The 144,179-nt window shown below is 45.5% G+C and overlaps 2 protein-coding genes and 1 pseudogene across 2 annotated transcripts; all 3 read left to right on the top strand.

Moving 5' to 3' along the window:
* Positions 1-12,795: 12,795 nt before the first annotated feature.
* LOC142260753 (uncharacterized) lies at positions 12,796-17,285 on the top strand. The gene is made up of 2 exons (XM_075332076.1): positions 12,796-12,850; positions 15,011-17,285. Exons 1-2 carry the CDS (start codon positions 12,796-12,798, stop codon positions 17,059-17,061), a joined length of 2,106 nt encoding a protein of 701 aa, XP_075188191.1. The 3' UTR covers positions 17,062-17,285.
* A 56,497-nt stretch (positions 17,286-73,782) lies between these two features.
* On the top strand, positions 73,783-136,004 carry LOC142260752 (uncharacterized). The gene is made up of 17 exons (XM_075332075.1): positions 73,783-73,940; positions 74,070-74,249; positions 74,331-74,454; positions 74,538-74,651; positions 83,716-86,244; positions 86,309-86,475; positions 87,323-87,346; positions 92,802-92,984; positions 97,748-98,294; positions 99,667-99,722; positions 99,965-100,099; positions 103,780-103,944; positions 104,400-104,456; positions 126,579-126,681; positions 126,765-126,862; positions 127,060-127,150; positions 134,357-136,004. The coding sequence occupies exons 1-17, from the start codon at positions 73,863-73,865 to the stop codon at positions 135,895-135,897; spliced, it is 6,192 nt and encodes a 2,063-aa protein (XP_075188190.1). The 5' UTR covers positions 73,783-73,862; the 3' UTR covers positions 135,898-136,004.
* LOC142260747 (hydroxyacyl-coenzyme A dehydrogenase, mitochondrial pseudogene) lies at positions 75,485-82,386 on the top strand (annotated as a pseudogene).
* Positions 136,005-144,179: the final 8,175 nt, after the last annotated feature.

The raw sequence follows: 144,179 nt of genomic DNA, 5'->3' as shown, positions 1-144,179 counted from the left end.
GGAGGCAAGCAGCCGGAGTGACCTGGTCCAGGCTACAAGCAAACGGGCCGAAAAAGGGGAGAACAGGCAGAGAGCAACTTCCCTGGATGACCCCATAGGACTTCATGTCTGAGTCACCACAAACAATAGAGGGCTAGGAAGCGAGTCAGTAGCAACCCTCACAAGTAAGCCTGAAGGAGCCTGGTTCCCTACTTTGTGCATCACGGCTACGCCTGGGTTACTCACCCTGCCACCTAACGTGAGTAAAAACCCTGAAAGACATCTCTGGACTGAGACTGAGTTATTCTGCGACCTGTGGTTCTACACACCCACACCGGGCCCTGGGGCCAGCCTCACTCTCGGGAGGCCACTACATCTAACTGCAAGCAACATCAGCCCCAGGCATCCCCTAATCTGCAGTGGCGGTCCCCCTGACCGCAATACCGAGAGTGGCGTCACGAAATCCTAAGGAAGACAACCTACCTGTGACTGCCCCTCCACGTGGAGTCCCTGAAGGTAATGCACACACCTTGGGGTCCCACAGAAGCTCAACTCCCAGACCTACTGCCAGTTTCTGGAAGACAACTTCAAGCAGTGGTACAGGAAGAAGTCGGTATCGTTCAAGAAAAACATGATTTTCATGCAGGACAATGCTCCATCACATGCATCCAACTACTCCACAGCGTGGCTGGCCAGTAGAGGTCTAAAAGATGAAAAAATAATTACATGGCCCCCTTGTTCACCTGATCTGAACCCCATAGAGAACCTGTATTCCCTCATAAAATGTGAGATCTACAGGGAGGGAAAACAGTCCACCTCTCGGAACAGTGTCTGGGAGGCTGTGGTGGCTGCTGCATGCAATGTTGATTGTAAACAGATCAAGCAGCTGACAGAATCTATGGATGGTCGGCTGTTGAGTGTCATCATAAAGAAAGAGGGTTATATTGTTCACTCATTTTTTGGGGTTTTGTTTTTGCATGTCAGAAATGTTTATTTCTAAATTTTGTGCAGTTATATTGGTTTACCTGGTGAAAATAAACAAGTTAGATGGAAATATATTTGGTTTTTATTAAGTTGCCTAATAATTCTGCACAGTAATAGTTACCTGCACAAACAGATATCCTCCTAAGATAGCCAAATCTAAAAACCCCACTCCATCTTCCAAAAATATTAAGCTTTGATATATATGAGTCTTTTGGGTTGATTGAGAACATAGTTGGTAATGAATAATAAAAAAAATCCTCAAAAATACAACTTGCCTAATAATTCTGCACACAGTGTAGAATATTTAAAGGGCAGGTGTCATCCAAAAAAAAAAGAAATTCAATAACAGAAAAAATGTAAAGTATTAATGTTTTTAATGTTTTGTTTAAATATTATTGTTTGGTTTTAATTGAGCAGAATATAAAAAAATGTAAAAAGTTTGATATTTTTCCACTCTTAGGGCTGTTTTACATATCCGACATTTTGCCGCTTTGCCGGATCCGTCACACTCCAGTACAGTGTTAATACTGTACAATGGCATTGCGGCAAGCTCTGGTCACATGACAGCATGTGGCCGGAGGTTGCCGCGATGCCATTGTACTGTATTACACTGTACTGGAGTGTGCCGGATCCGGCAAAGCGGTGAAATGCCGTATGTGTGAAACAGGGCTTAGGGGTACTTTACACGTTGCGACATCGCTAGCAATTGCTAGCGATGTCCAGCGCAATAGCATCCGCCCCTGTCGCACATGCGATATGTGGTGATTGCTGCCGTAGCGAACATTATCGCTGCGGCAGCTTCACACGCACATACCTGCTCGGCGACGTCGCTGTGACTGCCGAACAATCCCTCCTTCAAGGGGAAGGTGCGTTCAGCGTCACAGCGACGTCACTAATCGGCCCGCCAATAGAAGCGGAGGGGCGGAGATGAGCGATATATCGGTAGCGATGTTGCAACGTGTAAAGCATCCCTAAAACACTAGGGGGAGCAACTGCTGAAATCCTACTGTAGAACTACTGCAGTAAAAGTAGGTAGAATCTGCTCTCCTGTGTGTGATGTCACCCCTCCCCCCCAATCTGGGTGTTTCCAAAAAGATAAGGGAAGATGAAGTTTAGGATCACAGTGCAGTGCCATTTTGTTGGTGACCGCAAAGTGATCCTAATGTCTAAAGTGTCACCAAGTAGAGCTGCATACTGCTCCCCACATAGCACTCTGGATGCCCCGCACCAGCAATGCTCTGCCGCACTAATGCCCGCCCGCAATGCTTTGCCGCACGCTCGTACGCCAGCAATGCTCTGTCGCACACACGCAATGCTTTGCCGCCTGCAATGCACTGCCACACGGCCGCCGGCCTCAATGCACTGCCGTACCATGCCCGCCTGCCCGCACTGCTCTGCCACACGCCCACCTGCCCGCACTACTCTGCTGCACGCCCGCCTGCCCGCACTGCTCTGCCGCATGTCTGCCTGCCCGCACTGCTCTGCCGCACGCACACCCGACCGCAATGCTCTGCCGCACGCACGCCCGACCGCTATGCTCTGCCGCACCCACGCCTGACCACAATGCTCTGCCACACGCCCACCCGACCGCAGTGTTCTGCTGCATGCCCGCACTCCGGACCGCAATACTCTGCCGCACGCACACCCGACTGCAGTGCTCTGCTGCATGCCCGCACTCCTGACCGCAATGCTCTGCCGCATGCACACCCGACCGCAATGCTCTGCTGCACGCACGCCCGGCCGCAATGCTCTGCCGCACGCACGCCCGACTGCAATGCTCTGTCGCACGCACACCCGACCGCAGTGCTCTGCTGCATGCCCGCACTCCCGACCGCAATACTCTGCCGCACACAGCGCTCTGCCTCACGCATGCCCACAATGCTCTGCCGCACGCACGCCCGTCCGCGTATACCACGCTCCTCAGTATTCCGCGCTCCTCGATATACCGTGCTCCTCAGTATACTGTGCTCTGCAGAGCTGAGGAGCGGAGGCCCGAGGTGAGCACATGAGAGCTGGGTAGCGGGGAGAGGGGGGCACGGGGAGGGTAGCAGCGGTGGCACGGCACCAGAACTTACGCATCCCGGCGTGTGACGGGGAAAGTTACAACATACGCTGTGAGCTCCACAAAGTTGGCGGTGATCTGGACAGATCAGGGGGCGCGTCAGATCACAGCAGAAGTTTTATCGGTGTCTAGAGAATAGAGTCGCAGCCCAACAACTGACTGTTAAGCCCATGGAACTGCCGTATTTGAGGTGAGTAACTGTTGTTACACACAGCAGATCCAAGATGGCAGCCCCCTGTGTTTCAGTAAATCTAGAATTAAATAAAAACTAAATAAACAGAGAATTTAATTTTGTATCAAAAAAACTTGATTTCATAATCACTATTATTAATACAAGAATAAAAAACGCGACACCCTTCCTTTAATATTTGCGATCTCGGGTATAAAAGCCGGAGACGGTGTAACCTGTGAATTTCCGTAAAATGAAACCTCTCATTTTCTTAGACAGGAGAACATTAGCAGAATTTATAATTATTTCTTATTGTTTATGATTCAGTAAGTTTTTACTTTGTTATTCACTAATTATACATTTTTTTTTACAATTATATATTTCAATAAAAAAGCAGAGGCCGAACGACGTCATTCAGATGGGGTTAGGGGGTAGGAACAGAGCTCTGTGAATTAAACTAATTTCAATAAGGGCATCTTTTGCTGCGTTTTTAGTGCGTTTTTGAGGTCACAAAGATGCACCTAAATGCATTGCATGCATTTTCTTCTCCCAGCAAAGTCTGAGATTTCGATTTTGCTGTCCACGCTGGGCATCTTTTGTTGGCTGCATCTTAGCTGCGTTTTTTAAGATGCAGCGTGTCAATTCTTTTTGTGTGTTTTACCGTGTTTTTCAGCCATCCAGTCAATAGATTTGACTTAAAAAACACATTGGGCAAAGCGCAGTAAAATCGCATTGCGTTTTTGATTAGTTTTTGGTACCTTTTAGATGCACTGACAGAAAAAGATGCTGCATGTGAACATAGCCTAAAGCCCGCTTTACACGCTGCGATATCGTTACCGATATCACTAGTGTTTGTACCCACCACCATGTGCGACACGGGCAAATCGCTGCCCGTGGCGCACAACATCGCTCAGACCCGTCACACTACTTACCTGCCTAGCGACGTCGCTGTGACCGGCAAACCGCCTCCTTTCTAAGAGGGCGGTTCGTTCGGCGTCACAGCTACATCACTAAGCGGGCGCCCAATATGGGCGGAGATGAGCGGCCGTAACATCCCGCCCACCTCCTTCCTTCCGCATTGCCGGTGTCCGCAGGTAAGGTGAGGCTCTTCGTTCCTGCGGTGGCACACATAGCGATGTGGGCTGCCGCAGGAACGACGAACAACATCGTAGACGCAGCAGCAATGATAATTGGGAATAGGGGGGTATGTCACCGATTAGTGATTTTTAATGATTTTTTTTAAACCAAATTTTTATTTCTTTTCTTGTAATGGTAAAAAAGGGTACAGAATGAAGAAAATAAGGGTCAACAAATCAAAATATCAAATAACATTGTCTCTACAATTTATCGATCAAATATTTGTCACGGTCATCAAATTTGCTCCTTCCCCTTCTTCGTCAATGTATATTTCCATTATTCAGTCTCCGCTACCCCCCTTCAGCATTCCTTGATAACTTGTTACAAACATTACTTGTAAACACTATCCCTCCCATTCCACCCCCTCCCCTCTCCATGCGACACAACTCAGAATTTGGCCAACTATACTTTCAGCTCGCACAGGGACCCTGACAGGTCTTCCTTCATGTACCATTCCGTAGACACAAATGTGGACATTATTTGTATTGTTTCTTCTCTAGAACATATACCGCTTATGAACTTTCTCCATTTACTGAAAAATGTTGCTGTCATCCTTTCTTTACACCTCTCCACCATCACCTTCTCCAACATGAGCGTTTTTTTCAATTGATTAACAAGTTCTTCTTTTGTTGGTATTTCCTTCACCAGCCACTTCTGAAGAATAGCCCTTTTACTTATCATTGCTATATCATGGAAAAGATTCGGTAACTTGTCTCCCCCTTTCTCTCCCTCCTCCCGATGCTGATAGTGAAATAACCAGACCATTGGATCTAACTCTACATTTCTATTCCAGATTTTCCTCACTATCCCTTATACTTGTTTCCAAAATCTTTCAATCCTTTCGCACTGCCATATCCCATGATATAGATCTGTTTTTTCCGTACCAGTATTTGGACAACTCATCATCTTATCTGGATGTCTTGCATTCAGTATATTAAATCCATAGATAGCTCTATGTATGATCCTGAATTGGGTTTCTCTTAAGTTCTCATTCACAATCTTCTTCCTCATCACCATCCAACCATTCAAAATCTTCTCCTCCACTTCTTGATCTCCCAACTGCTTTGCCCACCCTTCCAACATTCTTCCTGATATGTTAGGGACTAACACTTCTCTCATATTTCCATAAAGACTTGATATATTTGTGGCATGGATGTCCCTTAATATGATCGCATCCATCTGATTTGCCTCATATTCGTTATTTATGTTGTATAGTTTCTTCATTATCCCTTGTTTCACCTGTTCAAACTGGAGAGTCTGGAATAGGCGCAAGTCATACTTTGCTCTCAACTCCTCACACGTCATCCATCTCCGTTCTGTATCATGCATCAGGTTTTTTAGAGTTCCAATCCCTTTTTCCCTCCATTCTTTAAAGAGATAATTTTCCCTTCCCTGTGGAAAGTCAGGACAAGCCCATATATTAAGGAATTTGGAGATGTTCCAGGCTAACCCGAACTTTTTCCTAACCGCCTTCCAAGTCATCACTGTGTCTCTACAAATCAGTGAGTGTTTAATGTTGGGCGGCAAATTTGGAATGGAGGTATGTAGGATTGAACTCAGGTCCCAAGGTTTACAAAATTCTGCCTCTATATCCCAGTCAGAATACCTACTTGTTCGTCTGATCCAATCGATTACATGTCTTAAGATACAGGCTAAATTGTACCCCCTGATGTTAGGTAGTCTGATCCCTCCATTTTCTGTTGATAACATTAGCTTTTTGGCACTAATCCTCGGCCTATATCCCTTCCGCAAAAAACGTGAGAACGCTTTTGTCAATCTGTTCACATCCGAGTGTTTAAGAAGCAATGGGATTGTCTGCATTGGATAGAGAAGCTTGGAAAAGCTCATCATTTTTATTCGATGATTTCTTCCCAGAAGAGTCAACGGCAAATTTGCCCAACCTTGCAGTTCACGTTCAATTTTCTCGATCAAAGGGGAATAATTTAATGAATATATGGTTTTTGTATCCCTCCCAACCTGTACTCCCAAGTATTTAATTGTATTTCTAGCTATTGGAATGTCACATAATGCACCCCTCTCCCCATCCGCTCTCTTTCCGTCCAAGAAGAGAATTTCACATTTGTTTTTGTTAAGTCTAAACCCTGCTAACCTCCCAAACTCCTCAATTTGTTCTATGACTCTACTCAATTGTGATTTAGGTTTGCTCATGAACAGGATTATATCATCAGCAAATAAGGCTGAGTGCAATGACTTCCTCCCTACCTTGATCCCTTCAAACCACCCCCCTCATTCAAACGTCTAGCCAGTGGTTCAATAGCCAAGTTAAACAATAGTGGTGACATCGGGCATCCTTGCCTGGTTCCCTTCATCAAAGGAAATGTTTTTGACAGAAATCCCGGGGTACTCACTCTTGCCTGAGGATTTGCATAAAGGACCCTCACAAAATTCCTAAAAGCTCCGTGTAAGCCCAGGTGATCTAACACCTGTTCCAGCCATGACCACCTCACATTGTCAAAGGCTTTCTCCGCGTCCAAGGTGATCAAGGCTGGATTCCCCTCCCCCCCTTCTCTCGTCTGCTTTACTACATCAATTGCTAGCATTACTTTCCTAATGTTTGTCACCACTGAACGTCCTTTAACAAAGCCAGCCTGGGGGAGATCTATAATCTCTGGCAATACTGCCGCTAACCTATTTGCCATCAACTTCGCTAAAATTGTTAGGTCTTGATTAATCAGCGAGATGGGCCTATAACTAGATGGGTCTTCTAAATTCTTTCCTCCTTTAGGAATGAGCTTTATATAGGCTGTATTAAGTGTACCCGATATTCTTTCCCCGTCCATTATCTTATTGAATAACTCTGTCAGTATAGGTGAGATTTGATCCTTCATAATTTTGAAAAAACTGCCGCTAAAGCCATCTGGTCCCGGGGCCTTTGTCGTTTTTAACTCTCCTATAACCTTTAGCACCTCCTCCTCCGTCACCTCTTTATTCAGAGCCTGTAAATTTTCCTCCGTGAGCGTAGTCATTTTTGTTCCTTTTAACCACTCATTTCCTTCTCTCCTATCATCTAACCCCTCCTCTTTATATAAACCTGCATAGAAGTCTGCAAGAATGTCGTTTATCTCTTTGGGATCTGTCGTTTTACTCCCCACAGCGTTTCTCAGTGTCATAATATGTGTCATTGATCGTCGTCCCCTTGCCAGATTTGCCAATAACTTCCCTGCCTTGTTCCCGAAACGATTCAACTCTGCCTCTTGTTGTGTCCTGTACATACCTTCTTTCCTTTCTACCCAGTTCTCAAAATTGCCCTTCGCCTCCACCCACTTTGCTTTTGTCACCCTTGATGGTTTTTTTAAGAAGTCAGTATATGCTTCCCTGACTGCCCGGCTAGCCTCCTGAAACTTTACTTGTGCCTGTCGTTTCACCTTTGTCGTATATCCTATCACTTTTCCTCTCAAAACTGCCTTAGCCGTCTCCCAATATAATAGTGTTTCCCCACTGTGCTCCTGATTCGTCAATGTATAATCCACCCACCATTCTATCAGTGTTCTATGGAAGTTCTCGTCCAAAGTCAAGAATGAGGGGAAGCGCCATATATAATCCTGTCCTCTCTGGACTTTGTCAGCTATACTGACTACCACTGGGCTATGATCCGATATTACCATAGTCTCTATAACTATCTCTTCTACCCTCTGCAATAAATTCTCACTTGTCAGCCAAAGGTCAATCCTTGACCAAGAGTCGTGTGGGTGGGAATAGTGTGTAAATGCTCTTTCTTGCGGGTGATATAATCTCCAGCAATCCTGTAGTGTAGTTGTATTTAACAATGCTCTCAGCGACCCCTCCGTGTTCCTCCCCTGACTCCTCCTGTCTTCTTCCTGAGAAACCACTGTATTGAAGTCTCCCCCCACCAATTTACATATATCCCCATCCAGCAAAATCTTACTAGCTATATTTTCAAAAAAGACCCTTTGTTCCGTATTGGGTGCATATATATTATGGATACTAAAAGTGCCTTGAGTACCTGAAATCTTTATATGTATGTATCTTCCTTCTTCATCTGAATCTTGTGTTTCCACCTTGTGTGCAAAGTTTTTATTGATCAAAATAAGAACCCCTGCTTTCCTACCGTTTGAGGCCGACCCATATACCCTTCCCACCCACATCTTATTCATACGGAAGAACTCATCCTTTTGCAAGTGCGTCTCCTGTAATAAAGCAATATCAACCTTAAGCTTCTTGAGATGACGTAGTATCATATTTCGTTTGTGCGGCGATCTGAGTCCCTTAACATTCCACGTAATGAGCTTAACCATAATCCCCAAAATCAACAGTTCCTTTTTCAGGCCGTGTCGCATGGATTCTCCAACTCTCTCTCTCCAACGATCCATGCACTGACAGCTGGTGATTCAGTGCAGCCTTTATATGTTGGTCTAGGGTGCTATTTGTTTCTGTAGGTCGCTGTATATTGCAGGGGCTGTATGGAGCTGCTTCTTCTCCCTCCTCACATCTCAGCGCAGGAACAGGAAGTCCGATTTTTAACGATTTTGCGACGATTCAAAATCGCACATAGGTGTCACACGCAACGAGATCGCTAAAGCGGCCGGATGTGCGTCACCAATTCCGTGACGCCAACAAGATCGCTTGAGCGATGTCGCAGCATGTAAAGCGGCCTTTAGGGTCCTCTTTCCTCCCAAGTAAATCATAGGAAGTATAGTAAATCATAAAGTATTAATGGTTTTCTTCAGCAAATGGGAAGAGATTTCTTCCAACTTGCCACGAATACAGAAATTGTTTGATATGTGACGGTTCTCTGTTATCTATAAATGTTAGAATATCTGAGATCTGAGTGGTGTGTTCAGATATAATGAGATATTGGTCCTGTATTGTTTGATATAAAGAGGCTGTGTCAGACTCTAGGTCATCCACTCTTGCCCACTTGCGTAATGTCTTGTTTAAAAGAATATGGGCCCCGGGTCTGAGTCTCCTCTAGTCTTGTAAACATGGCCTCCAGGTCCTGCTTTGTGGAGATCGAGCACAGATGTTCTCTTCAATCCCACTTGTCTCCTTCAAAGAGGATTGTGATAAATTATAAAGATAACATGACATCTCCGCCATGATAAATCGCTAAGCTGTGCGTGGATGATGGCTCTAAAATACATTCACTCACATCTACAAGATCGTCATGAATGCTATTATGTTTCTGATCCTAAGGAATTCAGATTACTGCACAATCGCTCCTGAAATGGGGAGCACTAATACTTTCTCTACTTTTCTGGCCAAAACTCACAGTAGCACTGATGGTTCACCTTAAATGAGTACAACTCAGGTTTACTGGACTATGTTAAGAAGTTCTCTGTAAATGTCTAATATTTCTTCAAGAAACTCATCTGACGGAAGATATTGGCCCCTACAATAGTTTGGATTGCCGAGAGCCCCCGAGCGACATACTGTAATTACTCCAGATGTGTCCCCTCTAGTTACTAAATCACTGACGGTGAAGGCTGTCGGGGTGGAGGGCGATCATTTTAGTAGATGTGTTATTGTCTATAGTCACAGTTTTCTCTATAGTAGTTAGTACAAAGCCGCTCTTATTTCATGGCTTTCCACTGCAGCCAGTTTTCTGCTCCTATCCAGGCCCCATTTCTCCAATCTAACATCTGTCACGTTACATGATAACACCTTTGTAATGCTGAATCTGATCCCAGTGTTTCTGAGATTTTTTTTTGTGACACATTGTACTTTATCTTAGCTGTAATGTGAGGTTGATTTGTTTCCTGGTCACTAAGAAAAAATCTGAAATTCGCTAAAAATATAAATTAATTAGAAATGATCACACATTGCATTTGGATGTTCTTAAAACAAATAGTGATACCGCAACATACACTGGAGATCAAAATTAGAGAACAATGTATGATCACTTGCTTTTTCAGAAATTATGTAATTTAAATTGATCAACACTTGAAGGTTTTTGCCACTAGAATAGTGTTTTACAAAAGATCCAAAGTTTATCAACCTAAAACCTTGATTTTGCCCAAAACATGATGATCAGAATTAGAGAACTGCAATGACTGTAGCACAGAAAAAGATATAACTAAATTTTGTGACGGTAACAACAGTCATCAATCAGTAGGACGTGTACCGGCCGTCGCTGTGAATGACTTCAGCACATCTGCGGCCACAGGACATCACTAGTCTCTCACACTGCTCTGGTGGGATTTTGGTCCTCTCGTCTTCCAGTCTCTTCCACAGTTCTTTGACTGTTGTGGGTTTCTTGGCCATAACTTTGTCAGCAAGGATTTTCCAGAGGTTTTCCATTAGGTTTAGATCAGGACTCTGGGCAGCCATTTCATTGTTTCAATGTTTTCTGTTTCAATGAACTGCTTTACCCATTTTGTTGTGTGACGGGGGGCATTGTCCTGTATGGAAATTGCTGGCTGATTGAGTTATGAATGCAAGTGAAGAACCACATGTTGTTGAAGAAGGTTCTGATACACACTTGCATTCACTCTGCCATGTAACTGTATGAGAGGTCCAACTCCTGCAGAAAACAATCCCCAAACCATGACACTTCCTCCACCGCCTTTCACTGACTTCTTACTACACTTCGGATTCAGTATTTCCCTAGTTTGTCGACAAATATAATATTTCCCATGAAACCCAAATAAATTAAACTTGCTTTAATCATTTAAACGACCACTTCTCCTCTGTCCACACAACATCCTCCTTTTGATTCTTTCTGCTAATGAGAGGTTTGGTCACTTCAGAGTGGGCTTTCAGTCCAAATGCTCCTAAACATCATGACACTGTATGACAAGATAGATTTTTACCCTGTTCTGTGCTGAACTCTGGCTAGCAATTCCAGCTGAAGTTTTGGAACGATTACCCATGGAGATTTTCCCTATGATCCTGTCCTCTCTTGCATTTGTCTTTTGAGGGATATCAGTCTTCTTGGGGGACTTGAAAGAGTTTGTGATGCTGTAAAGAAGCAATATTTTTGAAATTACAGACTTGGCTTTACCAACTTCTCTTGCTATGGCTGATAGGGGCACCCCTTTGGCCTTAAGCTAGACAACCTGTTGTCGGAGGGTTTCAGTCACTTTGGAACGGCACACCATTTTTGCAAAGTCAGTGCAAACTGGAAACTAAAGCCTGCTTTACACGTTGCAATTTCGCATACGATATCGTATGCGATTTGCAACGCCCCCATCGTATGTGCGGCACGTTCAATTTGTTGAATGTGCCGCACAAACGATTAACCCCTGTCACACGTACTTACTCGTCCATATGACCTCGATGTGGGCGGCGAACGTCCACTTCCTGGAGTGGGAGGGACATTCGGCGTCACATCGACATCACGCGGCAGCCGGCCAATAGAAGCGGAGGGGCGGAGATGAGCGGAACATAAACATCCTGCCCACCTCCTTCCTTCCGCATTGTCGGCTGGGAGCCATGGGATGCAGGTAAGATCTGTTCATCGTTCCCGGGGTGTCACACACTGCGATGTGTGCTACCCCGGGTACGATGAACAACCTAACGTTCAATTCATGAGGAATGAACGACGTGCGTGCGATGAATGTTTTAACGTTCAATCGCACGTACCTGTTACACACTACAATGTACCTTACGATGCCGGATGTGCGTCACTTACGACATGACCCCGTCGACACATCTTAAGATATATTGTAGTGTGTAAAGCGGGCTTAAGGCTGCCAGGTACATAGGATTTAAATAATAAATAAATGGCGTGTACCCTGGATTATGTTTCGGGTTCTAGTGTACGGGTTAGACCCCTTATTTACAATCCATAGAAATACACTGCACACACTTTTGTCTTTGCTTTTGCAAGTGAAAAAAATGTTTTTATTTAGGAGAAATCCTATAATTTAACACTACTAATTCCTACATTTTGGCCCAAGGGGCCTTGTTCCTAGAGTCGCTAGGAAAGGGAAAATATATACAGCGACTAAACACATATACAGATATATACAACAGATATATACATTATTTACAATATGAACTTTAGATAAGGATTTTTTTCAAAAGTGTGAGAATAATCTCCTATCTGGATGTTTCTGGATATTTTTTAAATATTAAAGAAAGCACATGGTAGTAGAAAGTTAGGAGTACCTATATAACAATATAATGCTAGTCTACAGCAAGTGTGTACACATAGTTGTTACAGTATTAGTATATTAGATAGTATATACAAGCAGTGCACATGATAATATCACATTTGATAAGACTGGTAAGGAAGAGGATGAGGGTAGAGGAAAATGTAGTGATGATAATAAGTGTTAGGTAGTTATATACTACCTGTAAATTTGATCTACTGGTAAGTGTGTGTGCTGATGAATCGAGTGACGCGCTGTTAATATAACTGGCCTTTCTATACTGATAGCAAACAGGGCATTACAGATTCATAGCTGTGCTTTTCACACATGCGCTTTGATTCCTAACAGTGCGTCACTAGATTCATCAGCGCGCACGCACAACCATCCCCATGACTACAAAGTTGCCTCAGCAAGCTCCACAACACGCAAGCGCCAGCTACATCAGTGAGTCATTAGATTGATCAGTGCGCATGCGCTGCCATCTCCATAACTACCAGGATGCTACAGCACACTATCACATAGCCGCCCCACAATATACTAAGCGCCCTCAAGTGCGCCAGCCTCTCTCAGTACACCATGACACGTCATTTCCCTGAAGTCTGTGAGATGGCTAGTGTGAAGGCGTTAGCTTTATTTACAGCCCATGCGCTCATATTATGGAAGGGCTACATTCAGGAAATCACAGGCACGTGAATGCTTGCCATTCACAGGTACTACTCATCACTCTTATTCTAAAGGCGGCTTTACATGGTACGACCGATTGTGCAATTTCACAATCGATCGTACCCGCCCCCGTCCTTTTTGCGTCACGGGCAAATCGCTGCCCGTGGCGCACAAAGTCGTTAACCCCCGTCACACATACTTACCTCTCGTGCGACCACGCTGTGGGCGGCGAACGTCCACTTCCTGAAGTGGGAGGGACGTTCGGCGTCACAGCGACGTCACACGGCCGCCGGCCAATAGAAGCGGAGGGGCGGAGATGAGCAGGATGTAAACATCCCGCCCACCTCCTTCCTTCCACATAGAGCCGGCGGCGGCCGCGGGAGGCAGGTGAGCTGCTCATCGTTCCCGTGGTGTCACACGGAGCGGCGTGTGCTACCACGGAAACGATGATCAACTAAATTAAACAATATTATGGAACCTAGCGAGCAGTACACGACTCACGATTTGTGAGCGATACTGCGTTGCTAGGAGGTGTCACACAGGCCGGCATCGCCAGCGATGCCGGATGTGCGTCACAAAAACCATGACCCCGACGATCTATCGCATGATAGATTGTCTGGTGTAAAGCAGCCTTTAGTCTATTTCTTCCCCTCTTTGTACTTTTGTACATTTCTGACATAACCTGCATTTAATATTACAGGAGATCAATTTTACATGTACCTAACACTTATAATCATCAGTACCTTGTCCTCTACCCTCATCTTCCTCCCTTACCTGTCTTATCATGTGTATTATAATTATTCTCACACTTTTGAAAAAATCCTTGTCTAAAGTTCATATTGTAAATAATGTATATATCTGTATAAGTGTTTAGTCACTGTATATATTTTCCTTTTCCTAGCGACCCTGTGAACAAAGCCTCTTAGGCCGAAATGTATAAATTGGTTATCTTAAAATATCTGGTTTCTTGTAAATACATTTTTTTTTTCACTTGCAAAGCAAAGACAAAAGTGTGAGCAGTGTATTTCTATGGACTGCAGTTAATTTGGGTTTGTCAGATAATTAAGGAAATTAGCACCAGGTGCCAGATTAACACCAATCACTTGCAGGTATCTGAACGTGTTCTCTTATTTTGATCAGTGTTCTTTTACATTTATTTCATTTACATTTTTATCATGTGCTTTTGAAAAAATTCAATTTATGAAATAAGCTTAAAATACTGCGAGTTTCTTCATGTTAGGAAATAATCACATAGGACGACACAATGACCGCAACATTTAGGAAATTGTGTGTTGTTCTCTAATATTGCTCTCCAGCGTATAGTTAATAAATAGCATTTACCGTATTCTACTTTAGTCTAAATGACTATTTTGACTCCAGAGGCAGTCTCTGTAAATTGGCATGAAATGGACGTTGGAGTGAGAAAATTACAAATCTGCCAATTTACTGCCCTACACACAGTGCCCAGTTTGGGCTCCAGGAAACACACACCATAAATGTTTATGTGGGTTCTTCTCTGTGCTAATGTGGATACTAACAGTGTTAGGGCCACTGCAACGCTGAGAAGCATCGATGACATTTCGCTTTGGAATTTTTTTGGATTGGATTATGAAGCCATTTCTCTTTTCAAGAGTTTTTCAACTATAACCGGTGTGGAATCCTATTTTCACACTGACAGAGTAGACGCTTTTTGCTATAATTTTAGCCAGAAAACATTATTTAGTGGATTATTATTCAAATATTTGAGATGCAAAATGAACAAAGAGGGTTGAACATCTTATTCCAGTGGTACTTGCTCAGAGGTCTACTGCTAAATTGTGAATGTTTTTGTTTCAAGTAATTATAATTCTAGATTGATATATTACTGCAACTTCTTTAGCTATTTTAGAAATTATATCCTAACATTTTTATGTTATTAAAAATATTTTTTATTCTTGGCAGATGACTGCACCAGGAGATCAGAGGCACAGTTGACATCTTCATTTTTTAAATCAGATGACCTTGATATCACACAAGATATAACTAAAGTGAATGCAACTATTCCAGATATACCATCATTCCTTCACAGCAAAGATCTATTATCTGATTCTTTTGAACAGGTCCAACCTTCTGTTTTATCACAGACTATAAACAAAAATATAAGTCACAAATCAGGCATTCAAAGTAGAAGTGCTCTTACAGTAATAAAGCCATTTTCAACTTTAGAATCTAAAATAATACATAAAAAAATTCACACAGGCGAGAAAAGATTTTCTTCAGAGTCTGTTAGTTACCAGAGAACTCACACAGGGGAGAAGCCATATTCATGTTCACAATGTGGGAAATGTTTTGTACATACATCACTACTTGTTAGGCATCAAAGAATTCACACTGGAGAGAAGCCCTTTTTTTGTTCAGAATGTGGGAAATGTTTTAACCAAAAATCACAACTTATTAGACACCAGAGAACTCACACAGGGGAGAAGCCTTTTTCATGTACAGAATGTGGAAAATGTTTTACACGTAAATCAGATTCTGTTACACATCAAAGAACTCACACAGGGGAGAAGCCATATTCATGTTCAGAATGTGGGAAATGTTTTGTACGTACATCACTACTTATTCAGCATCAAAGAATTCACACTGGAGAGAAGCCCTTTTCTTGTTCAGAATGCGGGAAATGTTTTAACCAAAAAACACATCTTGTTACACATCAGAGAACTCACACAGGGGAGAAGCCATTTTCATGTTCACAATGTGGGAAATGTTTTGTACATACATCACTACTCGTTAGGCATCAAAGAATTCACACTGGAGAGAAGCCCTTTTTTTGTTCAGAATGTGGGAAATGTTTTGGCCAAAAATCACAACTTATTAGACACCAGAGAACTCACACAGGGGAGAAGCCATATTCATGTTCAGAATGTGGGAAATGTTTTGTACGTACATCACTACTTATTCAGCATCAAAGAATTCACACTGGAGAGAAGCCCTTTTCTTGTTCAGAATGCGGGAAATGTTTTAACCAAAAAACACATCTTGTTACACATCAGAGAACTCACACAGGGGAGAAGCCATTTTCATGTTCACAATGTGGGAAATGTTTTGTACATACATCACTACTCGTTAGGCATCAAAGAATTCACACTGGAGAGAAGCCCTTTTTTTGTTCAGAATGTGGGAAATGTTTTGGCCAAAAATCACAACTTATTAGACACCAGAGAACTCACACAGGGGAGAAGCCTTTTTCATGTTCAGAATGTGGAAAATGTTTTACACGTAAATTACATCTTCTTACTCACCAGAAAACTCACACAGGGGAGAAGCCTTTTTCATGTTCAGAATGTGGGAAATGTTTTGCACACAAATCAGATTCTGTTACACATCAAAGAACTCACATAGGGGAGAACCCTTATTTATGTTCAGAATGTGGGAAATGTTTTGTACGTACATCACTACTTATTCAGCATCAAAGAATTCACACTGGAGAGAAGCCCTTTTCTTGTTCAGAATGCGGGAAATGTTTTAACCAAAAACCACATCTTGTTACACATCAGAGAACTCACACAGGGGATAAGCCATTTTCATGTTCACAATGTGGGAAATATTTTACACGTAAATTACATCTTATTACTCACCAGAAAACTCACACAGGGGAGAAGCCTTTTTCATGTTCAGAATGTGGGAAATGTTTTGCACACAAATCAGATTCTGTTACACATCAAAGAACTCACATAGGGGAGAACCCTTATTTATGTTCAGAATGTGGGAAATGTTTTGTACGTACATCACTACTTATCCAGCATCAAAGAATTCACACTGGAGAGAAGCCCTTTTCTTGTTCAGAATGCGGGAAATGTTTTAACCAAAAATCACATCTTGTTACACATCAGAGAACTCACACAGGGGAGAAGCCATTTTCATGTTCAGAATGTGGGAAATGTTTTACATACAAATGCAGTCTTTTTGAACATCACAAAGTTAACACGGGTAGAAGCCATTGTCCTACCTAGAAGTTTTACTTGAAAATTGTAATTTCTTGACCACTAAGAAAGATTCAGAAACCATATACAAGTGCATCTCAATAAATTAAAATATCATCAAAAAGTTAATTTATTTCAGTAATTAAATACAAAAAGGAATGTTTGCTCTCAGTGAGAGAAACAAAATTATAATCTTGTAGTTCTGATACTTTTTAATGGCTAACTAAAATAATATAAATGATGTTACAAAACAATAAAAAGTCCAATCAGGGGGGCGGAGCTAGCCAATGGCACACTGAGATGCTGTAAGAAGGAGCTCCCACACACCAGTGGTGAATTCTCACACTTCAAAGGCACTCACCGGGTCCAGGATCAGTAATGGCACGCAGGAGAGGACGGGCGACGAGTGTACAGACTCCAGAGGGGGAAGGTACAGATATCACCCGCTTTTTCGGGACCTCAGCCTCCCAGCCTGATACCTCTGCTCTCTCCAACATGGCGCTGGCAGACACTGAGGCAGGAGATAACGCTCAGCAAACATGCAGTGGAGCGACCTCACTGTCTCCTCACATAACAGCAGCCAGCTCAGCTATAAACATAGATAAGGCACAGCAGGACACTACAGAAGGGAGTGTTGAAAACCCCCTGTCCCAGCCACAAAAGCGACTGCCAGATGAACTGCAGGCAGAGCAGGGCCCCAGCTCTGTGATACAGCAGACCCCAGCAGCCATGGGAAGCAGATCTGTGACACCCGGAGAGGAGCCTGTAATACCACAACAACAGCACACATCACCTAAAGAACAAAGATCCCCCACCTCCACCCGCAGAAACAAGGGAGATAAGAATAAATCAGACCAGACACAGGAGCAAGAAGAAGATTGGGATTGGAAAGCACATATTAGATCAATTCCAACCAGGCAGGAAATGGACTCTTTGCTGGGGAAATTGAGGGAATCCCATAAGCAAGACATGGCTGCTATACAGTCAGAGATCAAACAAATTGGCCAGCGTGTAGCAGCTACAGAAGAGGTGCAGGAACAGGTATTTTCCCATATAGAATCACATCAACAAGTCCTATCAGAGCACACAGCCCAGATACAGGACATTTTGACCCACTTAGACGATATTGAAAACAGACATCGCCGTAATAACTTAAGGATTAGAGGCCTCACAGAAGCAGTGGCACCACCACAGCTGGATGAATGGGCACAAAAATTCTTTACCCGTCTCCTCCAACGTGACCCAGAACAACGCATAGAACTGGACCGCATCCACAGATCCCTTGGCCCCAAATCTCCTGATCTGGCCAGACCAAGAGATGTGATATGTCGGGTCCACTTCTATAAAGAAAAGGAGGCCATACTACAAAGATGCAGAGAGAAAGGAGCGGGTACATATAAAGGGACACCTCTGATTGTCCTACCAGACCTAGCACGGAGGACACTGCAACTACGCAAGGCCTTAAGACCACTACTCCAATCCCTCAAAGATAAGGATGTTCCATATCGCTGGGGATATCCGTTCCAACTCACAGCAAAGAAAAATGGGAAGTCGGCGGTCTTCCGGTCCTTGGGAGACCTCCCCAACTTCCTAGGGACTTTTGAACTGCCTATGATCAGCCTGCCAGATTGGCCAACCCCGGGAGGCCCTGCACCCTTACCACCAAGAGAGCACTGGCGACAAGTCCAGAAGAGAAGGGGTGGAGGATCCCCCCGTGATATACACCGCTGAATATCGCTGACCATCCAAAGAAAAGGACAAAAACTTCTTGGAAAACCAGGAGGCGAGATATAAATTGATTGTATTGGACTGCTTACCTGTTCATAGAGCGTCATGTATCAGTATCTTCTCTCCTCACGCTTACTTTCCTAGTCCCCCCCTTTTTTTTTTTTTTTTTTTTTTCTTCTCTTTCCTTCTCTCTCTCCCTACTCCCCTCCACTCGCCCCCTCTCCCCTCCCCTTATACCTCTTCCTTCGTATCATTCCCACCTTGCGTCTTCCTCTTCACACACCTTCTATGAGCGCACTACTTCCTACAAACTAACTCTACTCAACCCATCTTCCCTCCCCAGCACACATACTTACAAAGGACACATGCCCTACACTAATTTCTACCCCCTTCCTCTCCTCCCCTCTTAGACATGCTCTCTACATACACCCCTCCATACGCCTCCTACACTCCGTCCTCCCACTTCTCCCCACGTCCTCCCCCCTGGTCCTTTGCCCTACACCACTTCATATTTTTTTTTGTATTGTCTCACTCAATCTGTTGCTCCCCCTTTCATTCTTTACATCTGGATCTGATACTGAGCTCTGGTTTAATGGCATTTTATATTGAGTTGATAGCCTCGTGTTCTCCTGCCGATGTGCGATCCATACCCAAAACACACCAAGTAATTGGGGGTGTGGGGGAGGGGAATGGAAAAGTGATTAATCATTACTAGACTGTATACGTTGATTGTTATTCATATTACTTGTGGGCGTTCGCCGCAGAGGGGAGTTCCTGAAAGACCGTAGGCTTTCCCGCACCTCTATTAGGGACGTGGCAGAGTGCCACATTAGACAATAGTCTACCAGTAGATACCGAAGATCAGTAGGCACCCTAGTCCTACTTAGCTTATCTAATTTTACCTTTCACCACTATCTTATCTCTGCTCTTTCTCTTCTCCCCTTGGTTTTCCCTATACCCTGCCTACCCTTTTCTGTGATGTCGCACCTCACCTTTTGCACTTACAATACTAAATGCTTAAATAAACCCGAAAAGAGAAGTCAGATCCTATATCGCCTGCACAGGAAGGGAGTTAAAATAGCCCTATTTCAAGAGACACACTTCATAGCCTCCAACACTCCCAACTGTAAAACCAAGAATTACCCGACATGGTTCCATGGCCCACACCCCAACAAGAAGGCATGTGGGGTTTCCATTGCTTTTCACAAGACATTCCAGCCAACAGTTCTCGACACGCTCACTAGCCCGGAGGGACGCTGGCTATTTCTTAAAATATCTTTCCTGAATAATACTTATACAATCGCTAACATCTATTTCCCAAATCAGGACCAGGTATCCTTTGGAGTGGAGACTCTGGAGAAGCTGGCAGAGTTTGCGGGTGGCACCTGTTGTATCATCTTGGGAGGAGACTTCAACCTTGTGCTGGATCCACCCATGGATTCGTCCTCTGGTAGGTCTGCAATCCCTTCCTCGGCACTACGCAGATTAAAACGAGAACTAACATCCCTTAAACTAGTCGATCTTTGGAAGGTCTTACATCCCGGAGTCAGAGACTACAGTTTTCATTCCACAGTTCATAATAGCTACACCAGACTAGACCACATTTTCATATCCCACGACCTGCTAGACAAATCCCCGGGTTGTTCAATGGATGTTTTTCTCTGGTCGGACCACGCACCAGTATATGGGGAAATTGGGGTGAGAGATATGGGGGGGGTGGGACACACATGGAGACTGAACGACAACCTGCTCAAGAATGAGCAATGCCTGGAGGATATTCATAAAACCATTGCAAACTTCAAAATAGATCATATGGCAGATCCCACACCTGCCCCGGTCAAATGGGAAGCGTTGAAATGTATGATCAGGGGGGTCTGCATATCCCATGGATCCAGAATTAAAAAAGAAAGTGCAAGGGAACTAAAAGAACTGTTAGCACAACTAGGCCATAAAGAAACGATAAACAAAACCAAATCCAGTGACACCATTAAAACGGAAATTTCTACTATCCGCCACCAAATATTATCTATCCTTGACCGAAAATCACTGTGTATCAGAGATAAATTTCGTAGGAATATCTTTGAGTTTGGAGATAAAAGTGGACGATTGTTAGCCAGGACCCTTCACCCCAGACAGGCACAAACCCCAATATTAGCGTTAAACTCACAGACAGGTACCCAGATACATTCCACCCCTGACATACTAGAAGAATTCAGAAACTACTATACAAAACTTTATAACATCCCATCCCCACATACCCCATCACCTGATGCGAGACATCGCGACATTTGGGAATACTTAAACAAATATGCCCCAGACCCCCTTGAAGATGCGGTAGCTGAAGACATAGACGAGGATTTCTCAGACACAGAGCTAAGCGATGCCATTAAAACCCTTAAAGTGGGTAAAAGCCCTGGTCCTGATGGGTTCACCCCCCGGTTTTACAAAATATGTGGAGGGGCCTGCAGCCCTATAATGCTGAAAGCCTTCAATTCCATAACCAACACATGCCAGTTCCCTAAACAGACACTCCAAGCCCGAATAACTGTAATCCCAAAGCCTGGCAGGGACCCACTGACCTGCTCTAATTACAGACCTATCTCACTAATAAATGTGGATATTAAATTGTACTCTAAAATGATAGCCCTGAGACTAGGCCCCCTCATACCCAAACTAATCCACAAAGACCAGGTGGGATTTGTCCCAGGGAGGGAGGCACGGGACAACACTAGTAGAACCCTGTCCCTAGTGGCCCAGGCACGTCAGCGTCAAATCCCAATGTGCCTCTTGACAGTAGATGCTGAAAAGGCATTTGACAGAGTCCATTGGTTTTTCTTAGAAGCCACGATGCAGGCAATCGGCGTCCGTTCGCGCTTACTACAATGGCTAAAAGCATTATATCACGAACCAACGGCACAAGTGGGCGTGAACGGACGCCTGTCAGCTCCATTTAATATTAGAAACGGTACCAGACAGGGATGCCCCCTATCGCCATACCTATACATCCTGGTAATGGAATCCCTAGCAAATGCACTCAGGGAAAACCCTTCGATAAAAGGGATACAGATAGGACAAACATCTCATAAATTAGCACTATTTGCGGACGATCTCTTGATATATGTGACACAGCCGAAGACTAGTTTGCCCAACATACTGCAGGAGTTTGAGATCTTTGGCAGACTCTCCAATTTTAAAGTAAACCTACAAAAAACAGAGATCTTAAATGTATCGCTACCATCCGTAGAAGAGAATACTCTCAAACCCGCCTTCCCCTTTAAGTGGGCCAGCAATTACATTAAATATCTGGGGATCAGGGTTTCTCCCAACCACCAAGATCTATATAATTACAATTTCCCAGACCTTTTAAAAAATATCCACAAAGACCTCATAGCATGGCATAACCTCCCCATTTCCTGGTTCGGCAGGGTCAATACAATTAAAATGGATGTCCTACCTAAAATACTATACCTGTTTCAAACTATCCCACTGAACCTAGGAGAAAATGTCTTCCTCAAGTTAAAGAAGATGATCAGCAATTTTATATGGCGTGGCACCAAACCCCGACTGAAATACTCAATGCTGATTAAATCTCGCTGGGACGGAGGGGCGGGGCTCCCGGATCTTAAAGCTTATCACGCAGCAGCGGTGGGTGGTTGCATATTGGATCTCCTGCACAGTAAAGACAGAAAATTGTGGGTGGAGATTGAATGTGACCTATGCCCGAATATGGCACACGGAATCTTCTGGTTGTCATCTAGAACTAACCTTGGGACCCTGGGAGTTTCCCCGATCCTCTTGTCCCTGGCTACAGCGTGGAGGACAGCCAATAGACGATATAGATTGACAGGAGAACCGGGTCCTATGACGCCTCTGGTGGGCAACCCCGCGTTTCAATGCTGGTTTCACGAACCTCATCCCAGACTGATTTCAACACCAATGGGAAGGATTCCACGAGTTAAAGACGTAATTACCCAACAGGGATGCAAACCACTGATATCCCTGCTTGGAGACCGGCCACGGGAACCAGGCTACTGGTTCCAATATCTACAACTACATAGTTTCATAGATTCTCTGGCTCCGGGATCTGAGATACATAAGGCTCTGACTCCATTTGAAAAACTATGCTTCCTTAGAGAAACACCCCCTCACATAGTCTCAATAATCTACAACATAGCAGTGCCCGAGGGGGATGGAGGAGACGACTTGCCTGACTACGTTAGACATTGGCAAACAGAATTGTGCCAGACTTTTCCCAAGGCACAATGGTGTAAGTCATTTAACCTAACACATAAATCCACCATTTCTTGTAGAATGCAGGAACTCAATTATAAAATCCTCTCACGGTGGTATAGGACACCCGCGAGACTACATAAAATGTTCCCAGAGGTATCTGACGCCTGTTGGAGGTGCAAGACCTCAGTGGGCACAATGCTACATATCTGGTGGACCTGCCCAGGGATACAGGGTCTTTGGAAAGATGTCTTTGCTCTCTATAACCATTTACATCACACGGAAGTGACACCCTCACCGGAAGTGGCCCTCTTATCAATGTATACAGGGGCAGTCTCCAAGGCGAAGAAAGGCTTGCTCTCGTACTTTATGATTTCAATGAGGCAAATCATACCGAGGCATTGGAGATCCCCCTGTACATTGAGGAGAGCAGACTGGGTAGAGGCTATGGATGGCCTGCGGCGTCTGGAGGAGTTGAGAGCGTTTGACGAGGGGAAAGACTCCTTGTGTTTCTCGGTTTGGTACCCGTGGCTTCAGTATAGAGAAACACAGCAATTTCAAACCTGGTTACTCACAGGCGCTCTATCACAATAAATATTCAAGAAGCCGTGATGGGCTCCCGGACACAGAAGTTGGGCGGCATCACAATACAGACCTTCTCCTCCTCCCCCCCATTTCCTCATGTCTTCCCCTCCTTCCCTTTTTCTCTACCTATCTTTCTCTCCCTCTCTCTATATCTCTTTCTCACCTAATTGATATACATAGGGTCATATTTTTATACCTATTGAACCAGACTATACAGAAGGAAGTTGCCTTTAACACTTTACACGGAATAAATATAAAGATAGAAGATTATTACATGTTAAAATTAAGATGTTCTATAGGATGTTATACAGATTTTACCTTCCACATGATTTGCGATACATTTCATAGTACCATACGTTTTACGAGACTTAAAGACATAGGTTATTTTATAATCTTCATATGCTGTAACATTGGGTAACATGAAAGACCCTTATACATTTCTTATCTTCTGTTATATGAAAACTTTTGAAATAATAAAGAAATATTAAACGAAAAAGTCCAATCAGAAAAAAATCCGGCACCACTCATATGCATGTATTCAGTGATGGAAAGACATCCCCACAGACTCTTCAGGACTACAGGTGCTAAACTCCAGGCAGTAGTAAAGTTCAAATTCCAAAGAGACAAAAAATAGGAGTAGCACTCACTGTTCTTGTGAATAAAACGTTTTTTTCTTTATATATAAATTCATCTTAAAAGCATGAATACAGGGAGTAGCTGGAACATAACGGACTACAGCCGTTTCCTGTGTCTGATCACACTTCAAGGAGGGACCTCTTTGGAATTTGATGTTACAAGGCAAGCTTTCCAGATTTCTCAGTTCCCTTCATCAGGCATGGTATAACAAAATATCTGAAGAAACACAAATATATGCACAAACAAAGCAGAAGCATGGTATAATAAAAGGACATTTACACAAACACTGAGCTTAGAGAGTGAATCCTTAATTATCCTTGATTAGTGGTGTGAAAGTTTTATTGTCCCAATATCCATGTCGGATGAGAGGTCTGGTGCCCTCTCAGTCTCTGGAGCAGAGTCCTCAGATTTTGTAATGAGTCATAAATCCTCCTGACAGATTTAGTCCTGTGTGTACAGAGTCAATTGAAACGCCCATGCCGGGGATTGCAGGGCTCGCATGGTCACCGGGCCAGTGGTGTTCGGGGTCAAGTTGTGAGTGGCCCGACCCAGCTTCCGTGACCCCGGCGGGTTTCATTAAAAGAAGCTTGAAAGTCCAATGTTACCAAGGGAGTAACAGGAAGAGGGTAACGGGGTTCCTGGGAGCACGTCACTGGTTGCAGCGGTGACTGGGGTCTCGGTCTCCTCTGCCATGGACACCCTCTCCCTGCAACCCTTCTCTTCCCCAGGAACGGTATGGGATGGGAACGGGGGTTGCAAGCAGCGCCACCCGTGGTTTGCGACCAGGTGTTTAGCCGCCGCTGCACAGTCTCTCTCCGGGGCAGGTGTTACAGGCAGCTAAGATGGAAGCGCTCCCCACGGGTAGAGTGGGGGAGCTCTGGGAGGTTGGTGAGAACTGAGGGCGGCAGTCCACAGGAGCATCGGGGCACAGGGCGGCGGCATTTACTCACATGAGTCACTGAGTGTGGGTTCCAGTTCCTTTTTTATTCACTGGTCTTTTCCAACATCGCACCTGGGTGCCGGTCCTCGCCGTTGTAGCCTCCGGTCGGTCCCGGGCAGGTCGGAGGCAGGGTCCGGTAAGGTTATCTGAGGGTCCTCCTGTCGTGTGCGTTGGTTGCCGTCCCCGTGGCATGAAGCTTCTTGGGGACTCGCTGTCTCTCTGTCTCTTTCCCCTACCCTAGCAGCGCCCCCTTTCCTTAGGCACCACCAGGTACATTCTCCACGATCCCCAGTACCTGTCTCAGTTCCCTTCCTCAGATGTCACTATCCCTGGTCTGGTTGGTTCCCCTCTACAGTAGTGATGTGTCGTTCTCGAACGAGCCGACACAAAGAGCCGGCTCCCTGCTGTGAACGACAGGAGCCGACTCACCACTTGGAACTGAGCCAATTCTTTTTTTTTTTTTTTCCCGCTGGTTGCTTAATGAGGCATGACTGAGTCTGGGAGGAGTCTCTAGGAGAGCACAAAATGCTCCTGAGGAATGGCACTGACCTGTGAGGCTCCTCCAAATTCAAAACATGCACACATTGTGAATGGCTCCTTAGGGCTCATGACCAGTGATGTCATGCATTACTCTGGCAATGCTTCCCATGCAGGGGCGGACTGGGGTGTCTGGGGCCCACCAGGTGAATTGACTCCAGGGGCCCACCCTACAGATAAATATAAACACCCATTAGTGTTATCCCCATTATTGTGCTGCTATGACTGTATACACAGGCGGCTCCTGCACATCTATATTGTGCACCATAACTGGGATGTACAATTAATAGTAGTTTGCAGTAATGGGGTCTTTGGTGAAAACAAGTTATCACCGATCCACAGGTTAGGTTGGTGATAACTTATTGATCTGTGGAACCAGACCAGTGGAAACCGCACCGATCGGAAGATTGGGGAACTTTTTGCAGCGGCAGGTGGGATGTGTGACCGCAGCTCCATTCATCCTCTGTGGTGTGGGATGTGTGACCGCAGCTCCATTCATCCTCTGTGGGGTGGGATGTGTGACCGCAGCTCCATTTATCCTCTGTGGGGTGGGATGTGTGACCGCAGCTCCATTCATCCACTTTGGGGTGGGATGTGTGACCGCAGCTCCATTCATCCTCTGTGGAGCTGCCAGATAATAACAAGCGCAGCGCTCGCAGCCACTGAGGGAATGAATGGATCAGGTGTTGAGTCGGACACAAGCTCCAGTGTAATGGGGGATAAAAGTTGCACGATCGGTGCAGGTCCCAGCAATCAGACCCCACTGATGAATAAATGATCACTTATCCTTAGGCCACGTTCACACGTTCAGTATTTGGTCAGTGTCTTGCATCAGTATTTGTAGCCAAATCCAGGAGTGGGTGATAAATACAGAAGTGGTGCCCGTGTTTCTATTACACTTTTTCTCTGATTTTACCGCTCCTGGTTTAGGCTTCTAATACTGAGGTAAAAAACGCACTGAATACTCAGTGTGTGCACGTGGCCTTAGTAAAGGTGATTACTTGTTTTCACTGGAGAACCTCTGTAAGTGCATATTTACTGCAATGTAATAGTCACAGGGCAGGGCGGGGTTAAATGTTTAAGTATTTAATTTCTACTGGAAATAATCTCCCCCTTATAGAGAGAAAAAGTGACCTCCATACACAACACAATCCACTATACCAAAATCAATAATACCATATACAAGGGGCAAATACCGCCACACCGTGACCAGACAACATATGACCACCACATAGTGACCAAATACAACCCATACAAGGGATAAATACTGCCACACAGTGATCAGACAACATATTACCAGCAGTGACCAAATACAGCCACATACAAGGGAGAAATACCGCCACACTGTGACCAGACCACATATTACCACCAAACAGTGACCAAATACAGCCACATACAAGGGAGAAATACCACGATACTATGACCAGATAACATACTACCAACACATAGTGATCAAAAGCAACCACATACCAGAAAGTAATACCACCTTATCATAATTAGACCACACAGTAACCGAATATTACCACATACAAGGGAGAAATACCGCAACACTATAACGACACCACATAATGACAGACTATAACTACATACAAGAAAGTAATACCGCCACACCATAATCAGACCACATAGTGACCGAATACAACCACATACAAGGGAGAAATACCGTGACACTATTACCACACCACATAATGACCAAATAATACCACACACGAGACAAATATCAGTACAACATGACCAGACGACATATTACTACCACACAAGGACATATAATACTATAATAATGATCATGAATAAAAACTACAACACTAATAACACTAATATTGCCATCAGTGCCATAATACACAAGAGCTCTGTATATAGTGTATAGGTAATACAGTGCTCACCAGTGACATTATACACAGGAGCTCTGTATACAGTGTACAGTATAGTGTGTGTGTTCATGTAACACACTGACTTACCAGTGACGTCTCTAGCTGACTTTATTCATCTTCGCTTTTTCTCTTCATCCGGTGCTGACCGACATCACTTCTTCCTGCCATGACGCGACTCTGCAGAAAATAACAGTCACCTATAGCCAATCACTCCCAGAGCACATTCCTCATTATTTCCCCAATTTCTACACCACGTCAGACTCTTGTTCCCCCATTGGAGTCAGTATCCTCAAAATTAACTTATATTTCATCAGTAATAATGTCCCCTAATATGCCCCTACAGTAATTATGCCTCACGTGCCACCATAAACTAATAATGTATGTCCCTTATTCTGGCCCCATATAGTAATTATGTCCCTCATCCTGGCCCCTTTTATTTAATAATGTCTGGGGAAACAAGTGGAATCAGAAGGGGTTCTTAATTGCTTCCTGCACAAAATATCCCCCCACACTGCTCCTCTCCAAAATAGAACCACAAAGTGCCCCTTTCCATAATGTCCCCCAAAAAATTGCATTTTATAATATCTCCCCCAACTACTTCCCTGTATAAATTCCCCCCCTCCTTATTATACTATGCTGCCTTCCACAATCTTTGATGCCTCATAATGTCCCCCATTGCCCTATAATGTCCCAATTTCTTTCATAACGTCCCCCACTGACCTATAATGCCCCAATTTGCTTCATAATGTCCCCCACTGGCCTATAGTGTCCACCACTGCCCTATATAGTGTCCCCCACTGCCCTATATAGTGTCCCCCACTGCCCTATATAGTGTCCCCCACTGCCCTATTATGTCCCCCACTGCCCTATTATGTTCCCCACTGCCCTATTATGTTCCCCACTGCCCTATTATGTTCCCCACTGCCCTATTATGTTCCCCACCTCCCTATTATGTTCCCCACCTCCCTGTTCCCCACCTCCCTATTATGTTCTCCACTGCCCTATTATGTTCTCCACTGCCCTATTATGTTCCCCACTGCATTATAATGTCCCCCACTGCCCTATTATGTCCCCCACTGACCCCTAATATGCTCCATAAAGTCCCCCACCGCTTCTTAATGCCACTTGTAAAATAACACTGCTCCTCCCCCACCTGCAGCCGCTCATATAAAAGTACATCTTCGGCTCCTCTGGAGCGCTTACCTGTGCCTGCGCGTCCTCCTCTTCATCCCTGCAGCTGCGGCCCGGTGATGATGATGTCGGTGCAGGACTGAGGCGCGCTCCTCTGCAGCCCCGGTGATGACGGTACTTCGCGGTGTGGGGCTGAGCACACATCTGAAGACACGCATACATCTGAATACCGGCGCGGTCGGTGCAGGCAGGGCCGGCTCCAGGTTTTTGTGGGCCCTGGGCGAAATAGTCTCAGTGGGCCCCATCCACACATACACATACAGGCATACGTACACATACTTATTTAAAGAGAAATTCACAAAAACACATAAATAGACATAAATCTAGACACAGTCTTATACACTGACATGCATAGATACACATCATACATGCGCACACACACACACATTATTTTTATATATTAATCCTGTATATATATTTCTAATATTGGGAAGCCGGCAACAGCCTCATTCACCTCCCGGCTTGTCTAACAGACATGGCCGCACATAGAGCACACTAACACTGCTGTATATACATCACAAGAGAGGCTGGGGACATACACATTACTGGGGGCATACATATTATTGATGAAGGGAGTATACAGCAATGGGGGGCATACAGCTCTAGAGGAGGGCAGTGACTCTGAGGTGGGGGGGACATACAGCTCTAAGGGGGTATACAGCACCTGGGTGGAGGGAACATACAGCTCTGGGGGTATAGTAGTATGCAGCCCCCATATTGTGTTATGAAGCCCCCATTGTCCTCCATATAGTATTATGTAGCCCCCATATGCACTACGCAGCCCCCATATAACATTAAGCAGCCCCCATATAGCACAATGCAGACCCATATATCATTAGGCACCTTCATGTAGTATACAGCCCACATATAGCACAATACAGACCCAGATACCATTAGGCACCCTCATGTAGTATACAGCCCCTATATACCACAGTGCAGAGCCAGATAGCATTAGGCACCCTCATGTAGTATATAGCCCCTATATAACGCAGTGCAGAGCCAGATAGCATTAGGCACCCTCATGTAGTATATAGCCCCTATATAACGCAGTGCAGAGCCAGATAGCATTAAGCACCCTCATGTAGTGCAGAGCCCCTATATAGCACTGTGCAGAGCCAATAGCATTAGGTATCCTCATGTAGTATACAAGTATACAGCTTGTATATAGCACAGCCTGTATATAGCACAGTGCAGAGCCAGATAGCATTAGGTATCCTCATGTAGTATACAGCTTGAATATAGCACAGCCTGTATATAGCACACTGCAGAGCCAGATAGCAATAGGCACCCTCATGTAGCATACAGCTTGTATATAGCACAGCCTATATATAGCACAGTGCAGAGCCAGATAGCAATAGGCACCCTCATGTAGCATACAGCTTCTATATAGGCTATATGCAAGCTGTATGCTACATGAGGCTGCCTATTCTATTGCTATCTGGCTCTGCACTGTGCTATATATATATAGCACAGCCTGTATACAGCACAGCGCAGAGCTGGATAGCAGTAGGCAGCCTCATGTAGCATACAGCTTGTATATAGCACAGCCTGTATATAGCACAGTGAAGAGCCAGATAGCAATAGGCACCCTCATGTAGCATACAGCTTGTATATAGCACAGCCTATATATAGCACAGTGCAGAGCCAGATAGCAATAGGCACCCTCATGTAGCATACAGCTTGTATATAGCACAGCCCCATATAGCACAGTGCAGAGCCAGATAGCAATAGGCACCCTCATGTAGCATACAGCTTGTATATAGCACAGCCTGTATATAGCACAGTGCAGAGCCAGATAGCAATAGGCACCCTCATGTAGCATACAGCTTGTATATAGCACAGCCTGTATATAGCACAGTGAAGAGCCAGATAGCAATAGGCACCCTCATGTAGCATACAGCTTGTATATAGCACAGCCTGTATATAGCACACTGCAGAGCCAGATAGCAATAGGCACCCTCATGTAGTATACAGCTTGTATATAGCACAGCCTGTATATAGCACAGTGCAGAGCCAGATAGCAATAGGCACCCTCATGTAGCATACAGCTTGTATATAGGCTATATACAAGCTGTATGCTACATGAGGCTGCCTATTGCTATCTGGCTCTGCACTGTGCTATATACAGGCTGTGCTATATAATATAGCACAGCCTGTATACAGCACAGCGCAGAGCTGGATAGCAGTAGGCACCCTCATGCAGCATACAGTGATAATACTCACTTCTCCTCGTTCCCCCGATGATCCCATCTCCTCGGCGCATCCATTGCTGTCACTCGCTCTGACCTCTCAGCAGGCGCGCAGTGATGACGTCACCGCGCTCTGCTGTAGAGCTGTCAGAGCGCCGACAGTTACAGCGGGGAGAATGATAAGAGGGGGAGCGCGCTGCTCACTCTCTCATCATTGCTCTCAATTGTATCGGCTCCTGGGATGCCGATATAATTGAAATCACGATCCTCAGCGGGGGGGGGCGGTGACAGCGCGGCCACCGGGCCCCCCTGAGTAGCGGTGCGCCACTCCTGCCACCGCGAGTGGGCCCCCCGGCAGCTCAGGGCCCCGGCATTTGATCGGGTTTGCTGGGTGCTGGCACTGACAGCGACAGCAGGGAGATCGCTCTCCCTGCTTGCTGCTGCAGAGGGAATGGGATTGTCACTAAACATATCGGCAATGTGCCGATATGATTAGTGAAATTACCGACCGGGAGGGCCTCTCACACATATCCATAGTTGCCCAGGGGTGGTAGGGGGGCGGGGCCTAGGGGGCGTGGCCATCAATAGCAGGGGCCCACCGGGGGTTCTCCCGACCTCCTGGTGGGCCAGTCCGCCCCTGGTCTCGTCGAAGGGAGCACTCCCTGTTTGCCAAGCTCGAGAAATGTATATTTGAGCAAGCCTCTCTACCCTTCTTAGGCTATATCATTTCTCATGAGGGATTGGCAATGGATCCTGCGAAGCTTTCTGCAGTTATGGAATGGGCTAAACCTCATTCCTTGAAAGCAGTACAACGCTTCCTGGGATTCATAAATTATTACCGGCAATTTATACCACACTTTTCTACCTTGGTAGCTCCGCTAGTGGCTTTGACTAAAAAGGGCGCCAATCCTAAGGTCTGGTCTACTGAGACATCCCAGGCTTTCAAGGCAGTTAAGGAACACTTTTCAGCTGCTCCTGTCCTCCAAAGATCTGACGAGAATAGGCCCTTTCTCATGGAGGTGGATGCGTCCTCTGTAGGAGCTGGAGCAGTTCTATATCAAAAGAACAGCTCAGGTAGAAAAAGACTGTGTTTTTTCTTTGCAAAGACGTTCTCTCCTGCTGAGAGGAACTACACTATTGGTGACAGGGAACTACTTGCCCTAAAATTAGCATTGGAAGAGTGGCGTCACTTGCTCGAGAGAGCCAGGCAGCCCTTTCAGGTCTTTACGGACCATAAGAACCTGACGTATTTGCAAACTGCACACCGTTTGAATCCTCGGCAAGCTCGCTGGTCCTTGTTTTTCTCTCGGTTTAACTTCTCCATTAATTATCTTACCGGGAGTAAGAATAACAAGGCTGACGCATTCTCTCGCTCTATGGAATCATCTCAGGAAGAGAATGAGGACCCTCGTCTCATTCTTCCATCTAGGGTTTTTCACACACTCTCTCCTGTAATGTTAGATCAGATTCCACCTGGCAAGATTTTTGTTCCTCCTAGTCGACAGAATGACATTCTGTCATGGGCCCACACCTCTAAGGTGGGTGGGCATTTTGGCATTAGAAGGACACGATAATTACTCGAGAGGTGGTATTGGTGGCCCCAGTTGGCCAACCATGTCAAGAGATACATCCGATCGTGTTTTTCTTGTGCTCGCAACCGTCCTTTGCGGCAGAGACCTGCTGGTCTTTTACACCCATTGCCCGTGCCAGATAGACCATGGGAGGTGGTAGGCATGGATTTTGTGGGTGAACTTCCCTGCTCTCAAGGGAATCGGATTGTGTGGGTAATAACTGATCATTTCTCTCGGATGGTTCATCTGGTACCCTTACCGAAAATACCATCCTCCAGGGTATTGGCCAAATTGTTCCTCGAACATGTTTTTAGGCTGGATGGGATGCCAAACTGTATCGTCTGTGACAGAGGTCCACAATTTGCTTCCCAGCTTTGGCGAGATCTGTGTAGTCTCTTACAGATAGAGTTGAACCTCTCTTCGGCCTACCATCCGGAGACCAATGGGTTGGTTGAACGAACCAACCAATCTATGATCATATACCTACAACATTTTGTCACAGAGAATCATGACAATTGGTCTACTCTCCTACCCTGGGCAGAATTTGCCCTTAACAATTCCGTGGCTGAAGCCACTGGGCAGACACCTTTCATTCTCAATAATGGGCAACATCCCAGGGTGCCTGTTCCGTTTCCCACCTCCGTACCACCGCCTCTTGTGGCGGATTGGGCAACCAATGCTAGGGAGGTCTGGGATCAGACTCAGAGTGCGATCCAAGTAGCAAAGGATCGTATGAAGACGGTAGCCGATCGTTTTCGCCGTCCCTCTCCTGTCTTTTCCCCAGGGGATTTCATATGGCTCTCTGCTAAAAACGTGAAACTTAGAGTGGAATTTACCAAGTTTGCTCCTCGATTCCTGGGTCCTTATGAGGTACTTCGCCAGGTTAATCCTGTGGTTTATCAACTGAAGGTACCTGCCCATCTTAGGATCCATGACAAATTCCACGTTTCGCTCTTGAAGCCGGCTATTCTATCCCATGCCTGTGCAGAGCCATCTCCTTCCTCTGATTCCTCTCAGTCCAGCTATGAGGTACGGGCCATCGTTGGTTCTAAGATGGTTCGTGGTCGCAGGTTCTTTTTGATCGATTGGGAGGGCTACGGTCCGGAGCATCGCTCCTGGGAGCCTGAGGAGGCTGTCAATGCTCCTGACTTAGTTGCCGATTACCTGCGCTGCCGGAGGGGGGCCCTTGAGGGGGAGGTACTGTTACGGTTCCCGTTTCTGGGGATCTGCGTGTCTCCTTATCCTTTGCTGTGGTCTGGCTATGTTATTCTCTTGATCCCAGGTCTGTGTGGCGCTGGAGACTATGTTCTGATTCCATGCTACTGAGCATGTGCGAGCGCTGGAGACTAAGTCCTATCTTGGAGCCACTGCACATGTGCGGGTGACATCATCGCTGACACGAGGTCACATGTCTCTGACACATTCTAAGCTGATTGGCCGCTGGTCATGTGCTTATGACGCTTTGCTCTGTGATAGGCCAGCGTGACGTCATTGCTAACGTTCTCGCAGCAGATTGGCTGGTGTCCTCCATCTTGGATGAGGCACAGAGTCTATATAAGACCCTGACGCACGTTGCTCGGCGCTCAGTCCTCTTGGTTCCTGCATAGGAGTAGACGCTCTGTGCATGTCCCTTGCGGCACCTATTGTCTATCTGGGTGAGCGTTATCGGTAGGGTAACGCTCTTGTACCTTGCAGCTTATGCTGTGGTCCGTATCCTCGCACCTTAGTGGAGCGGACATAGGCAGGTGCTTGCTGCACTTGGTCTGACTGGGCCTTGTGGTTCTACTCTGAGGTGAGCGCTATCGGTAGGGTAGCGCTCCTGTACCTTTCAGCCGTACAGTTGTCCGTGTCCTCGCACCTTAGTGGAGCGGACATAGATAGGTTAGGTGGTCGTTGCCTCCTAGGGTAATGCTCCACTACGCTGCCTCCTGCAGCAGTCCATATCCTCGCACACTAGGGGAGCGGTCATAGGCAGGAGTTTCAAGCTAACAGCATTGCTGCTGTCCGTATCCTTGCACCACAAGTGGAGCGGACATAGGTAGGTGCCATATTGCACACACTACACCTAGCCTCTGTGACTGTTAACTGAGACAGGTGCTTTCACACTCACAGAGTGTGAGACTTCTTTGCACTTTTATGTTGTATTCCTCACTCTTTTGCATTTCCACTCCTATGTTATGCTAATAAGGTAGTCGCTGTGACTTAAACCGTATACGCCGCTATTGGCCTTGGTGACGCAACAGTGTCAGTACCGCTTTGGTGGTACAGGTTTCCCCTATCCTCTGCCATACTCTGCAGCAGAGCTCTGCACGGTGGACCCTGACTGTCGGATAGCCTTCCATTCCCTTATTATCCGACAGCCCCCGTAACAACAGACAATCAAGTGGGGGCGGGGTTAAATAGAGCTAATGGAGATGGAGGATACATGACAGCAGGTTTACTAGTTCTCTAGTGATAATCCCCTAGCGATAATACTGTGATTTTATCAAAACTATAGCAAGCAGTCCAGTAAATGACACATCATTGGAATAAGAGTCCCTGTCTGTCACAGGTAACCAACAGTCCTGTGGTGTTCGGCAATAGAAGGTCACAGCATTTGGCTGCGCAAAATTCTCCCCGACTTTCTTTTATTCCTGCCATCAGTATTCAGTGTACTGGTACCTCCTCTGTTGGGTTTTTATCCTTTTTTCTTTAGGACCCAGGGGAGCTCCTCTTCCCTTCAGTTGCTAATAATCTGTATTTTCCCTTGGGTTTAAATTCTCTCATTTTCCCTGGACTTGTGCTGGTGATATTCAGTTCCTTCACAAGCTCTGGACGCAAGCAGGCGGCTAGTACACACCAGTAGGATTGTTGTTGCTCTTTAGTGAAGTTCTTAATGAGTTGTCTAGACTTAAGTTGTTTGTTATTTTCCCTTGTTTGTTATCCCTGTGTGTTTAGTGCACTGTGAGGTTGATGGAGAGCTCATCCCATCAGTTTCCTATTTAGGGCCCAGATCAGGGTCAGCCTAGAGTCAGGTATCCGGCTCAGCACATAGGTGTGCAATCAATCTATCTAAAGCAGTGAGGGAGCCCGGGGCCCAGCAGTAGGCTTCGTCAGGGGTCACCAGCTTTCCCTTCCCTAGGCACAGAATTTTCTTTTCCTTTCGCTTGGAACTTCACCGTACCTAGTGTGACACTGTCTTTAGATTATTCTAATTTTTAATGAAATAGTAAACACTTAGGCCGGGGCCACACGGGGCACTAGTGCAATGCTCACATGACTCTCGGCTCACGCTGGCAGCACAGCAGAGCCAAGTGTCATGCTAGTATCCCTGCGACTGAGGTCTGACTGTGCGAGCAGACCTCAGCTGCGAGGGGCGGGCCGGCACGGAGGAGGGTTGTGCCAGTGCTGAGGAGGGGAGGGCCGGCATGGTGGAGGGGAGGGAGGGATTTATCTCCCTCTCTCCTCCGTTGTCGGCTATTGCGATTCTCGCTCTGCATGTGCGGTATACCGATGTACCGCGAGTGCAGTGCGTTTTTTCTCTCGCCCCGTAGACTTGAATGGGTGCGAGAGAAAATAGTCTTGCATTACAATCGCAGCATGTTGCGATTGTTTTCTCGGTTCGATTAGGGCTGAGAAAATAATCGCTCATGTGCGCTGACACACAAGCTAATATTGGTCCGATTGGAATGCGATGTTTTATCGCACTCCACTCGCACCGATTTTCTCACCATGTGGCTTAGCCCTTAGTGACAAAATCCCATTAAATTCACAAAACCCCAGCATAGGTATCATATATGTTACTTGCTCTCCACCAAGAGATAGGCCCCTTTCAGTTCTGGTCTCTTCTACACCCATAATCTAAACTGTAATAAAGGTTTGTGGGCAGAGATAAGTGAACCTAAATAATAAAGTTCAGTGTTTGTACCAAATACAGACTTTATACAAAAAGTCAGTGTTCGAGTTCGGAGATTGGGGTCGTTACGTATTCTAGCTGCTTGATCTAGCATCGGTGTGCTCGGGTACACTCAGTGCTCGGCCAAGTGCGAACCGCTTGCAGTGTTTGAATGGATTTCATGGGGGATAAAAACATTGTTATAGGATGTATTGTGTACAAGGAAAAAAAAATGGAAATGCTTTTTTTATGGCCGGTTGCATGTGGACAGAGACCCGAACTACCCAATCAGTGACTTCCAATGGGGTTCAGGACAAGTTCGGTTCCTGAACTGAACTTTATCTAAAGTCTGACTTAAAAAGCCGAACCCGAACTTCAACTTCAAATCTCTATTTGTGGGTAGCCCGACAAAAAATATAATCCCTTGGATATCAGACATAAAATCCTTTATTTTTTTTATTACAATTATCCTTTGTAAAAAAATCATTTTTATAACATAAAGGGCCCAATTTATGCGGGGGCCACTCCTGATTAATTAAGCGGTACATGCCTCGTCCAGAATCTGGAGCGTTTGACGAGTGGTATGTGCTTCCTTGTGCCATGCTAGAAATATTACTTCCTTCAGGGACTGGAGTAAGATTTCTGGCATAGGAAAACGCCACAGCTCATCATGAATTAAAGACGTTGTCATGTCACGCACCCGTCCCACCCAACCTGTGCCAATTTTAGAGTGAAAATGCCAAAAGCCACCAAATGTTGAAACAACATTCCGAATTTTTGAGACTTTTCAGAGCTTTTGTGACATTTTTTTTGGCATAAAAGCTTTGATGATTTGGGACCAGAGCGTCTTTACAACTTCCACATATCTAGGCTGCAGTGTTATTCAATTCTCCCCTCACTATTTTGGTGTGAAATGCCTACAGCTGTGCGTTAACTCCAGAGGTTCTGAGGCAAAATCATTGCATCTAGACAATAGACAAAGACAGGCATGAAGAATATATATTTTACAAGCATTTATTAACAAAACAACAAGTTTTTAAATTCAATTATATACAATGTGATATACTTAAGTTCCTATATCCAATCTGAGGCTGCGCTTTTTAGTAAATAAATCAGTGGCAAACCTGAGATTAGTGAATTATCTAAACATAATCGAGTATCAAAACTAAACTGTGCCAGCCAAAAAAGAAATTGAATATTCCCTGCTCCCCACACCATAATCCCGCCCACCTCTAGGCAATGAAGCTAGCGCCAACCAAGATGTGGGCGGTATTATTAGCGTGGGGAGCAGTGAATATTCATTCTTTAATATCGGGTACACATGATCACTCAGCCGCCGGCTTACTGCTGTGGCTGTGCGATCATGTGTGTCTATTAGATAATGAATATTCACTGCTCCCCAAGCACGTAATCCCGGCTGTGGGGAGCAGTGAATATTCCGGCAGCTGACGTCCGCGTGTAACTGAGGGCACATGGCAGTAATGTCTTGCGCTGCGCCGCTTACATGCTGAAGTCACTTGCCAGTATCAGAAGAGAACACCGTGCACCGGAAGAGCAGAGGGATGGTGAGTATAATCATTTATTGTCTTATGTGTGCAGCGTGATGGGGAAATATATACCAGAATGGGCACAAGATGAGGGCCATATATACAAGGATGAGACATATACTGTATACTAAGGCAAGATCGATATATACCAGGATGGGGATCATATATACCAGGATGGGATAAACATGGTCAACATATATACCAGGATGAAAGACATATATACGAATATGGGAAACACATATACCTAGAAGGGGCCCAGGATATTAGTACAGAATTGGGGGACATTACCCCTGTAACAGTGTCATCAGCAGATCCCCCTCATAACAGTGCTTCATGAACACATTTTTTGCTTCAATCTTTTTCCCTATTTTCCTTCTTCAAAACCTAGGTACGTCTTATGGTGCAAAAAATACGATAAGACTAAAAAGAAATAAAATGGTTCTTTCCCTCACAAATTCTCACTTAAGGAATTGTAGCCGATTTTTGGATAAAACCCTTTGAATTATGGTACATCGTGATGGCTTCTCCCGTGTGACTCATCTGCCAACAGGACCTGATTAATGATAAAAAAACATTTGGCAAATTCTGAAAGCAAAAATGGCTCCTCTGCTCTGCTGGTTTTCCGATGTCAGCAAGACTTGATTTACCAGTTAAACATTTCAATTATTCACAACATGAAAAAGGTTCCTTCCCTGTCCGGCTTCTTCACATGTTTAACAAGATCTGATTTCTGAGAATTATATTTTCCACATTCAGGACATAAAAATGGTTTATTTTGTGTGATTTTTTTGATGGTCAACAAGACTTAATTTCATAGTAAAACATTTACCACATTCTGAACATGAAAATGGCTTCTCCCTTGTGTGAGATCTTTGATGCATAACTAGTTCTGATTTCAAAATAAAACATTTCTCACACTCTGAACATGAAAATTACTTCTCTCCAGTGTGAGATCTTTGATGCTGAACAAGTTTTGACTTCCGAATAAAACATTTCCCACACTCTGAACATGAAAATGGCTTCTCCCCTGTATGAGATCTTTGATGCACAACAAGTTCTGATTTCCAATTAAAACATTTCCCACACTCTGAACATGAAAATGGCATCTCCCCTGTATGAGATCTTTGATGCCTAACAAAAGCTGATTTCTGAATAAAACGTTTCCCACATTCTGAACATGAAAATGGCTTCTCCCCTGTGTGATATCTTTGATGCACAACAAGATCTGATTTCTGAATAAAACATTTCCCACATTCTGAACATGAAAATGGCTTCTCCCCTGTGTGACTTCTTTGATGCATAACAAGTTCTGATTTCCAATTAAAATGTTTCCCACACTCTGAACATGAAAATGGCTTCTCCCCTGTGTGAAGTTTTCCATGGTCAATAAGACTTGATTTCCTAGTAAAACATTTACCACATTCCAAGCATGAAAATGGCTTCACCCCTGTGTGAATTTTCTTATGCACACCAAGATGTGATTTCCGAATAAAACATTTCCCACATTCTGAACATGAAAATGGCTTCTCCCCTGTGTGACTTTTCTTATGCACACCAAGATGTGATTTCTGAATAAAACATTTCCCACATTCTGAACATGAAAATGGCTTCTCCCCTGTGTGATATTTTTGATGGTTAGCAAGGGTTATTTTCTGAGTAAAACATTTTCCACATTCTGGGCATGAGAATGGCTTCTTCCCTGTGTGAGTTTTTTGATGGATCTTAAGATGTGATTTCCTGGTAAAACATTTCCCACATTTTGAACACGAAAATGGTTTCTCCCTTGTAGGAGCCGTTTCATGTTCCCCATCCCTTCTGCAACTTTTATTTTGCTCACAATTCTGTGATAAATCAGAATTTTGGACTTGTTTGAAAAGATCAGATGATAGATCTTTCCGAGGAAGGACTGGAGGTATATCTGGGACAACAGCATGCTCTTCATATGTATCATGTGTGATACTTTCATCATCTGTTATAAATTCTGAAGATATTTTATTTCCATCTGAACTCCCGATACAGTAATCTGCTAAAAATAAACAGAATGTTATTATTTTTTAATGATATTATCATGAAAGTACATTTATTTTTTTAAACCATAACATCAGAAATTAAATTAGGAAAAAATGTATTCTGAATCTGTTTTCCAATTTCGACATCTAAAGGCCCCATTACACGCAATGACATATCTAACGATATGTCGTCGGGGTCACAGAATTCGTGACGCACATCTGGCGTTGTTAGCGACGTCGTTGCATGTAACAGCTCCGAGCGAGTGTTAACGATCAAAAATACTCACCTTATCGTTGACACGTCGTTCATTTTCAAAATCTCGTTGGTCGTTGTGGACGTAGATTGTTCGTCGTTCCTGAGGCAGCACACATCGTTCCGTGTGACACCCCGCGAACGAGGAACAACAGCTTACCTGCGTCCTCCGGTAACGAGGTGGGTGTCACTTTCCTGCGGCTGCTCTCCGCCCCCCCGCTTCAATTGGATAGCTGCCATGTGACGTTGCTGTGATGCCGCACGAACCGCCCCCTTAGAAAAGAGGCAGTTCGCCGGCCACAGCGACGTCGTTAGGCAGGTAAGTCCGTGTGACGGGGCCTAGCGATATTGTGCGCCACGAGCAGCGATATGCCCGTGACGCACAAACGACGGGGGCGGGTGCTTTCACGAGCGACATCGCTAGCGATGACGCTGCATTTAAAGCCCCCTTTAGAGTTACATCTTCGTTAATTCGGATCTCCCATTACTAGCAACAGTTCTCTGGAATGTGCTACAGTAAATAATCTGATTGATTTTCACAATGTGACTGCAGGATAATGAGGGACAGGGGACTCCTATACTGTCCCTCACGCTAGGGGACCCTAAGCTATTCCTAACCTCTGGATTGCCCCTGAAGGTGGAGATGCCAGAGTCCTGTACCTTACTATTCTCCTGACCAGATTTAATCTGTTCCCCCCCTTCCCTGGGAAAGGAAGGAGCAGGAGTATGATGGAAACACAGATTAAGACAAATGGGACACATTGCAAACTCACAGAAATAAACAGTGAGAGACTAAGGAGAAAAGCAAGAGCAGAAATGCAGCAACAAAAAGACAACAAGGGTTAGCACCACAACAGCTCACAGTAATAATGCACAACAACCACCCATAAGTCTGGATCACAACACCTCACCAGACCTGTATAGGTAAATTATAGCTGGCATTAATGGAATAATCCAGCCAGCATATACAGAAGGGGAGCGAACGATACTTTCTCCTCTACAGCATGTGATCAAAGACATTAACAAGCAGCCCAGCAGAGTATAACTCTTGCTAGCCTGCCCAAGCCTGTGGTTCGATGCCTGCATCTTCCTGCACTGCTCACAGACATCAGAGAAGTGAACATGCAGAGTGCCATAATCTATAATTTCCACAGATCCTGACGCCGCCATGACAGTTGGCAAAACCTGCAAAAATCTCCTTGTAACATTGATCCACAACATAGACCTTTTCAAAGAGATTTTCGTTCGAAGACGAACATAAAATAGTTACAGACAGATGCCGGATATTTAATGGGGCTGTAACATTGATGGCCCATCCTTAGTGGTGCTCTGTATGCTGCGACATCGCTACTGCGATATCGTCGGGGTTAAATCGAAAGTGACGCACATCCGGCGCCGGTAACGACGTCGCAACGTGTAAAGCCTAGATGCGCCGATAAACGATCGCAAAAGCGTCGAAAATCGGTGATCTGTGTAGCGTTGGTCATTTTCATAATGTCGTACAAATAGGAGATACGATGTTGTTCCTCGTTCCTGCGGCACCACACATCGCTGTGTATGAAGCCACAGGAGCGAGGAACATCTCCTTACCTGCCTCCACCGGCTATGCGGAAGGAAGGAGGTGGGTGGGATGTTTACGTCCCGCTCATCTCCGCCCCTCCGCTTCTATTGGCTGCCTGCCGCGTGACGTCGCTGTGACGCCGCACGACCCGCCCCCTTAGGAAGGAGGCAGGTCGCCGGCCAGAGCGATGTCGCAGGACAGGTAAGTGCGTGTGAAGCTGCCGTAGCGATAATGTTCGCTACGGCAGCTATCAAAAGATATCGCATGTGTGACGGGGGCGGGTACTATCGCGATCGGCATTGCTAGCCAATGCTAGTGATGTCGCAGCGTGCAAAGTACCCCTTAGGCTTTGTAACCAAAGCAGGTAGCAGGGTCTTGCAGTCTGTGCAGAAAAATAGTAGGGTTCCAATTCATCAAAACCGGCGATGGACACTGAAAAATTACGTCAGGGACTGGAGTGAGATTTATGGCATAGGGAATACTGCATTTTGTTATGAATTAGAGAGGTGGTAGCATCACACCCTTCTTCTGGCCAAGCTCTGCCCATTATGGCAAATCTGGTTAAAATTGGCGTGAAACCTCCAAAAGTCGCACAAATTTTTTCACAACTCCGTGTTGCACAACATTTTTTGAGAACATTTGAAGTGTCGTATACCAGAATTCTGCCATAATTGCTTTAATGAATCAGGGTCTGGATGTAAAATCTCCTTCTGTAGGTGTCTCCATTCTTTCCAGGGTAGTTTGCCAGTAGTTCACATTCTCTACAATTTTATCTTCTTATCTTATTTTTATCTTCCTTGATAGTTGAAAATGTTTGCATTTCAGTGTGCGGCTGTAACTCCGCCCATTTTGGCAAAACTGGTTAAAATTGGCGTCAACACCCCCCCCACACACACACACACACACCAGCGTGTCTCCTCTTCAGCTTTAGACTTCTGTAATTAAGAGAGCTTTGGTCACATGACGTGATGTCAAAAAGGTCCTTAAGCAGTCCTATAATCGATATATAAACACTGGGGCTGCAAAGAGAATGGGGGCCCCATGAAACTGCCCAGTTTGCTCTCCATTTCCCCTAATGCCAGTCCTGCATGCCAGCCTGTCTTCTGTTCAATTCATTTAGACTCCTGCAGTTAAGAGACCTTTAGTTACATCATGTCACATGACTCTGAAGTCATCAAAGGTCCTTAAACAATCAACCTCAGAATACAACTGATGGGGACCCAAAGAGAGTGGGGTTCCTGAGAAATTGCGCAGTTTGACTCTTCCCAACGTTGGCCCTGACAGTAACTAGGGCTTATTTTTGGAGTAGGGCTTATATTTCAAGCATTCTCCAAAAATCCCATAAAATCATTCTAGATCTTATTTTTGGTGTAGGTCGTCTTTTTGAGGAAACAGGGTATTCATGAACCCTCTGCAGGTCTTTGAGTTGCCTTCATAGCGAAATAGAGAAGACACTAGAAACAAACAGCAGAAGAAGCAGAAGCAAAGAAAATACAACTGAAAAAAAACCACAGCAGAAAGCCTAAAAATGTAAACAGAAAATTAGTGCAGAAAGTACATGAGTAGATACAGTTAGGTCCAGAAATATTTGGACAGTGACACCATTTTCGCGAGTTGGGCTCTGCATGCCACCACATTGGATTTGAAATGAAATCTCTACAACAGAATTCAAGTGCAGATTGTAACGTTTAATTTGAAGGTTTGAACAAAAATATCTGATAGAAATTGTAGGAATTGTACACATTTCTTTACAAACACTCCACATTTTAGGAGGTCAAAAGTATTTGGACAAATAAACCAAACCCAAACAAAATATTTTTATTTTCAATATTTTGTTGCGAATCCTTTGGAGGCAATCACTGCCTTAAGTCTGGAACCCATGGACATCACCAAACGCTGGGTTTCCTCCTTTTTAATGCTTTGCCAGGCCTTTACAGCCGCAGCCTTCAGGTCTTGCTTGTTTGTGGGTCTTTCCGTCTTAAGCCTGGATTTGAGCAAGTGAAATGCATGCTCAATTGGGTTAAGATCTGGTGATTGACTTGGCCATTGCAGAATGTTCCACTTTTTTGCACTCATGAACTCCTGGGTAGCTTTGGCTGTATGCTTGGGGTCATTGTCCATCTGTACTATGAAGCGCCGTCCGATCAACTTTGCGGCATTTGGCTGAATATGGGCTGAAAGTATATCCCGGTACACTTCAGAATTCATCCGGCTACTCTTGTCTGCTGTTATGTCATCAATAAACACAAGTGACCCAGTGCCATTGAAAGCCATGCAGGCCCATGCCATCACGTTGCCTCCACCATGTTTTACAGAGGATGTGGTGTGCCTTGGATCATGTGCCGTTCCCTTTCTTCTCCAAACTTTTTTCTTCCCATCATTCTGGTACAGGTTGATCTTTGTCTCATCTGTCCATAGAATACTTTTCCAGAACTGAGCTGGCTTCATGAGGTGTTTTTCAGCAAATTTAACTCTGGCCTGTCTATTTTTGGAATTGATGAATGGTTTGCATCTAGATGTGAACCCTTTGTATTTACTTTCATGGAGTCTTCTCTTTACTGTTGACTTAGAGACAGATACACCTACTTCACTGAGAGTGTTCTGGACTTCAGTTGATGTTGTGAACGGGTTCTTCTTCACCAAAGAAAGTATGCGGCGATCATCCACCACTGTTGTCATCCATGGATGCCCAGGCCTTTTTGAGTTCCCAAGCTCACCAGTCAATTCCTTTTTTCTCAGAATGTACCCGACTGTTGATTTTGCTACTCCAAGCATGTCTGCTATCTCTCTGATGGATTTTTTCTTTTTTTTCAGCCTCAGGATGTTCTGCTTCACCTCAATTGAGAGTTCCTTAGACCGCATGTTGTCTGGTCACAGCAACAGCTTCCAAATGCAAAACCACACACCTGTAATCAAGCCCAGACCTTTTAACTACTTTATTGATTACAGGTTAACGAGGGAGACGCCTTCAGAGTTAATTGCAGCCCTTAGATTCCCTTGTCCAATTACTTTTGGTCCCTTGAAAAAGAGGAGGCTATGCATTACAGAGCTATGATTCCTAAACCCTTTCTCCGATTTGGATGTGAAAACTCTCATATTGCAGCTGGGAGTGTGCACTTTCAGCCCATATTATATATATAGAATTGTATTTCTGAACATGTTTTTGTAAACAGCTAAAATAACAAAACTTGTGTCACTGTCCAAATATTTCTGGCCCTGACTGTATCTCTTACTGGATAGAACTGGAGGAAACACATCCTGAGGAACATCAGGATCTTCTTGTTTACAGTCCTGTGGGAGAAGAGGACGTGGACATCTCTCTGGTGTTGTCCTCTTACTGGATAGAACTGGAGGAGACACATACAGGGACTGAATTCATTCCTTACATACAGATAATTATAGGCCATGTGTATATAGTCCTGTCTATAACCTGGTGATGTGAGAGGCTGTGGATCCTCCATCATGACGTCGTTGTACAGATCTTTGTGTCCTTCTAAATACTCCCACTCCTCCATGGAGAAATAGACGGTGACGTCCTGACACCTTATAGGAACCTGACACATACAATGATACCGTCACCCCCGATCCCTTCATAGCGTTACTGTATAATGTCCCAGCATTCCCAGCAGTGTCACCTCTCCAGTCAGCAGCTCAATCATCTTGTAGGTGAGTTCTAGGATCTTCTGGTCATTGATGTCCTCATGTATCGGGGGGTGAGGTGTAGGCCCCGTGATTGGGCTCAGGGGTCTTCCCCATCCCTCAGACACAGGGGCCTGACAGCGTTCACTAGAGGTCTTCTTCACTACTGTGTAATCCTGGTTATGGAGAGACAGTAATAAATCTCACTCCAGACATTTCCAGAGTCCTCACCTCTCCAGTTCTGTCCATCTGTTATTCCCATAGATAAGAATGATGTAATGTGACGTCATCAGAATCTCTCACCTCTCCAGTAAGCCGGAAGAGGATCTCTAGGGTGAGGTGTAATATCCTCTCCGCCATCTTGTCCCTGTCCATATCCATCCTTCACGGGGCAATCAGGAGAATTCTCTTCTATAGAAGATCTCCACTGAGAGGATCCGATATTGTAGGGACCTGAATGGGGAGAAGATGACGATGTAACATCAGAAAGAATCCGCTGTAATAATACAATTACTGGAGATAATAAGGGGAAACATAGAATGAGAACATTTTGGGGGAACATTATACTGTGTGGGGAGAAAGTGGCCAAGGACCAAGGGCAGGAAGGGGCAGAGGACCGAGGGCAGAAAGGGGCCGAGGACTGAGGGCAGAAAGGGGCTGCGGACCGAGAGCAGAAAGGGGCCGAGGGCAGAAAAGGGCCAAGGACGGAGGGCAGAAAGGGGCCGAGGACTGAGGTGGCAGAAAGGGGCCGGGGACCGAGGGTAGAAAGGGGCCGGGGACCGAGGGTAAAAGGAGCCGAGGACCGAGGGCAGAAAGGGGCCGAGGAGCAAGGGTAGAAAGGGGCCTAGGACTGAGGGCAGAAAGGGGCCGAGGACTGAGGGCAGAAAGGGGCCGAGGACTGAGGGCAGAAAGGGGCCGAGGACTGAGGGCAGAAAGGGGCCGAGGACTGAGGGCAGAAAGGGGCCGAGGACTGAGGGCAGAAAGGGGCCGAGGACTGAGGGCAGAAAGGGGCCGAGGACCGAGGGCAGAAAGGGGCCGGGGACCGAGGGCAGAAAGGGGTCGAGGCTTGAGGGCAGAAAGCGGCTGAGGACTCAGGGAGGAAAGGGGCTGAGGACTGAGGGCAGAAAGGGACCGAGGACCAAGGGTAGAAAGGGGCTAGGACTGAGGGCAGAAAGGGGCCAGGGACCGAGGGTAGAAAGGGGCTAGGACTGAGGGCAGAAAGGGGCCAGGGACCGAGGGCAGAAAGGGGCCGGGGACTGAGGGCAGAAAGGGGCCGAGGACCAAGGGCAGAAAGGGGCCGAGGACTGAAGACAGACAGGTTTCCTCACTTCCGGCCTCTCATAGTTGGGGCGTTTGTATCTATCAGAGGAAAAGGAAAAAAACCTCATGATTCATAGAAATCAGCGAGAGAAAAACACCAAGAAAGTGTCAGAGCTGCAGGGGTTAATGCCGCCTGCCCCAGTAATGGGGAATCTCCACACACCTCCACCTGCAGAGCCGCACACTAGATATATAATACCCTGCACCTACCTCCACCTGCAGAGCCGCACACTAGATATATAATACCCTGCACCTACCTCCACCTGCAGAGCCGCACACTAGATATATAATACCCTGCACCTACCTCCACCTGCAGAGCCGCACACTAGATATATAATACCCTGCACCTACCTCCACCTGCAGAGCCGCACACTAGATATATAATACCCTGCACCTACCTCCACCTGCAGAGCCGCACACTAGATATATAATAACCTGCACCTACCTCCACCTGCAGAGCCGCACACTAGATATATAATAACCTGCACCTACCTCCACCTGCAGAGCCGCACACTAGATATATAATAACCTGCACCTACCTCCACCTGCAGAGCCGCACACTAGATATATAATACCCTGCACCTACCTCCACCTGCAGAGCCGCACACTAGATATATAATACCCTGCACCTACCTCCTCCTGCAGAGCCGCACACTAGATATATAATACCCTGCACCTACCTCCACCTGCAGAGCCGCACACTAGATATATAATACCCTGCACCTGCCTCCACCTGCAGAGCCGCACACTAGATATATAATACCCTGCACCTACCTCCACCTGCAGAGCCGCACACTAGATATATAATACCCTGCACCTACCTCCACCTGCAGAGCCGCACACTAGATATATAATACCCTGCACCTACCTCCACCTGCAGAGCCGCACACTAGATATATAATACCCTGCACCTACCTCCACCTGCAGAGCCGCACACTAGATATATAATAACCTGCACCTACCTCCACCTGCAGAGCCGCACACAGATATATAATACCCTGCACCTACCTCCACCTGCAGAGCCGCACACTAGATATATAATACCCTGCACCTACCTCCACCTGCAGAGCCGCACACTAGATATATAATACCCTGCACCTACCTCCACCTGCAGAGCCGCACACTAGATATATAATACCCTGCACCTACCTCCACCTGCAGAGCCGCACACTAGATATATAATAACCTGCACCTACCTCCACCTGCAGAGCCGCACACTAGATATATAATACCCTGCACCTACCTCCACCTGCAGAGCCGCACACTAGATATATAATACCCTGCACCTACCTCCACCTGCAGAGCCGCACACTAGATATATAATACCCTGCACACACCTCCACCTGCAGAGCCGCACACTAGATATATAATACCCTGCACCTACCTCCACCTGCAGAGCCGCACACTAGATATATAATACCCTGCACACACCTCCACCTGCAGAGCCGCACACTAGATATATAATACCCTGCACCTACCTCCACCTGCAGAGCCGCACACTAGATATATAATACCCTGCACACACCTCCACCTGCAGAGCCGCACACTAGATATATAATACCCTGCACCTACCTCCACCTGCAGAGCCGCACACTAGATATATAATACCCTGCACCTACCTCCACCTGCAGAGCCGCACACTAGATATATAATACCCTGCACCTACCTCCACCTGCAGAGCCGCACACTAGATATATAATACCCTGCACCTACCTCCACCTGCAGAGCCGCACACTGGATATATAATACCCTGCACCTACCTCCACCTGCAGAGCCGCACACTGGATATATAATACCCTGCACCTACCTCCTCCTGCAGAGCCGCACACTAGATATATAATAACCTGCACCTGCCTCCACCTGCAGAGCCGCACACTAGATATATAATACCCTGCACCTACCTCCACCTGCAGAGCCGCACACTAGATATATAATACCCTGCACCTACCTCCACCTGCAGAGCCGCACACTGGATATATAATACCCTGCACCTACCTCCACCTGCAGAGCCGCACACTGGATATATAATACCCTGCACCTACCTCCACCTGCAGAGCCGCACACTAGATATATAATACCCTGCACCTACCTCCACCTGCAGAGCCGCACACTAGATATATAATACCCTGCACCTACCTCCACCTGCAGAGCCGCACACTAGATATATAATACCCTGCACCTACCTCCACCTGCAGAGCCGCACACTAGATATATAATACCCTGCACCTACCTCCACCTGCAGAGCCGCACACTAGATATATAATACCCTGCACCTACCTCCACCTGCAGAGCCGCACACTAGATATATAATACCCTGCACCTACCTCCACCTGCAGAGCCGCACACTAGATATATAATACCCTGCACCTACCTCCACCTGCAGAGCCGCACACTAGATATATAATACCCTGCACCTACCTCCACCTGCAGAGCCGCACACTAGATATATAATACCCTGCACCTACCTCCACCTGCAGAGCCGCACACTGGATATATAATACCCTGCACCTACGTCCACCTGCAGAGCCGCACACTAGATATATAATACCCTGCACCTACCTCCACCTGCAGAGCCGCACACTGGATATATAATACCCTGCACCTACCTCCACCTGCAGAGCCGCACACTAGATATATAATACCCTGCACCTACCTCCACCTGCAGAGCCGCACACTAGATATATAATACCCTGCACCTACCTCCACCTGCAGAGCCGCACACTAGATATATAATACCCTGCACCTACCTCCACCTGCAGAGCCGCACACTAGATATATAATACCCTGCACCTACCTCCACCTGCAGAGCCGCACACTAGATATATAATACCCTGCACCTACCTCCACCTGCAGAGCCGCACACTAGATATATAATACCCTGCACCTACCTCCACCTGCAGAGCCGCACACTAGATATATAATACCCTGCACCTACCTCCTCCTGCAGAGCCGCACACTAGATATATAATACCCTGCACCTACCTCCACCTGCAGAGCCGCACACTAGATATATAATACCCTGCACCTACCTCCTCCTGCAGAGCCGCACACTAGATATATAATACCCTGCACCTACCTCCTCCTGCAGAGCCGCACACTAGATATATAATACCCTGCACCTACCTCCACCTGCAGAGCCGCACACTAGATATATAATACCCTGCACCTACCTCCACCTGCAGAGCCGCACACTAGATATATAATACCCTGCACCTACCTCCACCTGCAGAGCCGCACACTAGATATATAATACCCTGCACCTACCTCCACCTGCAGAGCCGCACACTAGATATATAATACCCTGCACCTACCTCCACCTGCAGAGCCGCACACTAGATATATAATACCCTGCACCTACCTCCACCTGCAGAGCCGCACACTAGATATATAATACCCTGCACCTACCTCCACCTGCAGAGCCGCACACTAGATATATAATACCCTGCACCTACCTCCACCTGCAGAGCCGCACACTAGATATATAATACCCTGCACCTACCTCCACCTGCAGAGCCGCACACTAGATATATAATACCCTGCACCTACCTCCACCTGCAGAGCCGCACACTAGATATATAATACCCTGCACCTGCCTCCACCTGCAGAGCCGCACACTAGATATATAATACCCTGCACCTGCCTCCACCTGCAGAGCCGCACACTAGATATATAATACCCTGCACCTACCTCCACCTGCAGAGCCGCACACTAGATATATAATACCCTGCCCCTACCTCCACCTGCAGAGCCGCACACTAGATATATAATACCCTGCACCTACCTCCACCTGCAGAGCCGCACACTAGATATATAATACCCTGCACCTACCTCCACCTGCAGAGCCGCACACTAGATATATAATAACCTGCACCTACCTCCACCTGCAGAGCCGCACACTAGATATATAATACCCTGCACCTACCTCCACCTGCAGAGCCGCACACTAGATATATAATACCCTGCACCTACCTCCACCTGCAGAGCCGCACACTAGATATATAATACCCTGCACCTACCTCCACCTGCAGAGCCGCACACTAGATATATGGTAGAGTCTAGATCCCAGTGGCCAGAAGGACCTCTGCTGACGTCACGCCCATGTGACTGGCCTCTTGTGTGGGAGGAGCCTGTAGTTCCCGGCAGTCAGTGCACAGTTGCTGTACAAGCAGCAGGATGTTTCCCCTCTTCCCTGTTTCTGCTGTTTCCAGCCCTGGGTGTGATATAACAGGAGGTAATATCTGATGGAGCTTATCATGTATGAGCCTCAGGGGGAAATAAAAATGGATTGTAGGTCACCGTCTCTGGGTGCAATAGTGTGCAGCAGTAAGTGCGATGCTCTGCCTGTGGGAAGGGGGAGAGAGAGGGTGCGATGCTCTGCCTGTGGGAAGGGGGAGAGAGAGGGTGCGATGCTCTGCCTGTGGGAAGGGGGAGAGAGAGGGTGCGATGCTCTGCCTGTGGGAAGGGGGAGAGAGAGGGTGCGGCTCTGCAGGTGGAGGTAGGTGCAGGGTATTATATATCTAGTGTGCGGCTCTGCAGGTGGAGGTAGGTGCAGGGTATTATATATCTAGTGTGCGGCTCTGCAGGTGGAGGTAGGTGCAGGGTATTATATATCTAGTGTGCGGCTCTGCAGGTGGAGGTAGGTGCAGGGTATTATATATCTAGTGTGCGGCTCTGCAGGAGGAGGTAGGTGCAGGGTATTATATATCTAGTGTGCGGCTCTGCAGGTGGAGGTAGGTGCAGGGTATTATATATCTAGTGTGCGGCTCTGCAGGTGGAGGTAGGTGCAGGTTATTATATATCTAGTGTGCGGCTCTGCAGGTGGAGGTAGGTGCAGGGTATTATATATCTAGTGTGCGGCTCTGCAGGTGGAGGTAGGTGCAGGGTATTATATATCTGTGTGCGGCTCTGCAGGTGGAGGTAGGTGCAGGGTATTATATATCTAGTGTGCGGCTCTGCAGGAGGAGGTAGGTGCAGGGTATTATATATCTAGTGTGCGGCTCTGCAGGTGGAGGTAGGTGCAGGGTATTATATATCTAGTGTGCGGCTCTGCAGGTGGAGGTAGGTGCAGGGTATTATATATCTAGTGTGCGGCTCTGCAGGTGGAGGTAGGTGCAGGGTATTATATATCTAGTGTGCGGCTCTGCAGGGGGAGGTAGGTGCAGGGTATTATATATCTAGTGTGCGGCTCTGCAGGAGGAGGTAGGTGCAGGGTATTATATATCTAGTGTGCGGCTCTGCAGGTGGAGGTAGGTGCAGGGTATTATATATCTAGTGTGCGGCTCTGCAGGTGGAGGTAGGTGCAGGGTATTATATATCTAGTGTGCGGCTCTGCAGGTGGAGGTAGGTGCAGGGTATTATATATCTAGTGTGCGGCTCTGCAGGTGGAGGTAGGTGCAGGGTATTATATATCTAGTGTGCGGCTCTGCAGGTGGAGGTAGGTGCAGGGTATTATATATCTAGTGTGCGGCTCTGCAGGTGGAGGTAGGTGCAGGGTATTATATATCTAGTGTGCGGCTCTGCAGGTGGAGGTAGGTGCAGGGTATTATATATCTAGTGTGCGGCTCTGCAGGTGGAGGTAGGTGCAGGGTATTATATATCTAGTGTGCGGCTCTGCAGGTGGAGGTAGGTGCAGGGTATTATATATCTAGTGTGCGGCTCTGCAGGTGGAGGTAGGTGCAGGGTATTATATATCTAGTGTGCGGCTCTGCAGGTGGAGGTAGGTGCAGGGTATTATATATCTAGTGTGCGGCTCTGCAGGTGGAGGTAGGTGCAGGGTATTATATATCTAGTGTGCGGCTCTGCAGGTGGAGGTAGGTGCAGGGTATTATATATCTAGTGTGCGGCTCTGCAGGTGGAGGTAGGTGCAGGGTATTATATATCTAGTGTGCGGCTCTGCAGGTGGAGGTAGGTGCAGGGTATTATATATCTAGTGTGCGGCTCTGCAGGTGGAGGTAGGTGCAGGGTATTATATATCTAGTGTGCGGCTCTGCAGGTGGAGGTAGGTGCAGGGTATTATATATCTAGTGTGCGGCTCTGCAGGTGGAGGTAGGTGCAGGTTATTATATATCTAGTGTGCGGCTCTGCAGGTGGAGGTAGGTGCAGGTTATTATATATCTAGTGTGCGGCTCTGCAGGTGGAGGTAGGTGCAGGTTATTATATATCTAGTGTGCGGCTCTGCAGGTGGAGGTAGGTGCAGGGTATTATATATCTAGTGTGCGGCTCTGCAGGTGGAGGTAGGTGCAGGGTATTATATATCTAGTGTGCGGCTCTGCAGGTGGAGGTAGGTGCAGGGTATTATATATCTAGTGTGCGGCTCTGCAGGTGGAGGTAGGTGCAGGGTATTATATATCTAGTGTGCGGCTCTGCAGGTGGAGGTAGGTGCAGGGTATTATATATCTAGTGTGCGGCTCTGCAGGTGGAGGTAGGTGCAGGGTATTATATATCTAGTGTGCGGCTCTGCAGGTGGAGGTAGGTGCAGGGTATTATATATCTAGTGTGCGGCTCTGCAGGTGGAGGTAGGTGCAGGGTATTATTATATATCTAGTGTGCGGCTCTGCAGGTGGAGGTAGGTGCAGGGTATTATTATATATCTAGTGTGCGGCTCTGCAGGTGGAGGTAGGTGCAGGGTATTATATATCTAGTGTGCGGCTCTGCAGGTGGAGGTAGGTGCAGGTTATTATATATCTAGTGTGCGGCTCTGCAGGTGGAGGTAGGTGCAGGGTATTATATATCTAGTGTGCGGCTCTGCAGGGGGAGGTGTGTGGAGATTCCCCATTACTGGGGCAGGCGGCATTAACCCCTTCAGCTCTGAGACTTTATTGGTGTTTTTCGCTCGCTGATTTCTATGAATCGTGAGGTTTTTGTTCCTTTTCCTCTGATAGATACAAACGCCCCAACTATGAGAGGCCGGAAGTGAGGAAACCCGTCTGCCCTCAGTCCTCGCCCCTTTCTGCCCTCAGTCCTCGCCCCTTTCTGCCCTCAGTCCTCGCCCCTTTCTGCCCTCAGTCCTCGCCCCTTTCTGCCCTCAGTCCTCGGCCCCTTTCTGCCCTCGTCCTCGGCCCCTTTCTGCCCACAGTCCTCGACCCATTTCTGCCCTCAGTCCTCGACCCTTTCTGCCCTCAGTCCTCGACCCTTTCTGCCCTCAGTCCTCAGCCCCTTTCTGCCCTCAGTTCTCGTCCCTTTCTGCCCTCAGTTCTCGTCCCTTTCTGTCCTCGGTCCTCGGCTCTTTTCTGTCCTCGGTCCTCGGCCCTTTTCTGTCCTCGGTCCTCGGCCCCTTTCTGCCCTCGGTCTTCGGCCCCTTTCTGCCCTCGGCCCCTTTTTGCCCTCGGTCCCCGGCCCCTTTTTGCCCTCGGTCCCCGGCCCCTTTCTGCCCTCGGTTCCCGGACCCTTTCTGCCCTCGGTTCCCGGCCCCTTTCTGCCCTCGGTCCCCGGCCCCTTTCTGCCCTCGGTCCCCGGCCCCTTTCTGCCCTCGGTCCCCGGCCCCTTTCTGCCCTCGGTCCCCGGCCCCTTTCTGCCCTCAGTCCCTGGCCCCTTTCTGTCCCCGGCCCCTTTCTGCCCTCGGTCCTTGGCCCCTTTCTGCCCTCAGTACCCGGTTCCTTTCTGACAACGGTCCTCGGCCCCATTCTGCCCTCAGTCCTCGGACCCTTTTTCCCCACACAGTATAATGTTCCCCCAGAATGTTATATGTTTTATATGTTTATTATTATTATTACTCATTCTATGTTTCCCCTTATTATCTCCAGTAATTGTATTATTACAGCGGATTCTTTATGATGTTACATCGTCATCTTCTCCCCATTCAGGTCCCTACAATATCGGATCCTCTCAGTGGAGATCTTCTATAGAAGAGAATTCTCCTGATTGCCCCGTGAAGGATGGATATGGACAGGGACAAGATGGCGGAGAGGATATTACACCTCACCCTAGAGATCCTCTTCCGGCTTACTGGAGAGGTGAGAGATTCTGATGACGTCACATTACATCATTCTTATCTATGGGAATAACAGATGGACAGAACTGGAGAGGTGAGGACTCTGGAAATGTCTGGAGTGAGATTTATTACTGTGTCTCTCCATAACCAGGATTACACAGTAGTGAAGAAGACCTCTAGTGAGCGCTGTCAGGCCCCTGTGTCTGAGGGATGGGGAAGACCCCTGAGCCCAATCACGGGGCCTCCACCTCACCCCCCGATACATGAGGACATCAATGACCAGAAGATCCTAAAACTCACCTACAAGATGATTGAGCTGCTGACTGGAGAGGTGACACTGCTGGGAATGCTGGGACATTATACAGTAACGCTATGAAGGGATCGGGGGTGACGGTATTATTGTATGTGTCAGGTTCCTATAAGGTGTCAGGACGTCACCGTCTATTTCTCCATGGAGGAGTGGGAGTATTTAGAAGGACACAAAGATCTGTACAAGGACGTCATGATGGAGGTTCCCCAGCCCCTCACATCACCAGGTAATAGACAGGACTAAATACACACGGCCTATAATTATCTGTATGTAAGGAATGAATTCAGTCCCTGTATGTATCTCCTCCAGTTCTATCCAGTAAGAGGACAACACCAGAGAGATGTCCCCGTCCTCTTCTCCCACAGGAATGTAAACAAGAAGATCCCGATGTTCCTCAGGATCATCAGGTAGATGGAGAGAAGGTGCCATGAAATCTCCCTATGATGTGTAGACGGCTGTGAAGGTCTTGTGCTCAGTCTTGTTTTATCCTCCAGTATTATATGTGTTAGGCTATTTGCGCACGTTGCGTTCTATTACGCAGCGTAAAATAGTCACTGCATGTGCATCTCAGAACGCAGCCGAAAAGCTGTGTTCTGAGACGCATTCAGCAGAACGCAACGTGCGCACATTCCTGCAGAATTGATGCGTTCTGGATGCTTGCTCTGCCATGGGAAAAGCATCCAGAGCGCACATTTTTGACAGTGCAGTCCCACTCGGCTCTGCTGCATCCCCATAGACTTGCAGCAGAGCCGACTGGGACTGGAATGTCAAAAAGAGCACATGGCTGGCTGCGGGAGACAGCCGCGCGATCAGAATGAACCCGGGTGAACTTCACCCGACTTCATTGTGATCGCGCAGCTCTGTCTGTGGGCCGCGGCTTGATTTGCGGTCACACGTGAAGGACTCACCTGTGACCGCAAATCTGAGTGACTGCAGTGAGCCACGCGATCACCGGTGCCGTCACTCAGGTTACCTGAGACCTGTGGCCGCGGGTAACCTGAGTGTCGTCCCCGCACACATCCCGACATTACCGCCAACATCACCGCACACATCCCGACATTACCGCCCACATCACCGCACACATCTCGACATTACCACCTACATCCCCGCACAGATCCCGACATTACCTCCGACATCCCCGCACACATCCTGACATTACCTCCGACATCCCCGCACACATCATGACATTACTGCCTACATCCCTGCACACATCCCGACATTACCTCCGACATCCCCGCACACATCCCGACACTACAGCCCTCATCATCACCGCACACACACCGGCATTACCTGAGTGACGTCCCCGCTGAAAGTGCGACTCCCTTCAGTTTCTACATGGAGCGGACAGGAGCGGCGGTGTTGTACTGCCGCTCCTGTCCGCTTCATGTAGCAGAGCTGGATGTGTCGCGGGACCTCGTGGATTACGCCGGACCTGGAGGGGTATTTGGGGATTTTAATAAAGTGGTGAAAAAGGGTGTTTTTTGTCTTTTATTTCAAATAAAGGATTTTTCGGGTGTATGTGTTTATTTACTTTCAAAAGGTTAATCATTGGGGGTGTCTCATAGACGCCTGCAACGATTAACTAGGACTTAGTGGCAGCTATGGGCTACTGCCATTAACTCCTTATTACCCAGATTGCCACCGCACCAGGGCAGTTCTGGATGAGCCGGGTACAGTCCCGGGACTGTCGCATCTAATCCATGCGGCAATTCCGGGCGGCTGCTGGCTGATATTTTTAGGCTGGGGGGCGCCCCATAACGTGGGGTTCCCCATCCTGAGAATACCAGCCTTCAGCCGTGTGGCTTTACCCTGGCTGGTATTAAAATGGGGGGGACCGCACGCTGTTTTTTTTTAATTATTTATTTATTTATTTTAGTGCACTACATAGACTCGCCCACCGGCGGCTGTGATTGGTTGCAGTGAGACAGCTGTCACTCAGCATTGGGGCGTGTCTGACTGCAACTAATCATAGGCGCCGGTGGGCAGGGAAAGCAGGGAATACGAGATTGAATAATGGACGGCCGGCATATTCAAAAGCAGGAGAAGCCGCCGGAGCAGTGGGACAGCCGTGCAGCTGATCGGTGAGTATGAGAGAGGGGGGAGAGGGATAGACCGACAGAGAGAGAGAGACCGACCGACAGGGAGACACAGAGACCGACAGACAGAGAGAGAGAGACCGACATTACAACCAATACGCACAAAAGAAGTGACATGTCACTTCTTAGAACGCGCGCTTTGGGCAGCAGCCGAAGCGCTGCTCTCTAATACGCCACGTGCGCACGGCTCCTGCATAATCTTCATAGATTATGCTGGGGACGCAGGACGCATGCAGTTACGCTGTGGTGTAGATCGCAGTGTAACTGCATGTAAATACACAACGTGCACACATAGCCTTATGCTTGTGTAATGAGAGCGGTGGGGATGGCAGGATTAGGAGAGATAAGAGCTTTGATGATTCCTTTTAGTCCTCGTTCACACTACTGTATTTTCAGTGCTGTCCATAAAATAACACAACGTCTCGTCCTCAGACCATTGTTATTGGATGTGGCAGTGCAGATGGGGGATTTTCTTTCTCACTGACAGAATCTGCGTGTGAGAATAATCCCAGCATCCTCTAGTGCCGTCCGTAAATCGGAGGAGACTCGTCTATTCAGGTCTGTGTCTGCACAAACCATCAGATTCCCACCAGCTCCACCATACAGCAGACATTGTATTACGGATGCATTGCAGTTCTGTAATGGAGGAAGCTGTAAATGGTCTTGTAAATTATTAATAGCGGCAGTAAATACCGGATTGTATATGGATGACAAATAAGAAAAGACTTGTCCTAGTTTTCTGGATGAAGCTGTGATGATTCTTTATCCGGTCGTGTGATCCCGGCATTAGAGGCCGTTACATCCCGGGAAGAGAGGATTTCTTTATCGTTCCTATGGGAGACCCAGACCATGGGTGTATAGCTACTGGCCTCCGGAGGACACACAAAGTACTACACTCAAAACGTGTAGCTCCTCCCTCCTAGCATATACACCCCCTGCTAGCCAGTCCTAGCCAGTTCAATGCTTTGTGTTTCAGGAGGATCACACACACATGCATTCTCTGATTTTGATTTTTGATTTTTCCTTCTGGATCAAAGATTTGGAAGAAAAGCGGGTCCAGCTGGACTCCCGGCATGTCCCTTCTCACCCCACTGTGTCGGCGGTGCTGTTAAGGTTGATTTTCCAAGGCTGGAGCCTTCTCATGCCGCGCTCCTTCACCATCCCATGCTGGGGCTCTGGCTTGAAGTGGGAGCCAACACGGTTCTCACTGCTTTGCAGGAGACCGGTCTCCATCCACAGCCCTTTTGCAGGATCCTGCTGGACGGAGCTATCACCCCCCAGGAACCTGGCAACCTGCGTCTCACAAGCTAAGTATATGAGACGATATTACCACAGAAAGTGGTCTTTCCAGGGGTCCTTTATGTTTATTTATTGGGGGAGTGTGTTTTACGTTTGGTGTTAACGTTCCGGCCGGTTCTCCAGTTTTCACTGGAGAACCGCGCCGATGGTGCCTGCTCGCCGGCCGCATGTTTTACTCTAGGCCCCGGCTTCGCCTGAGGCCTAGTTTTGGTTTCCACTGTCTCTGCATGTCAGTCATGCAGAGGGACAGTGTGGCTCCGCCCAGCGGCTGCGCAGCACAAGGGAAGGGACACTCCTCACTGAGGAAGGATTCCCTCCCCTGGCTTTTGCCGCTCTCAGAGTAGGCCCCGCCCCCTCTCCTCGCTCCGGTCGCCATTTTCTAAGCGTTCTCTGTGCCTGCATAGGCATAGAGATTCCACAGTGTGACAAGTGGGGACCTGGGCTGAGGGACCAGAGGGCACAGACATGTCTGTTTAAACGATTTGGCAGCCACAACCTCCGGTTTGTGCAGCTGCTTGTTTTTATCTGTTTATTTATGCTGGGGGCCAGTCCTGACAGAGCCCCCACCTCTGCAGAATGTCTCACAGAGCAAGGCTGCAGGCTGTTTTTATTATCCACTGCAGGTAGTCTCGTACGGCTGTACCGAGCTCATAATCACAGCTCTGCTACATCAGTAGCTCTGCTACATCAGTATGCACAGCTCTTACATCAATATGGAGGCTCATTAGTGGTCCCTCCATCTGCTCCGGTTTCGGTGGCTGACCCCTGAGGGAATCCTATTTCCAGGGGTCGGCTGTCCCGGCATCTGCTGAGCATGCAGCTCCCTTCTCAGGGCGTTTTCTGCTTCAGCTCGCTCAATAAAGCTCACAAAGGACTCTCCTTCTGGGCTCAGACCCCGTCCTCCTGACAGGGAGACGCAGGGTCCCCTGTCCTCCCCGTCCCGCAGCTCCGATTACGAGCTGACTCACTGGACGAGGAGGATGTCTCTACCAGGGGCTCGGACGCTACCTTATGTACATTGATCCGTCCGTAGGTGACGCAGATGCGAATGATTGGATTGCGTCCATTATACAATTGTACTGGACCTCCATCCGCCTGTATCAGGGGAGTATTCCTCACTGGCAGAAAGGCATCAGTATACCTTTAACAGGACGAGGAGTGTGTTCCTTAACCACTCCAGTTTTCAGCCCGCTGCGTCCAAGCCCACAGCCTGTCCTGCAGACCCCAAAGCGGGGTTCTGCTGCCTGTTTCCCCCTCCCATCAGAGGTGGTCAAGGAGTGTACTCATTCGCCAAAGGTGGCCCCTCCGGTGTCTAGACTTTCAGCCCGGATAGTTGTATCAGTGGCTGACGGCACCTCTATAAGGATCCCACGGTACATTAATTTTGTACTGGACCTCAATCCGCCGGAGTTACCTTACCTAGGAGAACACAACGTGTGTTCCTTAACCACTCCAGTTTTCAGGCCCCTGTGACCAAGCCCAGGGTCCGCTCTGACAGTCGCTTCCCATGAAGCGTGATTCTGAGGACTGTGTTTCCCCTGTCCACCAATGGTGGTCAAGAAGTGGGCTCATTCATCTCAGGTGGCTCAGCCCGGACCGTTATGTCAGTGGCTGATGGCTCCTCACTTAAGGTTTTGCGGTCCGCCCGGTTGTCCTTTGGGCCATGTCGGTATGGGGGCGGCAGGAGCTTCGTTCTCCTCAGATTTACAGCAGTGCGGTTTTTTTGTACCTTCTCTGCTTCTCTGGAGGAGATGCATTCCCTCACAGGGACTCTATGCCCAAAACGGTTGCCTGAACTTCCAGACTTCAGTCTTTTCATCCTATGCCAGGTCTGCCATGCTGGACACCGCACGGCGGTGGGCTTGGCTACTTTCCTCGCTATCCGCAGGCTCCTGTGGCTTTGGAAATGGAAGGCAGATGCCTCTATAGAGGTTCCTTGCTGGGCTCCCCTTTGGTGGGACCAGTCTCTTCGGAACCAACTGGATGAAATTAAAGAAGCTCTTGGCGGGGAGAGTTCTTCCTTGCCACAAACCTAAACCAGGGAACCTGTCCAGGGCAGGAATCAGTTGAGGTTTCGGTGGTTTCCGTTCCTCCATCTGATTGTCCTCTAGCTCGGCCTAGGTTCATAGAACCAAATGGCTTGAAGCTGCGTCTTCAGAAGACCGCAGGAGATGCTGCCACTGAGTCAGCTTCCTCCGAGCTATCTAGCCACGCCAACCACCTCCTTGGTCGGTGGCAGGCTCTCTCCACTTGGCGACGTATGGTTCTAACACGTCTCCGTTCAGTGGGGGCGGGATTATATCTCCCATGGCTACAGGATGGAATTCTGTCCACCCGCCAAACAGATTTTTTCTGTCAACTCCTCCCGGCTCCAAGGCCGCCGCCTTCTCACAGGCCGTGGCATTTCTTGCAGGCCACTGGAGTAATTGTACCGGTTCCCGACTGGGAACGGTTCTGAGATTTTTGCTTAAATCTATTTCTAGTCCCCGAAGAAGGCGGTGCCTTCCGACCTGGATCTTTAGCTTTTCAAGCATGGTCAGGTGTGGCGTTTTCACATGGAGTCTCGGTCTTGTTCCGTGTGTTTTTCACCGGATCAATCAAGAACCCAAGGAGATTCCCTAGCAGCCATCGGCATCAGAGATGCCTTTCTGCAGGGGTCAATCGCAGTTTCACACCAGCGTTGACTACGTTTTGCCATCGGAGTGGTCCAATTCGTGGCTCTTCCCTTGGGGTTAGCCACGGCCCCTCGAGTATTCTCATTGAGGCTGCTGTGATTAGGGTCCTGCACCCCTAGGGATTGGCAGTGATCGTTTGCCCTGGACGGCCTTCTTCTCGGGGCTTCATCCAGTGCAGACTCTTAGCAGAGTACTTCGCTTACTCTCGCCACTCTAACCTATTCGGGTGGCTTGTCATTCTGTCCAAGTCCACTCTGACTTCGAACCAGAGGTTCTCAGGGACGCAATTCGAGACTCTGTCGGCACTTGTGAAGCTGCTCTTAGTCGATCAGTAGTCCCTCCGCTGGCGGTCGACGTCGTTCTATCAGACACCAAATGCAGGTGCAGGTCAGACGGTGGCGTCAATGGAAGCGATTCCTTGCCCAGTTTCTCCTGCGTCCTCTGAGACTGGATGTTTTCCGCTGTACACGCGAACTCCCTCCTTCCACGGGGTGGTGGCTTCGCCACTGACCAGGGGCTCGTTTCAGTGGTGGTTTCGGCCACTCTGTCTCAGGGACGCTCCTTCCTGGCCCCGTCCCGGGTGATCCTCACCAGGATGCTGGTCTTTCCGCCTTGGGAGCAGTATATCTCCACCGTGGAGCGCAGGGCGCTTGGACTCTGTCCGAATCAGCCCTCTGGATCAATGTGCTGGAAATCAGAGCTGTATTTCTAGCTCTCTAAGCCTTCACCATCTGTTGGCGGCTAGGCACATTCGAGTCCAGTCGGACAACGTGACAGCGTTTTCCTACATCAACTTCCAGGGCGGGACACTCAGCCGCCTGGCAATCTTGGCGGCTCAACATTCTTCAGTGGACAAGGGACTCCTAGTCCACCATATCCGCAGCCCACATCCTAGATGTGAAAACTGCGAGGCAGACTATTTCAGCTGTCCAACCGTGGTCCACAATCCTCAGGTTTTGCGGTAGACACACTGGTTCATGTTTGATCCCAGCTTCGTCTCTACCTCTTGCCCAGAGTCCTGCGCAAGATCAGTAAAGGGGGCCGTCGGGTCATTCTCATACTCCAGACTGACCCAGGCAGGCTTGGTACCCTGACCTGCTCCTTCTGTCCGTTGGGTTGCCATGGCATCTTCCGGACCGTCCAGACCTTTTCTCAAAAGGTCCGTTTTTTTCCGTCAGAATTCTGGATTCTCAGATTGACGGCGTAGCTCTTGAGTCCTGGATCTTGGCGACTTCTGGTATCCTTCCTGAAGTCATCTCCGCTATGACTCGAGCTCCAAAGTGTCCTTTGACCTTTTTAGCCTTGCCGACCCTCCTGTCCCTTCCACAGTCCGGTCTACAGCTAGGACTATCCCTCATTAAGGGACAGGTCTCGGCTCTGTCAGTATGTGCCAGCGGCGTATCGTCCGGCTGGCTCCGGTGCGCTCCTTTAAGGGCGCATCTCACATCATTCCGCCTTTCCGGCGGCCTATGGAGCCCTGGGACCTTAATCCGGTCCTCCCGGTTCCCGGAAACCCCCCTTTGCGCCTCTTAGGGAGGTTTCTTTGTTTCATCTTTCACAGAAAGTAGTCTTTCTAGTGGCTATAATTTCCCGCCAGAGAGTCCTGGCTGCACTCTCTCGGAGTCACCCCCTTTTTTGGTCTTTTGCATCAAGACAAGGTGGTCTCCGTCCGACTCCGGACTTTTTTCCCTAAGGTGGTTACTGCTTCCACCTTATCCGGGGCAATTTTCCTGCCTTCCTTTTGTCCGGCTCCTGTTCATCGCTTTGAGGAAGCGTTGCATATCCTGGATCTGGTGCAGGCGCTCCGGATCTATGTGTCTTGCACCGCCGTTATTAGGCGGTGCACCTCTCTCTGGTGCTGACTGCTAGTCAGCGTAGCGGTCTCTCGGCATCTAAGCCGACCCTGGTTCGTTGGCTTAGGTCGGCCATTTCCGAGACCTACAAGTGTACTCAAGTGCCTTCCCCGCCGGGGATCAGAGCACATTTGATCAGACCTGTCGGTGCCTTTTGGGCTTTCAGGCACCAGGCTACGGCTCAGTAGGTCTGTCAGACTGCAGCTCGAATTAGTCTGCATACTTTTTCGAAGCTCTATCCAAGGCATGCTCATGCTTTGGCAGACGCGGGCTTGGGCAGACGCATCTTTCAGGCGTCTGTCGCCCATTTGTGAAGTTAGGTTTTGCCTGCTTCTCAGTTGTCTGTTTATTCCCACCCATGGACTGCTTTGGAACGTCCCATGGTCTGGGTCTCCCATAGGAACGATAAAGAAAAAGAGAATTTTGTTACTTACCGTAAATTCTTTTTCTTATAGTTCCGTCATGGGAGACCCAGCACCCTCCCTATTGCCTGTTGGCAGGTTTCTTGTTCCGTGTGTCTTCACCGGCTGTTATTGTTGTAGACAGAGGTTCCGGTTCTTCCGGGTTTTACTCTGTCTCTTCTTGTGGGTGGATGTCCTCCTTCAGCTTTTGCACTAAACTGGCTAGGACTGGCTAGCAGGGGGTGTATATGCTAGGAGGGAGGAGCTACACGTTTTGAGTGTAGTACTTTGTGTGTCCTCCGGAGGCCAGTAGCTATACACCCATGGTCTGGGTCTCCCATGACGGAACTATAAGAAAAAGAATTTACGGTAAGTAACAAAATTCTCTTTTTATCTACAAAGTGTAAAATCTCTCCCTTCCCTGAATATTTCTGCCTCCGGTCACATCCCGTCTGCCGGTATAACGGGCTCCGCACCACAAAACCTACATCCAACTCATCAATTGTGGTGTTTTCTAAGTCACTTTTTTTAACTTCTTGTATTAATTAATCTTTTTTTGTTCCAAATTCTTCATATTGGTCCAAGTGGATCATGAGTTTTGCGCACAATAGAAAGGCTTTGTAATTTTTCCTTTGACCTGTTTGTGACTTTTTAGTGCAAAAAGCCTCATGTTTTCCTAAATGGCGACAAGTTTGCACCAAAATATTTGGTTTACATAAAATATCTCGGATATGGACTGGAGAACATTTCTGACAAAATTTCCTAGTTTTTAGGTTGAAGTTAGACATACCGTTCCTTGAAAAACTATTCACACCCGGTGAACTTTTCCACATTTTTTCACATTACAGCCACAAACAAATGGATTGTATTGGGGTTTTATGTGATAACAGCACAAAGTAGTAAGTTTATTCTTGTAAAGTATAAAGGAAATTATACATGGATTTCTAAACATTTTAAGAAATATAACTCTGAAAATTGTGATGTGCATTAGTATTCATCCCTTTGAGTGAATACTTTGCAGGACCTCCTTTCACTGCAATTACTGCTGCCAGTCTCTTGGGAGATGTGTCTACCAGCTTTGCACATCTACAGGTGACATTTTTGCCCTTTCTACTCTATAAAACAGCTCTATCTCAGGTAAATTGGAAGAAGGCGTCTGTGAAGAAATTTTCAATTCTTATGTTTTGCTTTTAAAAATGTCCACTCTTCCATAAAGGCCAAATTTGTGGAGTTTATGACTTATAGGTGTCCTGTGGACAGATTCTCCCCATGAGCTCTGGATCGCTCCTGCTTTTCCACGGGCCTCTTGGCTGCTTCTCTATAATAGTGCTCTTCTTGCTTGGGATGTCAGTTTAGGTGGACGGCCATGTGTTTGTAGTTTTGCAGTTGTGCTATATGTGACAAACAAGTATCTGGAGATTTGTGTGAGGGGTGAACTGTTCTTAATTAGGCCAGACATATTGTGCTTTTGATTGGCAAATCAAGAGAAGTTAGCCCTTGTTTCATGTCAGACTGACCAGAGCCATATTGTGTGTTAAATGTTGATTGCCTCAGCCTGTTTGACTATGTCAATTAGAGGAATATTATGCAGTCGAATTTAATTGAACCAATGAGAGAACAGCCATCTCCCAACAATCCTGTAAGATACAGTACTCTGAAATGAGAACTGAGGGGTATAAAAAGGACTTTGCTCCTCTTTCCACATTCATTTTGCAGGACTTCAGCCTAAAATCCACATTTTTAGCTGGAAGATCACAGATCTGCTTCACTGCTCAATGCTGAGCCCACAATTGTGCCTGGAGAACCCAGGTGAGGACAGTTCAGTTGCCTGGCTACATATCTTGCTGTGCTCAGTCATCTTTCTAACCTTGCCGCTATCTCCTCTCAGTGGGTGCTCATCAAAAGCGAGGCGCTGCTGACTGGGATAGTTAGCCCAGGAAGCCCCGAAGTCGCAAAGATTTTAATCTCTCGCGAGCCAACGGATGGGAGAGACTCTGCCGCTTGTACCATCTTGTGATCTTTCTGGAAATGTACAATATGATTTTTCCTGTTGGTGAACCAGTAACGTCCTACTAAGGTGTGGTTCCCTCACTCTGTGTTGTCTAAGTAGTGTCCTGACCACAAGGAAGAAGTGCGGGCGTTCAGTGGGATGAGCCCTGGTCAGAGTGGTCTTTCTGAAGACAGCCAGGCCAGCGGACGACCGTACCCATTGACCCTCGTGTCTCCACACTATACTCCTGCTATTTTTGGATGATGGATTGAAAAGTGCTTAGTGAGATGTTCAGAGCTTTGGCTATTTTTTTTTTTTTTTTTTATAACTGAGCCCTGCTTTACTTATCTCCACAACTTTATCCCTGACCTGTCTGGTGGGTTCCTTGGTTTTAAAGATGCTATTTGATCCCTAATGTTCTGAAACAAAACTTGTGAAACCTTCACAAAACAGCTGTAGTTATACTGAGAATAAATGATACAGGTGACTCAATTTACTAATTATGTGACTTCTGGAGGCAATTGGTCACTCAGGGGCATCATACTACAAGGGACTGAATACAAATGCACGTCACAATATTCAGATTTATATTTTTAAATATTTAGAAGAACATCTATCATTTACTTTACACTTCACAAATACTTGTTACTTAATGCTTGTATATCACATAAAATCACAAAATGCATATACATTTGTGGGTATGACGCTAAAATAAGTGGAAACGTTCCGGGGGTGTGAATACCTTTACAAAGGGCATAATTCTTTCATGACTCTAAAAATATCAGACTAGTTCCCTGGATCAATGTCCCATCACAAAATCTAGTCCTGATAACCTGCCATAATATACTTTTTACGGAAGGCATCCAAGCCCACCTTGAATTTTTTGTAGTCTATCAACATTTATCACATCATGTGTCAGAGAGTTCCATATTCTCACTGCTCTTACAGTAGAGAATCCCCATCTGTGATTATGACTGAACCTCCTTGTCATCATTGCAGGCCTCAGTTGTAAAAAGCTCATTACAAATATCTCAGTAATGCCCCTGATATACTTGTACATTGTAATAAAATCGCCCCATAGACTATGTGTTTCCAGATTGAATAACCCCAGGCTTGCTAACCTGTCTTCCTAGTGCAGTCCTTCCATTCCTTTAAGGACATGTGCGCACGTTGCGTAAATACATGCTTTTACGCTGTGTTCTGCACCGCAGCGTAAAAGCATGCGTCCTGCGTCCACAGTACAATATGTAGATTGTGCAAATTCCATCCGCACATTGCTTTTTAGAACAGAGTGATTTGCATGCTGTCAAAACGCTGCGTTCTAAAAAGTAACATGTCAGTTGTTTTGTGCGTTCTGGATACTTTCTCCACTCTGTCTATGGGAGAGGCAGCATCCAGAACACATGAATTCTGCAGGAAATCTGCAGACACCAAACTTTCAGAACGCAGCTTTTCAGCTGCGTTCTGAATCGCACAAGCAGTGACTTTACGCTGCGGTGCAGAACGCACATACGTGCGCACATGGCCTAATGGTCGCTCTTCTCTGCACCCGCTCTAGTTCAGTTGTGTCCTCTTCATTCACTGGAGCCCAAAATTGTACAGAATATTGTAAGTGTGGCCGCACTAGTGACTTGTTCATTGCATCCTATTATGTAATCTGCCTTGGCATCAGCTTCCTGGCACTGGTTGGTTTTCTCGTCTACCCACACACCCACGTCTTTTTCAGTGTCATTATTATGCAGAAAGTTTGGAAATATTTAAAAAAAAATTGCAATTTAAAAATCAGACAAAAAAATCTGGAAAGCTAAAAACCTGCAAACATACAAAAAAAAAAACAAAAACAAGCAAACAGATGAATATTATAAAAGTGTCACGAGCCATACATGTAAAGTAAAAGCTGCTTCTTAATATTATTGGATCAAGAATCTTCATTTCAGTTTCTGCAGCCCAAAACCAGGAACTGTCTTTGTAACGCCCTGGACTATTCGGGTCGTCACAGGGTACTGCACAAACTGCCCTCCCGTGCAGTATTCAACCCCCATGGTTCTGGGAACCTAACCTGCAGTACTGCCTCCACCAGCATTCACAAATCCTACATACATCTTGCACCACACCTGTCAGGCACACCAGTGGACTGCTTAAGCAGGAATAGGGCAGCCCACCTAGGGGTCAAGCAGGGAGGTGTCAGTTCAGTCGAGTAGTAACCCTCGAGCTGTGAGGAGCTCTGAGGAAGCTGGGAGTTGGGGCTCCCAGGGAAGAAGCAGACTGGGTCGCAGACGGTGGTCTGGACCTAGAGGAGTAGGACCCTCGGTCGCAGGGGATTAAGGCTAGGTGCCTAGAACCCATCGAGGAGGACGGCCAGCAGCCTGGTCTTATCACCGGTCCGGGACCGAAGGCACGGCGAGGTACACGGACCCTAGGTCGAGGAGAAGCGTCAGGCAACCCGGCAATTAACCTGAGGAGAACTGGGCCTTTATGGACTGTTCCCACCCAGCTCAGAGATCGGGGTTACTAGCGCAACGAGGGACATAGGGCTTTCCTAGTAAGCAGCCCACTAAAATCCAAAGCGTGAGCCCCTGAGAGCAGGCTCCCTCACTTAGCCACAGTGGGGAGTGGGGCCCGGCAAGCGCCAAGCTACCGGGCCACAAGGGACACTCTAAATTTGTGCCAGGAGCCAGGTCACGGACCACCAGGCAGTGCTGCAGGGGACGGGACCCGGACATGCTCCCCTCGAGAGGCAACGGCAGTCAGAGACTTGGTTTACCCTGTTGTCAGCATCAGCTTCATTGCTGAATGAGTACCCGACTGACCCCCGCACTGCACCCCCATAACCACTATCCAGAGTCCCAGGGCCTACCCCCCCTACCCATGGAGGGCAACGTCACCTTGCTGCCCCATTCCATCACCCGGGTACTCCCAACGGCAGCGGTGGTACTCCCAATTACCGTACACCATGGGTGGCATCATAAACTATACTAATGCCCTGTAAATATCCCCCTTTCACATTTGAGTGTGGCCCGGCCCCCGGGTCAGGAGACCCGCGAGCCACGAGTAATCACCAACCCCTAGATCCGAGCAGTTCGATCCACTGCAGGGGCGGCACACCTCCTTCATGCCATATATGTTAGCGTTATTTCTGCGGCCAGTGATCAGATATAAAGTCTCCTGTAATTATAATACTGTACAGGATTCTTTATGATGTCACATCAGGGACGGATTATAGGCGGGGCTCCAGCCCTGGGGCCCCCACCAAAAGAGCTTCTGAGGGGGCCGCCACCACTATCAGTGCGGCCACCATTTTATTAACGCCGCAGTGTTGAGGACTGCACTGTACCTTTAAAGATTTTCAATCCCGGCCGTCACTGTGCTGCAGACACGCCCACTGCACGCTGTGTGGGCTGCGTCTGCAAGGATGATGTCACCGCACGCCTGCTGCTGCTTCTTCGTGCCATAGAGGAGCTTGTGGGAGGACCGGAGCAGAGGACTCAGTGAATGATGGTGAGTGTGACGTCATCCATCATGGTGCCGGGCAAGAGGTTGCAGTGAGGAGGGAGCAGGACGGGATTCCATAGTGTCAGCAGCAGCTCTGCCCGGGATCAGTGTGAGTTATTGCAGGAGTGTGAACTGCTGCAGATCAGGTCGGGCTGTCAGTGCCGGGTCATCAGCCTCATCCCTCCCCTGCAATAACTCACACTGAGCTCCAGCACAAACATCACATCTGAGCCTGCAGCACACATTACACTATATGGCCCATATTACATATAGGATATGTGAGGTGCTGTAGGCCCAGGTGTGATCAGTGCAGGACATTGTATATCTGTGTACATGGTATACCACATCCAGTGTATAGAGCAGTGTGATATACGGTGTACATCATATACCACATCCAGTGTACAGAGCAGTGTGATACAGTTAGGTCCAGAAATATTTGGACAGTGACACAATTTTCGCGAGTTGGGCTCTGCATGCCACCACATTGGATTTGAAATGAAACCTCTACAACAGAATTCAAGTGCAGATTGTAACGTTTAATTTGAAGGTTTGAACAAAAATATCTGATAGAAATTGTAGGAATTGTACACATTTCTTTACAAACACTCCACAATTTAGGAGGTCAAAAGTAATTGGACAAATAAACCAAACCCAAGCAAAATATTTTTATTTTCAATATTTTGTTGCGAATCCTTTGGAGGCAATCACTGCCTTAAGTCTGGAACCCATGGAAATCACCAAACGCTGGGTTTTCTCCTTCTTAATGCTTTGTCAGGCCTTTACAGCCGCAGCCTTCAGGTCTTGCTTGTTTGTGGGTCTTTCCGTCTTAAGTCTGGATTTGAGCAAGTGAAATGCATGCTCAATTGGGTTAAGATCAGGTGATTGACTTGGCCATTGCACAATGTTCCACTTTTTTGCACTCATGAACTCCTGGGTAGCTTTGGCTATATGCTTGGGGTCATTGTCCATCTGTACTATGAAGCGCCGTCCGATCAACTTTGCGGCATTTGGCTGAATCTGGGCTGAAAGTATATCCCGGTACACTTCAGAATTCATCCGGCTACTCTTGTCTGCTGTTATGTCATCAATAAACACAAGTGACCCAGTGCCATTGAAAGCCATGCATGCCCATGCCATCACGTTGCCTCCACCTTGTTTTACAGAGGATGTGGTGTGCCTTGGATCATGTGCCGTTCCCTTTCTTCTCCAAACTTTTTTCTTCCCATCATTCTGGTACAGGTTGATCTTTGTCTCATCTGTCCATAGAATACTTTTCCAGAACTGAGCTGGTTTCATGAGGTGTTTTTCAGCAAATTTAACTCTGGCCTGTCTATTTTTGGAATTGATGAATGGTTTGCATCTAGATGTGAACCCTTTGTATTTACTTTCATGGAGTCTTCTCTTTACTGTTGACTTAGAGACAGATACACCTACTTCACTGAGAGTGTTCTGGACTTCAGTTGATGTTGTGAACGGGTTCTTCTTCACCAAAGAAAGTATGCGGCGATCATCCACCACTGTTGTCATCCGTGGACGCCCAGGCCTTTTTGAGTTCCCAAGCTCACCAGTCATATCCTTTTTTTTCTCAGAATGTACCCGACTGTTGATTTTGCTACTCCAAGCATGTCTGCTATCTCTCTGATGGATTTTTTTCTTTTTTTTCAGCCTCAGGATGTTCTGCTTCACCTCAATTGAGAGTTCCTTAGACCGCATGTTGTCTGGTCACAGCAACAGCTTCCAAATGGAAAACCACACACCTGTAATCAACCCCAGACCTTTTAACTACTTCATTGATTACAGGTTAACGAGGGAGATGCCTTCAGAGTTAATTGCAGCCCTTAGAGTCCCTTGTCCAATTACTTTTGGTCCCTTGAAAAAGAGGAGGCTATGCATTACAGAATTATGATTCCTAAACCCTTTCTCCGATTTGGATGTGAAAACTCTCATATTGCAGCTGGGAGTGTGCACTTTCAGCCCATATTATATATATATAATTGTATTTCTGAACATGTTTTTGTAAACAGCTAAAATAACAAAACTTGTGTCACCGTCCAAATATTTCTGGACCTAACTGTATACTGTGTACATGGTATACCACATCCAGTGTATAGAGCAGTGTGATATACTGTGTACATGGTATACCACATCCAGTGTACAGAGCAGTGTGATATACTGTGTACTTGGTATACCACATACAGTGTACAGAGCAGTGTGATATACTGTGTACATGGTATACCACATACAATGTACAGAGCAGTGTGATATACTGTGTACACACATCAGATGGTGTATAATAATATGTATATTGTATAACATCTGGTGTCTGTATCACAGTAAACCCGGTACTATGTGAGGATGCCTAACACTATCTGGGTCTGTACTGTGCTATATACTGGCTGTATACTATGTGAGGATGCCTAATACTATCTGGGTCTGCACTGTGCTATATACTGGCTGTATACTATATGAGGGTGACTAATGCTATCTAGCTCTGCACTGTGCTATATAGGGGCTGTATACTACATGAGGATGCCTAATACTATCTGTCTCTGCACTGTGCTATATAGGGGCTGTGTACTATGTGAAGGTGCTTAATATTATCTGGTCTGCTCTGTGCTGTATAGGGGCTGTGTACTGTGTGAGGATGCCTAATGCTATCTGGCTCTGCACTGTGCTATATAGGGGCTGTGTACTACATGAGGGTGCCTAATGCTATATGGGTCTGCATTGTGCTATATGGGGGCTGTATACGACATGAAGGTTCCTACTGCTATATAGGTCTGCATTGTACTATATGGGCACTGCTTAATGTAATATGGGGGCTGCATAGTGCCATATGGGGGCTGCATAGTGCCATATGGGGGCTGCATAGTGCCATATGGGGGCTGCATAGTGCCATATGGGGGCTGCATAATGCAATATGGGGGCTACATAGTGCTACATGGGGGCTGCATAATACTATATGGAGGACTATGGGAGCTTCATAACACTATATGGAGGAATATGGGGGCTGCATACTACTATTCCCCCAGAGTTGTATGTCCCCCTCCACCCCAGAACTGTATACCCCCAGAGCTGCATGTCACCCCCCCACCTCAGAGCTGTTTGTCCCCCCCACCTCAGAGCCACTGCCCCCCTCTAGAGCTGTATGCCCCCCATTGATATATACCCCTTTCCTCAGTAATATGTATGCCCTCCAGTAATGTGTATGTCCCCAGCCTCTCTTGTAATGTATATACAGTGTTAGTGTGCACTATGTGCGGCCATGTCTGTTAGTGACTGCCACCAATCAGCGTGGCACAGACACATGCCCAGGCGGAGCTGGATAGAGACAAGCGGGGAGGTGAATGAGACTGTTGCCGGCTTCCCAATATGAGAAATATATATAAAAATTTAAAAATTTGTCTGTGTGTGCATGTATGATGTGTATCTATGTATGTCAGTGTATATGACTGTGTCTAGATTTATGTCTGTTTATATGTGTTTTTGTGAATTTCTCTTTAAATATATATGTGTACGTATGCCTGTATGTGTATGTATCTGTGCATGTCTATGTGTGGATGGGGCCCACTGAGACTCTTTCGCCCAGGGCCTACAAAAACCTGGAGCCGGCCCTGCGTGTACCAGTCATGTATTCTCCTGTACACTGTACAGGGGCGTACCTTTGGGGGGCATGCGGCATATTTGCCCCTGCACAGCAATCAGGGGGGCACCATTGGAAAGTGTGAGGCAGCAGTATGGTGGGAGAAAATTGTAAGTGGACAGTATTGGGAAAGAAAAGTGTGAGGGGCATAGTATAGAGACTGGATAGTGGGGGGGAATAAGCAGTAAAGAGAAGGGGCAGCATGGTGGCCAGTGTGAGGTCACAGTATGGAGGGCACAGTATGCTGAGGAGGGAGAATGTGAGATGGAGGTATCATGTAGTGACTGGATAGTGAAGGAGGTAGGCAGTATAGAGAAGGGGCAGCATGGTGGCCAGTGTGAGGGTACAGTATGCTGAGGAGGGAGAATGTGAGATGGAGGTACAGTACAGTGACTGGATAGTGAAGGATATAGGCAGTATAGAGAAGTGAGAGCACAGTATGGAGGGCACAGTATGCTGAAGAGGGGGAATGAGAGACTGAGGTGCAGTGTACAGAAGGGGCAGTATGGTGGCCAGTGTGAGGGTACAGTATGCTGAGGAGTGGGAATGTGAGACGGAGGTACAGTATAGTGACTGGATGGTGAAGGAGGTAGGCAGTATAGAGAAGGAGCAATATGGTGGCCAGTGTGAGGGCACAGTATGGAGGACACAGTATGCTGAGAAGGGGGAAAGTGAGACGGAGGTACAGTATAGTGACTGGATAATGAAGCAGGTAGGCAGTATAGAGAAGGGGCAGCATAGTGGCCAGTGTGAGGACACAGTATGCTGAGGAGGGGGAATGTGAGACTGAGGTGCAGTGTAGAGAAGGGGCCGTATGGTGGCCAGTGTGAGGGCACAGTATGGAGGACACAGTATGCTAAGGAGGGGAATGCAAGACTGAGGTGCAGTATAGTGACTGGATCGTGAAGGAGACAGGCAGTATAGAGAAGGGGCAGCATGGTGGCTAGTGTGAGGGCACAGTATGCTGAGGAGTGGGAATGTGAGACAGAGGTATAGTATAGTGACTATATAGTGAAGGAGGTAGGCAGTATAGAGAAGGGGCAGCATGGTGGCCAGTGTGAGGGCACAGTATGGAGGGCACAGTATGCTGAGGAGGGGGGAATGTGAGACAGAGGTATAGTATAGTAACTATATAGTGAAGGAGGTAGGCAGTATAGAGAAGGGGCAGCATGGTGGCCAGTGTGAGGGCACAGTATGGAGGGCACAGTATGCTGAGAAGGGGGAATGTGAGACTGAGGTGCTGTATTTATATCTTAATGCTACAGTTCGTGCTCTACTGTTATGGCTAAAAATGTTAACATTATTGGGCCCCCACCAAACTTTCTGCCCAGGGGCCCCCACCAACCTTAATCTGGCCCTGTGTTACATCGTCATCTTCTCCCCATTTAGTTCCCTACAATATCAGATCCTCTCAGTGGAGATCTTCTATATAAGAGAATTCTCCTAATTGAACCATCAAGGATGGATGTGGACAGGGACAAGATGGCGCAGAGGATATTACACCTCACCCTAGAGATCCTCTTCCGGCTTACTAGAGAGGTGAGAGATTCTGATGACGTCACATTACATCATTCTTATCTATGGGAATAACAGATGGACAGAACTTGAGAGGTGAGGACTCTGGAAATGTCTGTAGTGAGATTTATTACTGTGTCTCTCCATAACCAGGATTACACAGTAGTGAAGAAGACCTCTAGTGAGCGCTGTCAGGCCCCTGTGTCTGAGGGATGGGGAAGACCCCTGAGCCCAATCACGTGGCCTCCACCTCACCCCCTGATACATGAGGACATCAATAACCAGAAGATCCTAGAACTCACCTACAAGATGATTGAGCTGCTGACTGGAGAGGTGACACTGCTGGGAATGCTGGGACATTATACAGTAACGCTATGAAGGGATCGGGGGTGACGGTATCATTGTATGTGTCAGGTTCCTATAAGGTGTCAGGACGTCACCGTCTATTTCTCCATGGAGGAGTGGGAGTATTTAGAAGGACACAAAGATCTGTACAAGGACGGCATGATGGAGGATTCCCAGCCCCTCACATCACCAGGTAATTGACAGGACTAAATACACATGGCCTATAATTATCTGTATGTAAGGAATGAATTCAGTCCCTGTATGTGTCTCCTCCAGGTCTATCCAGTAAGAGGACAACACCAGAGAGAGGTTCCCGTCCTCTTCTCCCACAGGACTGTAAACAAGAAGATCCCGATGTTCCTCAGGATGGGTTTCCTCCAGCTCTATCCAGTAAGAGATATCTACTTATGTACTCTCTGCACTAATTTTGTGTTTACATTTTTAGGCTTTCTGCTCTGTTTTTTTTCAGCTCTATTTTCTTTGCTTCTGCTTCTTCTGCTGTTTGTTTCTAGTCCCTTCTCTATGTTGTTATGAAGGCAACTCAAAGACCTGCAGAGGGTTCATGAACACCCTGTTTCCCTAAAAATAAGCCCTAGTTATAGTCAGGGCCAGCGTTGGGAGGAGTCAAACTGTGCAATTTCTCAGGAACCCCAGTTTCTTAGGATCCCCATCAGTTGTATTCTAAGGTTGATTGTTTAAGGACCTTTTATGAAGTCATGTGACATGATGTATCCAAAGGTCTTTTAAATCTAGGAGTCTAAAAGAACTGACCAGGACACAGGCTGGCATGAGTCTAAAGCTGAAGAGCAGACAGGCTGGTGTGTGTGTGTGTGTGAGTGTGTGTGTGTGTGTGTGTGTGTCTGAATAATAGAAACAAAGAGTTACAGCCGCACACTTAAATACCAAATTTTTAAACTAACAAAAAATATCTAATAAAATTATTGCTTTAGAGAATGTGAACTACTGGGAAACTACCCTGGAAGGATTGGAGACACCTACAAAAGGAGATTTGACACCTAGACCTTGTTTCTTTAAAGCAATTATGCCAGAATTCTGACAGAAATCACTTTTCAATCAATTTTTTATGCAACACAGAGTTGTGAAAAAAGATTGTGCGACTAAATCATCACAGTGCACTGTGGTGACCTCACTCGCATGTCCTTCAGCTCCCAGCAGTACAAGCAGACATGGCCTCCTCTTACTGGTAATTCATAGCAAAATGTATGGCCTCCGGCGCCACTGCGAACAAGCTAACTATCAAGCACGTGACTGTGATCAGAGGAGGCCTGATGGGTGCCGGGATAGTGCAGGTGGCTGCAGCAAACAGACACACTGTTGTTTTTGTGGACCAGACTGATGACATCTTGAAAAAGTTTGCCAAAAGTATTGAAGACAGCTTGAAAATGGTCACTAAGAAGATGTTTGCGGACAAGCCTGAGGCTGATTCACAATTCATCAGCAAAACCCTCTGATACTTCAGCACAAGCACAGACCCAGCAGCCGTGGTGCACAGCAATGATCTGGTGGTAGAAGTCATAATAGAAAACATGGAAGTGAAAAATGCACTAATGAAGACACTGGACAAATTTGCACCAGAACACACCATATTTGCCAGCAACACTTCCTCATAGCTGACATAGCCAACTCCACAACTAGGCAGGATCAGTTCGGAGGGCTGCATTTCTTTAATCCAATGATGAAGCTGGTGGAGGTCATTAAGACACCAATGACTGGGGGGCGGAGCCTGGACCGGGATGTGAGCGCACGCGAGGAGACACTCTCCCGCTGACTCACCGTGACACCGCCGGAACCACCGCATGGCCGACGGGTATAGTGGCACCGGAGGACAAGGGAAGGACCCGACTCCCAGCAGAAGAAGTTCCAGCTCCTGAATCAGCGAGATGACCAAGCGGCGGCAGAAGGAAGTGGGAGCCGGGAAAGTGCCTGGCTTACAAGATGGCACCGAGGTCAGAGAGGAGCCAGAGAAGGCAAACGTAGCCTGCCAGCGCCGCATGGAAGCGGCTGCAAAGCTGGCACAGTATGCAAGGCAATCGGAGGAACCTCTGGGGGAGCCTGGTAAGATGGTGGAAGAAAACGGGAGGAGGAGGAAGACCCGGAGGAGGCTGAAGGAGCAAGGGGAGAATCAGGGGAAGATAAACAGGATGAGGATTCAGGAGAGCAGCAGGCAGCAGATGAAATACAGAAGAACCCCACTATTAAAGATGTATTTCAGGTGGTCTCCTTCTGCAAACAGGCCCTCACAACTTTAACCCAGCAGGTGCTGGGAATAAAGGGAGATATAGCTACTCTCAAAAAAGATCAGAAGAAAGCTGATATGAGAACCAGTGCTGTGGAAGAAAGAGTGGGGACAGCTGAGGATCACATAGTTGCACTACAAAAAGCAGAGAGAAAATTCCAGAAGCAGATATCTGAGATGGCCACAAAAACAGACGACTTGGAGAACCGTTCCAGGAGGAACAATATAAGACTGGTGGGCATCCCAGAAAGAGCTGAGGGAAGAAATCCTACTGACTTCATAGAAATGTGACTTAAAGAGAAGATTATAGCTATACGCTATTGAAAGGGCATACAGGGTTCCAATGCAACCGCAGCTACCTGGCAAGGGACCTCGTATGATGCTGGCGAAGCTTCTTAACTACAGAGACCGGAATATTATTCTACGCAAGACACGGGATATGGAGACCCTGACAATAGATGGACACCCAGTAGCTATATACCCTGACTACTCTGTACTGAAACAAAGAATGCAATTCACAAGGGTAAAGAGACGACTCCGAGAGCTGGAGGTTAAATACTCCATGATTTTCCCAGCAAAACTCCGAGTAGTAGCACTGGAGAAGGTTCACTTCTTTCTTGATCCGGAAGAAGTCATGAAGTGGATAGACATCAATGCAAGGAAGCCCGCAAGCAACAGGAGAAGGATAGAAGCTAGCTACGAGCGATATTGCAATCTCGTGATTTTCCTGGGATTCAAGACTGGTTATTCATAAGCAATTGCATACACTAGAAGAGGAGGAAACTTCATAGGCCCATCTTTGTTGTAGAGACAGTACCTCCTTTTTTTGTTTTTTTTTTTCTACCGGGTTATCATTGTTGATCTCCTGCTCCTGTTCCTGAGTGTTAGATGAGACAGCGGAATTCACTAACAATAAGCTGGACAATGACAGGAGGTCGATAATAATTCTTTTTTCTTATGGCCATTCAGCGGCGATTGATAAATATTTAAGTTTTCAAATTTTCAGGTTAACTGTTTACATTATATGAAATTTGCAAATGAAAACGAATATGGTTAAGGCGGGAGGTGAGTTAGGGGGTTCTGCTCACTAGGATGAGACAGGTTTGGTATGGGAGAAAAAGAGGAGAGAGGTTGACCGGTCTAGGACAGATAGACCTCATTCCCCATAAGGGAGTTAAAGATGTAAATCGGAGGTGGAGGAGTTTAGTTGGGCAGTTCTAAGGGGAGGGCTAGGGAAGGGAAAGACTCAGCGTACAGAGGGACAAAATGCCTGTACAAAGATAACCTGTGATTCAATATGGGAGAGGAGATTAAAGTATTATGTTGGAATGTAAGGGGACTGTCAGATAGAGGTAGAAGAGATGCAATGATAAAATATATGCTAGACCAGAGACCATCAGTAATGTGTTTATTGGAGATGCATTTGACAAGTGAAACGACGAATGTACTGAACAAACGATGGGTGCAAAAGGCATATCATTTTACTTTCTCTACCTATGCTAGCGGGGTCTCTATGTTGGTTCATAGATCCGCCCAATATGAAGAAGTGGAGACATGGATAGACACAGAGGGACAATATGTAATGGTGATCTGTAAGTTGTATGGACAATTACTATGCATTACTGCTATATATGTTCCGCTGCCTTACACTAGTGCCAAAATTAGAGAGGTGTGAGAGCGCTTGGCTAAATGGGGGAATTTGCCATTCTTGTTGGTCGGTGACTTTAATAATGTCATAGATGCATATTGGGACAGGAGCAAAAAATCACGGGAGACGCGAAGTGATGGAGCGACAGGGTTTGGTACCTTTATCCAAGAATTGGGGTTGGTAGACGTTTGGAGGATAAGAAATTTGGGGGTGACCTGGTTTTCCTGTCACTCCGCGACCCTTGGTACGCTTTCACGTATAGACCTGGCCTTGGGAAATGATCTGATGGATTCTGGGATTGCGCATGTTGAATATTTGACTAGAGTAATATCGGATCATAGTCCAATCCTGATATCTATTAAAAAACGAGGAGTGGGGGAGAGGCTAACAAGAGAATGGAAGTTACACCCGGTTTGGTTAAATTGTATTGACATGGACGGTATATCTAGTGAGATGCTGGAATATTTTACCCTTAAGGCCCTGTCACACACACAGATAAATCTGTGGTTGCAGTGAAATTGTGGACAATCAGTGCCAGGTTTGTGGCTGTGTACAAATGGAACAATATGGCCATGATTTCACTGCAACCACAGATCTGCCAAAGGTTTATCTGTGTGTGTGTGTGTGTGTGTGTGTGTGTGTGACAGGGCCTTAAATAGAGGTAGTGCGGATCCTTTGGTAGTTTGGAACGCCATGAAGGCATACCTTAGAGGCCTTTTATTTAGAGACGTTTGCCAGTGTAAGTCTCGTAGTAGACAAGGGGAAATTGATTGCTTAGAGGCTTTGAAGGGAGCAGAAGCAGAGATGGTAGCACAGCCCACACCAGAGTATAGGTAAAAGCTAAAAGCAGCTCAGGAAGAAGTTAATAAAGTGCTATTGAAGAAAGCAGCAGGAAACAGGCTTTTCAGAGAGAACGTCTATGCGGAGGGAGAAAAGGTGGGACACCTGTTGTCGGTGGTGACGGCAGCCCAGAGAAAACCATCCTTTGTACACTGCATTCGCACCACAGCGGGAGATTTGGTCACGGAGGGGAAAGATATTTTGGACACGTTCGCTGCCTTTTATGAGGAATTGTACTCCACTAGAGGGGGGTCGATACAGCAGAACCTAGAGATTTTCTTAGATACAATGACATTACCCAAAATAGCATAGACAGAGAGACACAGTCTGGAGGCCCAAATTACACTTGAGGAGATGGAGAGAGCTTTGCATGGCATGGCAAATGAAAAAGCCCCAGGGGTGGATGGATTGCCGGTGGAGGTGTACAAATCTCTGGAAGAAATACTCTTACCCAATTTGTTGAATGTTTTGGAGGAGGCAAGAGAGCGGGGGACACTGCCAGCGTCTATGAGGGAGGCGATAATAACAGTAATACTTAAAGAGGATAAGGATCCAAAACTCCCCGAGTCATACCGGCCCAATTCACTTTTAACGACTGATGTTAAAATTTTGGCCAAAGTACTCTCTAATCGATTAACCGAAGTGATATCTGCTCGAATTCACCCAGATCAGTCGGGTGTCATGCCTAGTAGATCTACGGCGAAAAATATACGAGGATTATACCTTAACATGCAGCTACCGGTGGACAATCCAGGACAGAGGGTGATAGCTTCGTTAGATGCCCATAAGGCATTTGACAGTGTGGAATGGGGGTATCTATGGGAAGCGCTAAGACATATGGAATTTGGCCCTAACTTTACATCTTGGATACAGCTGTTATATGCTAGACCAGTGGCTAAAGTGAGAATTAATGGAATGTTGTCACACACAGTGGACTTACAAAGGGGTACTCGTCAGGGTTGCCCGCTCTCGCCTCTCCTTTTTGCTCTAGCGGGGGAACCACTGGCGGCTGCTATACGGCAGAACAGAGACATAAAGGGATTTGTATATGGCCCTCTAGAAGAAAAGATAGCCCTCTATGCAGACATTCTGTTATTATTCGCAGACCCAGGGGCATCATTGAGCCATGCCATGCAGGTGATCGAACGGTTCGGAAGGATCTTTGGACTGTCTATAAATTGGACCAAATCAAACCTTTTCCAGGTGGACGCGGGAATAGACGGGTCTACCTAGGGTGATGAGGTTAACAGATTGTGGGTTGTGGACCAGTTTAGATATCTGGGCATACAGGTATCCTTACCAATTGGGAATTACATCACTATTAATCTAGTCCCTTTGCTGAACCAACTGCGTAGTAAGATAACTGCTTGGAATAAGCTTTATTTATCAGTAATAGGACGGATTAACCTTATTAAAATGGTAATATGCCCATGATATTCTACGTGATACACAATACTCCTATCTGTATCCCTCAGAGTCACTTTAAGATTGATTCTATGTTCCGTGCTCTAATATAAAAGAACAAACAAGCCAGACTCAAACGTGAAAGGTTGCAGAGACCAAAGGACGAGGGAGGGTTAGCGTTACCCAATCCAGGAATATATTATCTGGCAGCTCAGAGTAAACATTTCAGGGGATGGGCGAATTTAGTGGCGGTGGATCCAGCATCTAGATTGTTGGGGCATGTTTTACATCGACGACCATTGGTGTTAGGATTGGAGGACGGATCATTTGGGAGACAAGGGAAAACAAACCCTACACTTAATTTGATGAACAGAATTTGGAGAAAGATCAAGCAGATGAGGGGGGTTACGGCAATAACTGAATTCACTCCGGTGTGGGAAAATGATAACTGCTCTGAGATATATAAGATAGGCAAAATTAAGGAATGGGCACGTAAAGGTATATGGTATATGTGGCAAATTCTAGACCAGAGACATTAGAAGCTGTTTACACAAATACAAGATGAATTTGTGATATCTCCATCCGGGTGTTACCACTATAAACGAATGGCACATGCAGTAGCGGCTCAGAGGGTTAAACAATCATTGCTGGTTCAGGCCGACTTAGTATTGAAATATGTGTGTAGTAGTGTGCCCACAAGAGGAATCATATCAACTATATATAGGGATCTATTGCATACATATTTGCTTAACCACCCAGTAAGAACTAGAACTAAATGGGAGGTAGAGATAGACGGGATCACTGATGAGGTGTGGGAAAGTGTCCTGGAGTACATACCGAAATTATCAATAAGTGAACCAGCAAGATTGTCCCATCTGTATGTGGTGAATAGGGCGTATAGATCCCCACTAATTATGTGTAAAATGGGACTGAGGAGTAACTCTGACTGCCCTAGATGCAATGGAGACGATGCCGGCATCTTCCATATGATGTGGACGTGCCCCAGGTTGACGTCTTTCTGGATAACTGTTCTTAACAAAATAGAAGGAGCTTATAGATGCAAACTTCCCAAACAACCTTTGGTATGTCTCCTAGGTTATGTGGAGGAAATCGGAGTAGACAACATTTTTAAAATAGTGATAGCCAGATTGCTGTATGCGGCCAGGAAAGTAATTGCCAAACATTGGATGCAGGGGGACCCACCGACTTGAGGGGAATTTATCGCATATCTTAATCATATTGCTTGGATGGAGAGAAGTATATATGGGAAAAGGAAACAACTTGCACTTTTTGATAGACTGTGGAATCCGTGGTTGCAGTATGGATAAATATTAGGGCTGGGAGATGTTGGTCTCTGAGCAGGGATACCTGGTTCTACACATTCCAATATATGTCACTGAAAGGCACAAATGTGAAATCTTTTATATAGATGTGGGTAATATGTACGCTGAGGGGGGAGGGGTTGTTGGGAATGGAAAGTTTGTAGTTATGTTTATTATTGCTGAAAATTTGACATTGGCTTTGTATATTTAATGAAAAATAAAAAATATTTGATTAAAGACAACAATGACTAGCCAAACAACTTCTCACTCTCTCATAAACTTCAGTAAAGCAATGGGAAAGACGCCTGTGTCATGTAAACACAACCCAGGCTTCATTGTTAGCCGTCTTCTGGTACCATACCTAATGGAATTTGTGCATCTTCATGAAAGAGGTCATGCATCCAAGGAAGACATGGATTTTGCAATGAAATTGGGGGCCCGTTACCCAATGGGTCCTTTTGAGCTTTTGGATTATGTTGGTCTTGACAATAGTAAATACATAAATACATCATTGATGGTTGGTACCAGATGGAACCTGAAAACCCCTTTTTTACCTCCAGTGAATTGCTCAATAAGCTTGGAAAGAAGACCAGAGAAGGATTTTATAAGGACAGATGGTTGGCCTGGCTGCACTGTAGAGTTATATTGTTATAGTCTCATGTTTTCTTTGATTACGATGACCGTTGTTGGTTTTACATTGCATGGTTTTCTCAGCACTTATTAACACTCTAGTGCCTTACAGTCATGATTCTCTATTCCATCAACATCCTTTTGTACCGCTGATTCCAAACATTGATACGTCATAGCCATTCTACAGTCAATAATAAATGAATGTACAAAAAATAAATTGTGCAACTTTTGGAGGTTTCACGCCAATTTTAACCAGCTTTGCCAAATTGGGCAGAGCTAGGCCAGAAGAAGGGTGTGATGCCACCGCTTCTCTAATTCATAACAAACTGCGGCGTTCCCTATGCCAGAAATCTTACGCCAGTCCCTGACATCAATTTTCATTGTACATCGCCGGTCTTGATGAATTGGAGACCTAATGTTTATCTGCACAGACCCTGCTACCTGCTTTGGTTACAAAGCCTAAGGATAGGCCATCAATGTTACACTCCCGGACAAACCCATTAAATATTTGGCATCTGTCTTCTTCGAAAAAAAACCTTTTTGAAATTGTCTATGTTGTGGATCAATGTCACAACCAGACGGTTGCAGCCATCGCCAACTGTCATGGCGGTATCAGGATCTGTGGAAATTACAGATTCTGGCACTCTGCTAACTTCTCTGATGTCTGTGAGCAATGCAGTGAGACGCAGGTGTTGAACCACATACTTAGTAAAACTAGCAAGAGTTATTCTTTGCTGGGCTCCTTGTTAATGTCTTTGATTACATGCTGTAGGGGAGCCAGTATCTTTCGCTCCCCTTCTGTATATGCTGGCTGGACTATTCCATTAACGCCAGCTATAATTTACCTATACAAGTGTGGTGAGGTGTTGTGATACAAACTAGTGGTTGTTGTGCATTATTGCTGTGAGCAGTTGTGGTGTTATTTCTTGTTATTTCTGCCTTCCTGCTCTTGCTTTTCTCCTTAGTATCTCACTGTTTATTTCTGTGAGTTTGCGGTGTGTCTGAAATTTGGTTTTACCGTCTGTCTTAATCTGTATTTCCATCCTACTCCTACCCCTTCTTCCACGTTCAGGGGTAATCCAGAGGTTAGGGATAGCTAAGGTCTCCTAGCATGAGGGAAAGTATAGGAGCCCCCTGTCCCTCATTATCCTACAGTCACATTGCAACAATCAATCAGATTATTTACTGTAGCACATTCCAGAGAACGAAGATGTAACTCTTAGATCTGGAAATTGAAAAACAAATTCAGAATAATTTGTTTCCTAATTTAATTTCTGATGTTATGGTTAAAAAAACTAAATCTACTTTCGAAATTATATGATTAAAAAATAATAACATTGTGTTTATTTATAGCCGATGACTGTATCAGGAGTTCAGATGGACATCTAATATCTTCAAAATTTAAAACAGATGATCAAACTATCACACATAATACATATGAAGAGCATGCTGCTGTCCCAGATATACCTCCAGTCCTTCATTGGAAAGCTTTATCATCTGATCTTTTCAAACAAGTCCAAAATTACGAATTATCACAGAATTGTAATCAAAATAAAAGTTACAGAAAGGATGTGGAACATGAGACAGCTCCTACAAGGGAGAAACCATTTTCATGTTCAGCGTGTGGGAAATGTTTTATTTGTAAATCACACCTTGTTAGACATCAAAAAATTCACACAAGGGAGAAGCTATTTTCATGTTCAAAATGTGGGAAATGTTTTATTTGGAAATCAGATCTTGTTTGGCATCAGAGATCTCACACAGGGGGGAAGCTATTTTCATGTTCAGACTGTGGGAAATGTTTTATTCAGAAATCACACCTTGTTAGACATCAGAAAAAACACACAGGGGAGAAGCCATTTTCATGTTCAGAGTGTGGGAAATGTTTTATTCAGAAATCACACCTTGTTAAACATCAGAAAAAACACACAGGGGAGAAGCCATTTTCATGTTCAGAATGTGGGAAATGTTTTAGTTGGAAATCAGATCTTATTTTGCATCAAAGATCTCACACAGGGGAGAAGCCATTTTCATGTTCAGAGTGTGGGAAATGTTTTATTCAGAAATCAGACCTTGTTAGACATCAGAAAAAACACACAGGGGAGAAGCCATTTTCATGTTCAGAGTGTTGGAAATGTTTTATTCAGAAATCACACCTTGTTGGACATCAGAAAAAACACACAGGGGAGAAGCCATTTTCATGTTCAGAGTGTGGGAAATGTTTTATTCGGAAATCACACCTTGTTGTACATCAGAAAAAACACACAGGGGAGAAGCCATTTTCATGTTCAGAGTGTGGGAAATGTTTTATTCGGAAATTTCAGCTTGTTGAACATCAGAAAAAACACACAGGGGAGAAGCCATTTTCATGTTCAGAGTGTGGGAAATGTTTTATTCGGAAATCAAACCTTGTTAGACATCAGAAAAATCACACAGGGGAGAAGCCATTTTCATGTTCAGAGTGTGGGAAATGTTTTATTTGGAAATCAGATCTTGTTTGGCATCAGAGATCTCACACAGGGGAGAAGCCATTTTCATGTTCAGACTGTGGGAAATGTTTTATTCAGAAATCAGACCTTGTAAGACATCAGAAAAAACACACAGGGGAGAAGCCATTTTCATGTTCAGAGTGTGGGAAATGTTTTATTCGGAAATCACACCTTGTTGGACATCAGAAAAATCACACAGGGGAGAAGCCATTTTCATGTTCAGAATGTGGGAAATGTTTTAGTTGGAAATCAGATCTTGTTTTCCATCAAAGATCTCACACAGGGGAGAAGCCATTTTCATGTTCAGAGTGTGGGAAATGTTTTATTCAGAAATCAGACCTTGTTAGACATCAGAAAAAACACACAGGGGAGAAGCCATTTTCATGTTCAGAGTGTGGGAAATGTTTTATTCAGAAATCACAACTTGTTGGACATCAGAAAAAACACACAGGGGAGAAGCCATTTTCATGTTCAGAGTGTGGGAAATGTTTTATTCGGAAATTTCAGTTTGTTGAACATCAGAAAAAACACACAGGGGAGAAGCCATTTTCATGTTCAGAGTGTGGGAAATGTTTTATTCGGAAATCAAACCTTGTTAGACATCAGAAAAATCACACAGGGGAGAAGCCATTTTCATGTTCAGACTGTGGGAAATGTTTTATTCAGAAATCAGACCTTGTAAGACATCAGAAAAAACACACAGGGGAGAAGCCATTTTCATGTTCAGAGTGTGGGAAATGTTTTATTCGGAAATCACACCTTGTTGGACATCAGAAAAATCACACAGGGGAGAAGCCATTTTCATGTTCAGACTGTGGGAAATGTTTTATTCAGAAATCAGACCTTGTAAGACATCAGAAAAAACACACAGGGGAGAAGCCATTTTCATGTTCAGAGTGTGGGAAATGTTTTATTCGGAAATCAGATTTTGTTTGGCATCAAAGATCTCACACAGGGGAGAAGCCATTTTCATGTTCAGAGTGTGGGAAATGTTTTATTCAAAAATCACACCTTGTTAGACATCAGAAAAATCACACAGGGGAGAAGCCATTTTCATGTTCAGAGTGTGGGAAATGTTTTATTCAGAAATCACACCTTGTTAGACATCAGAAAAATCACACAGGGGAGAAGCCATTTTCATGTTCAGAGTGTGGGAAATGTTTTATTCAGAAATCACAACTTGTTGGACATCAGAAAAAACACACAGGGGAGAAGCCATTTTCATGTTCAGAGTGTGGGAAATGTTTTATTCGGAAATTTCAGCTTGTTGAACATCAGAAAAAACACACAGGGGAGAAGCCATTTTCATGTTCAGAGTGTGGGAAATGTTTTATTCGGAAATCAAACCTTGTTAGACATCAGAAAAATCACACAGGGGAGAAGCCATTTTCATGTTCAGAGTGGGAAATGTTTTATTCAGAAATCACACCTTGTTGTTCATCAAAGATGTCACAGAGTGGAGAAGCCATTTTCATGCCCAGAATGTGGTAAATGTTTTACTAGGAAATCAGGTCTTGTTTACCATGAAAAAAAAATCACACAAAATACACCATTTTTATGTTGTGAATGTGGAAAATGTTATTGTCAGAAATCACATCTTGTTAAACATGTGAAGAAGCTGCAATAATTGAAATGTGTAACTGGTAAATCAAGTCTTGCCGACAATCAGAAAACCACCAGAGCCGAGCAGCCTCTCTTGTTTTCAGAATTTGCCAAATGTTTTTTGTATCATTAATCAGGTCCTGTTGTCAGATGAGTCACATGGGAGAAGCCATCATGATGTACTATAATTCAAAGGGTTTATCCAAAAATCAGCTACAATTGCTCAAGTAAGAATTGGTGAGGGAAAGAAAAATTCTCTCTCTTTTTAAACTCATCGTATTTTTCGGACCATAAGACATACCTAGGTTTTGAAGGAGAAAAATAGGGAAAACGATTGAAGCAAAAATGTTGTCATGATGCACTGTTATGGGGGATCTGCTGCTGACACTGTTACAGGGGTAATATCCCCCAGTTTCTAGTGCAATGTGTTTGATGACTTTCCCCTTAAATAGTGCTTATAACAAATCTGTGGCTGCTTTTATTATTTACTAAAACAGTGAAGAGCCACAGATTAGTGAATTTTTTAAATATAATGCAGTGCCAAAAGTGTCCCTAATGTCCCCCAAAAGGAACTTCCAGGTTGTGAGATCCCACAACCCTCAGCGATCACTCTCACAGTGAAAGAGTGAGCTCTACGACCCCAGCTCTGCAGCATCCTTCTTAACCAGTTCAGTAAAACCTTAAAAAAATATGTGACCGTGCTGGATTATTTGAGAGAGCAGTGTCTCGTGCTTAGAGCTTGGTAGTACGTGGCCGTAAAGAGGCGTGGCTACGGGACCCGGTAGTTTAAGAATGTTGAAAAATACCAGTGGTTTAACGATGCCATAGAACTGTTAGGTATTGGTATTTTCGTTTATTGTTTTTCACAGTTTGTTATTTTCCATATGGAAAAGGTTAGTGAATAAGTGCATAGTCAATCAGGGTTTAAATTAATGCAGAAGTTACCTAATTTGCAACCAGAGTCTTTACAGTGTGTACACCCGGTACATGGACTTTGTTATATATATATATATATAACAAACAAACATAGTAAAAATGGACCATTTTCACAGGACTGGCGTGATCAACACGAACTTGTGTATTGTACATAGTTGCACCTCCTGTGCCAACCAGAGTCATCTAACACAAGACCTGGGACCTTAACCTGGTCATGGACCCGTGGATAGGTATCCAGAGGTCAGGTTGTTTGGGTGGCGGGTTATTGGGATCCGGGACATTGGGACTGGACTGTCGCAGGAAGGGGCTGCAACAGAGCAGGTTGAGTCCCCGCTACTACTGAAACTGGTAGCGTTCCACCGTTGGGAGATGAACTCTTAATAAAGTTTAGTAACATTTAAGTAACCAGCCTCCCTAATGTGGGATGTATTTGTAAGTAAATGTTTTACCCTTTTTTCTTCCAATTGAAAAAAAAAAAATAAACCTCTGATGTCCTGTAGGTCGGGGATGAGCTACGCTTAACCAAGGGGGAATGTGATGCCCAGGCCTATCAGGACGTCACCGGGTACTGTGCAATCTGCCCTTCTGTGCAGTATCCACCTCCTTGGTTACCGATCCCTAACCTTTGGTGTTGCCAAGAACAAGCTAATCAAAATCTTAGGAAAACTCTGCACCACACCCACGAGACACACCAGTGGACGGCCTGAGTGGAATAGGGTCGCCCACTTGGGGGGTTGGTTAAGGGGGGATCAGCAGTGTCAGGAGCAGTTCAGTTGTGGAGTGACTCTCGAGAGGAGAGGTTAGGAGCACGGCTCCTTGAGACTAATAGGTGACAGACGTTGGTCTGGACCTGGTAGGAGCTGGAACCCTGCTCGCAGGGGATCGTGACAAGGGGCACGGACTGTCAAGGAGGACAGCCGGCGGCCTTGTGCCATCTCCGGGCAGGGGCCAGGGCACGGTGAGGTACGTGACCCTAGGTCAGGGAGTAGCTTCAGGCGTCCTGACAATTTACCCGACGAGGACGGAGCCTTTAAGATCCGTTCTCCACCCACTCCAAAATCGGGGTACTAGCACAACGAGGGGGCTAGAACTTTCCACTACACGATCAAGAAAATCCCAAGCGTGAACCTTGAGAGCAAGCTCACCCAGTTAGCCATACTGGTGAGCGGGACCCGATTAGTTCTACACTAAAGGGATCAACTAGAAGACAAAGGTGCCAAGCAAAGGTCACAGACTAACAGGCAACACCAACAAGCACGGGATCCAGGCGTGCTCTCTCCCAGCGGCAGCGGTGTCCAGAACTTTGGTTTACTACAGTTGTCGGTGTCAGCGTTATTAGACTGAGTGAGTACGCAAGTGACCCTTATCCCCCAACGGCACCCTCCTGTCGCCTTCACCGAGTCCCGGGGCATTCCCCCCTACCCACGGAGGGGTTAAACACCTGGCTGCCCACTCCATCGCCACCGGATACTCCCATCAGCAGTGGTGGTATTCCCCCTTACCACACACCGTGGGTGGCATCACAAACTTTCCACATCATCCCCTGTAAATACACCCCCTTTTACTCGAGTGGCCGCACGACACCCGGGTCCGGAGAACCCTCGAGCCACCGCGGATCCGGATCCGAGCAGCCCGGCTGCTGACACAGGGGTGGTACATATGTAAATATATATTCTTCATGCCTGTCTTTCTCTGTTGTTTATATGTGATGATTTTGCCTCAGAACCTCTGGAGTTGAGGCAGAGCTGTAGGCATTTCACACAAAAATAGTAAGGGGATGTCACAGAGGTGTCACAGCCGGTGGACAATCCAGTGGCAAAAGTGTTTGAAAATCCCAGAGATTTGCAGAACGTGTTGTTAACTGACAGTTCTCTGTTAATGCAGCAGCGGACTCTATGACTCTGGGAAACTGTCAGTGTGCACACTATGAGAACTTAGAAGGCTGCAGTCACAGAGTAACACATGGAGTGACTGCAGACTCATTACAAACTTGGACAACCCTTTTAATGCTCCTAACAACATAAATAAAACATAGTGACCTTTAACTTGTCACATGGCACAAGACTTTATTAAAGAGATAGTCCACTACTTTAACATTGAAGGCCTTTCCTTAGGATAGGTTACCAATGACTGATTGGTCGGGGTCTGGCACCTGGCTCCCCAGCCATTTGCCTGTTCTAGGTGCCGTGTCGGTGATGGCCGGAAGTGCTCAGTTCTGGATCTGCTCCGTCTTCTGATAGTGGCAGCAGTCTACTATTAAAATCAATGAGGTGGATGTGGAGTACCCAGCCGCGGACACTTATCAGAGGACGGAGCAGATTCAGAAATAAGAATTTCTGGCCACCTGCACCAAGAACAGTTGATCAGTGGGGGTCCCATTTCACTCACATAAAGCCTGCTTTACACGTTGCAATTTCGCATACGATATCGTATGCGATTTGCAACGCCCCCATCGTATATGCGGCACGTTCAATTTGTTGAACGTGCCGCACAAACGATTAACCCCCGTCACACATACTTACCTTCCATACGACCTCGATGTGGGCGGCGAACGTCCACTTCCTGGAGTGGGAGGGACGTTCGGCGTCACAGCGACGTCACACGGCAGCTGGCCAATAGAAGCGGAAGGGCGGAGATGAGCGGGATGTAAACATACCGCCCACCTCCTTCCTTCCGCATTGTCAGCCGGGAGCTACAGGACGCAGGTAAGCTGCAGTTCATCGTTCCCGGGGTGTCACACGCTGCGATGTGGTACGATGAACAACTTGACGTTCAGGAATGAATGACGTGCATGCGATGAACGGTTTTTCATTCAATCGCAATTGCACATCGCTGTCACACGCTACAACATATTTTACGATGCCGGATGTGCGTCACCTACGACGTGACCCCACTGACACATCGTAAGATATCTTGTAGCGTGTAAAGCGGGCTTTAGAAGCAATGCGCAAGTGGGACCGAGGCCTAATGATGAGACATAGTCAGTATCACAAATAAACATTTACATTCAGGTACGTTATAGATGATTGTCTCTGAGTTGTTTCTTTCTATTCTTTATCTTATCCTGACGCCATGATTACTTTTCACATTCACATCTCGTTTCTGCAGATTTCCATCTTCTCCGATCTTCTGCAGCACATCCCGACACGATGCCCCTAAATATAGCAGAATGATAATACTTTTACTTAAAAATATCTGCCCTATGCTGTGCCCCAGAATAAATAATGGCCCCTCACTGTGTTCTCTGCACAAAAAATGACCCACACACTCTCCCTCTTATGGTACATGCCCTCCACACTGCCCACTTCTTTCCATACTGAGCACACTCTTCACACTGTCCTTTACACCATGTCCCCTTATACTGCCCAGTCTTTATACGGTGCCCTGTGTAGTCTGTGTCCTCCAAACTTCTTTCCAGTTTGCTCCACATCCTCTCTCTCCCCATGCATCACCCCTCATCCTCTCTCTCCCCATACATCACCCGTCACACTCTCTCTCCTCATATATCACCCCTCATTTTCTCTCTCCCCATGCATCACCCCTCATCTTTCTCCCCATGCATCACCCCTCATCTTCTCTCTCCCCATGCATCACCCATCATTCTCTTTCTCCCCATGCATCACCCCTCATCCTCCCTCTCCCCATGCATCACCCCTCATACTCTCTCTCTTTATACTGTGTCCCAAGATTTTTCCCCCTCCCCATCCTCTCTTCCCACCATATTCTGTCCACAGATAGTTCCCTCCCCCACCCTCTTTCTTGTCTTCACAGCTCCACGGGAACACTTATCAGCGTTCTCTTTCACCTCCGCGCTGCGGCCCTGACTTCCGGGTCAGCAATGTGATAAGCTGACCTGATCACATAACAGCCGTCGCTCTGACCCGTAAGTCAGCACTAGCGATCACCGCTTCAATTGTCCTCGCATCTGACAGATACAAGGACAATTGAGTACTGGGAGCCGCGCGCTGCACTTTCTACGAGTGTGGTTGTCAGTGTGACAGCTGCGCTTAGAGAATGGCCGTCTCCCACTACGGGGCCGCAAACGCAGCCCCCGGGCAGACTTTCACACAGCCGCATCAGGCAGCCCGACAGTACCCCACTGACTGTTGCACCCCCGGGGCAGATACCCCACCAGCATCCCCCCTAGATACGCCTCTGCTTATGTTCAGTCCTAGTCATTTCTTGGACTACTTCATACCACATTATGGCCTGGTCAAACTTATTATGGTCCTCTAGCCATCCTTTACAGTTAGTCAGGAAATCCTGCCATGTTTGTGTGACGCCCCAGGAGCGCTGATCCTGTTCGGGGACGCCACAGTGCTGGATAACAGGTAGGTTAACTTCAATGGGAAATTCATGACGCCACTCTCGGTATTGCGGTCAGGACGACCGCCACTACAGTTTAAGGGACACCTGGGGCTGATGGTAGGTGCAGTCAGATGTGGTGGCCTCCCGAGAGTGAGGCTGGCCCCAGGGCCCGGTGTAGGTGTATAGTGCAGCAAGTCGCAGAGTAATCCACACACACAGCAGTAATGTCTTTCAGGGTTTTACTCACTGTTTGTTGTTAGAAGAGTGAGGTATCTGGGGCGATGCTGTGATGAACCAGGAGGGGAACCGGGTATCCCTTTGGCTGACGTCGGGGTGGCTGCTAGCTCGCCTTCCTAGCCCTCTTTGTTTGAGGTGGCCCCGACCTGAAGTCGTGTGGGGCTCACCCAGGGAAGCTGCTTCTGCCAGTTCTCCCCTTTTTGGCCCTTTGTCTGTAGCCTGGACCAAGTGTTTCTGGCTGCTGCCTTCTTCCACTTATGGGCCCTCTCGTTGCTACGTGGCTCCGGACTCTGTGTTGGTTTGATGAAGGGCATGGAGTGCCCCCCACCTGCAGGTTTAGCAGGCCAACTGAATGGGCCCCTGCTCTGGGGACCTGTAACCCCGTGCGGGCAGGGTCTACTGGCAGTCCCCGTACTCGGCCACCTCTCTGCACTCCGGCCTCAGGTAGTTTTCGGGCGGCACTACCAGGTAGCCCTTTCTCCCCCGCCAGCAGCCACGAACGGTGCAGTGTCTGTAAGGGCCCTGCTCACTGCTCTGCCCTCCAGACGCGACTCCTCCACTTCCTTCTCCTTTGGCTGCCTCTGCACAACTCCCTTGTTCCCAGTGACGCCACCCACCACTAGCTGGGAGGCGAGGGCCCCGCCCCCTCCCTGAGTCTGCTCAGGGGTCCCCTCTAGCTGTGTGTGTGTTCCTAGTTACTAGTGTTCCGTGTGTCCACACGCTTATCAGCCATCAGGATTACCTGTATTGTACTGACCCGACTTGGGTGCAGTACTCAGTGGTGCCTGACCAGGTCAGGGGCGCCACATTTGTTCATCCAGTGTTCCATTCATACCTGCATTCACCTTTTCCCAATTTGGTCTACAGCCTTTGATAGCTTCTGCGCCTTTTATGTGTTGTACAACATCAATTGCAGGAGTCCATATCTCCACATCCTCATCCTTACTGGATGAGGATCTACTCTGTGTAGTTCTTATCCTTGCAACAACTCGGAATGACAACAACCACACGACAAAGAACTATGTCTCTGCATCCATGTTGCTTTCAAGGGTAGGACCTTACCTTGCACCACACCACTCGACACTGCGCAAGGTAAATAGTGGCTACTACGTGATACCCCACGTCTGGGGCCCACGAGTTGCCACTTGAGTGATTGCACTGCCGGTACCATGCTTTTGTGGCACACCAGAAGCCACTCAAGAGTGACTGCACTGCCGGTACCTCACGTCTGTGGCACACCAGCAGCCACTCTACTTTACTGCAGTATCTTAATATCTATAATTGGTATCCCAGTATCACAGAGTAGGTAATATAATAATATAGGGCCCTTCTCCCCCCTTGGTTTTCCATGTGAGTGTCTGTACAGCACGCTACACTGGAAAACCCTTAAATCACTTAACGTTTTTTTCTATGGCAGAGAAAGCAGGTAAATATTGCAAGGCAGGTAATGACTATAATCAATGCCCAATCAGGAGGGATGTTAGGTACTGAAAACATCAAAGACAGCAGCAAAATGGAGCTAATGAGAGGACCAGAACAACCAAAACCCTATGAACTGCTGATCATACCCTGGGAATGTTATCAGGGTGTCTTAATAGACCTGTATCACAATTTGTAGTCCATAAATTCAAAGTTCAATGTCTTAAAGGGACGTTGCACTTTTTGCAAAAATGGCAAAAAAAGGACTCGCACTTACAGCAGAGTAAAGATAGTGATTATAAACAGCGGTCACACAAGAGGTATGTAAGATATTGCATGCGTAACACCAAAAGAGCAGCAAAAAGAACTAAAAATAACACTATAAAAAGCAGCGTATTATCAGGGTGCGTGATATAGTTTCTGCAGATTAATTGCTGTGTTAGGCCTAAAACACACTTCCGCATAAAAAGCGGACGTGTGACATTGTCCGTTTTTCGGGTCCGTGTTCCGTTTTTTATGGGTGTTTCTCCGGTACGTATGGCATCCGCATGATGGCATATGCTCTCCGAGTGTACGTGTGGAGGGTCCGTATTAGCATACAATACGTACGTATCTCATCCGTGTGACGTCCGTTTTTACAGATCCGCATTCGTAACCAAATAACGTTGTTAAGCCTTCATCATGAGATCCTGGTGTTCTAAATTGGTCAATTGAGGTCCCACATCGTTGGATAAGGTTTAAAAACTCTTCAAAACATTGATTTTCGCCGCAAAATGTCTCTCTCCAATGAAGCAACCATGTATTTGCTGTGGTTGATATCTAGGCGATTTGGGGTTAGGAGACATATGATTGAAGAAGAACCACCTGTTGAAAAGAGGATGTGGATCCACCTCCTTGTCAAACTAAGGAAGACGCATGGCCATTTTAATATTCTTTATGGAGAAATGCGTAAATTTCCACCTAAATTCCAAGCATACTGCCATATCACCATCCCATCATTTGACAACATCCTTGGATTAGTGTATCAACAAATGAAGCATCAAGACACATGTATGCGGCTCAGCATCTCCCCTGAGGAACGCTTGTTTGTTACTTTACGGTAGGTGTCAAAATGTATACACAGATGTTAATGTGTTGGTTTGAAATGTGTTTCTATGTTCACAGATGCTGCTAAAACCCTGATGTAAACACATACCTCAATGTATGATTGATACTACCTTTTAATATACCATAACTGCACTTTAGAGTCAAATAACATGGTCACATTGCCTAATTTTCCCATTCAAACTTGCAATAGAAAAAGGATACCAGATTCAACACTCAAAATATCATGTTTATTAAACAAAATTTTAAGTAAATTTCCAATATGGAAAAAAACGACTTTTTTCAGATTTCAAAAATAAACATAATAAATTTGACACACATTGTATATATCCAGCCATTGTATTAAACATTAGTAAGTAAACCATATACCACTTTCATAAATATACCTAGTAATGTCATGTCCTTTTCATTTTTAGTTACCTTGCAAACTGGCCAATCCATCGGCAGTCTACATTTTGAATTTTTATTGGGAAGATCGACCATTGGCATGATCATACTGCATACCTGCACTGTGCTATAGGAAACCCTTAAACATCAAGTCATGCAGCAGCCTACATCACAGGATTGGCTGCGCATTTCAGAAGAGTTTTTTCAGATGACATCATTTCCAAACTGTATTGGTGCCATAGACGGAAAGCACATTAGAGTGAAGAAATCACCGAACTCTGGCTCAAGATTTTTTAATTTCCATACGTTTTTTTCTGTAGTTATTTTGGCTTTGGTAGACACTAAGGCTAAGAACGCACTTTGCGTTTTTACCTGCGTTTCAGCTGCGTTTTAGGTCTGTTTTGAGAAGCACCTTTTTCATGCCAAAAGGCATGCGTTTTGGTTTTCCAGCAAAGTCAATGGAAAATGGTGATTTTCAGACTGCACTTTGCATTTCTAAACGCTGCGTTTAATTTGCATATTTTGTGGCAAAAACCATGCGTTCAAAGAAGCAGCATGTCAGTTGTTTTTGCCACTTTGGGTGCATTTTGCTAAAATTGAAGTCAATAAGAAATGGCAAAAACCAAGATTCCTTCAAATTCCTGCATTTTACCTTCTTTTTCAGTGCAGAAAACATGCGTTTTGGACTTCCAAAACGCATGATTTTTGGACAACAAAATAATGATTTCACATGTCCCTTTACACACACACATAGTCCGACAATTAAATTTAAGAAAAATAAGAATTTATAGCTGTTTTTGCAATAAATATTATATTAGCGCTATAATTTTATGAAATATATCTTTTTTCTTTATTAAAATAAAAAATATATATTTGTTCCTTTTTTTTCTCTTTTTTCATTGTGTTTGACTGTTTAAACTTTATTTAGCAGTGTCTTGATGTTTAAAACGCATCTGTCAAAACGCAGGTGGAAAAGCATGCAAAAACCGATGAAAACGCATCAAATACGCGGTAAATACGCATGCGTTTTCAGCGCTAAATTTCTGAAAAAGGCAACTTTGGTCAAATCAATTAATTACACCATAGACGTTTTGACCTGCGTTTTGGACGACGCAAAGTGCGTTCTTAGCCTAACTACTGTTTCATGTTTGCGGATATTGGTGCCTATGGCAGTGCCTCTGATGCGAGAATATTCAGAAGCTAACGTTTAGCAAGACGATTAGTGTCTGACAACCTACATTTGCCTACACCCAGACCTTTACCTGGTACTAATGGCCCTAATGCACCATTTGTCATGGTTGCAGATCAGGGGTTTGCCTTGTCGAGGCATTTGATGCGTCCTTATCCAAGACGTGGACTGGACAGCTCAAAAGCCCAATTTAATAACACATTGGCCAGAGCACGTTGCTATATGGAACGTGCCTTTGGCATTTTAGCATCAAAATGGCACTTTTATCAAACCACCAAACAGCTCCAACCAACCACCGTCAAGGCTGTCATGAAAGCTACAGTAAGGCGGGCTTTGCACGTTGCGATCTTGCTAACAATGTTGGTGCGACGCAGATGCGATTCGGCACGCCCCCTCGCAGGTGCGATATCCTTCGGTCCTTCCGTAATTGTTCATTTGAATTTACACCCGTCAACTTACTGAGCGTTTTAAACAACCATACCAGATTGTTCAGATTGTTGTGCGATTACCATTGTGAATTGTCCTTCAACATGTCATTAGTCTATTTTTCCTTTTGTTTGGTTTTTTAGTCCCTGCTGTGGCTTACTTTTTAATGTTTGTCTCTGTCACTTGTAGGTCATACATTCTGTGTTTTCCTGCCGCATCCAAATTCAGTCCTTGTTTTCAAGAATACTTATCGTGCATCTTGGCTCCTTTCTTTGGATTGGTGTTCGTGTCTTATTTAAGTTGCGACGGTCTGCTCAGCATTTGGTGTTGCCTTTGTTTGTGCGTTAACACGTGTGGTAAGTGTTTTGCTTGTTTTTTTGTATAATCTTGTAATTTGGAATTGTTTTGCTAATACCTACAAATATCATGTTATTGTCTTTAACTTATCAAGTTCAAATCTGATGTATTCGTGCTTAAAGTGATTGTTTATTTATGTTAAAATATTTTATAATGGCTAGTCATTGTTTTTTTTTTTTCTTTCTAAATCATAGACTAACCACAAACAGAAAAAATGTCTGGCTCTAATGAAGAGTTCATCAGAGCATTCATAGAGGAATACAGGGCACATCCATGTCTCTGGCAAGTTAAATCCCACGAATACAGTAACAAATTCATGAAAAAAGCTGCGTATAAAAAACTCATTGAAGTGTACAATACCCATCATGAGCCACACAAGGCATCCGAGCTTCTTGTGCGAAAAAAACTTCAAGCACTTCGAACGGTATTTAAAAAGAGTTAAATAAAGTTGCTGAATCAAAAAAATCTGGTTGTGGTTCCGAAGATATTTATACGCCGAAATTGTGGTATTATGATCTACTACTCTTCACTAGGGACCATGAGCTTCCCAGAGCATCAACCACATTAATTCCACCACTTGAAAAAGAACAGCAAGTGGATAATCTTGATTCAGCTGTTGAACCGGTATGGTTTTTTTTGTGTTTTTTGTGGTTAATTTTTGTTCTGGGTAACGATGTTTAATGCCACATGTTAATTCATGAACTGTTTTTAATGTTTGTGGCAAGTTTTTTTTTTTGTTTTTTGGTTTGTTAAATTATACTCACAATTTAGAAGGCAAAATGATTGTCAATATCAAATATGTGTTTACAAATGTACTATTTGTCATTTTTAATCAAAGTTATTTGATGGTCAAAAATCATATCCAAAAACAAAATAAAATTTTGCTTTTCAAAATATAACAAGATTTTTTATTTTTCATAAATACCAACAGAATTCGCAAGAAAGCCAAGATCAAAGCACTCATGAAGGTCCATCAGACACTCAATCTGGCGTGGATGCGATTCCTACGAATACACCATCGACATCCAACACTGTAGAAGATACAGAAGCTCGTCCCTCACCTGCTTTGCCTCGAAGAAATTATCCAAGACAAACTACACCAGATCCAATGAGTGGTGTTGCACAACTTGTTTCAATAGCGAAAACATTACTAGAAAGGAACAACACTTCCCCTATTTGCGGAATTGCTTATTTAGTCAATGAAAAGATGAAACAAATTGACCATGATTCGGGTTTACTTGCCGAGAAATGGATTTTGTCGGTTTTGAATGCCGCAATCTCTGGAACATTGTCTAAATTAGACCATAAAATCTTTGATGTCACAGTTTCCCCTATTTCAGACACAAATACTCAAGAAGTGCCACTTGATAATTCTGCCGAAATGACGGACAATGAGTTTAATGAATCTGAAAATATACCCATTGTCCGTCATTTGAGACAAAAATCATCTCGCCATCACCCCTTTAAAAAAGGGTGTGGTAAAAAAGCCCATACAAAGACCCGATAATAGTTTGTTTAAACTAAACATTTCTGTTCCAGTTAGCTTAGTAAGCTAATTAAAGTTTACTGTGTATGATTTTGTATTGTAATGTGATGACATTAAATCACATAAATTCCAAAAAATATAGAATGACAGTTGTAAATTTTTATTTATTTTTTTATGTGACAAACCTATTTTGTGTTTAAAAAATCATTATTTGTAGTAAAGTAAAAATAAAAAAAATTAATGATGATGTATTAATGTTTTTTTTCCCTTATTTTTTTAATTTAAAATGTGTTTTCTGTTGAAATATAATGTACAACAGAAGCATTAGAAAGCTGCAAATCACCTTTTTTTTGGTTTAAATTTTTATTGTTTAAACATTTTCGCCATGTTATTTAGTCATCATAACATTATTTTCCCATAATTTGTTTTTTTTTAAAAAAAAAAAAAATTAAAAAAAATAGAATATGATATTATTATCAGTTACACAGAGAAAATATTTATTTAACAGTTTGATGAAACATATTTTTTTTTATTTAAAATAAAAAAAAAAACAAAAACATTTAAATACACAATAATGCATTGTCAAAACAATATTATATAGGCATATGACTCTGCAAAAGTTCAAACAACTTCCCCGAGGCCACATGAATCTCCCGAGCACAGTCAAAAATGTCTTGAACATGGTTTCTGTCTGCATTGTTGGGAATAAAATCATGTTTAAAAAAAAAAAAAGAGAAAAAACATTAACTTAATGTATCATGTTTTCATCTTAATTTAAAAAAAATAAAAAAACCCATCATAATTACCAATTTGCAAAGTTTCATAACTTCCATGATCAGAATTAGAAGGACTTATTGCCCAACCAGATCCAAAACCCACATCTGTAAAATAAAACAAAAAAAAAAAAACTTTATTATAATAATAAGACTAAAAAAATAAACAAACAAATAAACAAATACATACTTGCGTCTGATTCTGAAACCAAACTATCCACTGCTGGCGAAACATTTTGGTCGATCAGTACATCCGGGTTCATCAGAGTCTCATCATCATTTTCAGCCATGTCCACATTTATTGGATTGTTATCTGCTAAGCAATGAAATAATAATATGAAAAAAAACATTACATATATTCAAAATATGGTACCGGATTAATGCTAATATATCTCATACATTTAAAATCTTGTTTAAAAAAACATACCAACTGCATTCATTAATTCTGTCCTCACGGCCTGGACTCTAGAAACACATCTATATTTGAGGTCGGACCACTTCCGTCTGATTTGTACATTTGTTCGGTGCACATCAAATTTCCTCCTCAAGCCATGACGTATCTTTTTTAAGATCTTTCTCCTTCTTTTATAGCTAATCTTAACATCAGCTGTCCCTTCGTACCCCCTTGTATCAATTTGTTCTATGAGGTATTTGACCTCATTCTCTCCCCACACTGCAGAACGTGGCATGGTTGCTCAGTTATCAATTTGCAAAGGATTCAGCATCACATACTGTCTGAATGTAGTTTCACTTTCTGTTGTAATGAAGATATTGTAAACAAAGTTTCTCGGCTATCTGTCTGTAGGTCTGAATATCTGACATGTGTTTTCGTCATGTGTACACATTTGGTTAAGCCTACATGTATTTTGTTCTAAACATTTATTTAAAGCATTTAATTAAAACCAAATATTTCATGAAGAAGAAAAAAATTCAGAATGATGATTTTACCAACAAGCTGACATTTAATACACTCTTACTAATTATGGCCGTGAAAATAAGGCATTATTTAATTTTGGTGGTACGGGTAATGTTTATTACATTTGTTATGAACATAATATTGAATAGAATCCACATTTGTCGATTTTGACATAATCAAAAAATAAAGTATTATACATAATTTCGAACAATCCCAATTGTGAACAATGTAGCAACATAATGTAAAGCACTTTGTATATTTAATCACAAATTACATTTGATTATGTTTTTTGGATCGAAAATACATTATTAAAAAATTAGGGTAAGACATGCAAACCAAATGCACCCGTTCCATTAAATAAATCACAATACTTGTCTCTGTTTAAAATATTTTCATCAGAAATGCGACCAATTACAACAGGTGGATTTAGCGGCGGCAAATGTGGATCATTTTCTCGCCATGATCCTGGAATTACTTCGCCAGTGACGTCGTTAACTGTGTCCACATAGCCAACATGAATATAGTGTCGGCCCTCCCTTTTCCTCAAAAAATTGTGCAGAACACAGCATGCCAGTACTACTTTATCGATGGTTTCGATTTTTAAATTGATTGCAGTATAAAAAATTCTAAACCGGCTTGCTAGAATGCCAAACGCACTTTCAACAACGCGTCTAGCACGTGAAAGGCGGTAATTAAAGACAGTACGTTGTGCATTTAAGGTATTTTGTGGATAAGGTCGTAGTAAAATTTTTTTCAGAGGAAACGCCTCGTCACCCACAAATACAAAATTAAGATTATTGATGGTCTGGGAATTATTGGGTAATCGCAACTGCGATCTTAATAGTCGTCTACCAAATTCAGTATGTTCTAAGGCGCCACCATCGGAGATACGCCCATTCAGACCGACATCTACCATGACAAAATCATAATCTGCGTTTGCGACAGCCATTAAAATAATGCTAAAAAAACCTTTGTAATTGTGGTAAAAAGAACCACTGTGGTGGGGTTGGGTTATCCTGATGTGCTTCCCATCAATGGCGCCACCACAGTTAGGGAATTGCCACTGCAGTTGAAATTGTGAGGCTACCTGCAACCATTCACTTTCATTTTTAGGGAAAGCCATAAAATCACTGAGATTATCAATTATGGCTTGGCAAGTGTCTGGGATGATACTGCTTAATGCAGATAATGAAATAGCAGACGAATATTGTACGTCCGTCAGTGTGCGTCCCGTCGCAAGGAAACGCAGAGTGACACTGAGCCGTTCAACACTGGTCACTGCGGCACGCATGACGGTATTCTGACGGGTAATTTGCTGCTCCACACGCTGCAAAAGGATCTTGAATGAATTCTCGGACATTCGCAAGTAATTTTGAAAGTCATTTGGATGTCGTTCTTGAAGTTCGCGTAATAAATTTAAATGCGAAAATCTGTCCCTTTCCAGCAGCCATTCTCTCGCCCAAATGCGCCCAAAACGTGCATTTCTACGATTGTTCCTGTTAAATTCAATAACTGCAGTAGACGCAGCGACTGCGATGGCAGCACCACATATGGCAAATTCTATGTCTTGATTCATATTTGCAAAAAATAACGTGAAACACCGTAAGAAACAACAAGATATCTGGAAAAAAAAAATAGAAAAATAAGATTTTATACACAATTATTGATTTGAACAAACAAAACAAAAAATTAAATAAATACCTTTCACGTCAACAAGACCAGTCTATTCATCCAAGGCTTTATGTTTCAAGTTGTGACAGGGAAATACCGCAAACATAGGATTACACAAATTGATATGCAACCTAATGTCACACGAAAAACAGAATGAAAGCAAAAAGGGGTCGCATACACAGCCTTTTATAAGGCATGATGAAGAAAGCTAATACGCTGAGCCATTAACCAATTGATTTGCAGTGAAATAATCCATGTTTTGATTAGTAAATAAGGTCCAGGCAAAAACGTTGCAAACCAGTAAATTAAAACACATGATCACAGTTGAACAAACATTGACTTTACACACAACAATTTAGAGACCGACTTGAAAGATAAAACTACGATCGCATGATTGCATCATCCCAATTATGGAAAAGTCGGAGACTGCAACGATCATGCGATGATGACGATTTTTAAGACTATCATCGCATGTAAAAGCATTTACACACTCCAATCTCGCATGCGATGGCGGAAGTACGTCATTTTCGATTTGACCACATCGACATCAAGTAGTATCTGTGTTACATGCTGTGGATGTAGATCAAGAGTTCAAGACTTCCTTACAGGTCTTAGATGAGAGCCCAATTTTTGCAAGTGCAGGAGGGTCCGAAGGGCTATGCCCTAAAAAATTAGATGCTTGTAACTGCCTGCTTTTGTCATTTTGATGAGGCACAAGAGGGGTATTTGTTTTATGTGTAGTGTTTCTTCTATTTAAGGTGGTTTTATTATTTTTCGAAACCCCAGGCATTTTCTTTAATTTTTGTTCAGTACCACATATGTTAATGTAGTACTCTTTAGTTATCTATATAACTTAATTTGGAGGTAGAGCAGGCATTTAGAAGATACAGGTCTGCTCCAGTTCCTTACAGGTAAGGAGCCTCCTGTAGATAAGAGGATTTCTTCAGTTGTCTCAATCAGAACAGCCTCCACTGAGGATCGTATAAGTACCGCACCACAGCTCCACTGCCATGTTACAGCAGCAGGTATAGTGTGTGAGGAGTAACCATGGCAACCTCAGCACAGCATCCCGGCCTCTTCCTCTCCTCACACCCTGGATGCTGTTCAGTCACAAATTCTTTAATGACAATTCATTAGAAGCTTCTTATTCTTTTGGTGTGAAATTAATAAAACTTTCATGTGCTTGAGCTTGGTGACCAAGTGATTTATTTGGTGTTACAGCCACATAATCTGTGATGACAGGAGTCCAGGGATATCAGTGGTGCTGCAGCTTCCCTCACTGCCTGGAAAGATGATTGATATCTAATCTTTTCCTTATCAGAAACAGTTGGTTTTAGGGTTTTCAAATCCACCAACAGTGAATCAAAGATTAGCAGTAGTGAGTTTCTCCTATAAGGCCCCTGAGGACCAATTCATTGGGGGAATCACTATTCTTCAGTGCTTTCACTTTCAGGGGACTCCCAGGCCTAGAATTGTGTCACAGACCTGCCGGGAATAACTCCCTATATCTTTCTCATCTACCTCAGGAAACTGATGAGGCTAGTCTCTAAATGATCACAGGATAATCTATGTCTGATGAAAAAGAATTTGATCAGTGTTTTCTTCTTTGGGTAGATTTGTCGCTTGAACATACTGACTCATAGAGCTCGGTCACCTAGCGTCCATCTAGAACAGCCACAGGCCATGCCCCCTTCAGGATTTTGCTATATGAAGTAAAGGCAGTTCCATACTGGCACTAGGATGCTGTATCCCAAGCAATGCCCAGGGTTCATTAACCAATGCACCCTGCATTTTAAGCTGTTGGGTCAATCGTTTTCTTCAGACCAGTCCAAAGTGGTGTTTCTGATTTCGCACCTTGGTGGAGAAGCTGTCTCCTGGGTCTGTACCTTGTGGGGAAAAAAATAGCCAATTACTACTGACCTCATAGAATTTCTGGAGAGTTTTTGAGGAACTGACACAGGTCATCTCGTCTCCACCCTTTTGAATTAAGACGGAATGATCAGGCACTGGCGAACACCTTTTGGGAAGGTTTTATCTAAGAGAACCAATGATGTACTGGCTGGTCTTGATATACCTACTACCCTGGATGATCTTATCTCCTTTGCCATACGTTATAGGAATGTTCCAAGGAAGTCTTCTGTGTGAAGAAAGCTATCCGCCTGGCTCCATCCTTCCAAAGGCCATTTGATTCTCAGGTTCCTGTTTCTGCTCCTGTTCCTGAGCCTACAAAAGTAATCAGTATCAAAACATCTGATCTACATTATGAAAATCTCCAAATCATGGTACTGTGTTTAGGAGCAGAGCACCTTGTCCAAACCTGTTCTTTGAAGCCGGAAACCTATTACCTGGAATTGGAAGGAGGGATTACCCTCCGCAAAAGCAAGCCTTCTTCCTATTCCTCGTTCCATTCCATGTCTGCATCGTTTGGAGACGTTTAGCTCCCTTAGACGTCATCTGGACTCCAGTTCTATTGGGAATTTTGTTCAGCGAACTGTGGTGGAGCGTTAGCAGATACCAATTCGACACCTTCTGAAGGCCTTGTTGGTGTCATGCATGGATGGAATGCTCCTATCCGAACCCAGATGCTTCATTCCTCAGCAAGTGTAATTATGCATTGGAGATAAACATTCGGAGAAGATCCACTTTTTTTGTGCTTCCAAACTTATCTTTTTTCTAGGTCTGCCTAGCTCCATGCTCTTGAGTCTCGTCTTCCAAATTACGATCCTTATCCATTTAGTTTAACATTGCAATGGCCTTCTGTTCAGAGAAGAATCCTTCAGATCCATTAAACATTGTAAATATATTAGAGTAATTATGACCTGAAATATTTCTATCCTTATCAAAAAAATGCCAGGGACAAAATTTAAGCCCCTGGCCAGGACATTAATCTGCTCAACTGATAAAACTGTGGGTGTCAAAACCAAAATATTACGTCACGTCAAAGCCTACAGATGCTCAGTGTGCAGCATAACAAAAAGGTAACAACGGAAATGGTAAAAAAGGAAGGCCCTGATGATGAGGAGAGGGGTCCTCCTGCAACTCGCATGAATCTGTACCCTACGCTCCCTAGCATCTTTATACAGGTCCTCCCCCACCCGACATCATCACGTGCCTAGACCTTTGCTCGCCCTGATCTCACCATGGCTAGTGAGAAGGCCGACGAAAACAGTAGTCTCACCACTGCACTAATACAACACAATGTAAAGGAGACAAAGGGAAAATAGACACAAAAAGGAAAAACACTTCAAACTCTTCCAATGCAGCTAAACATCACAGCTGCAATAGTCAGAACTCCTCAGCTTCGTCCAGAGACAGGCTCCTTCCATAAAGGTCAGCATAAAATGAGAAGCTATAACCGGTGTCAGATGGTAAGATGCTTGCATTTTTCTAACAAAGGGGAGTGGTCACAAAAGAGATGAACCTGAGATTAAGGCTACAAAGGACAGCCAGAATGGAAAGAGTCCTTAACTCCTACAGCACTAAAAAAAGTAGATTCACTCAAATCAAGTTGTAGACCTATGAACAATAAGGTGCTGTGACCTTCTGATCCCAGACTCACCAGAGGTCTCCTCAGAGAGGGACACACTCATGACACATTATCCATAAATTCATTCATACTCAAGTTCATTTTTTCTTGTTCCGTATTGGAGATCTTCTCATATCCTTCTTATTGGTTCTCCTTCCTCCTCTTCATTTTCTGAATTCCAAAATTCTCTGAATGACGTATTAGAATGACCATTTTCTCTTTGATAATCACTTAAATTATCAGGATTACAGTCTGAAGATTCCAGATCTGTAGATTTTGCAGCGTCCGTGCAATAGTTATTGTGAGGGATTTTCTCCAAGATTTACTTCTGTGAAAGGTGTTTGCCCGACATTGCGCTATGAGCCAAATGTCTATCATGGTGCAGAGAAAGGCGGCAATCGATCTCCCCCTAGAAGTGGACTCCTGGGACAAACGGGACAAATGTGGAGTGGGAAAATGTGTGATCAGTGTTGGACAGAAATAAACTCCATTTTAGTATAGGTTATTACTTATGTTGTGCTCTGATCTGGAAGAACAGGAATTGTGAGCACTTTGGGAATGTCACAGAATGGATTGATAAAGGTATAACTAGATTGTGCCCATTATTTAGAGGAATGTGATATGTACATTGTGTAATGTTCAGCAGAGATTTGGGTAACAGAAGAATGACTTTCACTATCTGCAATTATTATTTTACTTGATGAAGGATAAAAATAAATGATATTCACTGATAAAGGGAGAATAGATCAATAGAGAATTAATCAATAGATGTAAGGGGAAGAGAAATTGAGAATTGTGACAATTTCATCAATCATTGTTGGATATTTGTCTGACAACATCCACTTGTTACACGCCTGTCCCGTGTCTGGGATCTGCTCCCTTCCCCCGCTCTGCTAAACTTTCCTGTGCTCCATGTTGGGCTTTGTAAGTAGCCGGACACGCTCCATGTGCTGAGCTTAACTGGCCTATATAAGGCTACCAAGATACACCCCTGTGTCCTGGTATTAGGACTATTAGTGTGTGCACAGCGACCTGTCTGCAGTCTCCAGAACATCTCCAGACTATCTGTGGCCTCCAGCACCTCAGCTACCAATCTGCCTGTGGCTTCCAGTATGTCTGCCCCTGTCTGAGGTCTCCAGGACGTCTGCGGCTTCCAATACCTCAGTTACCTGTCTGCCTGTGGGTGTCAGTACCTCTGCAGCCTGTCTGCAGTCTCCAGGACTTCTGCTGTATGCCTGTGACTGGTAGTACCTCTGCTACTCGTCCCAGGTTTTCCAGGATATCTGCTCCATGTCCGTCCACGGCTTTCAGCCTCCTGTGTGCCTACAGCCTCCATTACCTCACTGTGTGACCCCCTGACAGAATCCAAGACCATGGCTCCCAATGGTGCAGTTTTTTGGAAAAGTCCCTACACGACTCCGCTCCGCACACCTCGTACACACAGTACACACACGGCTCCGCTCCGCACACCTCGTACACACACGGCTCCGCTCCGCACACCTCGTACACACACGGCTCCGCTCCGCACACCTCGTAAACACACGGCTCCGCTCCGCACACCTCGTACACACACGACTCCGCTCCGCACACCTCGTACACACACGGCTCCGCTCCGCACACCTCGTACACACACGGCTCCGCTCCGCACACCTCGTACACACACGGCTCCGCTCCGCACACCTCGTAAACACACGGCTCCGCTCCGCACACCTCGTAAACACACGGCTTTGCTCCGTACTCCTCGTAAACACACGGCTCCGCTCCGTACACCTCGTACACACACGGCTCCGCTCCGCTACACCTCGTAAACACACGGCTCCGCTCCGCACACCGCGTACACACACGACTCCGCTCCGCACACCTCGTACACACACGGCTCCGCTCCGCACACCTCGTAAACACACGGCTCCGCTCCGCACACCTCGTAAACACACGGCTCCGCTCCGTACTCCTCGTAAACACACGGCTCTGCTCCGTACACCTCGTACACACACGGCTCCGCTCCGTACACCTCGTACACACACGGCTCCGCTCCGCACACCGCGTACACACACGACTCCGCTCCGCACACCTCGTACACACACGGCTCCGCTCCGCACACCTCGTACACACACGGCTCCGCTCCGCACACCTCGTAAACACACGGCTCCGCTCCGCACACCTCGTACACACACGGCTCCGCTCCGCACACCTCGTACACACACGGCTCCGCTCCGCACACCTCGTACACACACGGCTCCGCTCCGCACACCTCGTACACACACGGCTCCGCTCCGCACACCTCGTACACACACGGCTCCGCTCCGCACACCTCGTACACACACGGCTCCGCTCCGTACACCTCGTACACACACGGCTCCGCTCCGTACACCTCGTACACACACGGCTCCGCTCCGTACACCTCGTACACACACGGCTCCGCTCCGTACACCTCGTACACACACGGCTCCGCTCCGTACACCTCGTACACACACGGCTCCGCTCCGTACACCTCGTACACACACGGCTCCGCTCCGTACACCTCGTACACACACGGCTCCGCTCCGTACACCTCGTACACACACGGCTCCGCTCCGTACACATCGTACACACACGGCTCCGCTCCGTACACATCGTACACACACGGCTCCGCTCCGTACAGCTCGTACACACACGGCTCTGCTCCGTACACCTCGTACACACACGGCTCTGCTCCGTACACCTCGTACACACACGGCTCTGCTCCGTACACCTCGTACACACACGGCTCTGCTCCGTACACCTCGTACACACACGGCTCTGCTCCGTACACCTCGTACACACACGGCTCTGCTCCGTACACCTCGTACACACACGGCTCCGCTCCGTACACATCGTACACACACGGCTCCGCTCCGTACACATCGTACACACACGGCTCCGCTCCGTACACCTCGTACACACACGGCTCCGCTCCGTACACCTCGTACACACACGGCTCCGCTCCGTACACATCGTACACACACGGCTCCGCTCCGTACACATCGTACACACACGGCTCCGCTCCGTACAGCTCGTACACACACGGCTCTGCTCCGTACACCTCGTACACACACGGCTCTGCTCCGTACACCTCGTACACACACGGCTCTGCTCCGTACACCTCGTACACACACGGCTCTGCTCCGTACACCTCGTACACACACGGCTCCGCTCCGTACACATCGTACACACACGGCTCCGCTCCGTACACATCGTACACACACGGCTCCGCTCCGTACACCTCGTACACACACGGCTCCGCTCCGTACACCTCGTAAACACACGGCTCCGCTCCGTACACCTCGTACACATACGGCTCCGCTCCGTACACCTCGTACACACACGGCTCCGCTCCGTACACATCGTACACACACGGCTCCGCTCCGTACACATCGTACACACACGGCTCCGCTCCGTACACCTCGTACACACACAGCTCTGCTCCGTACACCTCGTAAACACACGGCTCTGCTCCGTACACCTTGTACACACACGGCTCCGCTCCGTACACCTCGTACACACACGGCTCTGCTCCGTACACCTTGTACACACACTGCTCCGCTCCGTACACCTCGTACACACACAGCTCTGCTCCGTACACCTCGTACACACACGGCTCTGCTACATCCACACTGTAAACCCCTCCTGACCCCACACATAAACTTCCCCTCATCCAGCACCATGACAACCAGCACAGCAGAGTCCTGCATACACTGAGGAGCTGATCATGTGACCCCTGACTCCTCCCCTCCATGTGACATCATCACAGGTCCTGTAAGCACAGAGCAGCCATATATCTAGTGTGCGGCTCTGCAGGTGGAGGTAGGTGCAGGGTATTATATATCTAGTGTGCGGCTCTGCAGGAGGAGGTAGGTGCAGGGTATTATATATCTAGTGTGCGGCTCTGCAGGTGGAGGTAGGTGCAGGGTATTATATATCTAGTGTGCGGCTCTGCAGGTGGAGGTAGGTGCAGGGTATTATATATCTAGTGTGCGGCTCTGCAGGTGGAGGTAGGTGCAGGGTATTATATATCTAGTGTGCGGCTCTGCAGGTGGAGGTAGGTGCAGGGTATTATATATCTAGTGTGCGGCTCTGCAGGTGGAGGTAGGTGCAGGGTATTATATATCTAGTGTGCGGCTCTGCAGGTGGAGGTAGGTGCAGGGTATTATATATCTGGTGTGCGGCTCTGCAGGAGGAGGTAGGTGCAGGGTATTATATATCCAGTGTGCGGCTCTGCAGGTGGAGGTAGGTGCAGGGTATTATATATCTGTGTGCGGCTCTGCAGGTGGAGGTAGGTGCAGGGTATTATATATCTGTGTGCGGCTCTGCAGGTGGAGGTAGGTGCAGGGTATTATATATCTAGTGTGCGGCTCTGCAGGTGGAGGTAGGTGCAGGGTATTATATATCTAGTGTGCGGCTCTGCAGGTGGAGGTAGGTGCAGGGTATTATATATCTAGTGTGCGGCTCTGCAGGTGGAGGTAGGTGCAGGGTATTATATATCTAGTGTGCGGCTCTGCAGGTGGAGGTAGGTGCAGGGTATTATATATCTAGTGTGCGGCTCTGCAGGTGGAGGTAGGTGCAGGGTATTATATATCTAGTGTGCGGCTCTGCAGGTGGAGGTAGGTGCAGGGTATTATATATCTAGTGTGCGGCTCTGCAGGTGGAGGTAGGTGCAGGGTATTATATATCTAGTGTGCGGCTCTGCAGGTGGAGGTAGGTGCAGGGTATTATATATCTGGTGTGCGGCTCTGCAGGAGGAGGTAGGTGCAGGGTATTATATATCCAGTGTGCGGCTCTGCAGGTGGAGGTAGGTGCAGGGTATTATATATCTAGTGTGCGGCTCTGCAGGTGGAGGTAGGTGCAGGGTATTATATATCTGGTGTGCGGCTCTGCAGGTGGAGGTAGGTGCAGGGTATTATATATCTGGTGTGCGGCTCTGCAGGTGGAGGTAGGTGCAGGGTATTATATATCTAGTGTGCGGCTCTGCAGGAGGAGGTAGGTGCAGGGTATTATATATCTGGTGTGCGGCTCTGCAGGTGGAGGTAGGTGCAGGGTATTATATATCTGGTGTGCGGCTCTGCAGGTGGAGGTAGGTGCAGGGTATTATATATCTGGTGTGCGGCTCTGCAGGTGGAGGTAGGTGCAGGGTATTATATATCTAGTGTGCGGCTCTGCAGGTGGAGGTAGGTGCAGGGTATTATATATCTAGTGTGCGGCTCTGCAGGTGGAGGTAGGTGCAGGGTATTATATATCTAGTGTGCGGCTCTGCAGGTGGAGGTAGGTGCAGGGTATTATATATCTAGTGTGCGGCTCTGCAGGTGGAGGTAGGTGCAGGGTATTATATATCTGGTGTGCGGCTCTGCAGGTGGAGGTAGGTGCAGGGTATTATATATCTGGTGTGCGGCTCTGCAGGTGGAGGTAGGTGCAGGGTATTATATATCTGGTGTGCGGCTCTGCAGGTGGAGGTAGGTGCAGGGTATTATATATCTGGTGTGCGGCTCTGCAGGTGGAGGTAGGTGCAGGGTATTATATATCTGGTGTGCGGCTCTGCAGGTGGAGGTAGGTGCAGGGTATTATATATCTAGTGTGCGGCTCTGCAGGTGGAGGTAGGTGCAGGGTATTATATATCTAGTGTGCGGCTCTGCAGGTGGAGGTAGGTGCAGGTTATTATATATCTAGTGTGCGGCTCTGCAGGTGGAGGTAGGTGCAGGGTCTCTCTTATTTTGGGGTCATCATTATCATTAACCCCTTCATTTCTCAACTATTTTCAACTTTAACCAGTTCAGGACCAGTTTCCCGCTATTTCTAACCGGCTCATTTACATTCAGTTTAACCCCTTAAGGATGGAGCCAGTTTTGTACTTCATGACTTGGCCATTTTTTTGCAATTCTGACCAGTGTCACTTTGACAGGATTCGAGAGGTAACGCCAAAAAGTGGACCCCACGGTTTATTACCCACTTTATTACGAGCGTGGTGATTCCACACATGTGGTCAGAAACCTCTGTTTGGACAAATGGGAGGAGCCGGAATAGACGGAGCAATATTTGAATCTCGGAACACAAATTTGGCTGAAATAGATTTCAGGCACCATGTAGCATTTGTAGGGCCCCTAAGGTACCTAAACAGCAGAAACCCCCACAAGTGACCACATTTTGGAAGCTAGACCCCTCAAGGAATTTCTCCATGTGTTTGGTGAGCACCTGGAACCTCCGGAGGCTTCACAGAATTTTAGAACGTTGAGCCGTGAAAATAACAAAAATACATTTTTACCACAAAATTGTTACTTTAAAACGAAACCTTTTATTCACAAGGGCAACAGGAAAAATCCACCATATAATTTATTGTGTAGTTTCTCCTGAGTACACAGATACCTCATATGTGGTGGAAATCAACTGTTTGGGTGCACGGCTGGGATCGGAGGGGAAGGAGCGCTATTTGACTGTAAAATTGGCTGGAATCATTAGCGAATGCCATGTTGCGTTTGGAGAGCCCCTGAGGGGCCTAAACAGAGGAGCTCCCCCACAAGTGATCATATTTTGGAAACTAGACCCCTCAAGGATTTTATTCAGGGGTATATTGAGCATTTTGAACCCACAGGTACTTCACAGAATTTGATAATCTTAGGTCGTCATATTGAAAATCTTCATTTTTTTTAACAAAAATGTTGCTTTAGCACCAAATTTCTCACTTTCAAGAGGAAACACCAAAAAGCACACACAACAGTTTGTTAACCAAATTTGTATGAGCTCATTGATACCCCACATGTGGCCAAAAAACCTCTGTTTGGACAAACGGGAGGGCTCAGAACGGAAGGAACACCATGTGAATTTAGGAAAAGTTGAAATAAATGGCGGACACCATGTCGCGTTTGCAGGGCCCCTAAGGTACCTATACAGCAGAAACACCCCCAGAAGTGACTCAATTTTGGAAACTAGACCACTCAAAAATTTTATTTAGGGTTACAGTGAGCATTTTGACTCCATAGGTAGTTCACAAAAATGTTGCTGTAGTGCCAAATGTCTCACTTTTAGGTTGTGTGCCCACATTCCAGTGACACTGCATCTAGGACTCAGTGTTAGCCCTTCTGTGCAGATGCCAGTGTTGTCCACACGAGAATGCAGCTGCTCGTGCTCACGATCCAGGTTCAGGCCGCTGCGGACTTTATTCTCCCTGCGAAGAACACTCTCATCTCCACAGCATAAACTGATATCCTGCGTAGACCTCAGGAAGCCGCACCGCTGGTCAGTTTATGCTGCAGATAAAAGAAGCACAGTGGGCATGAGATTTATAAACATCCCGCTACTGCGCTTGTACTGCACAACATCGCAGTCAAAACACTCTGCGTCCAAACCGCTGCAAATCCTGATCGTGGGCACATAACCTAAAAGCTAGGATGGATGGATAGATGGCTAGATAAATAGATGTAAAACACATATACAGTTAGGTCCAGAAATATTTGGCCAGTGACACAATTTTGGCGAGTTGGGCTCTGCATGCCACCACATTGAATTTGAAATGAAACCTCTACAACAGAATTCAAGTGCAGATTGTAACGTTTAATTTGAAGGTTTGAACAAAAATATCTGATAGAAATTGTAGGAATTATACACATTTCTTTACAAACACTCCACATTTTAGGAGGTCAAAAGTAATTGGACAAATAAACCAAACCCAAACAAAATATTTTTATTTTCAATATTTTGCTGCGAATCCTTTGGAGGCAATCACTGCCTTAAGTCTGGAACCCATGGACATCACCAAACGCTGGGTTTCCTCCTTCTTAATGCTTTGCCAGGCCTTTACAGCCGCAGCCTTCAGGTCTTGCTTGTTTGTGGGTCTTTCCGTCTTAAGTCTGGATTTGAGCAAGTGAAATGCATGCTCAATTGGGTTAAGATCTGGTGATTGACTTGGCCATTGCAGAATGTCCACTTTTTTGCACTCATGAACTCCTGGGTAGCTTTGGCTGTATGCTTGGGGTCATTGTCCATCTGTACTATGAAGCAACGTCCGATCAACTTTGCGGCATTTGGCTGAATCTGGGCTGAAAGTATATCCCGGTACACTTCAGAATTCATCCGGCTACTCTTGTCTGCTGTTATGTCATCAATAAACACAAGTGACCCAGTGCCATTGAAAGCCATGCATGCCCATGCCATCACGTTGCCTCCACCATGTTTTACAGAGGATGTGGTGTGCCTTGGATCATGTGCCGTTCCCTTTCTTCTCCAAACTTTTATCTTCCCATCATTCTGGTACAGGTTGATCTTTGTCTCATCTGTCCATAGAATACTTTTCCAGAACTGAGCTGGCTTCATGAGGTGTTTTTCAGCAAATTTAACTCTGGCCTGTCTATTTTTGGAATTGATGAATGGTTTGCATCTAGATGTGAACCCTTTGTATTTACTTTCATGGAGTCTTCTCTTTACTGTTGACTTAGAGACAGATACACCTACTTCACTGAGAGTGTTCTGGACTTCAGTTGATGTTGTGAACGGGTTCTTCTTCACCAAAGAAAGTATGCGGCGATCATCCACCACTGTTGTCATCCGTGGACGCCCAGGCCTTTTTGAGTTCCAAAGCTCACCAGTCAATTCCTTTTTTCTCAGAATGTACCCGACTGTTGATTTTGCTACTCCAAGCATGTCTGCTATCTCTCTGATGGATTTTTTCTTTTTTTTCAGCCTCAGGATGTTCTGCTTCACCTCAATTGAGAGTTCCTTAGACCGCATGTTGTCTGGTCACAGCAACAGCTTCCAAATGCAAAACCACACACCTGTAATCAACCCCAGACCTTTTAACTACTTTATTGATTACAGGTTAACGAGGGAGACGCCTTCAGAGTTAATTGCAGCCCTTAGAGTCCCTTGTCCAATTACTTTTGGTCCCTTGAAAAAGACGAGGCTATGCATTACAGAGCTATGATTCCTAAACCCTTTCTCCGATTTGGATGTGAAAACTCTCATATTGCAGCTGGGAGTGTGCACTTTTAGCCCATATTATATATATATATAATTGTATTTCTGAACATGTTTTTGTAAACAGCTAAAATAACAAAACTTGTGTCACTGTCCAAATATTTCTGGACCTGACTGTATAATGTCCCACCCCCCTGCATATTCTAAGCTGGCACCATTTAATAACTTTGATGTGGCACTAAAGGGTGTTTAGCCTTGTATTTAGCCCCCCAAAAAAACCCAAATTTAAATAAATAATTAAAACAAACAAAACAAAAAAAACAGCTAGGGTAAAGCAGACGGCTGCAGACCACAGCTGGCAGCTTCATATTGGCTGGTATTCCAAAATGAAGGTCTTCCTATGCTGTTTTTTTTAAATTTATAAGTAATTAAAAAAAAGCGGGGTCCCCCCTGTGAAGGGGTCTTTCTCCCATATCACACTATCAACAGAGCGAGAGATGAGTGAACAATCCAAAGCATATTTATTCAATGCAATATAGAATGACCATAAAATAATCCACCACACGGAGGGTAAAACTAGTCCAGAAACGGCATAAATGTCCCAGAGTTCAGTCACACTCCTCCAGCAGTCCTTCTCCAGGGAAATCTGGGTTTCTCACAATCTCTTTGGGGTGCTGGCCGCAGCCTCAGTGTCTCCCTCAGAGGTTCAATCTCTTGTAAGGGGTACTTCACACACACAGCGAGATCGCTACTGAGATCGCTGCTGAGTCACGTTTTTTGTGACCTCATTAGCGATCTCGCTGTGTGTGACACTGAGCAGCGATCTGGCCCCTGCTGTGAGATCGCTGCTCGTTACACACAGTGCTGGTTCGTTTTTTTATTGTTGCTCTCCCGCTGATAAGTACACATCGCTGTGTGTGACAGTGAGAGAGCAACAATCCTGAATGTGCAGGGAGCAGGAGCCGGCGTCTGACAGCCTGCGGTAAGCTGTAACCAAGGTAAACATCGGGTAACCAAGGTGGTTACCGGATATTTACCTTCGTTACCAGCCTCCCCAGCTCTCATGCTGCCAGTGCCGGCTCCTGCTCCCTGCACACGCTAAGTTAAGCGGTGTGAGCTGGTAACTAAGGTAAACATCGGGTAACCATACCCGATGTTTACCTTAGTTACCAGTGTCCGCAGCTTCCAGACGCCGGCTCCGTGCAAGCGCAGCGTCGCTTGCACGTCGTTGCTGGCTGGGGGCTGGTCACTGGTCGCTGGTGAGATCTGCCTGTTTGACAGCTCACCAGCGACCATGTAGCGATGCAGCAGCGATCCTGACCAGGTCAGATCGCTGGTCGGATCGCTGCTGCATTGCTAAAGTGTGAAGGTACCCCAAGTCTGTTTCTTATCTCTTGTAAGTCTCACCCAGAATCACTAATCTCTTAGGTAAACAGAGAGTTTAGGTGGATTCCAGGCCCCCTCCCCCAGACCTAGGCACAGGTGCATTTCAAGGGGATATAACCTGACTTAACAGGACAAACAATATATCGAATAGACAGACCACCACGCCCAAAACATGAATCCACACAAAATGGTTCATAACCCACAATATCACACCATGATATCCCCCAAATTGGATTTCCAGCCAAGGTAAAATGGACAACTGTGGTCTGGTATTCTCAGGGTGGAAAGAACCATGGTTATTTGGCCCTTCCCAGCCTAAAAATAGCAGGCTACAGCCACCCAGAAGTGGCGCATTCATTAGATGCGCAAATCCTGGCGTTTCGCCCCAGCTCTTTGCATTGCCCTGGTGTGGTGGCAAATGGGGAAATAAATGAGGTTGTTTTAGGTTAGGGTCAATGATGTTGCGGCGTCTATCAGATACCCGACAGCACTAACCTAGTCAGTAATAAAAAAAGGGCAAAAAAAAAAATTATTTGAAAAAACACTCCCCAACACATTCCCTCTTTCATCAATTTATTAAAAATAAAATCCGGTCTGCTATAATCCATTTTGGAGGTCATACGATGACTTTGGACCTTCCAGAATATGCGTGGCACACTTTGAGAACATATCCCCTATTTTCTGAAAGTGCAAACCCTCCATGTAAGGAGTGTGGGTGCAGTGGTACTGCACTCACACTCTCCGGGTCCACAGCATGGTAGTGTGAGCTGCAGTAAGCTCAGTGTCACTACTAACAGGGTGCCATCTGAGAGCCACTCTGCACATGTGGCCAGGATCTTCTGAGTAGGAAGAGGTGGGATCGTGGGGGATCGTCACTGCAGGAGGTAACGGGAGACCTGGGATTGATAGGGTGACCTGGCTGGACCTGGGGAGAACTTTGAGGAGGAGGATGAGCGCACCGTGTGCGCCGGCCATTTTAGATGATCAGTTGGGGCATGGGACTGGGGGGGCACTTTGGCCACATCGGGGGACCGTGGTAGGCACCTTATCTCCCATTTGACATGATTGATCATGCCAGGTGGGAGATAAATCATTTTTTTCTGCCCGAATCATGATCTCCAGGGTCTGACCTACACTTGGTAGCTGAAACCACAGAAATTATCCGATGCTGGGGGGTGGTATACACTTAATTTCTTTATTGCTTGCTGGCAGCAGCGGGAGGTAATTAACACTATGACCGCTAGGACATAATTTTACTGCCCACTGTCAATAAGGGGTTAAAGTCCACGAGCTCCGACACCAGTTTAGAATATCTAAACTTTTTTATTTACATAATTTTTCTAGTTTAGGAGTGAAATATAATGTGGACACATTTTGTAATGGGGTTAATTTTCACTATTTTGCTGCCTTCAAACAAGAAATGGATGGTAAATTGTGCGCGTCAGCGAGTGCACAGATCCGTACGGGCCCCCCTTCTTCCGTGGAAACAAGAAAACATCGAATCCTAATTCCATTGCCCTGTTCTTAACCGAAAAACTGGGAAATTATTTGTTTTTGCACTTTTGTATTTTCCTACTCTTATTACGGGAACAATTACTCTTTTTTTCCGCTCACATTGCCGTATGAAGGATTGTTTTTTTTTATAAAGATAATACTACTTTTACAGTTGTACTATTTACATAGCACATTTCATGTTGAATATTTTTTAATACTCAAATGATATCTCATCTCCATTAATTTTACAGATCGGCTCATCTTCTCCCCATTCAGGTCCTTATAATATCGGATCCTCTCAGTGGAGATCTTCTATATAAAAGAATCCTCCTGATTGCCCCATCAAGGATGGATATGGACAGCGACAAGATGGCGGAGAGGATATTACACCTCACCCTAGAGATCCTCTTCCGGCTTACTGGAGAGGTGAGAGATTCTGATGACGTCACATTACATCATTCTTATCTATGGGAATAACAGATGGACAGAACTGGAGAGGTGAGGACTCTGGAAATGTCTGGAGTGAGATTTATTACTGTGTCTCTCCATAACCAGGATTACACAGTAGTGAAGAAGACCTCTAGTAAGCGCTGTCAGGCCCCTGTGTCTGAGGGATGGGGAAGACCCCTGAGCCCAATCACGGGACCTCCATCTCACCCCCCAATAGATGAGGACATCAATGACCAGAAGATCCTAGAACTCACCTACAAGATGATTGAGCTGCTGACTGGAGAGGTGACACTGCTGGGAATGCTGGGACATTATACAGTAACGCTATGAAGGGATCAGGGGGTGACGGTATCATTGTATGTGTCAGGTTCCTATAAGGTGTCAGGACGTCACCGTCTATTTCTCCATGGAGGAGTGGGAGTATTTAGAAGGACACAAAGATCTGTACAAGGACGTCATAATGGCGGTTCCCCAGCCCCTCACATCACCAGGTAATAGACAGGACTAAATACACATGGCCTATAATTATCTGTATGTAAGGAATGAATTCAGTCCCTGTATGTGTCTCCTCCAGGTCTATCCAGTAAGAGGACAACACCAGAGAGATGTCCCCGTCCTCTTCTCCCACAGGACTGTAAACAAGAAGATCCCGATGTTCCTCAGGATGTGTCTACTCCAGTTCTATCCAGTAAGGGGACAACACCAGAGAGATGTCCCCGTCCTCTTCTCTCACAAGACTGTAACCAAGAAGACCCCGATGTTCCTCAGGATCATCAGGTAGATGGAGAGAAGGTGCCATGAAATCTCCCTATGATGTGTAGACTGCTGTGAAGGTCTTGTGCTCAGTCTTGTTTTATCCTCCGGTATTATATGTGTTATACTTGTGTAATGAGAGCGGTGGAGATGGCAGGATTAGGAGAGATAAGAGCTTTGGTTCCTTTTAGTCCTCGTTCACACTACTGTATTATCAGTGCTGTCCATAAAATAACACGTCTCGCCCTCAGACCATTGTTATTGGATGTGGCAGTGCAGATGGGGATTTTCTTTCTCACTGACTGAATCTGTGTGTGAGAATAATCCCAGCATCCTCTAGTGTCTTCTGTAAATTGGAGGAGACTCGTCCATTCAGGTCTGTGTCTGCACAAACCATCAGATTCCCACCAGCTCCACCATACAGCAGACATTGTGTTACGGGTACATTGCAGTTCTGTAATGGAGGAAGCTGTAAATGGTCTTGTAAATTATTAATAGCGGCTGTAAATACCGGATTGTATATGGATGACAAATAAGAAAAGACTTGTCCTAGTTTTCTGGATGAAGCTGTGATGATTCTTTATCCGGCCGTGTGATCCCGGCATTAGAGGTCGTTACATCCCAGGAAGAGAGGATTTATCTAGAAAGTGTAAAATCTTTCTCTTCTGTGAATATTTCTGCCTCCGGTCACATCCCGTCTGCCGGTATAACGGGCTCCGCACCACAAAACTTACATCCAACTCATCAATTGTGGTGTTTTGGGGGTTTTTTTGTTTTGTTTTTTTTTTAAGCCGATTTTTGAATTCTTGTATTGATTAATGTTTTTTGTGTCAAATTCTTCATATTGGTCCAAGTGGATCATGAATTTTGCGCACAATAGAAACACTTTGTATTGTTCCCTTTGACTTGTGTTTGTGACTTTTTAGTGCAAGTCTCATGTTTTCCTAAATGGCGGCAAGTTTGCACCAAAGTATTTGCTCTACACAGTGCTTTTTTTGCGCTGTTACGGCATACTGGAAAATCTGAAGAGCACCTCTGGCTCTGTCCACATGGCTAATTTGTAAACTGTACAAATTAGAGTAAACCACAACAATAGATAAATTAACGAGGTAAGATTCCAAAGAAACCACCCAAAAACACAACCTCTAAAAATATTTCTTTATTAATAATCATAAAAAGACATATAAAGACACCAAATGTCTATAACATAGAGGACAAAAGACAATGTGCTAGTGTATGACCAAATGAGGAGCAGAGGAAGTGTGCAGGATTATAGTATGAAATGCATAGTAGGATAGACTATATAGGTCTAGAAGGGGCTACATGGATCTACTACTTGCACTTCCTACCAGCGGAGAGTGTCTTAATGTTTTGAACACCCCCGCTCCAGATGGCTACCCCTGACTATCCCTGCTCTTAGCTGGTCTATGCCCACCACCAACCAGGTGAATTGTGTGAAAACAGGACAAACGTATAAATTAAATTCTGTTGGTTCCTGAATTAGACTTGAACATGTGTTCCAGTCAAGATACTGTAAAAAACAGCAGTTAGGATCAAGCTCCTGGGTCCACCTATTAGGCCGGTACCCCAAGCTTCTCCCGACGTGTTTCTCCCCCTCCTAACTTAATGTTCGGGGGTTCATCAGGGGTAAATTGCCAACAACACTTGGAAACACTACCAAGGTAAATAAAGCGGCGGCAAAATATGCCTGCTTGGTACGCCTTAAAATCTCCAATAAAGCATATTTGACTTCCTTTTAGCCAGAGAAAATTGTCTCAGCATAAATGGGATGTTGTTAGGTGAAGACACCTCATATCATATAGATAGCCACATTTCACAGAAATTGTCAGTATATCAATCTCTCGACTCCTGGATAGCACAGGAGTCCCACATAGCACAGTTATAATACTAGGGCTCTTGTCAGTGCAAACCGGACAGGCAGGAGAGGGAATCCACCTTCTCCTGTATTGGATCGATCTATATTCTATAATTCAAGCGGTGGCTCTGCAAAATAAATCTTTCCTGGATGGAGACGCTGGGACTCTGCTTTGAACCGAAGCGGACAATGTTCACGCCAGTAATATGGTGTAACCTCTGGTCAAATGTTCCAAGCGCTCTTTAGGTTCAGAGAGTGGAGGTCCAGGTATCAGGGCCACGGATGGTATATCCTATGATGTCTCCGTATGCTATAGCGTCTCCATCCAGAAAGATTTATTTTGCAGAGCCACCGCTTGAATTATAGAATATAGATCGATCCAATACAGGAGAAGGTGGATTTCCTCTCCTAGCCTGTCCGGTTTGCACTGACAAGAGCCCTAGTATTATAACTGTGCTATGTGGGACTCCTGTGCTATCCAGGAGTCGAGAGATTGATTTGATATACTGACAATTTCTGTGAAATGTGGCTATCTATATGATATGAGGTGTCTTCACCTAACAACATCCCATTTATGCTGAGACAATTTTCTCTGGCTAAAAGGAAGTCAAATATGCTTTATTGGAGATTTTAAGGCGTACCAAGCAGGCATATTTTGCCGCCGCTTTATTTACCTTGGTAGTGTTTCCAACTGTTGTTGGCAATTTACCCCTGATGAACCCCCGAACATTAAGTTAGGAGGGGGAGAAACGCGTCGGGAGAAGCTTGGGGTACCGGCCTAATAGGTGGACCCAGGAGCTTGATCCTAACTGCTGTTTTTTACAGTATCTTGCCTGGAACACATGTTCAAGTCTAATTCAGGAACCAACAGAATTTAATTTATACGTTTGTCCTGTTTTCACACAATTCACCTGGTTGGTGGTGGGCATAGACCAGCTAAGAGCAGGCAGCAGCCAGCCAGAATCTCTACCGGACGCAGGTCCCCTATGCTCCCTATGGGTCCTCTGACCGACTCACCTTAAGTATCCCTTTGGGAACATCCTGCAACACAGGTCCTGTCCTTATGCCAGTTACCCCTCTCTAAGAATATATATGCTCGCCACCTGGTAATACACGAGCCTACAGCAAGTACAAGAGACCGTTGCTGCCTAACAGGGCATTCCCTGCTACCTCTAAACAGATCCTGTCTAGGATATTGATATCAATACCAACTGTATACCTTCTCCACCATTTTTCTGACAGGCTGTTTTCTATTGGATCAAACAGGTGATATGACTGTGTAGTACTTACTGGGCTCTTGACCCCTACCCGGCAGTTTTGGACTGTGGTCCCCTACCTCCGTAGAACACCACTGTACGATTCATCTGGCAACACCCACCGGCTGACTTTGATATTTCGTTATATGGTCACAGTGCTCACACTTACTTCCTTATCTTTTCTGTGATGACCCACATCGTTCCTTGTCGGTGCAATCCGTATACTAATCTCTAATCCCTTAGTCTGATATAACTCTCGATAAAGGTCCCATCGAGACCGAAACGTTGAGACAGACTTTTTTCATTTTCTTTATTTACAATAAAAAAGCACCAAAGAAACCCAGACTGTGTTCTTGCTTCTCTAATTGGAGTGCCGGAGATTCGTTTTGGATTTTAGTTGATTGTTTTCTCCAGAGCACCCTGTCATATAGTGAGCCAGGTCTACTCGATATATCATGTGGACTTTAATCTTGAGCTCCTTCCACAAGTTTTCAATTGGGTTAAGGTCAGGAGACTGACTAGGCCACTGCAACACCTTGATTTTTTCCCTCTTGAACCAGGCCTTGGTTTTCTTGGCTGTGTGCTTTGGGTCGTTGTCTTGTTGGAAGAGGAAATGACGACCCATCTTAAGATCCTTGATGGAGGAGCGGAGGTTCTTGGCCAAAATCTCCAGGTAGGCCGTGCTATCCATCTTCCCATGGATGCGGACCACATGGCCAGGCCCCTTGGCTGAGAAACAGCCCCACAGCATGATGCTGCCACCACCATGCTTGACTGTAGGGATGGTATTCTTGGGGTCGTATGCAGTGCAATCCAGTCTCCAAACGTCACGTGTGTGTTTGGCACCAAAGATCTCGATCTTGGTCTCATAAGACCAGAGAACCTTGAACCAGTCTGTCTCAGAGTCCTCCAAGTGATCATGAGCAAACTGTAGACGAGCCTTGACATGACGCTTTGAAAGTAAAGGTACCTTACGGGCTCGTCTGGAAAGGAGACCATTGCGGTGGAGTACGTTACTTATGGTATTGACTGAAACCAATGTCCCCACTGCCATGAGATCTTCCCGGAGCTCCTTCCTTGTTGTCCTTGTGTTAGCCTTGACTCTTCGGACAAGCATGGCCTCGGCACGGGTGGAAACTTTCAAAGGCTGTCCAGGCCGTGGAAGGCTAACAGTAGTTCCATAAGCCTTCCACTTCCGGATGATGCTCCCAACAGTGGAGACAGGTAGGCCCAACTCCTTGGAAAGGGTTTTGTACCCCTTGCCAGCCTTGTGACCCTCCACGATCTTGTCTCTGATGGCCTTGGAATGCTCTTGTGTCTTTCCCATGTTGACCAAGTATGAGTGCTGTTCACAAGTTTGGGGAGGGTCTTAATTAGTCAGAAAAGGCTGGAAAAAGAGATAATTAATCCAAACATGTGAAGCTCATTGTTCTTTGTGCCTGAAATACTTCTTAATACTTTAGGGGAACCAAACAGAATTCTTGTGGTTTGAGGGGTTGAATAATAAATGACCCTCTGAATAAACTTTTCACAATTTAAAAAAAAAAAATAAAAAAAGAAATAACATTCTTTTTTGCTGCAGTGCATTTCACACTTCCAGGTTGATCTACAGTCCAAATGTCACAATGCCAAGTTAATTACGAATGTGTAAACCTGCTAAATCTGCAGGGGGTTGAATACTACTTGTAGGCACTGTATGTGGCTATATAGGGAGAGGGGCCACATAAGAGAAGAGCTATATGTGGCTATATGGGGAGAGGAGGCCACATAAGAGGGGAGCTTTATGTGGCTATATGAGGAGAGGAGGCCACATAAGAGGGGAGCTATATGTGGCTATATGGGGAGAGGGGCCACATAAGAGGGGAGCTATATGTGGCTATATGAGGAGAGGAGGCCATAATAGGATGGTATTTGCATGGAGAAAGGGGCCATAATGGGATGGGATCTGCAGGGGGAAAGGGGCCATAATGGGATGGGATCTGCAGGGGGAAAGGGGTCATAATGGGATGGGATCTGCAGGGGGAAAGGGGCCATAATAGGATGGGATTTGCTGGGGAAAGAGGCCACATGGGATGGGATCTGCGGGGGGGAGAGACCACATGGGATGGGATCTGCAGGAGGCAAGAGACCACATGGGATAGGATCTGTTGGGGGAAAGGAGCCACATGAGATGGAATCTGTAGGGGGAAGGTCGTCCATTCCAATTTTAGCAGGGCTCCTTTAGTAATAATTTTTAAAAACTGTAGAAAAACCGTTTAATACAATAAGAGTGACAGTGACTTGAACATTTGGTGCTGGACAGGAGAGTGACTGTAGAGGAGGGGAAGAAGATATAACTTTAAATTACTTGTATTTTTTAGTTGAGGAAAGTGTGTGAAAATGGGTATGGCTAACACAATGGGTGTGGTTACTGAATGGGTGTGGTTTTCAAATGGGCAGGGTTTACAGAGAACTTGTTGTTAAAAATTTGAATCCCACCCCTGGTTCTGCCCACAAAAAATGAGTGTGAGCGTTCAGTGGGATGAGCCCTGGTCCGAGCGGTCTTTCTGAAGACATCCAGGCCAGCGGACAACTGTACCCACTGACCCTCGTGTCTCCACACTATACTCCTGCCATTTTTGGATGATGGATTGAAAAGTACTTAGTGAGATGTTCAGAGCTTTGGCTATTTTTTTTTTTTTTTATTTATTTTTATAACTGAACCCTGCTTTACTCTTCTCCACAACTTGATCCCTGAGCTGTCTGCTGCGTTCCTTGGTTTTCAAGATGCTGTTTGATTCCTAATGTTCTGAAACAAAACTTGTAAAACCTTCACGAAACAGCTGTAGTTATAATGAGCATAAATGATACAGGTGACTCAATTTACTAATTATGTGACTTCTGGAGGCAGGGGCATCATACTACAAGGGACTGAATACAAATGCACGTCACAATATTCAGATTTATATTTTTAAAATATTTAGAAAACCATCTATCATTTCCTTTACACTTCACAAATACTTGTCACTTAATGCTGGTATATCGCATAAAATCACAATAAAATACATTTACATTTGTGGGTATGACGCTAAAATAAGTGGAACGTTCCGGGGTGTGAATACTTTTCCTAGGGGCAAAATGCCTTCATGACTCTAAAAATATCAGACTAGTTCCCTGGATCAATGTCCCATCACAAAATCTATTCCTGACAACCTGCCATAATATAGTTTTTATGGAAGGCATCCAAGCCCGCCTTGAATTTTTTGTAGTCTATCAACATTTATCACATCATGTGTCAGAGAGTTCCATATTCTCACTGCTCTTACAGTAAAGAATCCCCATCTGTGATTATGATTGAACCTCCTTGTCATCATTGCAGGCCTCAGTTGTAAAAAGCTCATTAGACATATCTCAGTAATGCCCCTGATATACTTGTACATTGTAATAAAATCGCCCCGTAGCCTTTGTGTTTCCAAAATTAGTAACCCCAAGCTTGCTAACCTGTCCTCCTAGTGCAGACCTTCCATTCCTTTAATGGTCACTCTTCTCTGCGCCCACTCTAGTTCAGTTATGTCCTCCTCATTCACTGGAGCCCGAAATTGTGCAGAATATTGTAAGTGTGGCCGCACTAGTAACTTGTATAGAGGCAAAACTGTTCCTGTCCGGAGCATCTGTGCCTCGTTCACTACATCCAATTATGTTATCTGCATTGGCAGCAGCTTCCTGGCACTGGTTGGTTTTCTCGTCCACCCACGTCTTTTTTAGTGTCAATTTTCTACAATATTTTTGAGACTATTTAAAAAAATTGCAGTCTAAGGCGGGCTTTGCACGTTGCGACATCGCAAGCCGATGCTGCGATGTCGCACGTGATAGTCCCCGTCCCCCGTCGCAGCAGCGATATCTTGTGATTCCTGGCGTAGCGAATATTATCGCTACGCCAGCTTCACATGCACTCACCTGTCCTGCGACGTCGCTCTGGCCGGCGTCCCGCCTCCTTCCTAAGGGAGCGGGTCGTACAATGTCACAGCGATGTCACACGGCAAGGCGGCCAATCAAAGCGGAGGGGCGGAGATGAGCAGGATGTAGACTTCCCGCCCACCTTCTTCTTTCCGTATAGCCGCCGGCGGCAGGTAGGAGATATTCCTCGCTCCTGCGGCTTCATACACAGCGATGTGTGCTGCTGCAGGAATGAGGAACAACATCGTACCTGTCGCGGCAGCGTAATTATGAAAAAGTAGGAGCCTGCACCGATGATACGATAATGACGCTTTTGCGCTCATTAATCGTATCATCTAGGATTTACACACTACGATGTCGAAAGTGACGCCGGATGTGCGTCACTTTCGATTTGACCCCACCGACATCGCACGTGCGATGTTGCAACGTGCAAAGCCGCCCTAAGAATCAGACGAAAAAATCTGAGAAGCTAAACCCCCGCAAACAATGGCAAAAATTAAAAAAAAACAAAATTCCCAACATGCGAATACTCATAAAATGGTCAAATGCTATACATGTGGAGTAAAACCCGCTTCTCAATATTATTGGATTAAGGATTTTCACTTTGGTTCCCGCAGCCCAAAACCATGAATTGTCTTCTTCTTCATGTCATACGTGTTAGCGTTATTTCTGCTGCCAGTGATCGGATATAAAGTCTCCAGTAATTATATTACTGTACAGGATTCTTTATCATGTCACATCGTCATCTTCTCCCCATTCAGGTCCCTACAATATCGGATCCTCTCAGTGGAGATCTTCTATATAAGAGAATTCTCCTGATTGCCCCGGGAAGGATGGATATGGACAGGGACAAGATGGCGGAGAGGATATTACACCTCACCCTAGAGATCCTCTTCCGGCTTACTGGAGAGGTGAGAGATTCTGATGACGTTACATTACATCATTCTTATCTATGGGAATAACAGATGGACAGAACTGGAGAGGTGAGGACTCTGGAAATGTCTGGAGTGAGATTTATTACTGTGTCTCTCCATAACCAGGATTACACAGTAGTGAAGAAGACCTCTAGTGAGCGCTGTCAGGCCCCTGTGTCTGAGGGATGGCGAAGACCCCTGAGCCCAATCACGGGGCCTCCACCTCACCCCCCGATACATGAGGACATCAATGACCAGAAGATCCTAGAACTCACCTACAAGATGATTGAGCTGCTGACTGGAGAGGTGACACTGCTGGGAATGCTGGGACATTATACAGTAACGCTATGAAGGGATCGGGGGGTGACGGTATCGTTGTATGTGTCAGGTTCCTATAAGGTGTCAGGACGTCACCGTCTATTTCTCCATGGAGGAGTGGGAGTATTTAGAAGGACACAAAGATCTGTACAAGGACGTCATGATGGAGCTTCCCCAGCCCCTCACATCACCAGGTAATAGACAGGACTAAATACACATGGCCTATAATTATCTGTATGTAAGGAATGAATTCAGTCCCTGTATGTGTCTCCTCCAGTTCTATCCGGTAAGAGGACAACACCAGAGAGATGTCCCCGTCCTCTTCTCCCGCAGGACTGTAAACAAGAAGACCCCGATGTTCCTCAGGATCATCAGGTAGATGGAGAGAAGGTGACATGAAATCTCCCTATGATGTGTAGACGGCTGTGAAGGTCTTGTGCTCAGTCTTGTTTTATCCTCCAGTATTATATGTGTTATACTTGTGTAATGAGAGCGGTGGAGATGGCAGGATTAGAGCTGATCATAGATGTGACTTCTCCATCTGTCTGTGACTTTTACAATATTTGTTTCAGGGTGAAGATCTGACCCATATTAATACTACAGAGACATATGTGAGGGGTAATGAGCGGAGTAAAGAGGAGATTCCTACAGATAACCGCCCAGGTGAGTAGTGACCACTAAATGCAGAGAAGTCACAGATTCTTCTCAGTCACCGGCTGTGGCTGCTTTATCAGGGTTGTAGTCCCATCATAGAAAATGGTCACCATTCTGCTGCTAGACCCCCACATGCTCCTCCACCCAAAACTGTCCCCATTATTTTGGGCATTGGACGCCCTTCTGTTGGAGTGAGATCTGTATCAGCCAGATCTTACAGGTAGGATCCATCCTATCCCCTGAAATTAGAAGATGTTTACCCTTAAGTGCCCAGATCTCTAATCTGCAAAGCCAAATGACAGCGTACGTAGAATGTGTAGACAACTTAGAAAATCATGGGAAGAAAAATCTAATCTGTATGGTGGACCCCTGAGAGAAAGCGGAGGGTAATGATGCTGGTGACGTCCTAGAATCTTGACATCTTATTGCTGAATCTTCCTTCTCTCCCTTCTGCTGAATGTGCTGATCGGGTCGTTACGAAGGTCCAGTCTTTCTTGCCAAACTTCCCTTTTATGACGAGACACCATTCCATGAGCAGTGAAATTCCTACTTTCCGGGCAATCACAATACATGTAAAATAGATCTGCTGCCTCTGAGTTACACATGGGACATAAAGAAAATTTAATATTTCCGATCTGTTATTACTGCTGAGACTCTATGATGACGAGAGGAGGGAGTAGCTAGAGGCAGAGGGAGGAACTTGGGGTTGAGGGAGAAGCTGGAAACAGGGAGGAGGGAGAGGGAGAGGGAGGAGCTAGAGGCAGAGCCCATTCCTCTTGTATCTACATAGTATCTCATCAGAATGATAGAGACACCCCCCCCGGTGAACTCAGCCAATGACTGCAAAACTTTGACTCCAAATTGTCTTTGTTCTGTGTTGAGGAAATAAATGTTACAATACGCACTATAAGGAAAATGTATCTACCGTCCAGATCGACTCGCGACTCCAAAATCTGATCGGGAAGGGATTTGTGGAAAGCAATAGAAACACCCTTCGGTTTATTATTTGGGTTAGTAGAAAGGGAACAGGCATTGTAGTATCTATTTGAATACAGTGGTACCTTGCTTAACGAGAACAATCCGTTCTGGGACTGTGCTTGTTAATCAAGGTACTCATTCAGCAGAGCAAGATTTCCCATAGGAAATCATTGCAATGCTGACGATCCGTTCCACAACTTCTAAAATGTCCCATCCTGGTCCCCTATTCTGTCATTCCACACATGCACAAACACACACAAACACACACACTCACACAAACACACATGCACGCACGCACGCACACACACATATTATATGCTCACCGTACCTTCCGTTCCATCGCCGGTCTGCTGGGACTTTCTGTTCTCTGGTACAGGGCCGGGCTGTGTAACGCGTTACCATAACGATGAGGCAGGAAGTTCCCGGCCAGAGCGCTGACGTCAAAGGCAGAGCCGCTTGCCTCTGATTGGCCAGCGCTCTGCCTTTCATTAGCGATGACAGGAAGTTCCTCCCTCGACGCTATGGCTGCAGATACACAGCGTGGACTGGAGCGGAGCGGCGCACTAAAGCACCCAGGAGGCCGGCGATGAAACGAAAGGTAAACATATTATGTTATATTATATGCTCACCTTACCTTCCGTTCCATCGCATGCCTCCTGGGTCTTGTAGTTCGCCGCGAGGACGTTGCGATGTACCCGGGAACTACAAGAACCATGAGACTGGCGGTGGAACGGAAGGTAAGGTGAGCATAATACTGTATGTGTGTGCGTGCGTGTGTGTTTGTGTGTGTTTATGCGTACATGTGTGTGTTTGTGTGGACTGCAAGTGCGGGTCAGAGTGTGGTGGATGGACGGAACCGGAAGTGTGTGCGGTGTGAATTTCGCTCGTACAGCAAAGCTTTCTCGTAAAGCGGGTTACAAATTTACAGAAAGCTTTGCTTGTTAAGCGAAATTCTCGTTAAGAGGGTTACTCGTTATCCAAGGTACCACTGTACTTGAACTAAACAGGCCTTAAAGTATGTTTCCTGAAGCATAGCTATTGAGACGCTTTGCATCTAGATAACATATCTGACTCCTTTTCAAAGAACTATTTACAATAGAAGATGTAAATGTCACAATTAGAGAAATGGAGGAAGAACGACTAAGATAGGACATAGACGAGACAAACCTGGGGAGAAATGCGAAATTGGAAGAGACAACTTCCATAGGCCACACTAATCTATTAACTCCTAGCAGGAGAAAACTGGACCTTATCAACAGGTCCCACAATCTAAGTGGGGTTGAGGAAGCCAAGACAGGGATGTCCTCCACAAGAGACCCGTATTACTCAAATATCCAAAATATGTATAGTATACCCACCAATATAGAAAGAATAAAGGTGAAAGAGAGAAAGCCGAAAAAAGATAATAGAAGTAGGAAAAGGAAGTGATAATGATAGAGTAGGTGTGTAAAAAAAAAAAAATATTTCCTGATAGAATTTCTCAAACCAAACTCCTGGCCACCATTTAAAGGCATCAATAATGACCAAATTGTAAATCTAGTGATGGTAATAAGTACAAATCAGTCATCCTGGAGAAGACCTCATGTCTTAAGAGGCCCATCACTGAGGGATAAGTGTTGCGATTTTGGTGACAGCTCTGTCTCACAATTAGCATGTGGATCAAAGGAGGTAGAGTATGAAGTGCAGGCCATTCTGGCAGATGGATCTGAGGCAAGTCGAAGGTAGATAAGTTGGTCGGGAGGTCCCCCAAATTCTTGAATTCTGTGGAGCGGCTATCTTTTTTTGCAAAAAATAGAAATGAGAAAACCTCCAGTGGTAGGAGATCCCTTGGGTCTCGAAGAAACTGAGTGAGTGATCATTAGGCTTTATGAAGTTGTAGTGTGCTCCTGGCCAGATCTGGGAGGATAGCCATGCCTCAGTCTTCCAGCTGTATATTCTATTTAGATCTTGCAGCTTGTGAAAGAATTTACTTCTCCTTGTAATAATGAATGCAGGACACAACATCACGTGGTCTTCAGGCCAGCGTGGATTTGGGACCAATATCTCTGTGAAGTATATCCATTTCCATACGCGAGTCCTCTTTCCTCCCAAGTAAATCATAGGATAAAGTATTAATGGTTTTCTCCTGCATATGGGAAGAGATTTTTTCAGACAGGCCACAAATACAGAGATGGTTTAGTCTGTAATGGTTCTCTATATCATCTATATATGTTAGAATGTCTGAGATCTGAGTGGTATGTTCAGACATAAGATATTGGTTCTCTATTGTTAGATGTAAAGACGTTGTGTCAGACTCTAAAGCCTGCTTTACACCTTTCAATTCTGCATACGATATCAAATGCAATGTCACACGTACTTACCCTTCCATACGACCTCGATGTGGGCGGCGAACATCCACTTCCTGGAGTGGGAGGGACGTTCGGGATCACAGCGACGTCACACGGCAGCCGGCCAATAGAAGCGGAGGGGCGGAGATGAGCGGGACGTAAACATCCCGCCCACCTCCTTCCTTCCTTATGCATTGCCGGCAGCAGCCGCCGGACGCAGGTAAGATCTGTTCATCGTTCCCGGGGTGTCACACTCTGCGATGTGTGCTGCCTCGGGTTGTTCAATGTTCCCGACGTGCAATTTTTAGGAAATGAACGACGTGTATGCAATGAATGAATGGTTTTACGTTCAATCGCAGTCGCACATAGCTGTCACACGCTACAACACCACTAACGATGCCGGATGTGCGTCACTTACGATGTGACCCCGCTGACACATTGTTAGATATGTTGTAGCGTGTAAAGCCCGCTTTAGTCATACACTCTGATGCCTATTGAGTCTCCTCTAGTCTATTAAAGGGAACCTGTCACCTAGAATATGCGTTCTGACCTATCAGCAGACGCATGTGTGTCCTAATTACACCTCCCTACCCATCCCTGTGCTGTAAAATTGTATAATATGAAAGAAATAAAAAATGTTTTATTACCTTCATATTTCGTATGTAAATAGCAGGGAATGTGGTCACAGGAGCCTTGCCCTATGGATGTCTCCATACTTTCCGTGGTATCACGCCCCTGTGGGCGTGATACCATGGAGCGACGTCCCCGTCGCTCATTCTATCCTGCGCGCATTGCAGCAGGCTTCTTTTCCGGGTGTGCAATTGCCGGTATCCGGCATCAGACGCGCACTGCGCATGCAAACTGAAACTGACAAGGAGAACCCGGAAGAGAAGCCTGCCGCAATGCGCGCAGGATAGAATGAGCGACGAGGACGTCGCTCCATGGTATCACGCCCACAGGGGCGTGATACCACGGAAAGTATGGAGACGTCCATAAGGCAAGGCGCCGCCCCTGTGACCACATTCCCTGCTATTTACATACGAAATATGAAGGTAATAAAACGTTTTTTATTACTTTCATATTATACAATTTTACAGCACAGGGAAGGGTAGGGAGGTGTAATTAGGGCACACATGCGTCTGCTGATAGGTCAGAACGCATATTCTAGGTGACAGGTTCCCTTTAAACATGGTCTCCAGGTCCTGCTTTGTGGGGATAGAGCACAGATGTTCTTTCCAATCCCACTTGTCTCCTTCAAAGAGGATTGTGATTACACAAGAACATGACACCTCCGCCATGATAAATTGCTAAGCTGTGCGTGGTTGATAGCTCTAAAATACAGTGTCTCACATCTACAGGATCATCATGAATTCTATTTTGTTTCCGATCCTAAGGAATTCAGATTACCGCACAATCGCTCCTGAAATGGGGAGCACTAATACTTCCTCTACTTTTCTGGCCAAAACTCATAGTAGCACCAATGGTCCATCGTAAATGAGTACAACTCTGATTTACTGGACTATGTTAACGTTTTCTCTAAATGTCTAATGTCTTCAAGAAACTCATCTGACAGAAGATATTGGCCCCTATAATAGTTTGGATTGCCGAGAGCCCCCGAGCCACATACTGTAATTACTCCAGATGTGTCACCTCTAGTTACTAAATCTCTGACGGTGAAAGCTGTCGGGGTGGAGGGCGGTCATTTTAGTAGCGGTGTTATTGTCTATAATCACAGTTTTCTCTATAGTAGTTAGTACCAAAGTCGCTCTTATTTCATGGCTTTCAACTGCAGCCAGTTTTCTGCTCCTATCCAGGCCCCATTTCTCCAATCTGACATCTGTCACTTTACATGATAACACCTTTGTAAGGCCCATTTCACACGTCAGTGAAAAACACCGACGTTCTTCACTGACGTGTAAAACACGCACATGTCCCTCCGTGTTCCGTGATTCACAGCACACGTGGGTTGTCCATGTGCAATCCGTGATACGTGATTGCATATGGACATTACTCACCTGCCTTCACTACTGCTGTCCATGGTGCTGAACTCCTCTGCTCTGCAGCGTCCGCCCACCGCTCTCAGCAGCTACTTCCTGGTCGGCTATTCCTGCTCTCATGAATATTCATGAGCCAGGCAGGAGCTGCCGAGAGCAGAGGCTGCAGAGCGAATCGCAGGCAAGGTAAGTTGAAAATATTTAATATGTCAGTGATTTTCTGGTACGTGTTTCACGGATCACACCATAGTGTGGTCCGTGGGTCATCAGTGATGCCAGAAAACAACTGACTTGTCTCCGTGCAGAAACACGGCCACGGGTGTACGCTGCACGGAGACACGTTCAGTGAAAAAATCACTGATATGTGAACGGACCCGTTGATTATAATGGGTCTGCGTATGTCAGTGATTCTGGTACTTATAAATAAAAGCACATACGTACCAGAATCACTGACGTGTGAAGGTAGCCTAATGCTTAGTCTGATCCCAGTATCTGAGATTTTTTTCTGTGGCACATTGTATGTTCTTATTTGTAATTTAAGATTGATCTGTTCACAAAATCCTAGAAGGAAGAGCGGCACTCACTGAAAATAAAATACAGTGTCCTATATTTCATGTAGACATACGAGGGTAGGGAGAGGATGAGAGAAGTGAGGATAATGGCTGCCGTTTTGCGCTTAGAAAAGCGCTTCTACGGGTCCACCTGTCACCAGCACACCTCCCACATCCGTAAAGGTGAAAACAGGTGACAGCGATAATTACAATCAACTGCAAATGCAAAAAAGTGAAGAAAAAGGTTAAAAACATACTAAAAACAATACAATGTAACAAATTGGAAATATAAATACAGGGGCACAATATCAGAGAAGATGATTAATAATAGGGCATACAAAATAATTCATATCAATTAAATTAGGAAAGTTATGATCAAATCAAAGAAAAACTGACATTTCATTTTTTTCATTCGAACCTAAAGTGCCAAGTGCCTTTAGGTGAATTATCCAGCGTGCTTCTTTTTGTAACAGGATTTTGTGTGTATTACCTCCTATTTGTGAGATAACGACTTGTTCTATGCCAGCAAATTTTAAACAATCTGGATTACCCAGATGGACTGAGCGAACATGGTTGATTAATCTAGGGGAAACTTTTCCTGTCAAAATAGAATTATAGATTATAAATTAATTTGTTTCCTGTTCACTTAAAAAAAAAAAAAAGTAGTCTGAATTTCGCTTCAAACATTGCATTTGGATGTTCTTAAAACAAATCGTGATACCGCAACATATAGTCAGTAAATAGCATTTACCGTATTCTGCTTTAGCCTAAATTACTATTTTTGACTCAACAGGCAGTCTCTGGAAATTAGCAAAGTGCATGTTTTAGAGGGAAAATTACAAATATGCCGTTATACTGCCCAATACATAGCACCCAGCTTGCTCTCCAGGAAACACACACCGTAAATGTTTGTGGGGTCTTCCCTGTGGCAATGCCAAACATGGATAGTAACAGTGTTTCGGCCACTGCAACGCTGAGAAGAATTAAGGACATTTGGCTTTGGGATTTTTTTTATTGAATTATGGAGCCATATTGCTTTTCAAGAGTTTTTCAGCTATAACTAATGTGGAAACCCTCAATTTTTCTACTGACCGAGTAGAAGGTTTTTGGTATAATTTTGGCCAGAAAACATTATTTGGTGGATTATTATTCAAATATTTGGGATGCAAAATGAACAAAGAACGTTGAACATCATGGTCTACTGGTTCCTGCTATGACGTCTACTGTTAGATTATGAACATTTTTTATTTCAGTAAATATTCTAATTAAAGATTGCTACATAACTTGCAATTTCTTTAGCTATTTCATAAATCGTATCCTTTCATTTCTATATATATTAATAAAAAATAATTTTATTCTTGGCAGATGACTGTACCAGGAGATCAGATGCACAGCTGACATCTTCAGTTTTTAAATCAAATGACCTTGATATCACTCAAGATATAACTGAAGCGAATGCCATTGCTCCAGATATAGCACCATCTCTTCAAAGCAAAGATGTATCATCTAATTCTTTTGAACAGGTCCTACCTTCTGATTTATCACAGACTATTAAGAAAAATAAAAGTCACCAAACAAGCATTCAAAATAGAAATGCTCTTACAGTAAAAACATCATTTTCTACTTTAGAATCTGAAAAAATACTTAAAAAAATTCACACAGGAGAGGAAAGAGTTTCTTCAGAGTCGCTTAGTTACCAGAGAACTCACACGGGGGAGAAGCCTTTTTCATGTTCAGAATGTGGGAAATGTTTTTCCCAGAAATCATATCTTGTTGCACATCAAAGAACTCACACAGGGGAGAAGCCATTTTCATGTTCAGAATGTGGGAAATGTTTTGCACATAAATCTCATTTTGTTAGACATCAGAGAACTCACACAGGGGAGAAACCATTTTCATGTTCAGAATGTGGGAAATGTTTTACACAAAAATCACTTCTTGTTATACATCAGAGAACTCACACAGGAGAGAAGCCTTTTTCATGTTCAGAATGTGGGAAATGTTTTGCACATAAACAACATTTTGTTGCACATCAGAGAACTCACACAGGGGATAAGCCATATTCATGTTCAGAATGTGGGAAATGTTTTACACAGAAATCAATTCTTGTTAAACATCAGATAACTCACACAGGGGAGAAGCCATATTCATGTTTAGAATGTGGGAAATGTTATGCACAGAAAACACATCTTATTAAACACCAGAGAACTCACACAGGGCAGAAGCCTTTTTCATGTTTAGAATGTGGAAAATGTTTTTCACAGAAATCACATTTTGCTAGACATCAGAGAACTCACACAGGGGAGAAGCCATTTTCATGTTCAGAATGTGGGAAACGTTATGCACGGAAATCACATCTTATTATACACCAGAGAACTCACACAGGGCAGAAACCTTTTTCATGTTTAGAATGTGGGAAATGTTTTGCACATAAATCCCATTTTGTTGCACATCAGAGAACTCACACAGGGGAGAAGCCTTTTTCATGTTCAGAATGTGGGAATTGTTTTGCACATAAACAACAGTTTGTTACACATCATAGAACTCACACAGGGGAGAAGCCATTTTCATGTTTAGAATGTGGGAAATGTTATGCACAGAAAACACATCTTATTACACACCAGAGAACTCACACAGGGCAGACACCTTTTTCATGTTTAGAATGTGGGAAATGTTATGCATGGAAATCAGAGCTTGTTGTACATCAAAGAACTCACACAGGGGAGAAGCCATTTTCATGTTCAGAATGTGGGAAATGTTTTACACAGAAATCAATTCTTGTAAAACATCACAGAACTCACACAGGGGAGAAACCATATTCCTGTTCTGAATGTGGGAAATGTTTTATCCAAAAATCACATCTTGTTGGACACCAGAGAACTCACACAGAGAAGTCTTTTTCATGATAGAATGTGGGAAATATTTTAAATTAAAAATAAGGGACCAAAACGCGTAGTCCGAGACTACTACCCTATCCGACATACCATTTTTTGCCCCATGTGTGGATCTATTTTTCATGGAATTATCTAATAAAATTTGCTTTGCAAGAATATTTTAAGAAAATAATCTCTGTCTTGGAATTTGTCTGCTGGAGTTTTTGGATATATATTTCTATATTACATTAAAAATGCAATCTTTTTTAAAAAACATCCCATAAATCACACAGGTGGAAGCCATTATCATACCTAGAAGACTTAGAATTTTTTTACTTTAAAATTATAATTTGTTGAGCATTAAGAAAAATTCACACAGGGAGATGCAATATACAGTACAGGTGCATCTCAATAACTTCGAATAACATTCAAAAGTTAATTAATTTCAGTAATTCAATACAAAAAGTGAAACATTTATACAGTCATTACAAGCACGTTGATATATTTCAATTTCTGTTAATATTGTTGATTATGGCTTACAGCCAATGAAACCACAAAAGTCATTCTCTCAGAAAATTAGAATAATTATCACAAAACATCTGCAAAGGCTTCCTAAGCATTCAAAATGATCCCTTAATCTGGTTCAGTAGGGAAATCATGGGAAAGACTACTGACTTGAGAGATGTCCGGAAGGCAGTCATTGACACACTACATAAGGAGGATAAGGCACAAAAGGTCATTGCTACTGAAGCTGGCTGTTCACAGAGTGCTGTATCCAAGCATATTAATGGATAGTTTAGTGATAGTAAAAATTCTAGTAGAAAAAGTGCACAAGCAACAGAGAACTGCAGCCATGATAGGATTATTAAGGAAAGGCCATTCAAAACTTTGGGTGAGATTCACAAGGAGTGGACTGCTGCTGGAGTCAGTGCTTCAAGAGCCACCACACACAGACGTACCCAGGACATGAGCTACAACTGCGGATTCCTTGTGTCAAGCCACTCATGACTAGGGCTGATTGAATCCGCCAAAATGTGGGATCGGCGGATCCCTGCCAGATTGAAAAAAAATTCGGATCCACTCCGGATTCCGGTTCCCAAATAAGTCTATGGAGACCAGAATCCTGAGATTAAAAACGGTGGTGGAAGGGATAGGGTGGCAGGAGAGAGCACGGTATACTCACCCGAGTCTGTGTCATGGCAGCAAACTCCTTCCAGGTCACGCTTTTCCCTTCCGGAGCCGACAATTCAATATTCATTTTTTGGCCCACCCACTGGCGCGTAAAATTGGTTGCAGTTAGACGCGCCCCTACAACAAGTGGCAGTGTGTCAGCTTACTGCAACCAATCACAGGCGGCAGGGTGGGCGGGGAAGCAGTGCAAGTGTCTGCAGGTCAGTATGGTGAACATACATGTGTTTCACAAACACATGTATGTTCCCGTCAAAAGTGTGCGGCTGTGCCAGTGATGCGCTGTCAAACTCGTACAAGTCTGACAGGACATCAGCCGGCACAGCCTGCTGTGCTCTGAACATGAGCATACATGTACCTAGAAACACATGCACTCTCCTATCAGAAGTGTGCACGGCTGTGCTGCGATGTCAGACTCACGGGAGTCCCTCGCAAGTGTGACTCCGGCCTAAAAGAAACCACATGCGGCTTTTTTTTATAATTATTTAAATAAATTTTAAAAAAAGACATGCGGTCCCCCCCCAATTTTGATACCCAGCTATTATAAAGTCGGCTGGGGACTGGTATTGTCAGCCTGCATCCACCCGGTATTGCCGCATCTATTAGATGTAACAATCCCGGTGCAATACTGGCTCTTCCCGAATGCCCTGATGCGGTGGCAATCGGGGTAATGAGGGGTTAATAACAGCGCACAGCTGCTACTAAACCCTAGGTTAGTGATGGCACAGGCGTCTGAGATACATACCTGCATCACTAATCTAGAAGTGAAAGTAAATAAACACAGACACAGAGAAAAATCATTTATTTGGAATAAAAAACAAAGCACACACTCTACTTCACCACTTTATTAACTCCAACACCCTGCAGCTCTGGCGTAATCCACACGAGGTCCCACGACGCTTCAGTTCTGCTACATAGCCAGCGGCTATAGAGCATGACCGCTGACTGTGCAGACAATGACAGCCGCGATGACTGCACGGCAGGCAGATACTGTCACAGGCTGGAGGCGCTGTCTGCCTGCAACCAATCACAGACGAGAGGACGACTGGTGGGCGGGGAAAACACAGAAAGCTGTGTGTATACATACACAGTACAGAAAGTGAATGCGCGACCCGGAAGCAGTGTGCCGCCATGACACAGAGTCTCGGTAAATATGAAACGCTGTTTTATTTCTGTTTTTCTTTTATTTTTCAATTATTTTCCGCAGTTCAGGATTGTGCACCCGGAATTCCGGATCCGGCACCCGGAAATCTTTGAACCCGCACGGATCCGGAGTTTTACAATCTGGATCCGATCAGCCCTACTCATGACCAATAGACAATGGCAGAAGTTTCTTACCTTTGCCAAGGATAAAAAGAGCTGGACTGTTGCTCAGTGGTCCAAGGTGTTGTTTTCAGATGAAAGTAAATTTTGCATTTCATTTGGAAATCAAGGTCCCAGAGTCTGGAGGAAGAGTGCAGAGGCCACAATCCAAGCTTTTGAAGCCTAATGTGAGATTACACAATCAGTGATGGTTTGGGGAGCCAAGTCATCTTCTGGTGTAGATCCACTGTGTTTTATCAAGACCAAAGTCAGAGCAACCGTCTACCAGGAAATTTAAGAGCACTTTATGCTTTCCTCTGCCGACAAGCTTTTTGGAGATGGAAATTTAATTTTCCTTCAGGACTTGGCACCTCTCCACACTGCCAAAAGTACCAATACCTGTTTTAGTAATCACAGTATCCCTGTGCTTGATTGGCCAGCAAACTCTCCTGTCCTAAACCCCAGAGAGAATCTATGGGATATTGTCAAGTGGAAGATGTGAGACACCAGACCTAAAAATGCAGATGAGCTGAAGGCTGCTATCAAAGCAACCTGGGCTAAGTTCCATAACACTTCAGCAGTGCCACAGGCTGATCACCGCCATGCCACACCGCATTGATGCTGCAATTCATGCAAAAGGATCCCCGAACAAGTATTGAGTAGATTTACTGTAAAAACATTTTTTCAGTTGGTTTTAGATAATATTCTAATCTTCTTAGATAATGACTTTTGGGTTTTCATTGGCTGTAAGCCATAATCATCAACATTAACAGAAATAAACACGTGAAATAGATCCCTCTGTGTGTAATGACTGTATAATATATAGGAATAGATCCCTCTGGGTGTAATGACTGTATATAACTTCACTTTTTGTATTGAATTACTGAAATAAATTAACTTTTTGATGATATTCTAATTAATTGAGATGCACTTGTAGTTGACAAAGTGTAGAAGAAAACACAATAGAGACGGTCAAAGTAAATGCAAGTAAGAAAACAAGAAAGGGAAAGCAGTTAGAAGTTACATTAGAATTATAATTTATACAGTTACTAATAGACGTCTGTTTTCTAAAAATCCAATAAAAAGCAATATTCCATGTGCATGGGACATTTCAATTTTTTAGACACTGATGAGCAAAAGGGTTAAAATGTTTTAACCTTTTACTTTCAGGCTCCATTTTTCACCATCCACTACAGCTTTGAATGTGAGACTCACATCATTTTATAAACAATCATCTTGGCTATCTCATACATGAATGTGACATAACTATTTAGCATTTGATTAGTGATGCAGATTCTTGTCATGTCACTGCATTTTTCTGTTTTCCTCCTAAAAATCAAATTTTTATTAATTTGTTAGGGTTTTGTAACTCCACGTTTTGGCTTTCAACAATGGCCTGAATCCTTCTCTGCATGTTCTGGATCAGATTCAAGCATGTCTCAACCGAAATCAGATCCCAGGTCTCTTCTACACTGTCCCAATGTTTGTTCATACTGGCCTACTCTTTTGGGTTTGTATATAGCTTTTTCTTCAACTCTACCCACAAGTGTTCAATTGGGTTGAGGATTGGGGACTGTGGGGGTTAATCCAGCACATCTACTTTGTCATTGAACCATTTCTTCACCAATCTCAAATTATGCTCCGGGTTGTTGTCCTCCTGCAACACTGTCGTCCTTTATACCCATAGTATTGTAGTGTATGAAGTAACTTGAAATAATATTTAGCTCAACATTGAGCTCACCATTGATCCCAATCAAGTATGTCCTGCCTTTGGCTGTGAAACAACCCCATGTCATCAGGCTTCCTCCACTAAACTTGATAGTTCCCTCAATTTCTCCATCCATTACCCCATTTGTCCCTTGTTTCTTCCAGACTCATTTGCTCCCATCAGAGCTTAGTCTATTGACTTTTATTTCATCACTCGAAATCACCAGTTTCCAATTTTCTACTGTCCACTTTCGTACTGTTTTGCAAGCTCAAGGTGACACTTCTTACGATGATTTTGAAGTACAGGCTTCTTCACCTTTTTTTGGGCAACCGTTCCACACTTATGTAATGTGCATCGCACGGTACTTGCATGAACGTCTGTGATCTGACTGTTACAAAACATATGAACCACCTCCACTAACGTGATTGTCGCGCCAGAACTGGTAGACCTTGTGATGAGCCGACTTGTTGACTCCGATATTTTTTCCTGGACCTCCACCTCTTGGCTTTTGCAGTCTGGCAAATTTCTTGGCCAATAGACTGGTCTTGATGAACTGAAATTAAATTATTTTTTTTGGAGGGAAATTTTCATGGCTTCCAGTCGATTCAAACCGGTGATCTATCGCTTGGGAATCAACCTAATAACACACTGAGCTGTTAGTGAATATGAGAAGAGATTGTCATATGTAGTATACAGGAAAAAAAAGATTTTTCAAACACCAGGAGCAAAACAGTAAAAATAGTCACCTGACAAATCTGCCTAACTAATCATATGCTAAATAGTTGTAAGTCAAATTTATGTATGAGATAGCCAAGATGATTATCTACAGTGCCTACAAGTAGTCTTCAACCCCCTGCAGATTTAGCAGGTTTACACATTCGGAATTAACTTGGCATTGTGACATTTGGACTGTAGATCAGCCTGGAAGTGTGAAATGCACTGCAGCAAAAAAGAATGTTATTTTTTTTATTTATTTTTTTTAAATTGTGAAAAGTTTATTCAGAGGGTCATTTATTATTCAACCCCTCACACCACCAGAATTCTGTTTGGTTCCCCTAAAGTATTAAGAAGTATTTCAGGCACAAAGAAGAATGAGCTTCACATGTTTGGATTAATTATCTCTTTTTCCAGCCTTTTCTGACTAATTAAGACCCTTCCCAAACTTGTGAACAGCACTCATACATGGTCAACATAGGAAAGACAAAGGAGCATTCCAAGGCCATCAGAGACAAGATCGTGGAGGGTCACAAGGCTGGCAAGGGCTACAAAACACTTTCCAAGGAGTTGGGCCTACCTGTCTCCACTGTTGGGAGCATCATCCGGAAGTGGAAGGCTTATGGAACTACTGTTAGCCTTCCACGGCCTGGACAGCCTTTGAAAGTTTCCTCCCGTGCCGAGGCCAGGCTTATCCGAAGAGTCAAGGCTAACCCAAGGACAACAAGGAAGGAGCTCCGGGAAGATCTCATGGCAGTGGGGACATTGGTTTCAGTCAATACCATAAGTAACGTACTCCACCGCAACGGTCTCCGTTCCAGACGAGCCCGTAAGGTACCTTTACTTTTAAAGCGTCATGTCAAGGCTCGTCTACAGTTTGCTCATGATCGCTTGGAGGACTCTGAGACAGACTGGTTCAAGGTTCTCTGGTCTGATGAGACCAAGATCGAGATCTTTGGTGCCAACCACACACGTGACGTTTTGAGACTGGATGGCACTGCATACGACCCCAAGAATACCATCCCTACAGTCAAGCATGGTGGTGGCAGCATCATGCTGTGGGGCTGTTTCTCAGCCAAGGGGCCTGGCCATCTTGTCCGCATCCATGGGAAGATGGATAGCACGGCCTACCTGGAGATTTTGGCCAAGAACCTCCGCTCCTCCATCAAGGATCTTAAGATGGGTCGTCATTTCCTCTTCCAACAAGACAACGACCCAAAGCACACAGCCAAGAAAACCAAGGCCTGGTTCAAGAGGGAAAAAAATCAAGGTGTTGCAGTGGCCTAGTCAGTCTCCTGACCTTAACCCAATTGAAAACTTGTGGAAGGAGCTCAAGATTAAAGTCCACATGAGACACCCAAAGAACTTAGATAACTTGGAGAAGATCTGCATGGAAGAGTGGGCCAAGATAACTCCAGAGACCTGTGCCAGCCTGAACAGGTCTTACAAAAGACGATTATTAGCTGTAATTGCAAACAAGGGTTATTCCACAAAATATTAAACCTAGGGGTTGAATAATAATTGACCCACACTTTTATGTTGAAAATTTATTAATATTTAACTGAGCAACATAACTTGTTGGTTTGTAAGATTTATGCATCTGTTAATAAATCCTGCTCTTGTTTGAAGTTTGCAGGCTCTAACTTATTTGCATCTTATCAAACCTGCTAAATCTGCAGGGGGTTGAAGACTACTTGTAGGCACTGTATAAAATGATGGTAGTCTCATTCTCATTCTCAAATATGTAGTGGATGGTGAGATATGGAGCCTGAAAGTCACACATTCAAACATTGTTACCCTTTTGCTCATCAGTGTATAATGAAATCTTGGATTACGAGCATAATTCGTTCCAGGTGTGAGTGCTTAAACTAAGTTACTCTTATATCAAATCGAGTGTTCCTATAGAAAATAATTGAAATTCAGATAATTCGTTCCACCATCCAAAAAATAGTTACTGTATTTATACAAACTTATTACAGTAATCTATATAATTGCCTTATTCTGTCTGTCTGTAACAAAAATGACATCATTACAGGGACAACCATCGCATTGGCCGCTGGCCTTGGCCTGTCCCCGCCCCCCGCACGGATTGGCCGCTCGGCTTGGCCAGGCTCCGCCCCCTCACGCATTGGACGCTCGGCCTGGCCCTGCCCCCCCACACACATTTCCCGAACCCACACGGAGCCCCGAATCCCAGGTGAGTGCTGCACCCCCGGGAGCCCACACCGGCAACCCAGCCGAGACATACACTCGCGTTACTGGGGTTGCGGGCGTACGCTGGTAACCATGGTACACATCGGGTAACCATGGAAACCACTTTGCTTAATTACCCGATTGTGTACCATGGTTACCAGCGTATGCCGGCTCCCTGCCCATTCAGATTGTTGGTCAATTGTTGGTCTCCCGCTGTCAAACACGCCGATGCGTGCTGCACAGCAGGAGACCAACAAACAAAAAATGAACCAGCACTGTCGCTTTGACTAGTTACCTGATGTGTACCATGCTTACTAGCTTACCCCGCTCCCGACCTATGTGTACCGGAGCCGGCGTACGCTGGTAACCATGATACACATTGGGTAACTATGGAAATCGCTTTGCATAGTTGCCCGCTCAGCCATGCCCCCCCACACTCTGCCCGCTCGGCCACGCCCCCCACACACATTGGGCACCTACACACCTCCCCCCAGGACTAATCCACCTAATAGACACCCACTCTGCCCGCTTGGCCACGCCCCTCCACACTCTGCCCGCTCGGCCACACTCCCCACACACTCTGCCCGCTCGGCCACGCCCCCCCACTCTGCCCCGTTGGCCACACCCCCCACACACATTGGGCACCTATACACCTCCCCCCAGGACTACTCCACCTATTAGACACCTTCCCCAGGACTATTCCTCCTATTATCCTGCTTTCCCCCTATTATCCTGCTCTCCCCCCAGGACTACTTCTCCTATTATTCTACTCTCCCCCCCATGACTACTCCTCCTATTATCCTCCTCTCTCCCCAGGACTACTCCTCCTATTATCCTTCTCTCTCCCCAGGACTACTCCTCCTATTATCCACCTCTCTCCCCAGAACTACTACTCCTATTATCCACCTCTCTCCCCAGGACTACTCCTCCTATTATACTCCTCTCTCCCCAGGACTACTCCTCCTATTATCCTACTCTCCATCCAGGACTACTCCTCCTATTATCCTCCTCTCTCCCCAGGACTACTCCTCCTATTATCCACCACTCTCCCCAGGACTACTCCTCCTATTATACTCCTCTCTCCCCAGGACTACTCCTCCTATTATCCTCCTCTCTCCCCAGGACTACTCCTCCTATTATCCTCCTCTCTCCCCAGGACTACTCCTATTATCCACCTCTCTCCCCAGGACTACTCCTCCTATTATCCACC

This window comes from Anomaloglossus baeobatrachus, unplaced genomic scaffold (genome assembly GCF_048569485.1).
Source record: "Anomaloglossus baeobatrachus isolate aAnoBae1 unplaced genomic scaffold, aAnoBae1.hap1 Scaffold_177, whole genome shotgun sequence".
NCBI classification, from domain to species: domain Eukaryota; kingdom Metazoa; phylum Chordata; class Amphibia; order Anura; family Aromobatidae; genus Anomaloglossus; species Anomaloglossus baeobatrachus.
This window is presented reverse-complemented; position numbering and strand designations above follow the sequence as displayed.

Excerpts from the sequence above, each read along its gene's own strand:
- LOC142260753 (XM_075332076.1), top strand. The coding sequence starts at position 12,796 with ATGACTACAAAGTTGCCTCAGCAAGCTCCACAACACGCAAGCGCCAGC. Across the intron at positions 12,851-15,010 it reads CGCAAGCGCCAGCTACATCA|ATGACTGCACCAGGAGATCA; the intron begins GTGAGTCATTAG and ends TATTCTTGGCAG.
- LOC142260752 (XM_075332075.1), top strand. The coding sequence starts at position 73,863 with ATGGATGTGGACAGGGACAAGATGGCGCAGAGGATATTACACCTCACC. Across the intron at positions 74,455-74,537 it reads CCAGCCCCTCACATCACCAG|GTCTATCCAGTAAGAGGACA; the intron begins GTAATTGACAGG and ends TGTCTCCTCCAG. Across the intron at positions 103,945-104,399 it reads ATGAAAATCTCCAAATCATG|TTTAACATTGCAATGGCCTT; the intron begins GTACTGTGTTTA and ends TTATCCATTTAG.